The sequence below is a fragment of the Salvia hispanica genome, chromosome 4 (genome assembly GCF_023119035.1).
Source record: "Salvia hispanica cultivar TCC Black 2014 chromosome 4, UniMelb_Shisp_WGS_1.0, whole genome shotgun sequence".
NCBI classification, from domain to species: domain Eukaryota; kingdom Viridiplantae; phylum Streptophyta; class Magnoliopsida; order Lamiales; family Lamiaceae; genus Salvia; species Salvia hispanica.
In genome coordinates this window covers 48,078,055-48,215,330 of record NC_062968.1, presented here as the reverse complement: position 1 = coordinate 48,215,330, position 137,276 = coordinate 48,078,055, and the positions used below count along the sequence as shown (strand labels likewise).

Here is a 137,276-nt window from a genome sequence, read left to right as displayed (position 1 = left end):
TTTTGTGGGATTGAGAAGATACACGATGTCTTTTTTATGATCATGAAAATGCATAAAGCAAGTAGGCACAATTCAATTAAAGCATGTGAATAAACTAACAAAGACTGTCTTACTTGTATAGTACAAAAACTTACATGCAGGCGTATATCGTGTGCTCCAAGACACTTATAAAAGGTGTTTTACCTATAGTGACAGTACTTTGAAATGTTCTAATAGTAGTGTGCTTTGTCTATTTTGATACTTGCAAAGATATTTTACATGTTGTGACAATTTATATGCCTTAATAGATGTTTTATTCGTTGTGATATCTGAAAGTGTTACACTAAGTTCCATCTTTTAATACAGTACTAATATATTTTCAATTTTGTTGATTTTTATGTCTGTGATCACATATGTTTTTAGAATCAGAGTTTAATCAAGATTGTGTGACAGAATTACATATAAGACTCCCCATATGCATTTTTTAACAAATAATGCCTACTTTTTTTTAACCAAAATAGAAATCGTCATAAATATAACACATACTAATATCTCGACTTTATCCAAATATTTAGGGAGCATGACTAAAATTAGTATGGACTTGAAAGATTAAATGATGGTTCAAAACATATCTCCAGATGGATATAAACTAAGGAAAATCACATATCAGGTGCTCTTTCACTATTTCGGTCTTCTATATAATTTTTTTTCTCTCTTTTTTATACTTGTCACTCGAGAGCCACATGTGCTTAAGTAGATAATATTATTCCAAGTACACAAAACATTACTATAACATCTCATAAGGTACTAAGTAAACATCTCAAATAATATAGGAGTACTAGTATATAATAATTAATAACATTCCATGTTAAAACATTAATACTTAAAAATCAATTATAAAAAATTTAGAGAATATACATCCCATATAAATTAAGAAAAAGTTAGTGCGATAAATTTAATTTGTAGAATATTAATGAATACATAATGATATAGAAAATATTAATATTATCAATGGAGAAAAATGCATACTAATTTATAAAGATGAGAAGTTTTTAATATGGAGCATTGAACGTGTCTCGTATTGTTTAATGAGTACAAAAAGACTTAGCACTTTATGAGATGTTTAAAATGTTTTAATAATGTTTGAATTAGGGCTGGGGAAACGGTTCTCGGTTCTCGGTTAACCGAGAACCGAACCTTATTTTTTCGGTTCTTGGTTAACCGAGAACCGAAAAAAGAAGGTGAGGGTTCGGTTTCGGTTAGAGGGATTACTCAATTCTCGGTTCTCGGTTAGAACCGAGAACCGACATGTTAGAACCGAATAACCGCTTAATTTTAATATTTAATTTTATATTTTTTATATATTAATTTTAGAAGAGTAAAAAAAGAAAATTGTAAAAGGTTAAAAAGTAAAAACCCTACTGCAATCTAGTAAAACCGCCGCTGCTACGCTGCATACCCTTCTTTCTCACTGGAAGTCTGGAACCGTTCTCGACTTCACTCCACACCGCTGCTCTCAACGAGGAGGCGACAGACTCCGTTTCCATTCTCTGCTCTTGACGCCGTTGTTCGAACTTTAAAGGTATGCATGTAATATGTACACAGTTGAATTTGACGGTTTGAACTGTAACTATAATAGTTTACTTTTGGTCTTTTGAATTATAATTACATTGAAATTCAACATATATGCATCATTGCATCATGCATGTAGATTAATCATTAATCTACTCAATTATGGAATAAGGATAATATGAATGTGATTTAAATTTTTACACATAGTCATGCAGATTAGCGGATTAGGAAATGGGAATTTAGTACTAATATACGTTGAACTCAACAAACTGAATATTTAAAAAATTTAATTTTATTTGAAGTTCAGAGTTTGTCAACCATTTTTTTTAGTCTTTACAATTTAAGAATATATTTACATGAAGTAGCTATCGGTAATTAGCATATTTAACATGTAATCCATCATGATTCATGCATTCATGATTCTTAAATTCAAATTTGAATAATTTGTATCTGTATTGCAGAAACGATAATACAAAATGTTTGAATCTCTTATTCAAGCAATAGCTAGCAACCAGCCAGAGCTCAATGTCGAGACGTTAGAAGATATTGAAATAGAAGAGCTAGGGGAAGGCAATGCAGCTACAACAAAAGAAAAAGAGAATGAGAAATCAAAAAAAGCAAAACAGGAGCACCTGCAGAGAGGTCTAATGTGTGGGATTTATTTGAGAAAATTAATGTAGATGTAGGAGATCCTCCCGTGCAAGTTCGAAAAGGAAAATGTAAGATGTGTCACACGTTGATTGCCGCTAATCCGAAGTTGAATGGCACCTCCGCTATGTGGAAGCATCATGCTTCGTGTTTGAAGAAACAACAAGCGGGACCAACGCAAATGAAGCTCAACCAAGAAGGATCGGGGGCCCTCATTAGTTGGAGATTCAATCAAACCGAGGCTTGGATAGCTTTATGCAAGTATATTATCCTTGATGAGCTTCCCTTCAGAGCCGTGGAGAAAGAAGGATTTAAGATTTTCGTGGCAGAAATATGTCCTATGTTTCAAATCCCGAGCAGATATACGGTACGAGCTGATTGCGTGAAGATGTTTTTACAACAGAAGGAAATAATGAAATTGCTTTTTAGTAAAGCAGGCATGGGAAGAGTGTCATTAACCACAGACTATTGGACTGCCATCAATAACACAAACTACATGTGTGTTACAGCTCATTTCATTGACAAAGAGTGGAGGTTGCAAAAGAGAATTATCAGCTTCACTGAGATTGACAGTCATAGTGGGAAGAGTATTGGTGAGCTACTAGTAGATGTTGTAACACAATGGCGTTTACCAAGATTGTTTTCTTGCACCCTAGACAACGCTGCAGCCAATGATGTAGCAATGAAACACGTGCACTCCAAGCTCAATGCAAGAAACATCCTTGCTGCCAATGGTCAATACCTTCATCAGCGATGCGTTGCCCATATAATCAATTTGGTAGTTGATGAAGGATTGGAAGATATAGGCATGTCTGTGATAAGAGTTAGAGAAGCTGTGAAATGGATAAAGGCTTCACCAAGTAGATCTCGCGCCTTCAAGGAGATAGCCAAGATAGCTAAGGTTGATACCTCAAAGTTCTTGTGCATGGATGTGCCGACCAGGTGGAACTCAACCTACTTGATGCTTGAGGCGGCGTTGCCATATGAGCCGGCTATGAGGTTGTTTCAAAATGTGAATCCTGATTTCGCTAGTGACTTGAAGGAAAGGAAGCACAAAAAAATGTCAATTGGTGTTCCTAACTGAACTCGATTGGATTGAAGTGAAGAGGATGTGTGGTTTCCTCGAACAGTTCTATAATCTTACTCGTCTAGTCTCCGGCTCCCACTATGTCACATCACATCAAGTTCTCATGGAGCTGTGTGAAATGATCAGTCTCATAACAGACTTGGAAGAGGATGAAGACGATGGTCTTAGAAACATGGCCATGAGGATGAGATTGAAGATTGGTAAGTATTGGCTAGAGGATCTGTTGAACTAGGAATTGTATTTCATTGTTTTTGTATTCATTATTTTAGAGTACAAAATACACTCCTATATATAGGAGAAGACTACTTAAATGTACCTAGGAAATAGATACTTGGAAACATACTCTACTAATGACATATTCCCTAGAGAAGATAAAAGTACCCTTCCAATGTCTTGGAACGTATAAACTACTAATTCCAACACTCCCTCTCAAGTTAAGTGACGGGATTCCCGATACTTAACTTGCGGAGCACATTCGCAAAATTCTTCGCTCCAACTGCCTTGGTAAGAATATCTGCAAGTTGATCTCCAGATCGGACGAAGGGAAAAGCAATAATCCCAGCTTCAATGTTTTCTTTGATGAAATGTCGGTCGACTTCGACATGCTTGGTCCTGTCATGTTGGACTGGATTCTCAGAAATGCTAATTGCAGCCTTGTTGTCACAAAAAAGTTGGCAAGTTTTAGGGGATAACAAGCCTAATTCGTTCATAACAATCCTTAGCCACAATATTTCCATGAGACCACTTCTGATTCCCCTGAACTCCGCTTCTGCACTTGACAATGCTACGACTTTCTGTTTCTTACTCCTCCAAGATACAAGGTTTCCTCCAACAAACGTGAAATATCCTGCAGTTGATCTTCTGTCGACTGGATTCCCTGCCCAATCTGCATCTGTGTAACCATGGATCTCCAAGTGGTCGTTTCTTTTGAATAGGACTCCATGATCAAAGGTACCCTTTAGATACCTAACAATTCTAACCGCTGCTTCCATGTGATCGATCTGAGGGTGGTGCATAAATTGGCTAACAACACTCACTGCATAGGCTATATCTGGCCTTGTATGAGATAAGTAGATTAGCTTCCCTACCAGTCGTTGATACCTCCCACGATCTGCCAATGCTGATTCTTCATTTATTTTCAAGTTGTGATTTGTAGCCATAGGTGTTTCGGCCGGCTTGCAGTCCACCATTCCAGTTTCTGCCAAGAGATCCAAAATGTACTTCTTCTGGTTAATGAAAATCCCTTGCGGTGACCTCATTACTTCAACTCCCAAGAAATACTTTAGATACCCCAAATCTTTCATTTCAAATTCAGATCCCAAGTTTTTCTTCAACACCTCTATCTCTTCTGAATCATTTCCGGTGATGATCATATCATCCACATAAATCAACAAGCATGTGATCTTTTCTCCTTTTCTTTTGATGAACAGAGTATGATCCGCATTACTCTGAGAATAGTCATATTTCTTCATTGCTTCAGTGAACCTCCCAAACCAGGCTTTCGGGGATTGCTTCAACCCATATAGAGTTCTTTTCAGTTTGCATACTTCTCCATTTTCAAATTCTTCGCCAAATCCAGGAGGGACTTCCATATATACTTCCTTCGTCAGTTCTCCATGGAGGAAGGCATTGGTTACATCCAGTTGATGCAGAGGCCAGTCTTTGTTTGCTGCGATTGACAGTAACACCCGAACAGTGTTCATCTTGGCTACTGGTGAGAAAGTTTCTGAATAATCAACACCGTAGGTCTGTGTGTACCCCTTGGCCACCAGGCGAGCTTTATATCGTTCAATCGTCCCATCCGGTCTCCTTTTGATTGTAAACACCCATCTACATCCCACGGGCCTTTTTCCTTCAGGAAGCGTACACTTTTCCCATGTATTATTTCGTGCAAGTGCACCCATTTCCAGCTTCATGGCTTCTCTCCAGTTCTTGCTTTTCCATGCTTCCTCAATTGTTTGGGGAATCTCTTCTTCTTCGTATAGAGCGTCTTCAAATGCCCGGGCCATTTTGGAAAGATTGGCCTTGGCAAAATTTCCAATTGCATATCTTGCCCTGGACCTGTCCTTCTCGGGGGAGTATCGTTTTGGTGGTACTCCCCTGTTGATCCGATCCGGCAAGATGTACCTCCCGGTATCCCCATCTATAGCGTTCGTCTCTGTATCATCATTGTTAGAAGAAGAAGAACTTTCTTGATTACTAGGAATGTTTACCTCAGATTTCGGAGGGATAGTGGGTGTGTCACTGAGCCCCACGGTTTGCATTGGAGTGTGCGAGGCCTGCTCGGCAGCAGGAACAGTTGACTCGGGTGGAGCTGCAGTAGGAATGTTGACATTTGGCATAGGCAACCAACTTAGCGGGTCACTAGATTTCTCCCCCTGACTGGTAAGTTGGGTATGGTAAAAAAATTCGGATTCCAAAAAATCACAATTCATTGTAGTAAAAATCTGTCTTTTCTTTGGATCGAAGCATCTATAGCCTTTTTGATTTATCCCATATCCTATGAAGACACATTTAACTGCACAAGGAGAAAGTTTGGATCGTTCATGTTTTGGAATGTGGACAAAGACAGAGCTCCCAAAAATACGAGGTGGAAGGGATAAGGGTGCGGGCACAGTGGTAAGTTTGGATAACTCAAAGATCGGGGTTTGGAGCTTCAGGATTTTTGTGGGAAGTCTATTAAGAAGATAGACTGAAGTGGCAACAGCTTCTGGCCAAAAAAACTTTGGTACTTTAGAATCAAGCATAATTGATCGCGTCATTTCTAGAATGATCCTATTTTTCCTTTCAGCGACACCATTTTGTTCTGGGGTATATGCACAGGAAGTTTGGTGAATGAGACCTTTTTCGGCAAAAAACTGTTTCATTTGAGTGTTGACAAATTCCCCCCCATTGTCAGATCTAAGAATCTTAATGTTCTTTTGAAACTGAGTTTGGATCATTTTGTAAAATTCTGTGAATTTTGAGAAAACATCAGACTTCTTTTTCAGGAAATAAACCCATGTCATCCTTGTGCAATCATCAATAAATAAGACAAAGTATTTTAACCCATTTCCCCCAATAACAGGTGAAGGTCCCCAAACATCAGAGTGAATCAAGGAAAAAACAGAGTCAACCCTCGTATTTCTGGATTGAAAAGAATGTCTATGACTTTTTGCCAACACACATGTTTCACAATTAAGATGCTCAAGTTTAGAAAATGAGGGAAATAAAGTGTGCAGATAGCTAAATGACGGGTGTCCTAACCGCCTATGCCACAGCCATGCATCCCGTTCTGTAGCTCCGTGAGTCAACATCACCCTGCCAGTTTGAGCTTCCTCGTCCACGTAGTACAACCCGTGACGTTCAGTGCCACGCCCAATAATCGTCCCGGTCCGAATATCCTGAAGAACACAAAATTTAGACTGGATTAGGAGAGCACAGTTTAGTTCTTTCGTAACTTGACTGACAGACATTAGTTTTTGAGTCAAAGATGGAACATATAAGCAATTTGAGATTTTCAAATTTGGGGATATTTGGACCGTGCCAGCTCCTTCGACTGGTGAGATTTCTCCATTAGCTGTTTCAACATGTGTCCTTCGGGATTTATGAAAAGACTCAAAATCGGACTTGTCAAATGTCATAGTGTCAGTAGCTCCACAATCAAAAATCCATCTCCTATCTTTATGTCTACTGATTTCTCTTACTTGACACGAAATCGCAATGGTAGGGTCATTTTCAAGTACAGAAAAATGATTTTTGCAGAGAATATCAGTATGCCTTTTTTCGAGGAGGGTAATTTTTAAGAAATCACAATTTTCGGGGATGATAGGAGCAATTTTAATATCTTGGGGGTCGTTTTGATATATAGGAAAAAGAGAAGGGTTTAGGTTAAAAAACCTAAACCCTTTACCTTCTTCATCCGCCGCCTCCTTCATTTTCTCTCCTCCTTCTCCTCTTTCCGTCTGTACTTGAGCGGCCCACCACCTCGGAGCTGCCTCTGTTCTCCCGTTGATTCCTCCGGCGTAGGCAACCTCCTGGTTGGCCGCCGGAGATTTTGAGTCTTGAGGTGCCTCCTGTCCTACGATTACCATATTTCCTTTCGCTTTTGAGTTCCGATTCTCTTTGTGGCCATCTTCCCACCACTCCGGGAAGCCAATGAGGTGGAAGCATGTCTCCCGTGTGTGCTTTGTCATGCCACAGTGAGAGCAGACGAGTCTTGACTTGTCGATTTTTGCTCCGGTCCGATTTGATGGTGGTGTTGCTTTGTGCGGCGGTGGTGGGGGTCCCCTGTTCGGTCGGGAAAATTGCGGTGTTCCGCTGTTCCTAGCGCCGAATCCCGACCCGATATCGGAGAAACCCGACTCCTGAGTCGCCGGTTTCCAGATCTGAGTGCGATTCTCCTCTTGTTTGATGGCGGCGAACGCTGTTTCTGCGGTTGGCTCCGGGGATTCCTTGAGTAATTCCCGTCGAAGCCTATCATGTTTGTCATTCAAGCCAGATAGAAACTGGTATAGCTTTCTCTTCTCGTTCTCCCGTTGGTAAGTTGCGACTCCCTTATCGCAGCATGTGTATGGACATGGCTTTCTTGTTTCAATGTTTACCCATAAGCTTTGCATCTCACTCCAGTAGTCTTCCAATGTTTGATCGTTCTGAGAAAATCTGCTTACTTTGGTGTCGAGGTCGTATACTTGGAGCGGATCTGCTCTGACCTCGAACGTTGTTGTGAGGCTTTTCCATACACCTTTCGCTGTTTGATGTTGGGCGAATTGCATCACTAATTTTGGCTCCATATTTTGAATAAGCCAAGAGTATACTGTGTAATCGTCGGTCTGCCATTGCTTGAATTTCAGGTCGTCGGGAGGCGGCTGTGAGTCCCCCTCGATGTGTTCCAGCTTCTCCCGGCTTCCTATGGCTGCTTTCATAAGCCGAGACCAAACTGGGAAGTTTCTCCCATCGAGTTTGATCCCTATGTTTACTGTTTCGATTGTTTTGGACATTTTTTGATGCTCACTTGATTTTGGCTGACTGTTTTTGGCTGTAGGAGAGGCTGAATTTGATCGGACTTTTGCCGGATTTTGGTTGAAAGGTTTGAGAAGGGTAGAACGATGATGATTTCAAAAATCTGAGTTCAAAAGAAAATTTTGGATTGTTTGGACCGAAAAGCTGCTCTTGATACCATGTTGAACTAGGAATTGTATTTCATTGTTTTTGTATTCATTATTTTAGAGTACAAAATACACTCCTATATATAGGAGAAGACTACTTAAATGTACCTAGGAAATAGATACTTGGAAACATACTCTACTAATGACATATTCCCTAGAGAAGATAAAAGTACCCTTCCAATGTCTTGGAACGTATAAACTACTAACTCCAACAGAATCTACGCTTTCTTGGCAAAGGAAAAAAATGTTCTCTCGGAGTTATTAACAACAATGTTGCAGATATGTCTGACCAGACGGAGCTCACTCGATACCTCTCAGACAGTCTATATGTGATGACTGAGGATGAAGTTGACAATTTTGACATCCTTGAGTGGTGGAAGAAATACACAGCGGCCTTTCCTATTATGTCGGAGATGGCAAAAGATATCCTAGCTATTCCTATATCCAGTGTTGCTTCTGAGGCGGCATTTAGCATGGGAGGTCGTGTTCTTTCTCCATTTAGAAGCTCTTTGACTCCGAGGGTGGTAGAGGTTTTGTTATGCGCCGAAGATTGGTTGAGGTCGAGCAATTGTTTTATCAAAGATGAAGAAGGTGACCCAGAAACAGCTATCGATAAGCATTACGATGATTGTGAGTATTTAATATTATTAGTATTTCTATTAGTTCTTCATTTTTTTATTACTTATTCGTATCTCAATTTTGTGATACTTACAGTGGTGAAGGAACTACAAGGACTTGGCTTAGTGTCAACCAATGAGACGCCTTCGACTGCCGAAATTGAAGTGTGAATGTTGATGATTGTGATTTTTGAATATTTGGACTTTGAATCTTTGATCATTTTGATGAATGCTGATGGTTTACATCGCTTTTAGACTTTGGTTTCGTAGACTTTGTTGGAATTTTGGTTTTTAATGATGGAATGGGGCCATGGTTTTTGTCATTTTGATTTACTATTTGCATATTAACGTTTGATGTTTTTTAGTTCATATTGATGTTGATGTTTGTGATATTGTTGTTTCATGAAGTTTAATTGTCGAGTTGCATGGTTAATTCATGAAGTTTTTAATTCATGTGCTAGAGTCTAGAGCATGCGGTGAGTGGTCTTACTCATAGTTAATCTATTCAGAATTGAAATTAGCTGGATGGTTTTATAAACTTTTAGTTGTGGTGCAGCCGTGCAGTTTAGTTTATAGCCTAATTGAATTGGAACTTTCTCGATTGAGTTAGATTGACATCAAGCTCTACGTTTATTTTGAAAAAGCAATGCGATTGAACAGCAATGAAGTTGCATACCAGAAATCTGAAATCCCTTACCAAATATTTGAGGATTAGTTTATCTGTATACATAAGTTTATGCTGTTACTTGCTTTTCAAACAAGCCTTATACTGTCTGTTATTTAGTATTATCCTTTATTTGGTAGCTTTAGGTAATGAGCTTCAGATTTTCAACTTTCCTTTCTTCTTGTATTAACCATGCAAACCTTAAAGTATGCAAAACTCGCTTTAGTCTCTGTCCCTAGTTCACACTTTGTAACATTTCCATGAGCTTGAGTTCAGTTCCTTGGGTGGAACCGAACGACTCCTCAAGGAACCGAACCGGTTCCGGATTTCAGAAAAAATGGGAGTCGGTTAACCGACTAATCGGTTCGGTTAGAACCGAACCGACCAAGAACCGAACCGACCGAATCCCCACCCCTAGTTTGAATCTAAAATGATATGTAATCTCTCCGTCACTTTTTTTCAACCCCGTTTTATAAAAATATATTTACTTTTATCATAAATGGTAATAAAGTCTCACATTCCACTAACTTATTCTATTCACATTTTATTTAAATTAATATATCCAAATGAGACTCATATTTCACTAACTTTTTTCACCCACTTTTCTTAACATTTCTTAACACCCGTGCCTCCAAGAAATGAGACCCCTAATGACGGGCAGAGAGAGTACTAATAAATAATTAAAGTGGAGAAATGGTAAAATAAGAGAGAGAATAATATAGAGAAGATTATTCTCAATATTATTCTTTCTCTTACTTTATTATTATTCCATTTAACTATTTATCATTTTTATAAAATGGGTGCAGAAAAGTGACTAGGACTCCTAAAGTGGGACGTAGGTACTACTCCCACCCACCGTCTCAATTAAGATGACACAATTTTATTTTTAGTTTGTCCCAAGCAAGATGACACATTTTTATTTTTGGTAACTCTCTCTCTCTCCAATTAATACATCCAACAATTTTTTCTCACTTTAATTAAATATTCAACTCTCTTTCTCTCTGCATTTAATACTTAAAATCTCATCCACTCGTTCTCTCTCTAATTAATCAAATTTACCAATAACTCTTAAAATCTCGTACCGACTAATAAGTGTCATTTTAGCTGTGGAGAAGTTTTATGTTATGTTATGTCATGTCTTAAGCACTTGTGTATCTTTATTCCAACTCTTAAGCGTGGCCTTAAGCCTTTTCATTTTAATTTCCAGCTGGAGAAGTCCCACGGCATTTGTATCTATACACCAAGAATCTCGAACAATCTAGTGGAATCCCTGGTGGCGGGTCCACATGTTCTGAAAACGGAAGGGGGACCCCCCTCGTCGTGGTTCGGCGGTCTGGGTGCAGCACATCAGGAGGGATCCATGATCGGAGCAGATTCTAGGGAGATGGGTGACCCTTACGTCGGCAAAGGTTGTGGACCAGGCTTCTCCTACCAGCATACAATCCAGTCTTTCAAATAAGTTGTTCTTGGCCCATGTGAATCTCTGTCCATCAAAACCCGGATCGATCAGCCTACAATCCTCAATAGCTTCCGCGAAATCAATCATCTCACGCTGTCTATTTGAATCACTGCCTTCCCTATCCGAGGTGTGAAGAATGGTGTTGAAATCACCTCCTACTAGCCATGGGACTCCATCCATGATTTCGGCAATACTCCTCAGCTTATCCCAGAGTGGGAATCTTCCCTCCCTCGAGCATTTTCCGTATACAACCGAGAGATAAAATGGCCGTGGCAGCCATCCCACAGTGAGTTTCCCATGCATAAGTGGCTCTAAATTATCTTCAATCTCAAACATTGAGTCTTGATGTGCAAAAATCCAGATTTTTCCATTCATGTTGCTTCCACGGAACGTCAACCCCAAAGCCCGCGAGAAGAAATCCGGGTTCGGGTCCGTGAGGGGTTCAATAATGGCCAAGAAAGCAGCTTTGTGAGATACTATTAGTCTTTTGATGGCGTTACGAGTGGGCTTATTAGCTACCCCTCAAACGTTCCAAATCAGAAGATTTAATGACATTTAAAAGGAGGGGTTTGTACCTGGGGGCCGGATGTATCCCCTGCCTCCTGTCCTTGTGGTGTCGTTAGCTACTTTTTTTTTAGTCTTCCTCCTCCCGTCGGCTTACTGCCATGTTCATATCTCCATCGTTATCCACCTCCTCCTCGTATGCTTCTGTATTGAAGGCTCCATCTTCCATGAGTTTGTAGAATTTATTTGAACTGAGGATGTTTGAGCTTGTTGGAATCGCATCTCTGAATTGATCGTGATCTTGTCGTCCCCTCTCACCACCTTGGTTGGGCGGAGAATAAGAGAGGGTCCTATTTCCATGGTGATTTCTCCCTCCACGACCACTACCTGCCCGACCTGGGGATCGGCTGTGTCTCCTCATGGTGTGAGGATTTTCTTCCCCCTCGCGGTTTCTTCTTCTGCCTTGAAGAAGAAATTCATCTTCGGTTTCCTTAGAGTTCGGCTGGTCCCCATAAATGTCCGGGTAGCAAGGCGATTGAAGCTGTTCTTGTTCACCGTTGCTCTTCCTTGTTTGTACCATGACTCCCGAGTGGGGATTTGGCTGTTGCTCTTTCCTTGCCCATTCATATCTTCCCTTGTGTTGATTTTGTTGCACTCCGTGTTCCTTGCCCTTATTCACTTCTTTATCTTTAGACTTTTGATTGTTGTTGGCGGATACATTCGGAGGCAGATTTTTCTTTCGGCCATTTGCATAACAGTTAACACGCTTATGACCAACGTGTCTACACTCGGTGCAGTACGCGGGGAGCTTGTCCCAGATCACCTTAACCACTAACGCTCTCCCTCCCATTTCAATAACCACTTCCTCCGTGGGCGCTTTCGTGATGTCAATTTCGATGCACAGCCGGGCAAAAGACAATCTCGATTTATCGGCCATAGACTGATCAACTTGGATTGGATTGCCGAGGAGCTGTCCAATAGCGAAGAGGGCCGAGGTGTCGTAGAGGTGTAGCGGGAGGGAGATCAGGTTGCACCAGATCGCTGCAATAGGTGACTCATGGAATGAGTCGAAATCCAACGTCCACTTGAAGACTCGCATTGGGGTGTGCCCGACGAACCACATCGGGGTGCCTTTTGGACCGTTTAACAACCTTGCATAATCTGTGATATCATCCAATTGGATCAAGATATGCTTCGCATTGATGTACTTCCACGTGTATTGGTGAGTGAATTTGATATTCTCAAGCGCACGTTGGATTTGGAGCGACGATGGGATCGATTGGAACTTCCCTACGATGGCGAACCCCAAGTTCTCGGCAAGTGAATGCGTTTCCTCCGCCGAGAAGGCAATTGATGGCCTATTATTGTTGAGGGAGATCGAACCCATTTTCTTCACCGCACTGGGGTCGAAAGGTTTCGGACCTTTTGCCGGGCAGGAACCCCGGAGAATTTCAGCTACCGATTTAGGCGGATGCTTGCTTGAGGAGGTTGAGGGAGCTGTGGGGAGAAAATCCTTCAAAACCATATCCTTCGTCGGGGGGTGTCGTGGATGCTCCATCTCGGAAAACAGGGATCTGGGAGGGGGCACCCCTACTTGCACACCAGTTAAACACAAAGTTGGGGGAGCAGCCGAGGGACCTCCCGGTTCGAAATTCTGGCATAGGTTCTTCGTCCTTCCTCGGCTCAGAGGGGGGAAGTCTTCTGGGGAGAAGAAGAAGTTGAGGGTTGGTGTAGATAGGATATCGGGGTGATGCCACGGAGCTCTGGGGGGGCAGAGGATGCTCTGTTTTTCTGGCTGAGGGGATTGTGGCGGCGTCCCCAGTGGTTGGGCAGCGTGTGAATCGGAACTCTCAGCTCGGTTGGGATCAGCACTCCAGAGGAGAGAGTCGACCTTTTGTTGTTCGGAGGGTGAGGCCTCTGGTTGAATCAGTTCCCCTTTGTATACCACAATTTGAGTAGACTAGGGATGTTCTTCTTTTGCCGGATGCTCTTCGCCGGACGACGCGTTGGGTGGTGTAACCAGAACTTTCTCCAGCAGATGTTTTCCAAAATCGAGATCTTCTTGCATATCTGCTGCATCATTTCCAGCTAGGAGTAGGAGGTCACTTCTGGAGCTATTCATGTTAGGGTTGACCATACTAGCCGTTAGTTCTATTTGTGGGAAAAGGTTGGTATGACTTTTCAAAATGAAATTTGTGTCTTTACTCAAAAGGGGCTTGGTGCCAATATCTAATGAGGATGATCCCTGCAGGATTGTTGGGGATAAGGCAACGCCAGCTCCAGCCTTCAGCTCTTGACGGAGGTCGGTCGGCGGTAGGGACCTGGGTCCCTGCTCCGGCGGTTCTCCGGCTGATACTGGTGGGACCTTCTCTTCATGTCTATTTTCTAAGGGAGTGAGTTGGACCTCCTTCTTATCAACTACTGCTTCGGGATGTTCAGAATTAACCTCCGGCGGGAGAGGAATGTTGACCATGTCCGCGACCTCTGACAACTCTGATAAAAGGTTGCGTCTATTTTGCAAATCTCCACCCCGTTCCTCACTAAGGAGAATCTCTTCCGGCCTCCATTTTTTAAGAGAGGCCGTGGGGTGGCTTTCCTATTTTTGGAACGATGAGCAATACCTTTTTTTTGTTCTTTTGACGCCTGAAAGGTTCTAGGTGCGTACAGTGTGTTCAAAAGGAAATAACAGGTTCCCTAGGTCCAGCAAATCCACTAGATCACGCGGTCTAGGAACTCGTTGGTCGCAGGAAATCCCGGTCGTCGGACACACAGAGCACTTCTTTCAAAAACCCTCAACCACTTTACTAAACCTAGTATAGGGAAGTAGGGATCGATCCCACAGAGAAGGATGCGTAATACTCATGTTCAAGGATTTGGGTGTGTTTTTGGTGTTGGCTGCTGCCACACATTTTTTTTGGGTTGAGGAAAACAAAATAAACTTGACTTGGGAATCTTTAAATGTAACATCCCGAGCTTTCCTATCTTTTTAATTGATCTTGAAAGGACGTCGAATGGATAGTCGAATTTTTTTTAATCTCCATTCCTTATTAACAATCAAAGGAGTATTAGATGTTTACGATAAAAATGTTTAGTAATTAGCATACCACTAAAGAATTAAATTGTCAAATTTTATGATTTAAATTCAAGAAGTAAAGAATAGTTTGTGGGCCTAATTTAAAAAGAAAATTTCAGCCTTTTGGGAGTCCACTCTCTCAAAGCCCAGACCACTAAAATAATTTGTTCCTTGGAGCCCAATCTCATTCTTATATACGGCACTTGTAAGTTTTATTTTCCTACATAATGTTACTTCCACCTCCTTCCTTCTGATTACTCTCCTCCCATTCAAGCCACGTAGCTCCTCCACCTCCTGCTTGATCGGCAGCCAAATCCTTAGAGATATATATATATATATATATATATATATATATATATATATATATATATATATCAATCGATTCAACAATATAAATCATTTACTCAAAATCCCAAAAAAAAATAGATAGAGATGGAGCCGTAGGTTTAAGAAGTTTTCATCCTGCAGTTTGAAGTTCTCTCCTTGAAACAAAAGGGTATAGTCCTCTAAGTTCTGAATTCTCTTCGTTTCTTTTTCCATGGCATAACATGTAATCAACCACAGAATAATCACATAATCCGAACAGTAGCATCAAATAAGTACCAATCGAACACCCTCGCTGATTAATCGAAAACGTGAGATAAGAACATAACTGGAATGTAAAGAACTTATCTTTTCGGGGTTGTTCGGATGTAAACGGAAGCTGTCCGAATTCTGTCGGGGTGAATCGGGGTTGTTTCGGGACTGTTCGTGCTTAGTCGGGGAGGCCGAGTGGTTGAATAGGGGCTTCCAAACAGCCGTTGACGGAGAAGTTAGAGGATCGATGGACTACTCCTCGAACTGGACAGCGGCGATGACTGAATGGCAGCAGCGGCGACGGCGAGATAAGGCCGTAGAGCAGCGACAGCGAGGTACCTGACTCGGCGCTGCTGTTCGGCTTCGGTGATTCCACGGTGGTGGATTGTGAACGGCAACCTCCCCCTCTCGCTGCAGCGGCGATTCCGCCAAAAAGACAGCAGCGGCGGTGGCTGGCGAGGGCTGACCGGCGAGCTGGGACAGCAGCGACGGCGTGGAGTCGTGAGGAGGAAGGCGACGAGTTCGGGTTGCCGATTTGGGCATTTCTCAATTTGGGGGAAATCCTTTGTGAATTAAAATATGGGGAAGGCAGTGATGGTATCGATGGTGGAGGATGGGAGTACAACTTTTGGGCCATAGCAATTGGATTGGGCTAAGAAGTTTTTTTTTATTAAATCTTTGGGCCAAAAGAATTAGGAGAAGGAGAAAAGAAACGTAGATCGAGGAGTTTGAAATAGTTGGGCCACTAATTTAATTAGAGTCAATTTAAATTTTGGTGCAAGAAGGTGGGCTAGTTGCGATCCGAATTATTAGTTTTGCGTAAAATTTGTAGCAACATATGGGGTATCAACTTAGTCGAAGCTTGAAAATAATAGAAGAAACATCAATAATATATGAGTTTTATAAATTTCTTAAAGATTAGTGAAATAAGAAAAGAGAATTACTTATGAGGCATGCATTCCTATTAAAATTTAAGAATTTCTTGAAGTTTGATTAGTATTTTATTTTATATTGTGATGTTTTCAAAAAGGTTATCTCCGCAAGTTAAGGTCGGAACCAGAAAATCAAGTTAAGGAAATTAAACGAGCGAGGTGAACTTTTCTATCCTACATACTAATGTGGATGAAAATATGAAAATGTGAATCTATGTTTGTTGTTTATGTAAATGATGTTGTCTTGCCATAAATGATATGTTTTATGCCTATCTGTTTGGTTGGAACGTAAGAATCGAATTCGGGTCCAAGTGAGGGTGGTGTCCCTACTCGGATTAGTGTACACAAGTGGCCGTGGAAGGTGGCCACCTTCCACGGGTCACAAATAAAGTTATGGAGGCCGTTGGGAGGTGGCCACCTCCCCGGCTGGAGAAAGATGTAGGTGACCGTGGGAGAGCACCATCTCCACGGCACTTGGTGTTCAGATATGGCAAAAGTACAAAAAGAACTTAGACTGATCAGTCGAACTTTAGCTCACAAAGAATTTAGTAAGCTCGGGCCTTTTAAGAGAAAACTCTCGAGTGTTACTGTGATGGCATGACAACATTTTCAATTTTATGTATGTATTTTTCGGCAATGTGTTCACTGAGTATTTTATACTCAGCCCTGCATATATTTCTAAATGTGCAGGTTGAGCAGTGACAGTGGAGAATGCTGAGTAGAGTTTTGATTTACTTTTTATTTTAAGAAGAGGCTCTCGGCGGTGCATGTCTCCATACATGTGACCGTGTTCATTCCGCTGCATACTAAGATTCTAGATAGATAACATCGAATGTCTTTCCATACTCTGATAATTATTTATTGAATAGTAAGATTTCCATTCAAATTCTAGTGATTAAGAGTTAATTTGAAGTTGCTTCCCTTATTTCTAAGTGAATATTCGGTCATTATTATCCCCTTTCTATTCTCCTTTTCTTATTCCCCACCCCAAGTCACGGTTTCCCGGCTTTGCTATCCTTAGCAAAGTGCGGTCGTGACATTAAAACTCCTAAGCTAACAGCTAGACCTAGGCGAAATTATAAGAGAACGCTGCAAAGGAAATTAACGGCTCAACACTTGATCTAAGAAAACTACTTTACTTACCTAGACCTAGGAAACAACTGACTGTAGGGACCATGACTGAAAAAGCAGAGTACGTACGAAAAGCTGGCAGAATAACTAACTCTAGTACTAACTAACAGCGACATCATCTTCTACAACCAAATTGCGTAAAACTCATAAGAAATTCAACATGAACGAAATCAAAACAGAGCAAACTAATTTTAAGTCAAATCAATGCATAATCAACGAAGAACTGAACAGATCTGCAGACGCTAGACGAAGCAAAACAGAAAACAAGAAGAAAACTCAAATCTATCTAACAACTTTCTTTTCTCACTTCGAATCCAACCTCAGACGCTAAATCCACTCCGGATCCAAGCGTCCAACACGAACTCCAACCAACAGAAACACTTCATCACTTCAGATTCAAACAACAACCTCCAAACAGTCAATAAACCACAGATCTATCACCAAATTCCCATATCAAACACCACAACATCAAAATAAAACAGAGATCGACATAATACTTGTAAAAATAAACTACCAGCAGAGAGATCTACGTAAATCGACTTTAAATTCAACTACTAAACGCAAATCAACAAAGCGAAAAGACAATAAGTATCATCAACAACCAGGTCGACTCCAAAAGTGAAGTTCGATAGCAAAAGAACGAGTAAACAACTGAAATTAAGAGAAATTATATCTTCGTCCACACTCGGACAATGTTGCAACTGCGAAACTTCGAAGAAAAGTAACCCTTTGTACCCGGCTACCCCAGATCTCCCATTCCCAAGTGTGTGTAATGTGTGTGAGCTAAGAAGAGAGTGTAAAAAGTGATATTGCGTTGCATGCTCTTCTATATATAGGCGTTGGAGTGGGGCCCAGCGAGGTATAGATAAGACTTTGTTGCCCTCAGCTATTGACTCCTCCGTCACGCCTTCTATACTTTTAAATCCTGCTCACTTCGTTCCTTTCCGTCGCTAGACCATCTCTTTCCGCATTTCCTCGATCTAGCAATTTCTTCACACACCTGGCTTAGGAAACGTGTTAGACCCAGCAAATTATAACGTTTTTCACATATAACCGATGCATGAAATTAGCCTTATCAACGCCGGAAGTTCATCGGCATCAGAGTTTACTTCCGCACGGAAGACCATTGGTTGGGGAGAACCACCATCTCCGTCCGGCTCGTCCATGGGGAGCCAAAAGGAGCACTACGCTGGTGAGGCAAGGGTCAGAGCGATGGGATGGCTGCTCGGTGATGAGTCTGTACTAATCCGTAGGAGCACAAGAGAGAGAAGGCCTCCACGGAAGCTTACGTAATGAACAGTCATATCTATTCATGTTAATAGTGTCTTAGTCAAGATAGGTGTCCTTTCATAAAGAGGTGCCTTTTCATTTCAATATGTATCTATGTTAAGAGTCGTGTCATTTCATATGTGACTCCTGGAACATTATAAAAGGAGCCCTTGTATATTATTATAGGATATCAGAAATATATATAAAAAAGAATATAGCTATTAAGGCTAAACTTGTCTTGCATATTTCAAATGATCACACCGAAGCCTTTCGGTCTCAACAATTGGTATCAGAGCCTCGTTACGATAGTAACTTGGGCAAAATTTAAACTTATATGTCTCAACTATGGCAACAACGCGAGCTAGATTTGAATCACTTGAAGCATCCATGACAGAATTACGAGAGATGGTTCAAACAATGTTCGAGGGAATGGAAGAAATGCGGACAATTTTGAAAAGAAAAAAAGAAAGGAAGAAAGAAACAAAGGCAGACTATCGAAACCCGTTTTCATCTTTAGGAGAGGATTATGAAGAAGAAGACGAATGGGAGGATGAAAATTCTGAATCTGATGAAAGTTCAAAAAGCAGTAAACACACCGATCAACATTGGAAGAATCCTATTCGCATGGACTTCTCCAAGTTCAATGGCACTGATGACCCGCGTGTGTGGTTAAATAGAGCGCGTCAATACTACCGTGCCCAAGATACTCCTCCAAAGAAATGGGTTCAGTGGGCCTCTTATCATCTCGACGGTGAGGCGAATCAGTGGTGGCAATGGTTCAGTGCACGCCACACTCGAATTACCTGGTCAATGTTCGAGAAAGGCTTGCTACAAAGATTCAGTACAGCAGAACTTGAAGAAGCTGATGAAGCCATTGTTAGGCTCAAACAAACCGGTAGTTTTCGTTCTTATCTCATTGAATTTGAGCGATTGGTTAATTGTGTACCACATTGGAAGGACAAGGTGCTACTAGGGGCCTTTATGGCTGGAGTCCAAGACGACCTTGCTAAAGAAATACGGTTCTTTCGACCCCAAACGTTAGAACAAGCTATCGGATTAGCTAGGCATGCTGACGAGCAAGCTAAGACTCGACGAACAGGAGGCTTGCATGTCAAAACTCAACAGAGAATGACAAACTCTACACCAGCAGCTCATATGAGTTCATCAAGCCGATCCTCAAATATAGCAAATTCAGTCCCAACAAAGCGATTAACGTGGGCAGAGATGCAAGCAAAACGAGAAAAAAATGAGTGCTTCAATTGTGATGAGCCTTTTTCACGAGGCCACAAGTGCAGACTTGCACAAGCTTTCCTTATTGAAAGTGGAAACGAAGAAGAAGACTCAAGCCCAATATATGACGAGGAGGTCGAGAATGGAGAACCTACAATCTCATTGAATGCACTCGTGGGTGAAAGTAGAGGGAAGTCAATGAGAATGATTGGCAGCATCAAGAATGAAACAATTCAGTTGCTAGTCGACAGTGGGTCAAGCCTGAATTTTATTCACCCGCAACGTGCAGAAGATCTTCGACTAAGTGTGGTTCATATTCCTCCAATATATGTTCGAGTTTCCAATGGAGACAAGATGCCATGTAGTCTCCGATTCGAAGGCGTGAATATAACGATTCAAGGTATTACTTTCCAAACTACACTATATGGGTTAAATGTATGTAACCTCAACGTAGTGTTGGGATTACCTTGGTTGGAAAGTCTTGGACCAGTGTTGACGGATTATCGGACCATGACAATGAACTTTGAGCAAGAAGGATGTGAGCACATCCTTAGAGGATTTTCTCCTTCGCCAAAGGCCAAGTCCATTGAGTGGGATGAATTAACCAAAGAGCCGAGTAATGAGACATCAGTGTTTGTGCTTATGAAATCTTCGGAGACAGAGACAGAGTCCGCCTTAGAGGAGGTACACACGGACATACAAAGAATATTGAACCAGTTTGATGACGTGATGAGCGAGCCAAAGGGGCTACCCCTACCCAGAACCTACGATCACAGAATCACCTTTAAGGATGAAAATACTGTGGTTAACGTAGCGCCCTAAAGGTATGCGCACTATCAAAAAGATGAAATCGAAAGACAAGTGAAGGAAATGTTGAAAAGTGGATTAATTCGACCAAGTATTAGTCCATTCTCATCGCCGGTGTTGCTAGTAAAGAAAAAAGATGGATCATGGCATTTTTGTGTGGATTATCGGGCTCTCAACGAAGTCACTATGAAAGATCGTTTCTCCATACCCACTGTGGAAGATATGCTTGACGAACTCAACGGTGCAAAGTTTTTAGTAAAATGGACTTGAGGGCAGGGTATCACCAAATCAGGATGGATACCAGAGATATTTCGAAAACGGCATTTCGTGTACATAATGGTCATTATGAGTTTGTGGTCATGCCTTTTGGGTTGTGTAATGCGCCATCAACCTTCCAATCGGCAATGAATGAAATATTTCGTAAGTACCTTCGAAAGTTCGTTCTAGTGTTTTTTTGATGATATACTAATTTATAGTAAAAGTTGGGAGGATCATCTACAACACTTGGATAATGTATTCCAAATCCTCCGTGAGCACAATTTTCATTTAAAACCATCAAAATGCGAGTTCGGTCGACGTGAGCTAGAATATTTGGGCCATTATATATCTGAGCAGGGAATTCGAGTTGATGACCGGAAGATAAAAGCTATGACATCATGGCCATTGCCTAAAACAGTCACTAGTCTTCGTGGATTTCTTGGGTTGACTGGGTACTATCGCCGGTTCATCCGTAACTATGGAAGCATAGCACGACCTCTTACACAATTGCTTAAGAAGGGGACATTCTTTTGGGATAAGGCTGTGGGTGAAGCATTTGAAGTATTGAAAAAGGCCATGACCACCGCTCCGATACTAGCATTACCCAACTTTGAAGAAGATTTTATCATTGAAACTGATGCTTGCGGTTATGGAGTAGGAGCTGTCTTAATGCAAGGAAAAAGGCCACTCGCTTAGTTGAGTAAGGGATTGAATGAAAAGTTGAGGATGCGGTTAATGTACGAGAAGGAAATGATAGATATCTTAGAGGCTATTCGAATTTGGCGTCCATATCTTCTAGGGAGGCGATTCAGGATCATCACAGATCAACGAAGTTTGAAATACCTCTTGGAACAAAGAATCTCCACTCCTGAGCAACAAAGGTTGCTCGTCAAGCTCCTCGGTTTTGACTATGACATAGTCTATCGACCAGGACGAGAGAATAGTGTTGCGGATAGCTTATCACGGCGCGAAAACTTAGTTGAGCTGAATGCCATATCCGTTCCACAATCTAATTTATGGAAGGAAATACGAAGAAACTCTACCTTGGATGATGAAGTAAGTAAATTGATTGATGATGTGGAAAAAGGAGAAGGTAAGACTGATTCTCGCTACACAATCAACCAAGGATTCCTATTGAAGGATGGTAAGGTGGTGGTGCCAACAAATGATGAACTCCGACGAGCTATCATCAGTGAGTTCCATGATTCTACCATTGGGGGTCACTCGGGAATCCTGCGCACTTACAGCCGAATTGCACGAAATTTTTGTTGGAAAGGTTTGAAGGCAGCAGTACTAAAGTATGTACAACAATGTGACGTTTATCAACGCAACAAGGCCGACACTCGCAAGCCGGGAGGCTTATTAGAGCCGCTTGATGTCCCTAAGACTATATGGTCAGATATCTCGATGGATTTTGTAGAAGGACTACCAAAGTCCTCCGGAAAAGATGTAGTAATGGTGGTTGTCGATCGATTGTCGAAATACAGTCATTTCATAGCTATCTCACGTCCTTATACTGCAAAAAGTGTGGCTGGAACATTCGTTAGAAATATAGTGAGGCTACATGGTGTCCCCCAGTCTATCGTCTCTGATCGAGATAAAGTATTCATGAGTCTATTTTGGCAAGAACTATTCCGCCAAATGGGGACCAAGTTACGCATGAGTAGCGCTTATCACCCAGAAACTGACGGGCAAACGGAAGTGACCAATAAGAGTTTGGAGCAATATCTTCGATGTTTCATTGCAGATCGGCCAAGATTATGGGAAAATTATTTGTCTTGGGCAGAGTTCTGGTATAATACTACTTATCACAGAGCCATTAAAATGACACCATTTGAAGCAGTCTATGGTCGTGCACCTCCCATAGTGGTGCCTTATGAGATAGGATCATCCCTCGTACAAGAAGTTGATGTCGCACTACGTTCTCGTGATGAAGTGTTAAGTGAATTAAAAGCTAACTTGGAGTTGGCACGACAACAACAAAAAGCTCAAGCTGATAAGGGGAGGAGGGCGGAAGAGTTTGTTGTAGGTGATTGGGTCTACCTAAAACTACGTCCTTATCGACAACAGACAGCTTTTAGACGCACACATCAGAAGCTTGCAAGTAAATTCTACAGGCCATTTCAGGTATTAAGGTGGATAGGGTCAGTCGCATACGAGTTGGATCTACCACCAACAAGTCGTGTACATCCGGTATTCCATGTTTCTTTGTTGCGAAGGCGTATCGGAGATAAAGTAGAATCTGTTCCTTTGCCGCCATTGACAGAAACAGGGTTTCCGGTGATTGAACCAGAGGAAGTGTTAGCTACACGCTTGGTTTTGGTCAAAGGTAAGCCTCAAGCACAAGTGTTAATCAAATGGAAACATTTGAATGTAGATGATGCTACGTGGGAGATCGTTGACGAAGTTCGGAGTCGATTTCCACAACTCCAACTTGAGGGCAAGTTGGTTCTTGAAGGAGGGGATGATGATGAGTCTGTACTAATCCGTAGGAGCACAAGAGAGAGAAGGCCTCCACGGAAGCTTACGTAATGAACAGTCATATCTATTCATGTTAATAGTGTCTTAGTCAAGGGAGGTGTCCTTTCATGAAGAGATGCCTTTTCATTTCAATAGGTGTCTATGTTAAGAGTCGTGTCATTTCATATGTGACTCCTGGAACATTATAAAAGGAGCCCTTGTATATTATTATAGGATATCAGAAATATATATATATAAAAGAATATAGCTATTAAGGCTAAACTTGTCTTGCATATTTCAAATGATCACACCGAAGCCTTTCGGTCTCAACAAGAAGAGGTGGGAAGGGAGAGGGGAGGGGAAGGGTGGAAAGCAGCGACTTCACCGGAAGACCTTGGTCGGAGGGGCTGCCTTGGGGAAGAGCTCTAGAGAGGGAATTCTAGAGAGGGAATAAAGATACATGTGGAAACCTTTTCTCCAACCTCCAACTGGCGGAAGGGAACATTGCAGAGGCCCAAGCGAAGTATGAAGATGACTGATAGGACTATAGAGTGATGCGTGCAGTTTTGCGCTGTGTGATATGTGTCTCGATCTAACAGGTCCAGATGATTCGACTAGACTTCAGAGGCTAGAAGATCATGAAACTATCAGAAAGGGGTCGTTGGATGCACTCTATTCCTTCAAAAACCTCAACCCACTATACTACAACTAGCACAGGGAAGTAAAGGATCGATCCCACGAGGACGAAGGTGTTATGAAACTGCATTTGAGGATGTTTTGGGAAAAGGGGGGGTGGCTGCTGCCACACAATTTTGTGGGTCGAGAACTTAAAACTACTGGTTCTGAGAGACAGGAAAAACTTTACTCTACCTACTGTGTCTAAGAAATGAAGACGTACGGAACATACATGACTTAGAGAAACTGAGATATTTTAAAGTTCTAAAACAACTGGAGTAAACTTAACTAGACAGACTTTCCTAATTTGGACAGACAAGCATAAAGCGAAAAGTAGAGACAAGTTTCCTTAAACTACCAGGGTCTGGAAAAGCATGCAGAAAAGTAAAAAAGACAAAGCAGATTATCTGACGAGTGTCTAGGGACATGCGAAAAAGCAAAGTACATGTGCGAGAAAGTACTGACAAAAGCGGATCTGGTTCTAACTACCAACAAATTCATCTTCTTCGGGAATCAAACAAGAATAGCAGATAAAACAAAGTATTAAACACCATAAAAACAGAGCAAACTTTAGATCTAAACTTAAAACGAGAAATTAAAGCCTAACTAACAGATCTATACTACTGGACCTAAAGGATGCAAAGACAGAAAGTAAATAGCCATAATCATGCACAACGTAAACAGCAAACACCAGATACACGAAACTTCAACTCAAATACACCACGATTCAACAAATCCAGACATCTCCATACGCAAATCCCCAACTTCCATCAACAAACCAACAGATCTCACAGCTCCAAACATCCAACAATAAACAAAGAACAAAAGTAAAAAGCGAGAAATAAACATCAACTCAGCGATATCCAACAAAACCAACATGAACTTCCATAATAAAGATAAATAGGTTCAAATTCAGTGGATCAAAGTCAGAAACTAGAGTTGCGAATTTAAAACCAACAAGTACTAAACGAAAGCAAGTAAAGATTGTTTCTTCGCCTTCACAAGACGGTGTTACACAGCAGCAAAATAGCAATAATGAGAACCACGATGGCCAGATCCTCCATCTCCAAGTGCGCAGCAGACGAAATGAGAAATTTGAAGTGTGGAACTAAAGCATGGAACGAAAGCTAGAGCTAAGAAAGTGTATAAGTGGTTGTCTTGTTCTTCAAGGTTGAGCTCTTTATATATGTGAGGCTCTGATCCCTAGGGTATCCCTCTGGTGATTTGACGCTCTTGCCCTTGAGTAAGACTTTTAAAATGATCTGCTCATGCTCCATTCTGCTCCTGTCGCCAACTTTTGATTCTCCCAGGTCCGAACGACGACTTCTGATTTTTACTTCAATTCCATCTCTTTTGCATCTGCCAGGTCGTGTAACAGCAACTCCTAGGTCCAGCTTAGATTTACTATGCACCTGAACTCATAAACGCACATTAACGCCCCAAATGCACAGAATTTTAACCCTAAACCAATGCATGAAACGAGCCTTATCAATGACCCATCAAGCCACAACAGGGCCCAAACTAACAGACTAATTGCGGAATACATTCTCCTTCTTAAAATGGAGGAAGATTTCTGGAAACAGAAGGCGGCGATCCGATGGATTGCAGAAGGTGATAGGAACACAAAATTCTTTCAAAGTTGGGTGAAACAAAAGAGAGTCAAAGCTCAGATTCATGCTATTAACTGTGGAGATAGAACCATCACGGCAGCTGAGGAGATCCGCACCTCGGCAGTCGCCTACTTTCAAGATCTCCTCGCCCCTCCGGACTCACCTCTCACTGAGCCATACTCAAACCTCATCAAGAGGCTCCCGGAGGAGGTTGACCAAGACGCCCTCACCTCCCCGCCAAGCCCGGCAGAAGTTAGGGAAGCCGTGTTTAGTATCTCGGCTGATAGCACCCCAGGCCCAGATGGCTTCTCGGCGGCCTTCTATCACAAATGTTGGGATATTGTTGGCCATGATGTGATCGAGGAAATCACCTAGTTCTTCAACGGATCCTTCTTACCTAGAAGCATTACGGCAACAACCATTGTGCTCATTCCCAAGAAGGCAAGCCCGGAGGCTTGGACAGATTTTAGACCGATTAGCCTTTGCAACGTCATGAATAAGATCATCACCAAGATTCTTATGGTTAGACTCTCCCCCCTCCTACCACTGGTCATTGCTCCTAATCAAAGCGGTTTTGTGAAACGCAGACTACTCAGTGACAATGTTCTCTTGGCTCAAGAAATGTTCCACGAACTCCCCCGATGCAGCCCCACTCCAAATCTAGCACTCAAACTTGATATGGCCAAGGCCTATGATAGAGTGCAATGGCCATTTCTCCTCAAGATCCTCGAGCAAATGGGGTTCTCGATCGGCTGGATCAGCTTGATCAGCCGCTGCATAGGATCGTGTTGGTTCTCGATATTGATTAATGGGACTCCTTCCGGCTTCTTTAAATCTTCAAGGGGATTAAGACAAGGAGACCCCATTTCACCGGCACTCTTTGTTATTGCAACCGACTATCTCTCCAGATCCCTCGACAAGCTTATTCTAGGAAGCAAGGACATGGCCTTCAAATCCACACGTCCGAGCCCGGAGGTTAGCCACCTTGCATATGCCGATGACATTCTTATCTTCACCCAGGCAGCGGACGCCTCTATTCGGCGATTGAAGAATTGCCTTGATGAGTACATGGCGGTTTCGGGCCAACAAATCAACCTCCAAAAGAGTAACTTCTTCATCGCCCCTGGACATGCTGGCTGGGCAGCGGGAATAAAAGAAGTCGGGGGCTTCTCCAGAGGCTCGTTTCCTTTCTTCTATCTTGGAGTCCCCATCTACCGAGGTATAAAGCGGACGGAAATGTTCCTCTTTCTACGTGAGAAGGTGGCAAAAAGAATCAACGGATGGGGTCATCGACACCTCTCCTTTGGGGGTCGCCTTACCCTGATCAAAAGCACGCTCGAGGCTACACCACTGCACATCTTTCAATCAATTGAACCAACGAAAGGGATTATTAAACAGCTTGAACAAATGCTCGCAAGGTTCTTCTGGGATTCCACGGCTGACCAGAAAAAGACCCATCAGATCAGTTGGAAACAAATCTGCCTTCCCACGGCAGAAGGCGGCCTCGGGGTTCGGAGCCTCAAGGAGTTACTTCGAGCCTTCAGCGCAAAGTTGTGGTGGAGACTCAGGCAAAGAAACTCCCTTTGGGCTGAATACATGCTCCGGAAATATTGCTCTAAAGAGTCACCTCTCTCCCCTCGCCTCCCGAGTAATTGTAGCCCGACGTGGAGACGGCTGGCATGAGCTTGGCCCCAAGCGCACCCGTTTGTGCGATGGGTTTTAGGAGACGGGTCATGCCTTATCTGGGATGATATATGGCTCGAGGATTCATCCCTTCGGGAAGTAAGCCTTGATAACAGGGGATCTCCCCTAACCCAGGTCTCGGACTTTTGGTCGAACGGAAACTGGTGCCCGGCCAAACTCCACCTCCTTCAACACCTATCAGGGATGCCTCAGAGAATTATAGAACAAATCCTAAACAACCCCATTCTTCAGGGGGAAAAAGACCAACCAAGATGGTGCTTATCACAACAAGGAAACTTCACATTAGCCTCGGCATGGGAGCTCCACCGCTCAAGGGGGCCGAAAATTCCTGGGCTGAAGGATATTTGGCATAAGGGCCTCACAAATTCCATGTCCATCTTTGTTTGGAGGCTGCTCTCTAATCGCATTCCGGTTGATGCTAAGCTTCAATGGAGGAAGATCTCTCTTGCGTCAAAGTGTTGCTGTTGCAAGGATAATCCGGATTGCGAGACACTCTCCCACTTGTTCATTCTTGGTGAAGGGGCATCGGAAGTCTGGAAAAACTTTGACACCTGGTTCGAGGGACATGGATACCCGCTCCGACAAACTGACTCTATTCCATCTAGACTCGAAAAGTGGGGCAAGAGAATGCGGCAAACGGCAAAGACACACCTCTCGCGGATCATGCCATGCCTCATCACCCGGTTTTTGTGGTCCGAGAGAAACAACTGTAGACATAACGCAACGCAATTCCAAGGGCGTAACGTTATTTGGCAGGTGCAAATGCATATTCAAAAACTCATCACCAAGCGCATCCTTGGGGACAAAAACTGGAGAGGATGCAACCTCAAATCCCTTCGGAGAGCGCGAGTAGAAGACAGACGAGTTCCCCCCAGCCCCATCATTATCAAATGGAGACCACCGGAGATGCCTTGGGTTAAGCTTAACATCAAAGGAGTTTACATCACTTCATCGAACAGGCGGCGGGCGGGGGCCTAATCAGAGGTACTAACGGAAGAATGATCACAGCCTTCACACTCCCCCTCCGAGCCTTCTCCCACCTTGATGCGGACTTACAAGTGGCGGCTCGTGGGATCAGCATAGCACGACAGCATAATCCCAGCATCTGGATTGAAATGGATTCGGCCCAAACAGTGACACTTCTTCAAGGAGGAGAGTTGGGACCGGCGGCCACTAGACACAAAGTGGCCAGGATTAGAACTATGAGTAGAGGGCTCAACCTGTGGTTCTCTTTCATCCACCGTGAAGGCAACAAATCGGCTGGAGAATTGGCAAAACGGGGAATCACTTCAACCAGCGAAGAGATATTGGATGAAACCACATGCCCCAACCTCATTCGGGCGATGGTAAGGTTGGAACGTCTTGTTGTTCCTAACCTACGATGTGTACAAATTGACTCCGGCTAAGGAGGCCTCCGTGACCTCGGTGTCTGCTGGAGTCCCCAGAGCTAGGAGTTTGTGAGAAAGATAATTCTAGAAAAATCTGCAACCCACCTGTTTGGGAGAGTAGGTTGTGGTCCACCACTTGGTTTCGGACCGCTTTCTACTCTCACCCCCCTTCCAGGCTCGTCTCTTTTGGGCGCTGTCCTTGTATTGTTAGCTCTTCCAGGCATGTCACTTTTGGACGTGGCCAAGCACTATATCAACCCGATTTCTAATATATAGGGATGAGGGACCCACGAACCCTCCATCGTCTGGTGTTTAAAAAAAATGTCTTAAGCACTTGTGGTTCAATGAAAAAATTGAAATGCTTTCAAGTGATATAAATGTAAAACAGAGCAAAAAATGATTGGAAATAGTAAAAAAAAATACATTTGAAATGTGACCCCTAAATTTAGATCCCTCTAGAGATACTTTTTGAACTAAGACATCTGAGATGTTCGAAGTGCATCATCCAGATTCTTATTTTATAGTTCACTCTAAGATTAAATAGTATAGTATATGTTAAAACTAAAAGTGTTTGGTAGGTTAAATTATTGGACAATTTAAACTTTAAAATTATATTTTCACTTAAAATGTATGAGTATATGCCTCTAAATTCTCAATCTTTCGTCAATTTTGATTTTTCATACTCACTTTAAAATCTGTTTATAAATTGTAGTATACTAAATTACTTTATTTGTTTTGATTTTGCAATCCATTAACACTTTGATGCTAACATGCTAGAATAGCGTACTAATAAGTCGGTTGACTAGATCATAAGCGGTTAATTTATATATTCAATTTTTTGTCAATATTTTATTATTTTAGATCGGAAATTAATTTTATGCCTAAAGTTTATTTATGTTTTTATCTAACAGCTCTAACACATCCACACCACGCTCATCAATATTTGTATTTTAACTAATAAATGTTAAAACTATAAAATGAGAACTTAGTCGCGCAAAATAAATGGCTGCATTTTATTTATAGCTACCGACCATAAAACTTGAAAGAATCAGTTCATGAATTTTTTAAGCAAAGAGACCAACAATTCTTTCTCCTATAACCAATCCTTTCCTACGTCCATTGTATTCCTATTATTTCCATTCTACCTACCTATTTGTGATCATCAAAATACTACCTCGGGACAGCCTCAGGCGCAGCTCCACCGTGGCCTCCTCCTGTACTCGGCTCCTTCTTCCCGTCGCCTCCTTCCGTACACTGCTCCTCCCTCTTCCCATCTTCGGCTAGGACCCCATCCTCGTACCTGTCGTGGTTTGACCTCTCAGCTGGTTGGAAGGGCCTCTCACCGAGCACACACACCATGTCATCCTGGTGAAGAGTCTCCTTCTCAAGCAATAGCTCGGCAACCTTGGCAACCTGCTCCTTATGTTCCTCGATCAATTGAAGCGTTCGGTTGTATGCCTTTGCAACCATTTCCCGGACTTCAGTGTCTATGAGATTAGCTGTTTTGCTGCTATATGGTTTGGTCATCCCAAATCCATCACCTCTATTAGGGAAAGAGAGAAGACCAACTTTCTTGCTGAAACCATACACTGCCACTTGATCATAAGTCATCTTCGTCACTCTCTCCAAATCATTCTGTGCTCCCGTCGATATTTTCCCCAGCAGCACCTACCGCCAGACGAGGAACAGTTGCACCTTAGATAAACTTACAGTAACATAGAATAACAAATCTCCCGAGCATACAAGTGGCTAACCTGTTCTGCCGCACGTCCACCAAGAGCCATGCAAGTTAGATCAAAAAGCTGCTCTTCCGTCGCCAGAAGATTCTCGTTAGGTATATATTGTGCAAAGCCAAGTGCAGCAACGCCACGAGGAATAATTGTTACTTTCAACAGAGGTTCTGCATGTTCTAGAAACCAGCCAACCACAGCGTGACCTGATTCATGGTAGGCCACAGTCCGCCGTTCAATTTTACTTACGACCTGTTCAAGGAACAGAAAAGGCATGTAAGTTATGATCGTCCTATTTTCTATTATCATGGAACAGGACGAAAACATCAAGTCGATATCAGCAATTTCCAACTTACCATGTTTTTCTTCTCAAGACCACCAACTATTCTGTCTATGGCTGAATCAAAGTGTTCCATTTTCACCTTTGGTTCATCAGATCTAGCAGCAATTAGAGCAGCTTCATTGCAAACATTAGCAATATCTGCACCTGCGAATCCAGGAGTGAGGGTAGCTAGTCTCTTAGAGAAGAAAGCGGGATCATTATCAAGTTTAATCTTCTTCAGATAGATCTGGAATATTTTCTCCCGGCCCTTGACATCAGGTTTGTCTATGCTAATTTGGCGATCAAACCGACCAGGCCTCAACAAGGCATTGTCTAAGATATCTGGTCTATTAGTGCCAGCAAGAACAACGACTCCAGATGTTGTTGAAAATCCATCCATTTCCACAAGTAACTGGTTAAGAGTGTTTTCACGCTCACTATGGGAACCAGAAGACCTCCCACGTCCCCTTGCCCTACCAATTGCATCAATTTCATCTATGAATATGATACTAGGTGCGCACCGTCTTGCCTCCTGGAACAAACTTCTAACCCTCGAGGGCCCAACTCCCACAAACATCTCCATGAAATCAGAACCAGATATAGACAGAAAAGGCACGCCAGATTCACCAGCTGTTGCTTTTGCTAGGAGTGTTTTACCTGTCCCGGGAGGTCCAACCAATAGAGCTCCTTTAGGGATTTTAGCCCCCAGTTCCTCGTACTTCTTTGGGTTCTTTAGGAAGTGAACAAACTCCATAATCTCTTGCTTTGCTTCATCACAACCCGCAACATCCTTGAAGAATATCTGGAATACAGAAAAGAGAAAGTTAAAAGACTCAGAACCATAGTGTTTACTGGCTTTTTGAAATGAAAATGGGATAGCAAATGAAAAGCAAGCAGACCATTCTTATCAACAAAACTTAAGGTCAAACCTTATTTTTTGCATTCTTATCCATCTTTGTAAAGTGAGCTTTTCCAATGTTAAATATTCCCCGACCACCCTTTCCGCCACCACCTACTCCGAATCCACCTTGCATTTTTCGTCTCAAAGAAAGTATTACCAAAACCAAAAATGTGATGGTCGGGGACATTAACAAGTCTAGAAAGTGGTCCTCTTCAGAAACATAAGTCACGGGTACATAATCATGTGGATCTATGCCCAATGCTTCTTGGGCTTCGTCCAATTTTTCTTCAAATGTTTCAACACTTCCAATGTTGAAGCGGTACTTATAGTTACTTGGTTTTGCTATTGGAGGTGAGGTCCTAATCGGAGTACTACCCTCAGATCCTTCAGTTGAATCATGAATGGTATGATTCTGCGTTGAGCTTCTTACACAAACTTTGGCGACAGATTTATTTGCAATAACAATATGATCGACCAAACCTGGTTCAAGAAGCTTATTTTTGAACTCTTGAAAACTAATCTGCAAGTTGATAATCCAATGAATGATAAGTTAATCCATTAAGATACTGGCAAAATCCCACATCATTGAACCAAAAAGACAAAAAAATAAGAAAAGAAAATACTAACTTTTATGATACAACCCCTAAAAGTAGGTCACCTAAATTTGCATGACAGACTGCAACCAAAAGTACTAGACTGGTTGAGGAACATAATTAGGAAACATGTATCGTTGAAGAAATATATTTTGTCAATTCACCTAAAAGCAGAGTAATTGGAGATATGGTAAAAAGATTTTTTGGCACGAGTCCCTGTGTTATATGAATTCTGTGAGAAATTGATAAATATAGATGCAAATATTGTCAATCAGAACTTTTCCTTCTTAATGCAATTTATGTTAAACTTGGGTGATAGTAAGGACTTAAGAAATTTATGAACAATAGTACTCCTACCAGGCAAAGTTTTTGCCTATAGTGAAAACAACTAACAACTTGCACTTGGAGGAGGGGAAGAACCAAGAAAGAATATCTACCAAGATTTTTCAAGGGTCCACCTTAAAAACTAGAGTAACCCGCCAAATGAAGGGGATAAAAACGTTGAAAAAATATTAAAAATTGTACAAAAAAAACTCTGAAACATGTCTAACAAAACCTACATTAGGTAGCTTAAAGAGTAATTCTTGTTTAGTATAACATGATAACATTAGATAATACGCAGTACATTAGCATTGAGAATAATAGGACTTCATAAGATCAAGAAACTCTTCCTCCAAACAAGTTGTCTGGAAATTGTCAATGAAAAGAGCTAAAGTAAAAACAAAAGTAACACGATTCTATTCTGCCTGAAAGATAAACAATTTGCATGATATTCAGGAATTATGATATCAGAAGATTCAGAACTTGATCAACCAGACACTCAAAACCAAACCAAACCAATCCTATTGCACTTAAGTAATCAAGATCTAATGAAGGGGATAAAAACGTTGAAAAAAATCTTTAAAATTGTACACAAAAACTCTTAAACATGTCTAACAAAACCTACATTAGGTAGGTTAGAGTAATTATTGTTTAGTATAACATGATAACATTAGATAATATGCAGTACATTAGCATTGAGAATAATAGGACTTCATAAGATCAAGAAACTCTTCCTCCAAACAAGTTGTCTAGAAATTGTCAATGAAAAGAGGAAAAGTAACATCATTCTATTCTGCCAGAAAGATCAACAATTTGCATGATGTTCGAGAATTATGATATCAGAAGATTCAGAACTTGATCAACCAGACACTCAAAACCAAACCAAACCAATCCTATTGCACTTAAGCAATCAAGATCTAATGTGAAACATAGAGAACAGACACATATTTCTAGGGAACTTAATTTGATTTTTTAGAGAAAGCACAAATGGATGATAGCCAAAAAAAGCATTCAACAGAGATTGTTCTTCTTTTCACTTATGTATATTGCTATTAGTACATAGTAAAAAAAACATTGGCTCAAATAAAGCATATGGTACAATAATTGTATTTAGATATTGTTGAGGGGTAACTAAAAAAAATAATTTTAAATTTATTTTAATATGATCATAAGTGTAATCATAATTAGCATCGGATTTATAGAATTTCAAATATCGTATCCAGGGGTGGCATACTGATAAGGACGGACAACCTATCTGAAGAACGCTAAACTTGCATGCACCCATGCGTACCACCGGATTAGTGATTATAATTAATTTATTAAGTAGGTGTGAAATAAGGGCTAATAAGGATCTAATTAAGATTTATTATTTCCAAAATTATGATTTAATTAGGGTGGATGCATATGAATGTGCCTCTTTGAAGAATCAAAATGTTGAAACTTAAATACCAGTTTCAAAACTGGTCTTGCTATTCTCAATTTCATAAGAACAAGTAAAATTGCATTAACAAGCAAATAAGCTGATTGTATACCTGTATCCCTTCACTCGGCTTAGCTAATATTGCCAATGTCAACGAAATCACCATTGAAATAATGATCATATTTTCCGTACTTAAGTCTGCTGGATCGAACTTAAGCTTAGTGTTGCCATCATCCCCAGATTTATTCCCTTCCTCAAAGAAGAATGAGTTTAATCAGAGAACCCAATAAAGAAACATGTACAGCAATACTTTAGTTGACACAGGACAAATGTCGAACCTATTATGTCAAAAAATTTCTTCCATTATTTTGAATTACTGACTACTTAAACGAACCTTTGGACCCTGACTTCTGCTCACTCTTCTTCGGAATCTCCTTCTTGCCATTGGGATAAAAATTCTCGTAATCTGCGAAAACATGAAGGGAACAAATGAGCTCGAACTACAGCGTCATTTGAGAAAAAAACTGTGTCGCTTACTCTTCTTCTTGGGCGGTTTGCTACAGAAAAATCGATAAATTCTCGGATTTCCAGTGATGTATTTGAAATCTGACAAAGAAGCCCTAAAAATGGGTAGTTTATTAGCTCCAGCAGCAGCTAAATAACCTCTCAGAAACTGTCCATTCAGACCCTCTGTGTTCAAAGTGAAGGGCTTCTCATTACTAGCTCCATTAAACACATTCTGCAAACAAAAAAAATCATGCTAGATAATAGGGGGAAATATCATAGCAAAATGTGAAGAAACAAAAAAGGAAATGGAAACGGAAATGAAAATGAAAAATCAATCACGTACCCTGCAACGGGAGGAGCGAGCTAGCGAAGCTCTGATTCTCGAATAGATCATTCTTCGATTTCCAAGGATTCGCGTGGGTTTGGTTGTCAAAATTTGTTAGAAAATTCCAGAGATGAAACTGTGTTTGAATTGTGATTTGATATCATGGGTGGGGTTTTTTCTGATTCATTTCACAGTACAACATTAGAAAGGTGAAGCATTCTTTTTCTGTTTATGGATTTTGATATTCATACTATATGAAATTTGACTTTTTATAGATTGTTCAATTTTTTTTATTGTACTCCTACTTAATATATTTATACGATCAGCCAATTTTGATATTCATACTATATTTACCGAGATAGGACTTTAACTGTTTACCGAGATACTATATTTTGATATTCACTTTTTGATATTTAGATCATTAATTAATGTGTTTTAGCATGAGCAGTAGTAGTCCAAAAACCCTAACAAGTAACCCAGAAATTCACATTGTACATTTGTAGTCAAGGCTCCTGATTGTACTATATACCAAACCAAAATCCTTCATGCATGACCTCAAACCCACTATATAATGGAGTCTTATCTTAGTGCATATAATAACAATAATTCTAATCATTATTATTCCTATTAGTATATCAAGAAATTCAAATTAAATTGCCGCTAGTATCTCTAATTTCTAAAAGAGGAGTACATTTTTAAATGTCACATGTATAGATATTGCTAGCTATTGAATTTTCTAGCAAATCAAATACCCCACAAAGTATTGTGCGTATTAATTGCTCGACATTCGGCAGATGATGCTGAAACCACAGTCAAGACAAATAGATCTTGTTTGTTCTCATAAGATTCACCGAAGTCTCTTTGGTTAAGTAAATACTGCTACACTATCACCATATCTCCAAGTTCCAATGGAGCAATTCGGAACAAGAAAGGTGCGAGTAATGCTCGTGCCCCTCCCTCTCCAGGGGCACCTAACACCGATGCTTCAACTAGCAAGTGTTCTCCATTTAAGGGGATTCTCGGTCATTGTTGCACACACCGAGTTCAACTCTCCCGATCCCCAACTCCACCCGGATTTCACCTTCATCCCATTGAAAGATGGTGTCTGCTCCCCTTCTGCCAATCTGCTGGACATGATAGCAGCCATCAACACAAACTGCATGGAACCACTTCAAAAATGCATAGTGGAACAGCAAGGCCAAGTTTCTTGCATCATTTATGACTCCCTTTTGCACTTTGTGGACACCCTGGCTCATTGTTTGAAGCTTCCTGCCATCTTCTTTCGCCCTACAACTGCTGTTTATATGCAATCCTATCTCGCCCTTCTGTCACTCCATGAAAAGATGATCATCCCCTTACCAGGTTTTGAATTGTCTCTCTCTATGTATGTATTGTGTAAGCATACTGTGTTATGTATGATCTAACAAGCAAATTGCTGGCAGAGTCTCAGCTTGAGGAGCCAGTGCCAGAGCTTCATCCAGCAATCAGGTTCAAGGATCTGCCTCTTTCAGTCTTGTCCAAGATGTCACAAGTATTAATAGATTTTGTGAAGAGTTTCAGTGATATAAAATCTGCTGTAGCAGTAATATGTAACAGTGTGGAAATTCTAGATGACTTTTCCCTTCAGCACCAATATCAAGTGCCTTTCTTTCCAATAGGCCCTCTTCACAAAATGGCTTCATCATCATCAATGCAAACTAGCCTACTGCAAGAAGATCCTGGCTGCATAGCCTGGCTCGACAAACAAGGCCTCAAATCCGTGCTCTACGTGAGCTTGGGCAGTGTAGCCACATTGAGTAGTGAAGTACTAGTTGAGACGGCAATGGGAATTGCCAACAGTGGGCAGCCCTTCTTGTGGGCCATTCGCCCCTCCTCCGTTGCTGGATCAGAGTGGATCGAGTGTCTGCCCCAAGGGCTGAGGGAAGTGATCCAAGAACGCGGGATGATTGTGAAGTGGGCACCTCAGAAAGAGGTTCTGGCTCACCCAGCGGTTGGCGGGTTCTTAAGCCATTGTGGGTGGAACTCGACTCTTGAGAGCATGAGCCAAGGAGTTGCAATGATATGCATGCCTTTCTTTGGGGACCAAAGGATCAATGCAAGGTTCTTGGTCCATGTGTGGGAAGTTGGTGTGGAGATAGGGAATAAGGCTGATAGGAAGAGCATCGAGGAGGCTGTGAGGGTGCTGATGGTGGAGGAGCAAGGGAAGGATATGAGGCTGAGAGCTGCAGAGATAAAGCATAAGCTTCACCTCTCTACGGTTAAAGATGGCTCTTCTTGTAGAGCATTGGATGACTTGGTTGAGTTTATTACATCATTATCAGCCCCAAAGTGAAAGTAGCTGATTTTGGTTTGATAATGTATTAATTTGTATGATTGCTGTTTGAAAATAATCAATGTAATTGTGATCTTAATATTTATGATGAAGAATTGGCTGCTTTTGGTTCGACTGTGATGAAATCTTGAAATGTGTGCATCAAAATCAGCAAGTAATAAGTACTGTATTTATTAATTGGAACATGATGAATGTGTCTTGTTCATTAAAAAGATTTATTACATTATGCAACAAAATTCAACATGGAATTTATTTAACAGAATCAAAAATTGAAAACAAGAGTTGAAGAGAGGTCTCAGCCATCTTACAAAGAGGCAACAAACTTGACCAAGTGATGGAGCGACTCCGAAGACGAGCCCCCTCGTCCCATGGAGCGCTCGATCTCAAGTTTCATCCCCACCGCTCTCTCCCTCATCCCCCTCCCGCAGTCGCTGCCCATAAGAGTCCTGACGGCCCCCTCAACGCTCTTCTCCCCAACACTCTCCAGCTCCACCCCGACCCTCCACACGTGGGTGAGGTACCTCGCGTTCACCATCTGGTCCGCGAAGCACGGCCTACAAATCATGGGGACGCCCCCGCAGAGGCTTTCCAGAGTGGAGTTCCAGCCACAATGACTGAAGAAGCCCCCCACGGCAGGGTGCTCTAGAACCTTCCTCTGGGGGGCCCAGCCCACCACCAGCCCCCTCTCCGGAACCAAGTCCTTGAAATCTGCAGGCAAGGACTTGATCGAATCCGAGGATCCGTTCAAGAGAGAGGGACGCACCACCCACAGAAACGGGTGGCCGCTCTTGGCCAGGCCGCGTGCCATCTGACGCAACTCCTCTTGGTTGATGGTGGCCATGCTGCCTAAGCTGACATAGATGACGGAATCAGGAGGTCGTTTGTCGAGCCACGAGAGGCAGAATGCGTCCTCCTCCATGAGACTAGTAGGCAGAGGTGGTGCCATTTTGTGGAGTGGGCCTATGGTGAAGAAGGGGACCGGCCATTGTTGCTGGAGCTGCTGCAGCGGCCATTGGTCCAGTGTTTCAATAGTGTTCCAAATCACAGCTGCAGATGATCTTATGTTCATGTAGCTCAGTAGGAATTGCCGTACTGGTTCTGGGAGTTTCTGTGTGGCCTGGACAGGGAGATCTTTGAACCTAAGTGGATGCAGATTCGGAACCGGAAGCTCCACCTCGGACTCTACATACAGAGAATTAGAAAATGTGCAAGCAATACATCAGTGCAGATGTGCATTCAGTATATAAGTGAACGTAATACTAATCAACGAATGTGGAGTTCAGGTGTGCATCGATGATATACCTGGCAAAGGAAGACGTTTGTGTGCAATGAGGTGGAAGAGGACAAGGTGGGAGTGCATGTAGGCGGCGGCAGTAGTCCTGAGAAGGATGGTGGGAAGGTTGAGGCTAGTTGCGACGACGTCAACGAACGTCAAGATGTTATCATATATGACGCAGGCTACATCCTCTGTTTCGAGCATGTGCACCATGTGTTCCTGAAACGAGGGCTGGCAGTTGGCGTTCATGGCGGCCATGACATTTAGCAGATTGTGGAAGGAGGTGTCAACGCCATCAAGGTCATCTGAAAGAGGAAGGAAATGGAAGTGTGGATAGTGGGAGGAATTGGGAGAGTTAAAGCGAGTGTGGGCGAGGGTGATTGAGAAGCCACGACAGTGGAGAAGGGCGCCGAGCTGAAGCATGGGAGTGAGGTGGCCTTGGAAAGGGTATGGGACGAGCACCACACGTCGTCCCCGCCCTGATGGCTCCATCACTACAACCTATTCTGTTGTTGTGTTCAAGTCAAACGGCAGGATTTATCTTGCATAGGTAGGAACAAACCAAGAAATTTGACAGTTGGAAATGTCATCAGTGTTTTGGAAGTATGTTTGGAGACTCATTCGGTTAGACCGGCAATCTGATGGCCTCTTTGTTTTTATGTGGTTTTAGGTATCTTCAAGCCGGTAATCTATTCAAAGTTATTACTGAGAATTGATACTTCTCTTTTGAATTTGCAGGGAATTGGTTATTTAAATAATTAAATTTACTCATCTGTCAGCCAATATGTGTTGAACCAGCACGTGTTTAAAAAATTGCAAGGAAAGTGGGTCAAAAAAGTTATTGATAAATGAGTTCTATTTTTATACATTAATTTTATACTTCATCCATGCTAATTAAGATGACAAACTTTTATTTTTAGTTTGTCACACATAAGATGATATGTTTAATTCTATCACTTGAAAAAAAAAATTCCAGTTAATATCCGCCAACCATTTATTTTTCTCTCTAAGATTAAATATTCAACTTTATCTCTCTATAATTAAATATTCAATGTTTTGAACGCGTGAGTGGATAGTTCATAAGTTTACTACTATCCCGTACATTTTGAAAGTTCACTCTATAAAAATAATCGAGAAAATATTAAAAACTCCATCCATTTCTTAAAAGTAAGAATTTTGCAAATAGCATTTAATGCAAAATTAATAAAATAGCCAGAATTAAGAAGAGTTAAAATTAGCAGAGTACGAAAGAGGAAAAGAAAAAGTAGTGAAATTAATATTAATGGATTATAAGATCCATTTTTTAAAAAGAAAAGAACTTATAGTTTTAGGAAACGAACGGAGTACCAATTTTACACTAGTTTTAAGAAACGGAAGGAGTACCAATTTTACGGCGATTTATAATAATAATAATAATAATAATAATAATAATAATAATAATAATGTAATAATAATAATAATAATAATAAAGTATTTTGCCTAAATGGCAAGACATTTGTAATGCAAGCACATTAAATTACAACGTACTACGTTCATAAAGAATATGAACTTTGGGTTCGACACAGATTTTAATATAAAATTGGTAAAGTAAGAGAGAGGTAGCGAGAAAAAGTAATAAAAGTATTATCAGTGAAAAATTAGTCACACCTTATTAAAGAAAAAAAACTTTTCAAAATTAAAAAGTGCATATTCTTATATGACGGATTAAAAAGGAAAGAGTGCATATTTTTATGAAACGGATGGAGTATTTTGGTAAAGTTAAGCTTGAGCTATGAATTAAGGAAGAAAAACCAATCCGCAATTTAAACTTTACTCGATTAAAACAAAAGTTACAACAAAAAGAAAGAAATCTTGAGTTTTCAAATCATTAGGATTAAACATGGAAGAAATATAACCCTCCATAAATTGCAGAAACGAATTCAAAAGATGCAACATATGCATTTGTGATTTTCGTTAAACCCTGTTTTTTCACTTTGCCGTTGCAGCTGGAAGTTGAGATCACAACCAGTCGACAACAACTAAATCCTAAAACAAAACAGCCAAACGTTTCTTCCCAATCATTCCTGGTACTCTTCTTCTTCTTCATCCTCGTACTCACCCTCCTCGTCAGCCGTCGCGTCCTGATACTGTTGGTACTCCGCCACCAGATCATTCATGTTGCTCTCCGCCTCCGTGAACTCCATCTCGTCCATCCCCTCACCAGTGTACCAGTGCAAGAAAGCCTTCCTCCGGAACATGGCTGTGAACTGCTCGCTCACCCTCCGGAACATCTCCTGGATGGACGTCGAGTTACCAACAAAGGTCGAGGCCATCTTCAGCCCTGTTGGGGGTATGTCACAGACGGTTGATTTCACATTGTTGGGAATCCACTCAACGAAGTAGGATGAATTCTTGTTCTGCACGTTCAGCATCTGTTCGTCCACTTCCTTCGTGCTCATCTTCCCTCGGAAGATGGCTGAGGCAGTCAGATAGCGGCCGTGGCGCGGGTCAGCAGCACACATCATGTTCTTCGAGTCCCACATTTGCTGAGTGAGCTCGGGAACTGATAGTGCCCGGTACTGCTGGGATCCGCGTGAGGTGAGTGGGGCAAATCCCAACATGAAGAAATGAAGGCGTGGGAACGGGATGAGATTCACAGCAAGTTTACGAAGATCAGAGTTAAGCTGACCAGGAAACCGTAAACAACACGTGACACCAGACATGGTTGCAGAGATAAGATGATTAAGATCACCAACTGCAAACAAAGAAAACATCAATCAACAAAGGGAGCCGACACAGCAGTATATGATTAGTGCAAAACGACAATTATAGATTAATCTTCTTGGATAGGAGGAGCTTACAGCTAGGTGTTGTGAGCTTAAGCGTCCTGAAGCATATGTCATATAGAGCCTCGTTGTCGAGAACCATGCACTCATCTGCATTCTCCACGAGCTGATGAACGGACAGTGTCGCATTGTAAGGCTCGACAACAGTATCAGACACTTTAGGAGATGGGAAAACAGAGAAGGTGAGCATCATCCTGTCTGGATACTCCTCCCTGATTTTTGAAATCAACAGAGTGCCCATACCAGATCCTGTTCCACCTCCCAATGAGTGGCACACTTGAAATCCTGCATCGTTATATAACGTTGTTGTCAGAAAATGATAGATGCTAGTATATGTTATCACAATTACGAATCTATATTTATCGATTTAGTAGCCTCAACAACAATCTTCAGAAATATGACCTAATTTTATAAATAACACAGCAAACAGAGAGGTTGAATTCGTTGAGATCTGGACATTTTCTCGTATTCATTTAAATAGGCAAAGCAACAAACATGTGGAGCGCAAAAGATTGCAATAAAATTGGAAAGGGGATCTGGAATTTCAGAAGATGGTTTTCAAAAGCAAATTAGACGAACAATTAATCAAACACGAGATGAGATGTACAACCAGATCGAATAACCAAAATTGAGCGTCGAGACGGTTATACCTTGCAAACAATCGCAGTTCTCCGCTTCTTTCCTTACAACATCGAGAACGGAATCGATCAACTCAGCGCCCTCCGTGTAATGGCCTTTGGCCCAGTTGTTCCCAGCGCCGGACTGGCCGAAGACAAAATTATCGGGCCTGAAGATCTGGCCGTAGGTGCTGGAGCGGAGGCTGTCCATGGTCCCGGGCTCGAGGTCCATGAGCACGGCCCGGGGCACGAATCTGCCGCCACTGGCTTCGTTGTAGTAGACATTAACCCTCTCAAGCTGTAGATCGGAGTCGCCCTGGTATCGGCCGGTGGCGTCGATGCCGTGCTCCGCGCACACCACCTCCCAAAACTTAGAGCCGATCTGATTACCGCATTGGCCGCCCTGTATGTGGAGGATTTCACGCATCTTTTCTTCTTTTTTTTTGACGGAGAAGAAAGGAGAGAGATAAAGGAAATTAAAAATGTGAGGGTGGATTGTGACGAGGGGTTTATATGAGAGAGAGAGTGACTGCGGCTAGATATTTATTTGGTATTTTGAAATTTGAAATTCGAAATATGAAGTTGTGCAGAGTGAGCTGGATATTCCAAATTGTAACGGGTTAATAATAATAGGCAGTAGAGATATTTAATTTTCTGAGATGTTATTTTCCGAATCATTCTTTCGTTAAGCTAAATAATGTTTATTGCAGTTTCAAGCATAAATGGAATGTAGTCAAATTAATACTGTAGGATCCTTTTAACTTACAATAAATATTCTTATTACTCCATCCGTGAATAAACTATTCTTTTTAGTTCTATCCCTAAAATATATCAACTTTCTAATTTGAAAATTCTTTTCCCTCTAATAAGTTGTATATACATTATTATCTTATTTTACTTTATTTTAAATAAATATTATAAAAATAATTTAAAATTATGAATCATACTTAATTTCATAAATAACTATAACTATAATAATAACTATTATATTATTATTGTAATATTTATAATAAAAATTATAATTGTAATATAATTATTTAAATTATGTAACATATAATAAATAATAAATATTATTGTTAAAAAAATATTATTACTATTTATAAATTAATAATTAATTATTAATGCCTTAATGAGATTTTAAAATTATAGTAAATTTTATTCAGTTATAATATCAATATAAATTTATAATTATAGGTATAAGGGTGCGTTAAAATGACAACACCTTTTAAGTAATACCATCCACCATTCCTAGCCAATCATGTGTACACGTGGATGAATAATCAGTTGTCATGTGACAATCATAAAAAATGCTCACGGGTAAATTTTCTCGACCATCAATATCCAATACACTAGACAACAATTTTTCTCGGCCAACAATATCCAATACGCTAGACAACAGTCTATATATTGTTGTCTAGCGTTTATACTATTGTGTCACAGTGTCACTTTTAGATGTGTTGTCATTTTAACACAAACCTATAGATACATATTTATCTATGATTATAATAATATAAATTAATAAATTAAGAAAATTTTAATTGTTTTTATTTAAATAATCATCATAATAAGAAATAAATAATAATATTATTATAATTATTTTTTATTTAATAATTTATTAAGAGAATCTTAATATAATATTAAAACTAATATTATTAAATTAAATTTGAAATTTAAAATCTTGATATTTTTCCAAACACGGGAAAGTAAAGTTTTAGGAATCATATTCTAATGATTCATTTTCCTTACCCACTTTACTTTCCTAATAACCAAACGTGCCCTAAATGTTTTTTCTTCCTATCTCACTCTTACTTTTCCAGTCATGCATTAAAACTCGTGGCAAGCTAAATGCTCATACTCTTTGAGGACGGAGAAGTACTACTTTTATAAGGCAAAAAAGGTCTTAATACACTTTCAAGCACTGGCTGCGGCGGAACAGTGATGCTAACCACGGAGATCGGTGGTTTAGTTGGGATTGCGGCCTCCATTGTCCTGCCGGAAAACAAGCCATAAGGGGGATCCAGGTCGGGCCTGGAGGGGTGATGCGTCGACGTCGAGTGGCGGTCATATTCATCTGTACGGGCTCCAAACCTAGCCATGGACGCCACCAAGTGTTCTAGCATGGTTTTGATCGGATCCAGAGGCAACTTATCCATCAGTTGGGAGATCACCAGCTCGGTCATGGTGGAAGATAGGGATGTCGCGATGATAGCTTCGGTTCTACCCACACCCGGCCGTAGATTTGTCATGAGAACGATAGTGAAAGCACCAATTGTCAAGGGAGCTCTTCCCTTAACAGACATCAGACGTCACGGGCTCTTTCCAGATCAAATCCGAAACTAGGGTTTGCAGAATATCAAAGAGACGGAAAAGTAGGAAAATATGATATTTCTTGATTGATCAATTCATAACACAACTCCCTTTTTATATTCTAAGGACCCTAGATGATTCGACTCCTTTTTGCGATTCGGGAAAGAATCACCAAGAAAACTCGGAAATGAGCTTATTGGGCTCGACTCAACTGTTTAATAAAATAAGTCTAAATAACCGAAGCAAAAAAACTAACAATAAGGACTTGTTTGCTAACTCTGTATAAGGCAGTTAGTTAATACTATCTGACCCCTAAACCTTATCAGGCGTTTGGGTTTCCAGCTTCGTTTACTCAGAGGCCCAAGTATTAGAAGCAGGCCCGTGGTAACTCGTTGTACGGCTTCAGTTTATTTAACAACGAGAGAGGCTTCGATTAATAAAATGAAGGAAGCTCCACACCCAGCAAACAAGGTGGATTTCCTTTTGTATCCCTCAATTGATTCTTCACCATCGAAACCTTCTTCTTTCCTCCTTCAACCTTCTTCTTTCCTTCTTCAACCTCACTCTTTATTCACCACCAATTCATCGTCGGCATTGAAGAGCTTGAACCAGAAAAATTCATTCCAACTCTACATCAATTTCGAGGTCAGTTCCCACAGCCTTCATGAGAATTTTGTGTTCGAGATCGGTACAATTTCAAAATTCTGAAAATTTCGAAATTAATGTCAGTAAAATTGAATTGTTCATGTTACAAAATTTTGTCTTGCAATATGGACCGAATATTATTCACCCAAGACTTCTTCGTCATGGATTGAAAGATCCCAGGGTTTCAAAGAGCTTCTGTTTTCCTTCGCGTTTCTGGGATTAAATCCAATTGATAAATTAGGTTTGGGGATTTGATTTAGCATGTGTTGGGGCGGCTAACTGAAATAGTATATTTCTTCTTTGTTTCTGGTTATTAGGTTTTATTTTTTGGGATGAAATCTGGTGTTATTGAATGCCTGCTTTTAGATGTAGTGGGGCTTTGTGCGACTAGATTATGCGTTATAAATTGGGTTAAAGTCTCCTCTTTGAATTATTAGTTCATAGCTTTTGTTTACATTTGCTTTTCCTAAGTTATGTGGTTGTTCAGACAGTTCGAGGATCATGCTCTGCTTACAAGTTGAGACATTGATTCCTCTTTGTAAAATTTGATTGGATTGGATTGGATTGTTTAGAGATCTGTAAACTTGCAAAAAATCCATGATTTTAGAAAATTTCGGTTTCTGTTGGTTGGATTGTTTATGTTTCAAAATTTTGTCTTGTAATATGGTTTCTTCTTTGAGTTTTTCTAGCTATGTTTTAGTTCGTTTGCAAGTCTACATCCCTTTATTAGCTCCAAGATTTGTTGTCATGTGATTAATTTTTAATTAGGCCATGATTGCAGTTATGTTATGCTTTACCAATAGTGTAGTCTTAATCAAGATTGTATCGGTCTTATATCAGGTCATGGCTCCCCCTTTGCAATGGATGAAACTGCATTGTCCATGTTGGAGGACATTCTGCAGAACTATGAAATTATCAATCTATGCATTGTGTTGATCATTCTAATTAGGCTACGGAATATGAAGTCTAGAAGAAATATGCATTTCAGAAAGGCTTATAAAAATTCTAGAGCGCAGGCCGACTCAGGTCAAGTACTTGAACAGGCTCGTAGGAGTGACAGATTACGACTGCTTGGCTAACCTTCGGATGGACCGTAATACTTTTGGAAGGCTTTGCCGTCTATTCCGACAGTTGGGTACTCTACGGGATAAACGGTACATGGGCATTGAAGAGCAGGTGGCCATGTTCCTAGGAATCTTGGCTCATCACGAAAAAAACCGAGTTGTGAAGTTCAAATTTTGGCGATCAGGTCACACTGTTTCAAAATATGTACATAAAGTCCTCATGGCAGTTTTGAAAATGCATTCGTTATTCCTTGTTAATCCTGATCCAGTTCGTGAGGATTGCATAGATCCAAGGTGGAAATGGTTCAAGGTAATGCCCACAATTGTTTATTTCCAATACACATGAGTTAAATATAATGAGCATGGGTGTTTTTCACCACTGAACTTGTTACTTTTTTGTGTAGGGATGTCTTGGAGCCCTCGATGGCACTTACATAAATGTATCGGTGGCCACCGCAGACAATCCTAGATATCGAACAAGAAAAGGACAAATTGCAACAAATACATTGGCTGTATGTGATCGCTACATGAGGTTCGTATTTTTCCTACCGGGTTGGGAAGGGTCCGCCGATGATGCAAGAATTTTACGTGATGCCGTAAATCGCCCGAACGGTTTGAGAGTTCCAATAGGTAAATAAAATCAACCAATCACCATTTCCCAGCTTCTTCCAGACACTAGTGATGATGATTTTGTTGATTTACTGATATGATAATTTACTCATTTGAATAATTGGCAACTCTAACAGGGAATTACTACCTTTGTGATAACGGCTATGCTAATAGCGAGGGGTTCCTCACCCCTTACAAGGGGTTTAGATATCATTTTAAGGAGTGGGGACCGGCAACGGAGCGGCCACAAAATGCGGCTGAATCATTCAATATGCACCACACACGAGCACGAAACGTAATTGAACGTGCATTTGCGGTACTAAAGATGAGGTGGGGCATATTGAGGAGTGCCTCTTTCTATCCAATCAAAGTCCAGATTCGAATGATTATGGCCTGTTTCTTATTGCACAACTACATCCGTAGTGTGATGTCTGTTGACCCTATTGAAGCACTAATTGATGGGGAACAGGAGCAAGGAGGTGGGGACGATTGACTAAGATGATGGGGATGCGGAGTTTGTTGATAGAATAGAACCTGGGGATGCCGAGTATGTTGATGGAATAGAACCAACAGCTGCATGGAACCAACGCAGAGATGAAATTGCCCAAGCTATGTTGGCTCATGTAAGTGATTTGATCTCTTTCAATTGTTTGTATAATTTTATACTCATATTATGCGAAGCTCTCATGGCCGATTTTTTCAATCTGACAGGACAACAGATTGCGTTAGGGACTTCGATGCTGATATATCTCATATGTTGTTGTAATTTGCCTCGACAATTATGTACTAATCGGATGTAGACAAGATAGATCAGGACCTCAACTTCATTATGTAACCTTATGGTTGACCTAAAATTTGTCTAACCTTATATTTGTGAGTTTATTTTCAGTCCATGTTTCTATTTGTGAGTTTATTTTTCGGTGAGAGTATATCTGTCATCATTCCAGGTCTTCACCATTGGAACTAGAACTTAGATAATTAAACGAAGGATAATAGATAATGTGGAAGTTCACATTACATATTGGACACATAGAAAAAGTAACTACGGATGATAACAGATATTACATGATCAGGTTCACAAATGTTGAACTAATCAGGTTCACAAATGTTGAACTAAGCCAACATTTGATCAACAGTGAACGAGACCTGATTCTTCAATACACAAAACACAGATAGATAGAGACACATATGCATAATCTACACATAACAGTTGCTCCTTTCTGTTGGATCGACGAGCCCCAACATGTGGAGGAGGAACCATTTTAAATGAGGGGTGAGTCTGACATAATAACTATGAATTGTCACAAGCATTGGTGGTGTGAAGCATTTGGTGTGTGGTGTAGTATTTAATAGTAGTAATAGTTTTTATGTTATTTGGTTCTTCCATAAACCAAAATATTATGTCCAACTTGGAGTAGTATTTACAGGTAGTAGTAGTAGTAGTTTCGATCAAATTTGGTACTTCCTTCAACCAAAATTTGATCTACTTTGGAGTAGTATTTGATAGTAGTAGTCATTTCTATAAAATTTGAGCCTCTATGTACTTTTTCGAAATTCTATGAATATTTTGGCTGAATGTAGTGTATAGTAATTGCAAGTAGCTTTGTTTTTCATGTTAAAGTTCAATCAATTATTAAAATGAAACAACAATAACACATTAACACATAAAGTTTATGATTGCAAACACAACATAACATAATCATAGTAGTAGGACATCACACAAATTTCAGAACAAAGTCAGTGACCTCAAATTAACATCTACAAGCATTCAAGTCTGCAAGCTTAACTTACACAATCCAGAAGGTCCATACCTACTTAAGACAAAAGCATAAAGCATACTGCATATAGTTTCATGCATCAAAAGACAAGTAATTAGATAGCAGCATATGCACAAGAGCTGCCACAAAAAATGCCCAGGTGTAGTAAGATTCTGATGGGCTTCCGGTCACTATGTCTCCTGCATCACTTGCCCCACTTCTCCAGTGCGTGCTCAACATACCCAAGACGAGCGTCTTTAGGCATACCTAGAAAAAAGTCCAAACGTTCCACTTTTTCGACTATGACATCGCCAGCCTCGTACCTTTGCTTGATAGTCAGCTCAGGAATACGTCCCAACACCGCGAAAACTTGCTTACGGGCCTTGCTCATGTCGTACTCATACCCAATACGAGATGTCAAGCTTTGAAGCCGCTCACTGGTGTCCTCATGCATTTTGCCAAGCAGATCCAGCAGTCCATCAATTGCTTGGTCCCCGGTTGTTTTTTTCTGGTTTGCATATGGGACATGTGTGTCTTTGGAGGTCTGGTTGCTCCTTTCAGCAGCATGAGTGTCAGAGAAAGTATGAGGCAGTGTGTCATTTGAAGAGAGGTCCTCAGCGCGCTCAGATTGATGTCTTCATCGTCTCCATTGCTAGCTTGCTTCTCATTGGAATACAAGCCATTCACAACATCCATGATCAGTTCAGATCCATCTCCGTTCGCTCTATCTTTCCCAAAAATTTCTTTCCATATCTCGAATCGAGGCCACGATTTGTCCCGCATATTACGTGCATGTTTGTCAGCCTGCAAAACTCAACAAGAAGCACAACTAGTTAGGTAATATGTGTATGGCGCTATCTTAGTTGTGCATGATATAGGTACATAAGCATCACAGCAGCCACAACTACCATAATTCCATACATAACCACAGCAGCCATAGATGCAAACAAAAAAGAAAACTATGTGTATGTGTTTGTGAGAGATAGAATGTAACACTAATGTAGAATATGAGCATATAAAAGAAACAAAACACCAATGCGTAATGCAACTTTAAGGCTCTGGAATGTTGAAATTTCATTTTCACAGCTTTGATGAGAGCTAAGGAATAAATTTTTACACCAATTGTTTTGCATTGGATCTCACCTTCGCTATCTGATCCCATTGATCATCGTCACAATCAATTCTGAAATTGCCATGATCGTTGAAGCCCATTCCACTGCGTTTGAGAATGTTATTCAGTGAGTTGTAGTCTTTTTTCCAAGCTGCGAGCTTGGAGACAATGTGTGGCGTGCCCTTGATTCCACATCCTGGGAATTGAGTGTTCATAGCCTCTTCAAGCTTGCCTAGGTAGCCGCCACGAAAGCCGTTATCCGCTTTCCAGCCATGGGCGACAAGTTCGTGAATCGTCACAAGGAGAAAATCATCCTCTCTGATGGTCCAGCTGCGCCTAGTTCGATCTCCTTTCTGGTTACGACTTCCAGATGCGGACGAGTTCACTGAAACATCAGTTAGTCTTAAATTAGGAAAAGCTAAACAAAATGCTAGCTGGTGGCACATCAAGAAGCAAATGAATGTGTAAGTAGAATAGAACTCACTCTGGCTTCCTTTGTACTTCAACGCGGTAAGCTTAGAGCGTTTCATATCAGACATTGTGTTGTTGTACAAATGGCCAAGTCCATTTGAGATTAGTATAGATATAGATGTGTTTGCACATGCAATTAGGCAAATGGAGTATCAGATAAAACCTTAGGTGAAATTTAGATCTATTCTACAAGGCAATGATGATAGAGGGAAAGCATTACACAAAATACAGTAGCCGATATCACAAATCAAAGTGTAATCAAATTCAAACTTTTGGAGCTTTCTCTGCTTGTTGAAAACCAAAAGTAGTACCCCTCATAAAGTGGCAATTTTTATTCTTAAATACATATATTAGCATCATACACCTTCAGATGTTGTTGTAAAACAAAACCATCTTCCCACAAAATACATACTACTGCCTTTCTGGTGCGACGTTAAAAACAAAACCGGGAAATACCCAGACGATGGTGCCTACTCGAATGAAATGAAGAACAAAATATGAAAACGGAAGCATTAGAAGCACTTACTCAAGGGTTTGCAGGGGGACGAAATTTTGTTCTTTGGTTTGTTGACGGCGGGAGAATATTGTATGAGAGGATTCTACCTTATATTTTGCTTGCTAGGGCTGGAAAGGTTATAATGGGCATTTGTTTAATTTACGGAGGACAAATTCGTCATTGTTACAATTGCCCAGTTATGAAATCATGCTTACCAAACACGGGTTACTCTAGTGCAGCATTCGTTTCAGGGTTACCAAACACCCTACCCAGAAAACTAAACAATAGTTTAGTCAAATGCTTTTATGGCCTATGTCTTAACTTGTGATTGGGTTTCAGAGTTAGCAAACGAGTCCTAAAGCTACGAAATAAATAAGTCTTGGGCTTGTCAATGAGACACGAAATCTCCATACTTGGCCGAAGGCTTCGTCTGCCGTTAGGGTAGTCCGCTATCCTTTGGCGCGACCGTCGGCACTTCTCCTTCTTCAGTGCTGTTGTACACCGGCTGATCCTCCCTTGACTCTGACTCATGGGCTTCGAGCAATGGGTCTTCCTCCCAGTCTGCTCCTCCGCATGAGGTATCGGGGTTGTACTCTTATCAATTACTCTCTACATGGAGCTCGAATTATGATAGCCATATAAATCTAAAGTAGTATGAGATTTGGTGTGACAAGTGGAATGAGTATTGTATAAAGATTTCAAATCAAACGTTCCTCTCTTCCTTACAAAATACATTGGTGTTTTAAAGTATACCCATAATTTACAAAGAATGGAGTATACAATTACAAACATAGGGCTTACAATAATAGTATACTACTACTAGTTAATGAGTCATCTCTACTCTATTATTCATAAGCAAGTGATCTTTTAACAAGGGAAATCTTTGAAGCATCACCACCAATTTCCTCAAAGACTATCAACAAATTCTGGCTAGGCTTCAGCCATGACCGAGGAACATGGTACCTACACAAACAACAACATCATACTTAGAAATCAATCAAATCAATCTAACAACACATGCATGTGCCCCAACATGATTTCTAATACCATCTTTGTGTAGGCTTCCCACATCCATCTAGGCATTTTCCCTGTCGATACGTTCCTTTGTAGCTGCACCCGTTGCATTGCCCCTTCGCATTGGCTGTCCAGTATCTACCGATGCTTTGCCCATTGATCCACGCTTGCCCCTTTCCCATGCTACTCATGTCCAAAGCCAACGGCTCGTTCCCATTTGGTGAGTTGAAGTAAGCCTGCATTTTGTATTTACTTCCATTTTAAACAAGAAAGGAGCAGCAACCATAAATACATATCTTGTTCTTGCTTTGAGTCCAGTTCTAATATGGTATCATAGTAATCCCAAGTCAATGTGGTATTGTTTAGTCCACGTCGTAGTAGCTGATTCTAATGTGTTTACCTTGTACCACGTTAGTGGCTGTTGAGTGTCTACTGCAAGCGATGCTTTCATCCAATCAACGGAAGATATTTTACTTGGTGAATATAAGTCCATGGCTTCTCCTTTCATTCCAACCTAAAGAAAAGTAAAATGGATAGGTTTCTCATCCAATGTTTTTTGTGGATGATGGGAATAAGTAATAACAAACACAGAATCACGAACCTTGTATGACCATTTTTGCCATGACAAGTCTTGTGTACCATGTTCTAGCCCGTGCAAGGAAACAGGTCCGAGGACTCCGGTGCTCCATGTTTCAAAACGGTGGCCTATGTTCTTGATATGGGAAAGAAACAAATTGTGTCGGTGTAATGAAACTTGAAGCTCATATACTATCTTTTATTCATCTAGTTAAGAAAAGGATCAGGAAACAAACCGGCAACCCCATGTTCACACTAAGCAGCTCAATGCTGTTTACTCCCGCGTGAAAATTGACGGATTTTGAGAAAGTGAATTTCTTGTTTTCTTGAGTTCCAAAGGCGGATCCTGTAATAAGGGAACATGCCATCTAACGTTAGATACTGCATTTCTATTAATAAACAAGAAAGAGATCGAGTAAGTATCACCTAAGAATTTTCCGTTTACAAAAACATGCAAAGCATGGCCCGCGGAATCTACTGACAGAACTGGACCCTGCCCTCCGTGTAGAAAAGATTCAGCTGGATTGATCTCGACACTGCACAGAATTGTGAACCATATGAGTTCGATGGGGGTTCTTAAAACAACTTTGGAAAAGGAAGAGATGGTGTGTATTTATTTTTACCTGGTCGTATACCATAGATAGTCACTAGCATCCCTAGTGACATTCAATTGCTCTAAAAGACCAACAACTGTAATTCTGGCATCATTGTCGCTGGAGGATATATCCTCATTGAATGTCTCCCACAAGACCATCTGGACATTCGTAGGCAACATTTTTGGCAATGATGTTTTTGATCTCATCTACATGGTGCAAAATCCTTTTGTGAGATTAAGTGAAAGTAACTATGCAGCCCACAGCACCAACAGACTAATCGGTAATGAACTTAGAGTTTGCAACCTCAAAGGTGTAGAAATAAGAAAGAAATAAGCAAAATATGCTGCACCAGAAATTTCATTTCAGCAAAAATCGAAGGTTGATGATGGGACTTACAGTTGCTGTGTTAAAAGCAACAGTCTTGCAATCAGGGAGTATACTGATCGACCAGGGAGGAAGATCATAGTGCATTTTATTGAATGTCACCCTTGCGCTTGCATCCCAGTGGTAATTCGATAAAAAGGCTGCACAGTGGCCCGACTTTGAAGTAAATACGTGCGCCTGGAGAAAGAATCATTGAGCCATTTGATTTTGAGAAGGCATATAAATCAAAAGTATATTCCAATGCATACATGCTTTTGCAGATCAAATACGAGAAATATTACACCTGTTCATAGTTTCCCAAATTAGTAACTGTGGGATCAGTGTCGACCAAAGTATGCCCACATAGCTTTATGGCAGTATGAAGCTCCTTTAAATGGTTGTATTTGGGCTGTCTAGGCAATCCTACAAATAAGACAGTGAAATGATGGTAAAAAAATCTACATAAGGTCCAACTTGGGTGCTCTAGTAAGTAATCTTCTATTACCGTATTCATCGATTGGAGCATCATAGTCATAGCTGGTTGTAACGAAAGGACCTCCAGCGGTCCTTCCAAAGTTTGTTCCTCCATGGTACTGATTACACAAGTTTAAGAAAATTCACATGAAATCAATGCACTATCTCGACAAGTCTCTCTAGATACATAACTATAAACCGATGTTGATGTAAAACCAAAAATGGAGTACATGTTTTTAGCCAAAACTGTGTATTCTCCAAAGGTAATTCTAAATTTAAAAACACTCAAGCTGAACCATGAAATAAAGATCCATCAAACCAATTGCAATGTTTGTTTATTCATGAATTCTTTAAAACTTTGTGACGAGTGAATGAGTGATGTAAATGCTGAGAACCAAAACTGCAATGTGCTAATCATTCTTGATTCGTCACATAAGATGGATTTAAGTACCATGTAGTAGTTGATGAAGGAGCCTCCTTTCTGTATAAATCTAGCTACAGCAAATGCCAAATCTTCAACCGGACGATGGTGAATTGGCCCACCAAATTCTTCAAACCTTGAGATGACCAAAAAAACATAAACAATGACAAGAAACATCAGTCAGAATCCTCAGTCAACAATTGAAAGGAAGTGGCAGACAACAAATGTACCAGCCGGTCCAAGCCTCGGTCCACATAGTTGGCTTGTACGGTTTGTTTGGGGAGAAATAGTCGCAGTAAAAACCATTGCACGAGTTAATCTGTCGATAAATGTTATGAACATCATCAACACCAGAGCTATACTGCAAGAACTTGCAAGTATGAATGACCAATCGAAAAAATGTGTTACCACTGGGTCTGGAGCGTCATCTTCCTTACACATGACCCAGGGCACTCCGGTGTCTAAGTTGACAGCCATCTTTGCAGCCCAAGACATGTAAGAATGGCCAGCAGCACCAAAATTCTTGGTTTCTGAACCATATTCGTTTTCAATCTACATATGTAACTAGCATACTTGAGTCCAGGCGTTTCGGATTGCAAATACGGAAAATTTGAACAATCACAAACAAAATCGAGCTCGTAAAGAAGTCAACAAAACATGCCTGTGAGAGAATAATTGGGCCACCTTGAGATTGAAACAACCTCTCAGCCTTCATCATTCCAACAATTTTCTCAGTAAATCTTTGCATTGCATTCTGTAACATTCAACATTGTATACTTGTGTCAAGAAAGAAGATCGAGACAGTTGATTACTTCTCATATAACCTAAATTAAGCATATCAACTCTCTCTCTCACCTTGAAAGGTTCGTTGTCGGTTCTGAAAGTAATGCCAGGAACATACTTCAACCAAACAGGGAAACCTCTGCCACCAAAACACACACAACACATAATGAACAAAAGTACTATCACAACAAACATTTTCAGCACTTAATTCATGAAAAAGATGAACAAACCCAAAATTCCATTCTGCACAAACATAAGGCCCAATGCGAAGATGAAGGTAGAGCCCTGCTTTCTGGATCAACTTCACGAACCTAACTAAATCATTTCTTCCCTCAAAATTGTACTAAAAAGCAGAAAGCAAATATCAGTCCCACCTAAGGAAAGAAAGGAATCTCACCACAATGTAAGTGGAGTAGAAGAAATCTTACATTTCCGGGAGAAGGTTCGTGGAGGTTCCAGAACACATAAGTGTCTATGGCATCCAAGCCTCCATCTTTAGCCTTCTGAATCAGCTCTTCCCACATCTACATTGTGAAAATGTTCAGCTTCAAGACTCAAATAAAAGGTTAAATCTTGATGTTTCCTTACATCGGGGGAGCTTCTTGGGTAATGAATGGAGCCAGAGAAGATGAGTTTCCTTTGGCCATTGATGATGAGGCCTTTCCTGTCGTAGGTGACGGAGCATTGGGCGAACTGTAGGAGTGAATTCAGCAGCAGAAACAGCAGAAAACACTTGGGAGGGGCTTCCATATTTGGTTTGCTTGTTTTGAGGAGTGAAATGAATGAGAATGTGGAGATTTACTGACACAAGCGATAAAACAAATTTGCGAACATTAATTTAAGCTTTAAAGATGATGATTTTGACATTGGAGTTATTTAGTTTTACTACTAGTAAAATCTCTTTCTTTATCGGTTTCTCTCTCCTCATTCAAATTCTCTTCTTTCTTGTAAAGATCAAGATTCAAGATGGTTACTTTATTTCTTTCTTTTGTACTATATTATACAGTAATGTTCATTTTAATTAGGGAGATATTGGTCCCTAAAGTTGCAATTTTTTCTCAAATTATGTTACTATTTCTCTATAAATTTTTGAAATAAGAGTATTCACTTACCAAACTACTTATTTCTATTTTAAGTAAAAATTAGAATATTTAAATACATTATGCTACTTAAGCAATTTCTCATTACAATTAAAATACTAATTTAATTATACTAAAAAATCAATATCAAATTTACAATTTAAAAAAAATTGCAAAAAAATGGGACGGACGAGTATTAAATATCCGAATTGTGTTAGTATATTCCAACACGACCACAACATAGTATATGGGCAAGTAGCACGTCTACCACCAAAACCTAGCATTTCAGGAAAAATAATCACTCGACATTTGGGCACGCAGTGGGAGTAAATATATTCATAAATTATTTTGGCATGCATGTCTACAAAATTCAATACATTAGAATTAGATTAGATCACAACTTATAGTATTTGTGTGTGTACGTAAATTAAATTCTTTATAGTACATCCAACTAACATCAATTAATAAACCAGATATTGTGGAGTTGAGTTACTCAACTTAAATCAATAATAGACTATGATAATATAGCTTCAACCACTTAATTAACTGCTTATTTAAGAAGTCCAAAATTAAGATGATAAATAGTTTTATAAAATTTCAATTCCTAAATCCCAAGTACATATGAGACTATTAAGGCAATCAGCTAAAGGTACTTTATTTTTTACTATAAAATAAAAATATAAGAAAGGGAAAAATAAGGATCATTAGAATGTTTACACATTTTAAGATCAAGATTATAATAAGGTGGTAAATAAAAAAAGATTATCTCTGTCGGTGCTCAAATTTCCTATTGATTGATTAATAAAATGTGACGTGAAGCAAAATGATAAGCCTTGCAGAAACTTTTCTATCTTTATTAATACTATTAATCAGAATAAAGTGATAGGACCCTCCCAACCCTACCCTCCACCACCCCACATGGTCACATAGTATATCTTTATTAATACTATTAATCAGAAACTTTTTTATGGACATATGCTATATGCTGTTGATCCATGTTCAGCGCACACAAACAGACAACAGTCGAGCCATCAATATTATTTTAGTTGTCACGTTTAGTTGCAACCAATATTCTTAATTGATAGATTATTAAATCGATCGTAGTACTAATCTATTTTTATTTATTTATCCTTTATACATGAAACATTGTATGATGTGGGAAGTGATATATAAATATAATCCCATGCTATATAAACACAAATAGTGAAATAGTAGTAGTATAAAATATGAATCTTTAATTTTTGTCATGTCCAAATAAATAGTGGGAGTATTTGTGATCAGTGATGAAATAAAATGGCAATATATCCAACTGGATCGAAAGAATTTGGCCCTCCTCACAATATGGCTTTGTAATCCTTGCAAGAGTATATAACAGCTGGAGAATAGTGAGATGAGAATGAAAGTATGAAAGCGACGGATTCTGGGTGAACGAGAATGTCAGCAACTTAAGTAAATAAGAATGCATGATAACTAGCTCTTCTCTACATTACTACCAAAATGCACTGCACCTCCTCATTAAATACTACTCTACCTACACAACATAAAACACACATCGCGCCACCCATCAATTAATTTTACTATGTATTTTCACATTATTTAGCAGAAGTGGATGATTGATGATACCTAATAATTGAGGAGGATTGAAACATATGAACATAAGTGGAGAAAAGCTCTATCACTTCCATGTGGCTTCAACCTTAGGTTTCACACAACCATTCCTTACCATCATTCCTTATTGCCCTACAAATGGGATAGGATAAGCATTGCTGCTGTCACTATTTCATTCATACATTATATGATATCGAGAGAGAAAGAGATGTGGGAGGTGCAACTTTTACTACAGTACAACAGAAAATAAGTGGTTACAATGGGATTTTTTAATTTTATGGCCACAATTATTTTCTCATGACGAGGAAAACGTCTATGGGAAGAATAATTGAGTACTCAGTGCCTCAGTCTAACTGTATTTTAGGAATACAAGAAAATATTAAATACAAACTCTCTTTTGGCAACTACTCCTATATTATGCACTTATAAACCGTCATCATTCTACTCTATTATTGTCAAACTGCATTAAATTTTACTCATACTACATAAGTTTATTTATTACTACTACTTTCCTGTCTATCAATTGATACCGACTCCACATGAGAAAAGTTGGCAACAATTACTCAGCTCCAAAATCCACTAACCACTATGCATTTTCAATTGTCGATGCACCAAATACATTCAGTGGAGTTTCTTGATTTCTCTTTTCATGCTACAATATTGCATTTGGATCAAAATATGAAGGACTGCTAAACACACATATTATGACTGAAACCATCTTTTAAGAGTCTTGGTGCCTTGCTTTTTACTACCAGATTGGGTAGAACTGCTTCCGGTGAATTTGGTCCTGTACTGTTCAATAAGCTTGTCCAGTTTATCTGTTACATCGCGCCCTATCGGATCGTTTCTTTTCCTGCGTTTCCTGCTCCGCTCACCGCCATCTCCTTCCGTTGATTGTTCCAATTGCTCACGAGGCATCCTTCTTCTGGGCACGCCAGCGTCTCTTCCTTCGTTCTTAGTCATAGTATTGCTTGGTATAAGCTCCTGACCACCTGACTCTCTTCCATTCCCCTGATCAGAAACTTTAATGCTGGACTTCTTCTTGGGCACAGAAACTCTGCTCTTTGCAACTTTTCTAGGACCTTGCCCAGCGACCATTGCTTTGCTCGCCAATTCCCCTCTTTTGTTATTGTAAGTCCTCATCGAGGCATCTCCGTCTCTATTGCGTATTCTTGAGTTTGAGTTTGCAATGGAACCCCCTCTGCCTATATGATCACTTTGCCGAAAATTCCCACTAGCATCTTGGGGGCCCTGCAGTTGTTGTGCTTGAATCTTTTCTGCCCGAAGCTTCAGCTTCTGCACATTATCTAGTGCAAACTCCACAATGGGGCGATGTTCAGGACCAAAGATATCTACAAGCCATCAATGATGCATTAATTTTTGTTGAGACAAATTGCAAAAGTTTCGGCTCCTTGTTGCAAGATGCCACATGGCATGGATCTAATAACAGAGCTGAGAATTGTAATTGATACTATAACTAGCTAGAGGAAGACTGACCAGGGTTATTATTAAGAACTCTCAGGGCCACGAGTGCATGTTGATGCTCTGTGAACTCTAAGAAAGCCACTCCACGCGGGCAACTTTTTTCACCTTCTTTTCGAACTTTTGAATCCTTCAAGATCTTTATCTTTACTTGCAGAAAAAGTTAGATTATAAAATAAATGTCAACTAAACAAATCAAGCCTGTCAACAACTGCATTAGTACAAGAAAACTAGCTACTAAGTTTCCAACCTGTCGAATTACTGGCTTTTGCTTTGTTGCACGAGAAATTACTGCATTCATACAAAGATTTTTCAGATCTCTTTCATTCTTAGTCTTTGGCACATTGTATACAATAAGCCTTGTCTCTGATACTCGGAAGTTTGGAGATTGAAGCTTAGACATCTTATCTTCATGTAACCTACAATATGAGACAGCAGCAGATCATCATATACGAAAAGAAAAAAAAAATCTACTGCACATGATAGCTCTAATATGTCTATATATACTTTTCTACATATGTCTATCTTTCAATGTTCTACAAATCACAAAAGAAGCAATCACAAAATCTGGTGAAACAGAGAACTTGATTTATTTTTTGGCACTTTTTCATATTATATTAGAGTGTCCATGTTTTCAAATTTTCATCTTGAACATATTTAGAGAAGAGCTTCGAAGACCTACTTCTTCCTTTTTGTCAGATCACTTGCTGAAACTCCTACTGCAGCAGGCATTCCGTCCATTATATAACCCTCCTGGAAGAGAAGACCAAACATAAATCTGGGTCTCATTACACTTCAACATGTGAGAACTATAGATGCCTTGTTCTGTTCTATCAACAGGTCAAATGTTAATAAGAAGGCGATTGATAGGAAATGAGAAAAATATGGAGACAAACCTTAGCCAGGTAAACATTGCGGTGGTCACCGTCATCTTTCTTTGCCTTATCCAGTGCCTTATCATTAGCTGTTTTTTTGTCCAGAGCCTTCAGTACTTTCACTGGTCGGCCTTTTATTAAGATCCCCAGACCAGCTACTGTGTCGGCTGCTGACAGTGCAGCACTGACCGCATCTATTGTTGTAAACTTGAGAAATCCAGTTCCTCTTGGGCGCCTGCAAAGACGATAAGCTCACATAAACCTTGATTATATTTAAATAATAAACCATAAAACAAAATGCAATATCCTTACTTTGTAAATGGATGAAGAACTAGCATAAAAGTCTCCACTCCACCAAATGCCAAAAAACGTTGTTTCACTTCCTCAACAGTGATATCAAAAGGAAGATTGCTAATGAAAATCGTTCGCTGCAACTCTTCTTCCCCTTGGGGGTTTGTTATGTTAGGTTTTTCTTCACTAACACTCATGGTAGTGGCAACCTGGGTGTCCAATGCAACAGAAGACTTACTTTCACCTGGCATGGATTTACCGATGTTTCCTCTAGACAATCCGGAATCATCACCACCATCAACATTTCCAGAAGATGAAGAAATAATGTTCTGAAGTAAATTTTTTGTTATCTCTGCTTCTTCTTCAAAATTAATTTCACTTTTACTCCCATCCTTGTCAAAGGAATCGGACTCATCAGTAGAATTATCACAATCCACTTCAGGTTTTATGAATGATTCTTCATCATTGCCCTCTGATTCACTACTGCTACCATCATCTTCCTCCTTCCCTGAAAAAGAAAATGGCATCGTAACTAGTCTTCAGGATATTTTATGGCAACCGGCTAAGTGATAAAGTACAAAAAACTAAAAAAAGATGGCAACTTATGTGGTATGGCAGTGCGCACTACAAATAAGCACATAACTAAACCCACTCCATAACGTTACTCGCAGAATAAAGCACTGGGCAAATAAAAACTCATGGCACTTGAGTGCTCAATTTAAAAAAGAGAAGAAAGTAATGGAGATAGAAAGCATGAGAAAGCTAAGTACATTCATTAAGAGGAAGAAAATGAAGAATACCATCCACTGTGGCGGCGACAGTATTATTGCAAGATGCATAGATCTTTTTTGAAACAGCCCAATCAACAGCAATTGGTCTTTTACCAAATTTTTTCCCATTTAAGTTCTGGATGGCCTGCACAAGTAAAATCAAAGATATACCTATCATGTCCTGATAAACTTATGATTACAGCAGAAATTCAATGATCAGTTATGTCTGGGAGAGAATATCCCACACAGTGCAAGTTGTCAATGACCAAGAGTTGTACTCTTTTCTACCCTCTTCTCAAATACGTAAGGCACAAAATGTTATCAGATTATTTACATGTAAGACCCAAAGCGTTAGACTATCTTTTCCATCAAAACTTGCAACAAATCCCTGGAGTATAATAGCAGCAGGCAACGCAACACAAGCTAAATCAGAATATCTCTACATCAGGTATACTATTCATACAAGCTGAAACTTATATATTAGCCAATATCTGTGCTCTCAATCACCAATTTTTAACTTAGCCTCTTTCTCATTATTTTGGTTTCTTTATCTGCAATAGAAAAAATGTCAGGCTATTTCCTAGGCTAACGGACCACATTACCAAAAGGAATTTCATAGCAATTTTTTTTGCAGTAAACCAACCTTTTCTGCATCTTGCTTTGATGTGAATTTAACAAATGCGAATCCTTTAGATGACCTGTAAAGGGCCAAATAGAAGCAAAGAATAAGTAAAATAGTAAATGCAAGTCAAGGGACGAATAACTCAAACGAATTTACATAGGAATACCCAGTCTCAGAATTTTGAGGAATAACTACATCCCAAACAAATCCTACAGTAGCAAACATCTCTCTTATCTCAGCCACTTTAGCCTGCAAAGAAATAGTCAACAAGAATGACCAATTACTGAGAAAGATCTTCCAAAAGTGTAAAGCAAGCACTGGAAATACAACCCAGACACCCGATGATTATCAAACTTAAAAATCCAAAACATCTGTGTATGATTATGAAAAGAACCTTGAATGGAAGATTTCTCACGATAAGCTTCCACTTCTGAGTTTTAGAACCCTGGGACAACACATTCAAAACATTTCTTGGTGAAAAATCATGATAACTAACAAAGGCATTCAGAATAAACCATATATAATGGCTAATAGGAAATGAAGCAATAAGTAGCAACCAACAACTATAAATGTCTAAGCTACAAAATGGAACATCTAATATGGACAAAAGGTCAGAAGTTCAAAAACAAAAGATAGCACAATCTGAATTTGCTCAACCTGATTATGGCCGGTTATTTGCAGAAGCAGATTTGATCAACCTCAACCCACTCAATAGAAAGTCGACACAACTTAGAGAATTCAAGTATTTCAACCAGAAAAGTAATATGCAATCAGGAGACCTATTTGCAATATTTTTTTGTGTGTTATTTAAGAGAACTGTAAGAAAAAAAGTTCAGCAATAAAAAGAACAATTCAACCCTGAAGAATTAGACATAAACCAAACTTGTGGTTGTCTGGTGCACGAGTTTTCAATAATTAACTTCCAGGTCTACTGAGGGACCAAGAAGATTCACATCAATGCCAAACTACATCAGGCTTATGTTACCCCTTAGAACAAATATAAGCTGGCTTGTATTGAACAATGGAGTGAGCCAGAGTAGTTTCATAGAATACTGGCAATACAGACTTAATTTGTTTTTTGTTAAACTTGTTCGAACAAAATAGTCGCGTAGAATATTGGCAATACAGACTTAACCTCCGCCAACCAACCCTACAGCCAAAGACATGCTTTACACAATAAAGATGCAGAGTTTTGAGAATTGTTAAAATCCATACAATAAGTGAAACATAAGTCCATAACCGTGCGTCTTTTTGTAAGCAAAGATCACCACACAATTTGATCAAATGGGAAAACCCGGAGAATAAAATGTATCTCTACCTCTCCACCAAGTTGGCGTGCCCAAACAGATGTCCCTTGTATCTCTTTCTGGTGCAGTGCTGCAACACACGCACGAGCTGATTTTACACTTGTATAAAGTACAGAGGAACCGTTCATTTTGCATCCATCTTGAGCTAGCCCTGAAAATTTCACATAAATCAGTAGATATTACCACACCAAATATCACATACAAGCACCCAGAGGCTAAAGAAAATGAGAAATTATAAGGTAGGATATGAAACAGCATCTACATGTACTGCTAGAATACTTATAACTAGATATATTGATTTTCAATTTAAGGTATGGACAGCAAGCATACAGCACCACAAGTATGGTATTTCTGAAGCAGTAAACTATGAGCAAAATAGAATGAAAATGCAAGGATGAGCACTAAACATTGTAAGAATCCGAGAATCATTTAGAAAGTCAGTTATTTAATGTGCCAAAGATGGGCAATAACATAATATTGATAAACTATCTGAAAAGCAATTTCACCAAAATAAGGCAACTTTCCTGAGGATTTTCTCACAGTATTAAATGGTGGTAACAATCTCTACAACTGCAGCTTGTTTATATTATTCTCACACCACTTAAATCAATATACAGGAGCAATTTGCTTGTAAAAACCAGAAAAGAATGAGAGAGAGATCCCTGAGTCAATCATGTATGTGTACAATGCCTGAATGTTCAGTAAGAAAGATTATTCAAGTTTCTTTTTACCGTGGTGTTGAAGTTCTCCCTCTGGAAGTGGGTAAGTGACAGAGCATACAATCCCAAGCTCTCTTGCTACATGATGTACTTCCTCGGCCATATCGTTATTAAGGATATTACCACATATTACAGTCTTAGCAACCTGTTTAAATTTAACTTTTAAGTTAAGCCCAGAGCAATTGATTGAGCAGACTACTATAAAACTTAAATACAGTGATTGCATCATAGGTTCTCAATCACGATGTTCGTAACTAAACCTTTGTTTTTCTGATTTTTTTGCTTCGCCAAGGGCAGCAGTCGAAACATCCTCCATTTTTCTTTTCTCCCTTGCAGCACCTATTCATTACAAATTGATAGTGATGAAATTGTAACTGGAAATTTGATTTTTGAGCATATGGGAATGTGTTTGGTGTTGGGCTTTAGGAGACAAGGAATGGCAGTGAAGTATGGTAGTTTTTTGCGTCAGGTAATGATTCCTCGACAATTACTTGCAACTGGGAATGCAATATACCCCATACAAGAGGGGTAATGAAATCCATCCCCCATCCATTGCATATCCATGCCTCTAAAGTTCCAAGCACTTACTAAAATTGTGCAATCAGAAGCAGAACCTTTTCCTTTAATACTTGGAGTCTTTTCAGGTTTGTCTGCAACTGCTGCTTTAACAGCTTTGCCTGCAACTGCAGTTTTAACAGATTTGTCTTCAACTGCTGTTTCAACAGCCTTGTCTTCAACTGAGTTTTCAACAGCTTTGTCATTCTTTGTTTGGACAGCTTCCTCCGATTGGCCTAGGAGAGTGAAAAACAAGAGATTGAAACATTGTCATTCCTTCTCTAATATGATCACATAACAGGGAGAAGGCAAGAAATAAGACATCAACACCAACCACACAAGTTACACTCTAGACAACAGAAAATTCTAAAATGAAAAATGTTTTGTCCAATAACATACTCACAAGACCTTGATTGTCTTTAGCTCGGCGTTGCTCAAGTGGAGCACGATGTGCAGCTAGTCTAGCCACAATCTTTCTACCACCAAGGGTTGAACCATTTTTAAGCTCAATGGCACGATTTGCATCTTCAACAACAGCACTGTATTCAATTTAGAAATCATGTATCAGCGACATCGTTCCAGTTCAGACAAAAGGATGTCTCAAAATCCAAAAGCAACTTACAACTGAACATAGCCAAATCCTCGGTGTTCAGTTGACCCTAGCATATAATAGAACAGCAAAGAGAAGCATGAAGTTAGGGGGGAATATATGGTATAATCTAACCTGCAGAATCAATTCAATCTACATAAACTCCACATACCCTTCTTCATGACCATAAAGCACTGTCGTATTGGTCCGACATCACTGAACGCTTCTTCCAACTAGAACATCAGGACAACTCACGATCAAATTAATCTCATCAACTTATTGATTGCTACGGAAATAGCAAATGTGTTCATATTTATCACACAAACAATAATCTTACAGGAAACACAAAGCAAAAATCAGTATGTGAGAAGTTAACCTGAGCGTTAGTTAATGAAAACGGCAAATTCGCAACGAAAATGGTGGAAGGAGATTGTTGATTTTCAGCTCCGCCCTTGAAGCTCTTGTTTTTTTCCCATCGCCGGTTCTAGTTGAAAAGGAAACTCGACGATAAAGAGGAAGAAATCAAAAGAAAAATGCAGAATTCGAAGCGCAAGTTTGTTGTCGGGTATCACGCCGGTGGAGACGCCGATTTCTGGATAGATTTTTTACCGAGGTTTATGACCGCCCACTCCAGGCCCAATAAGGGCCCATTATTTACAACTCATAATGGATTTGAGTGTTCTTATAAGCATTTGGATCTCCTAAGTCCTAACATGAGCCGTAATGGAAAATATTCTTGTCAAATTTGATTCTCCGATATAAAAAAGTAGGTAGTGAAAATAAAAATAAAATAAGTACGAGTACTATACTAATACTACTATATGATTAAAAATCAAGGTACTGAAACTTTATTGATAGATTAAGTTATAAAATTACTTTGATTTTCTTATCAAAATAAATAACATTAACGGAGCTTTAAATTACGAAGACGACGAGGCCAAACTCAAGGACGACTTCCTATGATTACCATTCAAACTACAAACTCCAAATGATTAGAGCATCCGTATCGCGTCTCGATGCGGGCTCAATTTCGTCTCGAAAAGACAAGATAGCATCGAGACGGCGATGCGGCCTCCATCTCGTCTCGACAAGACGGGACATCTCGTCCCGTGTCTTCTTCCGAAGAGGCCGGCCTCAAGACGTCTCGCCACGCGACGCCCACTCGCCGACCGGCGAGTGGGCGTCGTTTATATCCGTTAAAATTTATTTTATTTTTTTAAAAAAAAATCAGAAAAAATTCAAAAATTAAAAAATATATATATAAAAAAATTCCAAAAATTATACAAACCGTTTATAGCCGTTTTTTTTCAAATTTGTATTTTTTTTACAATTTTTTTAAAGCCTCCAATCACTTCTATCCCACAAATTATCCACCTTAAAAAAACTCTCTATTCTCACTCAAATTTTTTTAATGGTGTGTTTTTTTTTTGTTTTTTTATGATTTTAATTATGTATTTTTAATTTTTTAGGCCTTTAAATTGTAATTTTTATTTTATTTAATGAAGTGTGTTTTTATTAATTGAATTTGTTGGAATTAAAAAAAATGAAATTGAATGAATAGTTAAGGGATGAGATGGTTAAGAGATGGAGGGATGCAGGTGTTGTCTCTTAGTTAAGAGATGGGGTGAAAAGTACAGTGAGACCCATGAATAGTAAAAAGATGGGATGAAAAGTACAGTGAGGCCCATGAATAATGAAGAGATGAGACGGTTAAGAGACGAATAAGAGGCAGGGATGCGGATGGCCTTATACGTGCCAAGAAGGCTACAAACTACAAACTATAAACTACGAACTACAAACTCCAAACTTCATCAAGTAAAATCTCTAAATTAAGAAACCACCACCTTCCACCTCCACCACCAAAATTATCCAAACATAACCTCGTTCATTTCAATTGCGAGAACAAAATCGTATTGTCAATCTCATATCATCTTAGTACTATCAATTTATGAAAAACAATCCAACAGAATAAATAACTTATTTTTTCCATCTTGTCAACATATTTTGCATCTCTCGTTCACCCAATGTCTACAATGACATTTTCTATGTGGTTCACATAGAAACCTTATGGTAGATCCATCAACTTTGCCATCACTTCGAACCCATTTTCAAAGAAAGTGCAATCTAAGGTTAATGGAAAGCCCAGTAAGTATGAGCAAATGTTGGATGCGTTCAATAAGTCTTGGGAGAGATAATTTTTCTTTTACTTATAGTTGTCACCCCTACTTCTTCCACATTATAGTTTTTTTCTTTTCCAGCCCAACACCAAATTAGTTTCAAAATTAGTGTTATTTGAAAAAATATTTCGTCCAATCTGAGCTGCAAACATATCCAACTCGTCCAAAGGCTGCTGACAATTTGAGGCGGAGCAGCTCTGAAGGCCTCCGACCCGACCATGGTGGCAACTATGGATGGCGGTAGGGTCGGTCGACCTCACCTCCATCTGCCACTAACAATACATAGAAGTTTATATTCATTAAAATGCATTGAGAAATCAAACAGAAATAGATGATAATACCATACATTAATATCCCGTAAAGTGATGTGTATATATTACAAAAAGGGTGATGAAAAATGAAGCACATAAACATGGCTACGACTGCATTCCCCACCTAACAATATTGATTTATAACAATAATATTAACAATAATGTTACAACCAGCTTACAGAAAATCATGTAAAGTATATATGATATATCCACTTACACGTGGGCATTGTAGTGATCAAATCATAGTGATACATTTTGACAACAGAGGATCTGGTGTGGCATCTAGCGGCCGTTGAGAGCTGCAAACTGAGCAAACATAGCTGTTCCAGAATGTTCTTCGATGGCTTGAGCTTCACCTTCAGGTCTGCCCTCCTCAATATTTGACGGCGGCACAATATCAGCTGCAGTAAGTGGTGCAGGCTCAGAAGCAGGAGCATCTTTCTCGATAGTAGGGACAACCACGTGTGGTGAAGACGGGGTTTTTTCCACGTCTCCATGTTCCTGCAACCAGGACTCCTGCATTTGGAGCGAGTACTCCAAATTCCAGAGCACATCGCCCATGCTCGGCCTGTCCACCCCATACTCTGCCAGGCATTTCTCGGCAGCCTCGGCGAATTTTGCCAAAGACTCAGGGCTGATGTGATCCACCAGCGTTGGGTCGATGATCTTATCGAGAAGACCTTTCCTCTTCCACTGCATTGCCCATTCAGCCAGGTTCACTTGCTCCCTGGGCAATGCAGGGTTGATAGCGGGGCGGACGCAGAGGGCCTCCAGCAGAACGACCCCAAATGAGTAGACGTCAGACTTATCTGTGAGTTGCTGCTTCCGGAAGTACTCGGGGTCAAGGTAGCCGAAGCTGCCCTTGACGGCTGTGCTGACGTGTGTTTGCTCAGCCCCTGGGGCATCCTTGGAGAGGCCGAAATCGGCCATCTTTGCGACCAAGTTCTCATCAAGCAAGATGTTTGTGCTTTTGACGTCGCGGTGGATGATGCCTTGAGCTGCCCCTGTGTGGAGATAATGCAAACCTCGAGCAGCGCCGATGCACACCTCAAGCCTTTGTTTCCATGATAATGTGGGGAGATCCTTGCCGTAGAGATGGTCTCTGAGAGGTCCATTAGCCATGAACTCATAGACTAGGATCATCTCAGCGTTCTCATCGCAGTAGCCGATCAACGAGACTAGATGGCGATGCCTGAGTTTCGAAAGTATTTGGATCTCTGTCTGGAACTCATTGATCCCCTGCTCCGACTGCGGATTACCCCGCTTTACAGCCACTTTAAGGCCGTCGTCGATGGTACCAATATACACGTTTCCGAAGCCACCAACACCGATGATGCCTGCATCTTCCCAGTTATTGGTAGCCTCTTGCAACTCAGCAAAAGAGAAGTATCGGCCTAGACCCATGTTTGTGGAGAAAACTTGGCTTTTTCTCGAGCCTAAGGAAGTTTTGCTGCCAGATAAAAAGCTCGCATCTCCAGCGTGAATGGGTAGCAACCAAGAAGAGAAGCTATTCCTCTCCTGCCAGTCTTGAGGCCTCTTCTTCCACTTCACCGCCATCGCACCTAATCCGACGAACGCGCCGAACATCATAGCAAACCCCACAGCGGCAACTGTTCCGTTGACGCCGCCACTAAGTCTTTCACCATTGACGCCAAACTCTCCATCCAAACTGCCTACGGAATTGTTCATCTTGAACACCTCAATGCCATTGAGAAGGGCATTTTTGGTGCCCACGTGTTGGCTCATTGGCCCTACTTGGACTGTCAATGGATCAAGACCCGTGGCCATGCTTGAGTTCAATACGAAGTCGGCGAAATAGGCTGCGCTGAGGCCACCAGCCACCGTCGACAGATCCAAACCGGTGATGGCTGGCCTCCCATTTATATACACATTGAAGTAAAGCTCGTTCACGGCCTTGCTCACGATGTCGGCAAAGTGAAGGCGAATGAAATACTGGAATGATTTATCTACCTTCATTCTCCATGTAATGTTGAAATTAGGAACCTGCAAAACCATGAAATCAATTCATCATTTACATTAGTTTTAATTTGTTTATCATTTAACATGCAAACAATGAATATACATTAATTATAAAAAAAATGTCACCTGAACGTTTGCGTCCGCCATCTGGGTGGCGGTGGCGTAAACCAAGGGTGGCGCGATGAGCGGTGACCCGCCCTCAGGGTACGTTATGACGTTAGGCTGGACGGAGGCAGCAGAGCCCATGAATTTGGGGTCGAGGTAGGGTTGATCTGGCTCCCAATTCCGGCCTAATGTATCGTTCTGCGACGTGATCAGGGGGCCGCCAGCGTTGAGCCGGTACGCCATCTGATAAGCCACGCTGGACAAGCCAGAATAATCACCCTTGGGGAAAACGGCGGCAGCGTTATTGCCGAGCAAGAGATCCGGCGCAGACGTGAACTCAATGGCGCTGACGTAGGCGAAGCTGCCCGGGTCGGGGGTGAACATAACTGAAAACCGCTCTGTGGTAACATTGACGAGGAACTCTCTCATGCTCCACGTGGCACTCGGCGGGTTCTCGAAGCTCTGTATCAACACGAGGCGATCCGTGGTGACCTTGAATTTTGCGGTTTTGAGATCCTTCCCAGCATTGTTCTGGACGGCGGCAAAATGGAGGCGGATCCAATGCCATCCGGGTCGGGTCACGTGAAACGTGTAAGTCGCGGCTTTCTCGAACACGCTAGCGGTGTTGTAGATCGGCGAGGGCACTGTCGGGTCGGGCTGCGGGGACGCCGCGGCGATGGCGGTGCCAGTGTAAGCCAAAAATTTAGCGGCTTCGGAATCGCCGACGAAAACGCGGTTTCCACCGGGGATGGTGGTGGGGGTGGGGCTTCCGCAGTCGAAGAGGTAGTTGTCCGGCGGGGTGAAGGCGGGGGCGGCGACTGCGGAATATGGTAAGGATGTTAATAGCAAGACCAGGAGGATGGCGACGGGAGGCCGCCGTGGAGGTGTGTCTTCCATGTCTCCAACTGATCCTCCTGTCGGAGAGGGGGCGGGGATAAGAGTGGCAATGAGGATGAGAGAGAGAGGGGGGCGGGTTGAGTGGTGTGCGAACCAAAAATTATAAGCGAATTTCGTGTGTTTTCATTTTTCTCTTTCTTTCCGTTACCGATATTTCATCTTTACGCCTTACTTCATTCTGCGACTCCGATCTTCCTGCCTTGATTATGCATATCTTATTTCAGCATATATAGGAAATAATTAGAAATACGCACTAGTAAACTTTTAATCCATTCAACAATTAAGGGGAAAATAATAAAATGACTTCTGCTTATATATGGTTTATTTTTGAAAGAATTTTAGAGAGTCGTGTAATTAAAACCTTTTTTTTATCCATTAAACTATAGTACCTTATTTTGATGATAAATTTAACCAACGTCTTATTCAACTTAATTAACAGAAAAATAAGGTATAACATAGACATAGTATACACGATTAGTGTCAGCCGAATATCGTCCAAATATACTTTAAATTTAAAATTTGTTAGTATTGACAAAAAAAATCTATTTTTATGGGAGAACAAATAATTTTTATAACTAAGTCTAATCAAAATAACATAATTATCTATATCAATTGATTTTTATTAAACCGGCTGCCAAGTTTATATTCAAAGGGATGGCCTTATTTACTCCATATAATAAGAATGTGTTTAGATTTTATCACACATCTCTCTTTTTTAAGTTTGTGTCACACGACTTGAATCTGAAACTTGGGTTTTAGGCATTAACTGTTTAGATGTATGAATGGAAGTGGAAGACAAAGTTCATAGTAGTCTCTAAACATTTTTTAACTTTTACATATTTTAGATCTCTGAAATAATTGTTTCAGTTAAAATCCAACATGTACATGTAGATAAATCGATTGCCATGTCAATTTCAAATTGCCGATAATTATTCGAGATAGTTGGAATGGAAAATTAACATATTAGTCAAAATTCAGTAGTACAGTAATATTTGATGTACTAACTTTTCAAATTAATATAAAAAAAGTGCTCGAATTCAGATTTTTCTACAATAGCCAAAGATAAAACAGGAACATAAATTAGAGTAAAACTCTTTCTTGGGGAGGAAGACGAGTAAAGAGCATCAAAAGGTGCAGAAATTATAGATTTTTTTTGCTATTCTCCTCAGAAAAGTAGTAGTAATGGCTACTACCGAGAACGATGACGCCGTCCGCCGGAAATCGGCCATCTCAGATTACCGGAAAAAGCTTCTGAACCATAAGGAACTCGAGGGCCGCGTTCGATCTGGTTTCAATTTCTTAAACCCTAATTTTTTATTAATTTCATTTTTTTCACGTGTCTGCATACTGTGATTGATATCCCACCGTTTTTGTTTCTACTTAAAATTAAATTGGCAGTGTTTAGATTGATAAGTAGACGGTAAGCTAAAAAATGAGATCAGAATCCTGAAATTTGATACGACGAGGAATTCATGCCCTTTTCTGTGTTAAAGTAAAATTGGCAGCGTTTGGTTGGATTTCGACAGGTTGAAGGAGGTATGAAATAAGATCACCGGCATAGGATACGATAGCGCAAGAAAAGATAAATCAGCTCACTAGACTATTGGTTCTGAAAGTATCTTTTTTTTAGTGGTAAATGACTTTAAATAAAGGCCGCCCCATGGAGGACTCGAACCTGAGACCTTTGACCCCAACATTAACCTCTACCGCTTGGCCATCTCACACTCACCTGAAAGTATCGATGAGAATGTGATGGGGTTGAGCTAGATCAAGGGTTGGTTGCCAACTTGCCATTTTTTTTTGCTTTGTTAGGCTTCTGGGAGGATTACCTGGCACTTTTAGACAATTATAATGTTCGCATTTGCGTGCAGAGACACGAGCAGATGTAGTGTCTTTTGTATTAGTTCTTATATGCTAGATAAGCTCTTGTTGATCTGGGTTACGTTAATGGTGCTGGAATTTTCACTGCATATAAAATTCTTAGATTGGCATGGTTGGAGTGAAGTGGTACTTATATTGAAAGAAGCCCACGAAGCTACTTGTACAGTTAGAGTGTTATCGTCCATCTGAATTGTTTATATATACATACATGCAACACTTAGTATATATATGTATACAATGGTTTGCTTGTTCATGTGTCTCCATTTTTGATTCTGTGGTCCACTATTTTATTGACCATAGAAAAATACATATGACATGAACAGTAAGGGAGAATTTGAGAGCCGTAAAGAAGGAGTATGCGAAAACAGAAGACGATCTGAAGTCCCTTCAAAGTGTTGGACAGATTATAGGTGAAGTGCTGAGACCGCTGGACAATGAACGTTGTAAGACATCTCTTTTATTTTTATCTTTTGATTTTCAGAAAGACGTGTTTGTAAGCGTTCGTCATTTTAGTCATGCTTTAGAAGCATTTGCATTTTAGAATTTTGAATTGGACTCTTTACCCTAGGAGTTGTGGATAACTTGATCTGGAATTGCATGATCACAATGTTTTAAATATTGTATACTAGAGTCATTTGGATGTGCTCGATCAATTTCTGTAAGATTTGTTTGCTTATGTAGATAGATTAGGTCACTTTGAGATCATATCATCATAGTTTTTCAGCATACTGTTAATAGTATTAGATTCACAATTTTTAAGAAGGGAAGATAACATCTTAATTACTGTTTCAGTGATAGTCAAAGCAAGCAGTGGCCCTAGATATGTGGTAGGTTGCCGCAGTAAGGTGGACAAGGATAAACTTACAGCAGGCACTAGGGTGGTTCTTGACATGACAACTCTCACGATTATGCGAGCTCTACCTCGTGAGGTACAAATATGTGCTAAAAAATTATACTTATGCAGCTATTAGAACTCGTTGCTGATGGTTCTGTATGAGTTTTCTTGGCTCTTCTAATTTGATGTATGTTGCAGGTAGATCCTGTTGTCTATAATATGCTTCATGAAGATCCAGGAAATGTTAGCTATTCTGCTGTAGGTGGGCTGTCTGATCAAATCCGTGAACTGAGGGAATCTATAGAATTACCTCTAATGAATCCTGAACTCTTCATCAGAGTTGGAATTAAACCACCCAAGGTAAGCGGCTCTCTTAAGAACACAATTGACTGATTCTGTTGCTCATTGGTTTATCATATCACATTTTTCTTGTTTGCAAATTTTAGGGTGTACTTCTCTATGGGCCTCCTGGAACCGGAAAGACATTGTTGGCCAGAGCTATTGCCAGTAACATCGATGCCAATTTCTTAAAGGCAAAAATATTCCAGACCCTCTATAGTACAGCTTATTATCCTATTCAATTTCTCATATATTTGTTGGCATGCAGGTTGTATCAAGTGCTATTATTGATAAATATATAGGTGAGAGTGCAAGGCTGATCAGGGAAATGTTTGGATATGCTCGCGATCACCAAGTATGTATTCAATATGTTTAATATTTCATCTGTAGCGTGCATATGATTGATAATACAAGGGATTTACATTCAAAACAACTTTTTCTTTGTGAAGCCTTGCATCATATTTATGGATGAGATTGATGCCATTGGCGGGCGTCGTTTTAGTGAAGGGACAAGTGCTGATCGTGAAATTCAAAGAACTCTGATGGAGTTATTAAACCAGCTTGATGGGTTTGACCAGCTTGGAAAGGTATAGGTCTATTTTCTATCTAGAATGCATAGATTTTGCATTGAATTCAATTGACTATCAGTATGATATTGGTGCACCATCATATGCAGGTTAAAATGATAATGGCAACAAATAGGCCTGATGTTCTGGACCCAGCACTTCTTCGTCCTGGAAGATTAGATAGGAAAATAGAAATCCCATTGCCAAATGAGCAGTCACGAATGGAAATTCTCAAAATTCATGCGTCTGGAATAGCTAAGCATGGAGAAATCGACTATGAAGCTGTTGTCAAACTTGCTGAGGTAAGATAAATATGCTTATTTGTCTTTCACTAAAGTGTTTTTTTGCTGACATCCTGCCCTTTACAGGGTTTCAATGGAGCTGATCTTCGAAACATTTGTACTGAAGCTGGTATGTCAGCAATTCGCGCAGAACGTGACTACGTCATCCATGAAGACTTCATGAAGGTAAATTATTTCATTTGATCAAATCTAGACCAGTTAAAAGATATTCTTGCATATTTGAATTTAATTCGGCACTGACTTCCATATTTTTGAAAGATACCTGCATCTATCTTGTTATCTACTGAATTCGATATACAGTAAACGTAACTTAGAAAATCAAATCTGTTCTTCCTTTGTTCCTGGAGCAGCCATCATACATATTGCATTGTTAGAATTCTTTTTCGTGGACTGACTTATTTTCCAGATCTCTCGTACATAACTAGATATTTCGTTCCTCAAAATATCACAGGCCGTGAGAAAATTAAACGAAGCCAAGAAGCTAGAATCAAGCTCACATTACAATACTGATTTTGGCAAGGACTAGAAGGCGTGTCTTCCGTTGGGAGCAATGCAGATAGTGGCCGGCGTGGTGTCTTCACATTAGTTGTTGAACTGCTCTTTTCATATCGTAATTTATTCATCACTGTCAAGCCTACTTGTATCGTTGTATTGTGTTTCAACTTCTCAGCAATCACATTTCAATTATCCAATCTTTTTATAATGGTGGAATTTGCCTGCTTATGATAATTATAGCAAGTGTATCTTACTCGTAATTATAGATCTAATATTAATTTGGTTTCAATTGTTCAACTTGAATACCTGCTGGACAATACCCCACTTTGTCGCAATATAAATTGGGTTTATATGTTAAACTTTTGATGTATTGGAAATTAAGATATTCCACCTTAAGTCTTAAAATTTTAATTCGTCATATGTAAGCTCGGTTTACTTGTTGATGTTAACTTTGCAACTTGCAATCTTGAGTTTTTAATAGGAAGCCATAACTAAACGTCAAATGAAGAAGTCACAAATCAAACATTTACAACAGCAAAACTACAAGGTTATCCTAATCGCCTTGGCCAGTGGGCAAAGAGAGTTGCCACCTCTGAGTTTACTGAAAACCTTGCTTTTTCAGCAAAGTCATCCAACGCATTTCTCCTACGCCCAGAAAAATAAGATGCAATATTCTTGTAATCAAGCTGAGGAGCCTTCATCCCTTTCTCAACCATCTCTTCCAAATACTCGTAGGCCTCGTTCGATCTCCCTTGCCGTATGAGCCCCCCAATCAAGACAGTGTAGGAATTTTCATCAGGACAACATCCCTTCCTCTTCATCTCCTCCCAAACTGCACATCCCATTTCAGGATTACTTGCTACAAAATATGCCTTCATCATCATGTTGTAAGTGTGAATGGATGGCTGTATGCCGCTTTGGATCATCCTCTTGTATATCGCAACTGCATCATCAGGCATCTTTTGGTTCGTCATCATCTTGATCAAGCCATTGTACGCCTGCCCATCAGGCGAGCATCCTTTCTCCCTCATCTCCTTCAACAACCTGTGCACCATTCCCATCTCCCTTTGGTTCCCAAAACCTATCATCAAACACGTGTATATAGTAGCATCCGGTTCACAACCGTAGCTGTGCATATCATCCAAGTAGTTCATAGCTTCTTCCATTTGACCATGCTTGCAGAGATGGTTAATCAAAATTGTGTATGTCCTAACATTAGGAAATGGACCCTTAGATTTCATCACCTCAAACAACTTGATTGCATCACAACTCTTTCCACCCTTCAACAACCCTCGAAGCATAATATTGTGTGCAACAACATCAGGCTTGAAACCACCGTCAACCATCCCATTCCACACCCTCCCAGCCTCCATCAGATTCCTCGCCTCACACCATCCATTAAGCAAGACAGTATACGTCTTGAAATCCGGAGTAAAGCGATGCTCCAACCGCTGAAACAATTCGTGTGCTTCCTTCCCTAGCCCAGCTTTCCCCAAAGCATCCAGCAAGCAATTGATGGCCTCTACACCAACTTTAAACTTATACTTACTCATCAAATCAAGAACCCCAGCCGCCTTTCTCCTCTCCTTTGCAGAGGCAAATGCTCTGATACAAACGATGAACGTCTCCACCGACAGCAACCCTTTCTCCCCCATCTCTTCGATCAACGAAACCATGCTCTCAAACTGCCTACCCTTCCCCAAAACATCCACCATTGCATTGTAAGTTGCAGAATCATGAGAATAGCCCGGCTGCTCCGAAGCCCAGCAAAAGAATCGAAACGCGGGCTTTCGAGCATGCCTGAACCTAGGCAGCACGCACAAGACCAACTCATGACTCAAATCAACGCCGCATTCATCCAACACAGCCTCCATATTCCTATCTACATCAAACGTCTCATCAATCACCCCACAAACCCTCTCCACCTCCTCAGCCCTAAAATTAGATCCCTTCTCGATTTCAGAATCGGAACCAGCATACTTGCAAAAGGGCCTAAATCTAGCAAAGCAAGATTGGGACTTTAAAGAAAGAAAAGAATTGACTAACGGCAGGCTTTGTTGAAGAGTGGAGTGTGGCAGTAGAGACGGAATTTGACAGTGAGGAAGATTGATGCGACTACCAGCAGCAGAACCAAGCAGAAGATACAAGGGCAGAGAGCTACCTTCAGCTTGCTTTCCTTGAGCTTCTCGCCGGTGTCGTAAATGGACTTGCTCTCCGGATGCGATGAATGGTCCGTCATTTCGAGTGGCGGAGAGATTGGGTTTGGGAATTCTTGAGTTTCTTATATGAAAAGCCATTAAATGGCCTCAGAGTCGTGAAATGGCAGCATGAGGAAGCAAGAATTGGTTCAGATTTCGATCGGAAATTACTCTCAACTAACGTTTGGTGGCGCAGGAATGGACTGTTTTGGGATTCCTTTCATGTAAACCCCCCCCCCCCCCCAAATAAATATTTTTATTTTTATTTTATTTACAATAATATTCCTACTTCAGCTATTAGAGCACTCCGTTCCCTTAAAACTCCCTTATTTCTCCCTTATTTCTGCCACATCAGCGCCACATCAGCACCATAATTTATCCCCAGTTTTTAGCCAACTTTTAGCCAACTGCTCCAATGGTTTCTCCCTTATTTCTCCCTTATTTCTCCCTAACTCAACATTTCATTTTTACATCATCATTTTTAATATTATTTAATTTTCTCTACAAATGTGTTTAATAAATAGATTTATAATGAACCCATCGACAACAACGAGCTCATCCACTGCTCATTTGCTTCATCAGTGTTGGGAAGTTGCGAACTCGACTCTTTGCCCTTACCCTTACTTTTTCGAGAATTTTTCCTACTAGAGCTCATAATTTTGAAGATTGAAGATTGAGAAAGAGATTGAAAAATTGAGAGAATTGTGTGTGATGAATGGAGGAGGAAGAGGAAGTATTTATAGTGGTGGATTTAACAAATTTAGCCGTTTAAAAAAAAAAACAAAAAAAAAAAAAAAAAAACGAATTATCGCCGAATCGCGCCCACAGTGGGCGGCGATGATTCGGCGATTTTTCGGCGATGAATCGCCGGATGGCGTTAAATCGGGAGAAAAATCGCCGATTTTTCGCCGAATTCCTTTCATTGGTCGGCGAAAACTCGGCGATTTTCGGCGAAAAATCGCCGAGTTTTCGCCGACGCCATTGGGAGTGCTCTTAGGGTCTCATTCTTGGCAGTGGAAATAAATAATAAGAGTCTCACTTATATATATTATTTTTAAAGAAAATGTGAGTGGAATGAGTTAGTGGAACGAGAGATTATATTATATTTATAGTAAAAATGAACTAAGACTCTTATTTAAAGATGGACTAAAATAAAAAAAATGGGACTCCCATTCACCGATGGAGGGAGTAATAAATTTGCTACTCCCACCCCGTCATACTTTTATTTTTAGCACAAATTTTTGGGTAACGTTGTTTAAATGAATAAATGAGTCTGGGAAAGCGGGGCTAGGGAAAAATGACGAGGAGTAAACCGAGGCTAAATGTAGTTATTAGTATATCTAGAATAATAATTAATTAAGTGAATTAGGTGAATTAAATTATAATCAAGTCATTTTTTTAGTTTAAGCAAATTTTCTTTTAACCAAAAAACATATTTTCTAAATCTTAATATTAATTAATTATGGTAATTAGGTTAATTAGTTATAATCAAATAAGTAATTTGGTCACACGTTTGACTGTTAATTTTAATATAAAAAATTTAAATTTTGATCAAAACATATTGTTAGGGACCAAAAGGTCAAACACGTAATGTATATGACTAAAAAGTTTTCTAAGGTAAACGTAGGGGCCAAAAATGGATTTTATAATTTAATAATCTTACTATTCACAACCACTACTATAACTATCATTCACCTCCTATCTCTTACTTTATCATACCATACTCATCTCTCTTACTTTACAACTCATTGTCCATATTTTTATGAGACGAGAAACTAATAATAATAATAACAATAATAACAATAATAACAATAATAATAATAATATTATGTCCCACTTTACATTAGAAACCTTTGAATCAGTATAAGTTTAAATACACAATCAAAAACAACTAAAGAGGTTTTTTTAGCTCTAGTTTGTTGTAAAGTTTTTTTAGCCTTGTTTGCTTGTTTATTAGTTCCTTGTAGTGTGTGCTTTGAGCGAGAGTTGTACCTGTTTAAAGCTATTGGGTTTAATATTAGTACTTGACTTTTTTGTTGGTCTTGACTGGATTGTGCTTTTGTTGGAATGTTGTTGTTGAACTCTTGCTCATTATCTTTTGGTTTATGCTTTTTATTTATAAAAACTCTAAGATTAATTTTTGCAATTATTTTAGTTGGAGGAGAAGAGTAGTATAAGTATAACCATGACTATGTATAACATTCTCCCCCGTTTGCGAATAGGAGTCTCATTTTTCCATTTTGGTCCATCCGCGAATAGAAGTTCCGGTCCATAATTACCATAAATGGTAAAGAGGCATCATATTTCACCAACTCATTTCACTCACATATCATTTAAAACTAATACTATGAGATCTCTATTCTACTAACTTTCTTACACCCACTTTTGTTAATATTTCTTAAAACTCATGTTGTAAAAAAAAAGAGAAGTAATTAAGCTGTGAGATTTAATTTTATAAACCAAATTTACAAAATGAACCGCACCTATAATGACTCAAAACGAAATGGCCCGATTAACCTGATTGCAACGGTAATTAGATTGCCCCATGGCAGTGAGCAGGTGAAATTCCTTACCCTGCTCCTTCTGCCACGTTTAATCGCTTTTTTCCCTTCGTCGTCGAATCATCATCCTCTCCCCTCCAATATATCCGGCGATATATACTACCTATTTTCGTTTTATTTTATATAAATAATAATATAACGAACTCTGGAGCATTACGTGGATATTGATTTTATCCTCCCTCTGAAATGCTCCCAGCTCTCTCCCCCCCCTCTCCTGTGCCTGCATTAACTGCTTCAGATACGGTGTCATACTGCATTTATTACCATGTGATCATCCTCGTGATTCGCCCCACTACTTTCTGGCATTTTTGTTTCACCCTCAACTAACTCTTTGGTTTTTTAGTTTCTTGTTTTGGAATGTTCAGTTGATCGATTTCGATTAGATTAGAAAATTGCTGATGATCGGGACACGGGGATGTCGGCACCCTTGGATCGATTTGCCAAGCCATGTTAGTGAAACTTGTTCGAATTCTTTCTTATTCTCGATCTGCATTCGCTGTTAATTAGCTGCGATTTTGCGGGTTTTCAGTTTGATGTTGAACCTAATTTGTTCCAGATTTTGGTTTTTTGCATGTAATTAATCACTGGTATTCATTTTATTTCTACTGTGTCTGAGCTAGGGCAATGTACGGTACTGTTATCTTTAGGGTATTAAACTTTCAAAACAAATTCAAATAAAATAATTGAATTTATTTGGCTAATTGGCCAGATCTTGAATCTTTAATACTCCAAGCGGAATATTCTTCAAAGTTTGACACGCGCCCATGTTTTCGTTATTGTTCACTATTTCCTTGTCAACCTAATTGTAACTTCTATTCATATTTATTGCTGAAAGCTGCTTGACACATAAGTCAATTAGAATATATCAAGATTGTTGGCTCCGAGTATCTAGGGATGGAAATTTAGAAACATTGTTTCATGGAAACTGAATACCAAATCTCACGTGCTCATCCTTAATTTTTATAATTAACATAAGATTTACTTAAATGTATCTGCGTGTGATCATGTGAAGCAGGCGACGATGGGTAATGAGGAGAGAAAAGAAAGAAAGTTTGATTTTGAGATTTCTGAGGATGAAAGGAGGACCAACATTGGTTCTTTGAAGAAGAAAGCACTTAATGCATCTTCAAAGTTAAGGCATTCTCTCAAGAAGAAAAGTGGTAGAAGAAAGAGCGATGGTCGAGTCAGTTCTGTTTCAATTGAAGATATCCGGGATGCCGAGCACATGCAAGCTATTGAGTCATTTCGGCAAGCCTTAATATGGAAGAGCTTCTACCAGAAAAAATTGATTATTACCATATGATGTTGAGGTTAAATTCTTTACAAATTTTCTTTTGTTCATATGATAATTACCATATGATGTTGAGGTTATATTTTTTGAAATGTTGGGAGCACTGAGAAAATGGTGGTGAAATATTGGTCATAGAGTGCCAAATACATACTCTGTGTAACCATTAAGTCTCAAGGCTAGTGATTAAAAAAGCATTACTTTAGTCGAATTGGTAGCTAAAAATACTAATATCCATCCAAGCGATGTAGAGATAACATGCCAATAGTATATCTTTTATAGGATTGTGAGTTTAGGAAGATAGCTAATGTTAAGTAATTAAACTCCATTAAGTTATTCATGGAACACTTCCCAAACTGCCCAGTATTATACAGACACTTTCTCTTGATTGTTGAACTCTGACATTGTTATAACATTCCCTTTATGCTGAGGAGAACTTTAAATTTCTAAGAATGTTGAGGAATTTTCTTGTAGGTTTCTGAAAGCAAGAAAATTTGAAAAATCGAAGCTCATGTGGGCTCATATGATCCAGTGGAGGCAAGAGTTTGGTACTGACACAATTATCAAGGTAAACCGAAATATTTCTGCCAATGACTTGTAGAATGCTGATGTTTTCTTATTCTTATTAACTTGTTCACTAATATTTTAAGCTTTTGAAAAGTGAAAGTGAACTCAACCATTTACTTTATCCATCATGATTTTGAGTTCCAAGAGTTCAATGAGGTTATAAAGTATTACCTCCATGGCTATCATGGAGTTGACAAAGAGGGTATGCCAGTATATATTGAGAGATTAGGGAAAGTCGAACCACACAAATTTATGCAAGTCACTACCATGGATCGTTACATAAGATACCATGTGAGAGAATTTGAGAAATGCATTGCAATTAAGTTTCTAGCTTGTACAATTTCTGCTAAACGACACATTGATTCAAGCACAACAATCTTGGATGTTAATGGTGTGGTATGTTAAACATTCCTTTCTTTAAACTATACTCTACCGGTCTTGAACAAGGAATTGGTTCTATTTGAAACCCACTGTGGTCTGTTTGATATATACATTGACTGATTAGATTTTACATTCAACAACACAAAACTCAAAATGCAGTCATCCATAAACTTTTCCTCAGAGCATCAACAAAAGTTTGTGCATCATCGTAGAAAGATGCATAAACAGTATGCCACCGCGAGGCACGATGAAGGAAGCTCGGGAGAAGTTTAACATATCAGCTTCAACCTGCACAAGGTATTGGAGAGAAGCTAAAAAACAAAGAGCAAAAGGAAAAACAATGCTGGTAATTAATCCTAGGAAGGATAGACCATATAGCAAACGTGTTCATCTTGATCTTTGTAACGACCCAAAACTTCGTTATTTTGAAATTAGTTAAAATGCAATAGTAGTCCATACTTAAATTGAATTAGAAGTCTCGGTGAGTGAAAATTTGTGTCGGATTAGTAGAAAAAAAAAGATTAGAAATATGTTTATATTAATATTAGAATACAAAATCTAATTTGTGGGGTTTTGAATAATAGAAATTAATGTTATTTTGAAAAGGAAATAAGAATGGAATAGAAAAAGAGAAAAATAAAATTTGAGATGGAAAATGGGATACAAAGCCTCCCCTCTAGAACTTACGGGATTGATCTTCACCACACCTTCTACACTTTCATTTCACACATACACAGCGCCATGGACGGACACGCAGCTACATGTCGTGGCCTTCCTCCAGTTCCGCCACAATAGACTCATCTTCACGTCTCTCTCACTGTCTCAACTCCTCTCTGCTGCTAAAAAAAAACACACACGCCAGTCTCCTCTCTCTACGGCGCCGCCGTCGCTGATTTCTGGCAGCTGTAGGTTAGACATGTCTCCACTTTGTGTAAGCATGTCCGTTACGCCTCCTATTTACCTAATTCTTCTTCAATTTAAAGCTAGGGTTCATAATTAAGTTTTTTCCCAATTTGAATTTTAAACCAAATCAGGTGAAACACTAAGCTTTTTTATAGCTAATTTATGCCTAGAAATAGTAGAGAGATGGAATAGAATGGAAGTTCATCTTGATGTGTGAATGAAGGGAAAGCTTAGGATTCTTCTTTTTAGTTTGGGGAAATTGTTATGCTACTTGGATTGATCTTAGAATTTATACTGTAAGTATGAGTTACACCTTAATGAAGAGAAATGAATATTCTTGGCATGATAAGGTTTGGGACAGCCCATATACAACATAGAATTGGGAGGAGTTTTACATATTTTTGAGTGAATATGTTCACGACAATTAAGAGATGTGTGTTTGAGAATATCTATTATAAGATTAAGTCAAAATTGGAGAAAAATAGTGAATCTGTATGCTATGTTATTTAATTTGGTCTTAGAACTCAAGTTTCTAATGTTATAGCTATAATTTGGTTACAAAATGTTGGTTTGGGATTTTGAGCAGGGATAATATTTTAATAAGCTATGTATGCAATCGGTTAACAGAAACTAAAAAGCGAATACGTTTTATGTTAAAAGTATTTTGTACTGATGTTGATGTATGGAATATATATGTGAAAAGGTAAGGTAACACGTGCAAGGAGGAACAAGAATCTGGGTTTTCGATGTCAAGGCTCGTTAGACTTGAGGTAGTGTCTTTCTTACCTCATCATTTAATATAATACTCTTAATTAAGATGATTATTGTTGCTCGTACAGTTATATAATAAAATAAGGTAAATCGACTACCTATATATTTTATATTGTGCTCTGCATATAGAAGAACTGTGTGGTAATATGAGCAATATAATGATATTCACAAAGTCGGTGTTTGATAATTCATCAAGTGTTACAGTTGATTTGCATTTTGGTGATCTATGTAACTCTTGTGGTTTTGAATATTATGGTGCTATGGTGAGGACAAAATACTGTGGCGCCGGAGGACATGTGGCGGTCCGCCACCGAAGGGTCAGAGTCTCTGGACTCCAACGCGGCGACCGCCGGCCAAGGTGCGGCGGCCCGCCGGAGAAAGGCGGCGAATCCGACCAGCCCTAGATTTGCTCCAAGATTTACCAAATTTTGAAGATCTTTTCCTTCTATGATGAGAAATAATCTTCCCCTATAAATAGGACCTCAAGCTTCATCAAAAAAGAGTTTTTTTTCCGACACACAACAAGAACACATTCATAGAGATCAAAAGCTAGAGTACTTCAATTGTGCAAGGAGTTGAAGAAGGATTTCAAGAACATCAAGAACGACAAGGATTCAACCCACGGGTTTTATTTGCTTTAGTTTTATGTTCAAATTGCTTTCCCTTCAATCTATGTTTTTAGTTTATTCAGTCATGTGTAACTAAACTCATAGGATTCTAGGGATGTGTTAGTAGCAACTTTGGTTATACAATTCCATTTTCTATTTAATATCCGTTTTGTTTTTACTTTGTTTCTTCCCTAAGTTAATCATGATGCTTCATAATTGAGTGACACAATTATGTATGATTCAATACAACTTGCTTCATAACTGTGACAGAGTTCTAGCGAGTTAGATCCACTTAGTAGACACTACGGTTAGCTTCCTTTAAAACGGCACTGTTAATTGAGAGTGAGGACTTTTCAAGGGTCTCAGGAGCTTTTTGGAGTTACGTGTTAGGATTGACAACCCTAATGTTAGTAATCAACGTTTGTATCGCATGAGCATAAGCTAGGTGACTCGTCCTTTCAAAGTATTAACTGTGCTAGGGTATTGTAGTTTGGAATTTGTATAACCATAAAAGTGAACGCACATCCCTGGAATTCCCCTTATCTCTATACTTTTCTCTCCGTGATTTGCTTGTTTTTAGTTGTTTACTGTTTTTAATATTTACTGTTTTCAAAAAGTTTCCAATAATTCTTGCTTCTCCAGATAGTAATTGAGTTCTAGTAGAAGATAGACACTTTGTGTACATCTTCCCCGTGTTCGATACCCGGTACTAACCTTTTGCTATACTATACCTACTCTGTATACTTGCAGGTATTTATAGTGCAAATAAAAAGTGCATCAGTATATTTCCTTTCATAAAGAGGGTTCCAGCAAAGAGGAGTGGCAAAAACATGAGGGCTGGAACAATAAAAACTAAACCAATCGAAAGCATCACAAAGGAGGTGACAAAGGACTGTATAATAAACAAGGTATGGTCTTCTAATCAGCATTTAATATCTGCAGTGTTTTAATGCATTACAGGGATAAGAAGTCATTTAGTGCATCACTGAAACACAAACTGCCAATGTTTTGTTGCATGCATTGAATTAAGTGATTACAGTTCAGATTTATTTGATGCATGGTTTTCATGTATGCATTCAAGTTATACATTCAATTTATGATGAAAGTTGAGTGCATTCAATGCAATTAATGCAATACTTGAATGCAAACACAGATTATTCCAACCATCATGTCAAAATGACCGGAGGGAGCAAGTAAGAAAATCTTCATACAACAAGATAATGCAAAGCCACACATTAAGGGTGATGATTTGGATTTTATTGCTGCTGCAAATCAGAATGGATTCAATATGAAGATAGTACAACAACCCCCAAACTCACCCGATACTAATGTGAATGACTTAGGGTGGTGATGCTGAGATATTTTTAAACAGCGTGCACACTAAGGAATATCAAGTTTCCTGGGTCCAGAGAATCCACTAGATCACAAGGTCTAGGAACTCACGGAACGCTGAAAGATCTCGGTCATCGGACACACAGAATATCACTTCAAAACCCTCAACCCACGTATACTAGAATTAGCATAGGGAAGTATGGATCGATCCCACGAGGACAGATGCGAAATCATGCATTTAAAGGGCTTTTGGGTGGTATGGCTGCTGCCACGCAACTTGGGGTTGAGGAACTTATACTAGACAAAGGAAAAGAAATTTAACTATACCTAGATCTAAGAAACGGAAAACAACCACGTAACACAAATTGACATCATATCATCACTATCTCATCAAACTTCCTAGATCTAGTAATATTGCTACATAATCTAGCTAAACAGACTCGATGCATGTAGTGGGGACCATTTTTCCAAAAATAGAAACGTACCTCCAAAAAGCTGCAAAATAACCAACTCTAAGCCTAACTACCTACAAAACGCAAAGCATCATCGGAATTTAACTGAAACATGATGAAAACAGAACAACGCTCGCCACTCAACGGCGTCCAACAAATCGGACGTCAGAAAAAACGCCGAGAAACCCAACAAAAACTCATATCTCTATCTCCTAGATGAAGCAAAGCAAAAACGAAAGCAGAAATTCAAAATCCATGCACAACTCAGTTCCCCTGTTCAGATCCACACTCCGGATGCTAAATCCACTCCAGATCCAAGCATCCGAGACAAACTCCTACCAAAATCATCTCCATAACTACAGATTCGCCGATTTACCACAGATCAACAACAACAACCACATATCAACTCATATTTCCCAGATCAAGTACACAAAACATCCAAAGCAGAGAATAACAATCAACCTCCGAAACAAAACTCCTCAAAACATAAAATCAACATAAATCAACGCAGAATCAACATCATCATGACGTAAAATAAAATTCATAGATAAACGATAAGTAGCAAATGAGCAATCGACTTCGAAATGGTGAAGTTCGACAGAAATCAAAACGCGAAAGCTGAAAAGTAAACAATTGTATCTTCGCTCTCCTTGAGGACGGTGTTGCAACAGAATTTCTCGAAGATGAACCACTACGCTACCCCAGAATCCCCATTTTTCCCAAGTGTGTGAGTGTGTGTGTGAGCTGAGAGCTAAATCGTGTATATCTCATGTGTTGCATGCTCCTCCTTATATAGGCGTGGAAGTGGGTCCAGCAGGGGCTCCTTTTTTTGTGTGAATAGTCTTCTTTGCCCTCAGCCTCGGATTCCCCTTCGTCTAGCCTTTTTCTTCCTTGATCCTGCTCACTTTTCGCCTTTTTTCCTTCGCTGGTCCACTGTCTTCGGTTCTTCCTGGATCTGGCGAATTCCTTCACACACCTGGCTTAAAATTGTGTTAGACCCAGTAAATGGTGATTTTTCATCACATAACCGATGCATGAAATTAGCCTTATCAGGTGGTTTCGAGCAATACAATCACTTCAAGTACAAACTGCATGCAATAGAAATGAGTCATGTATGTTGGGACACCCCAAAAAGGAATACGAGTCGCTTATCTTGGGACGTAGGGAGTATATGAAAAAAGATCACCATGTATATTTCATTGTTCGAAGTTTTCTCATGTAACAATAGAGACTATTGAGTGCATGGTAGTGATAAAATGCAAACTCATATATTGTACAAACTCTAAACTTTTCAACACTTGTCAACACAATGTAAAATTTTAAGATTTTGATGTCTACACAATGTCAACACGGTGTCAACTGTTAACATTGTGTTGATATTATCTGTTGCTATTATTTTGTAATCTGATGACATTTTTTAACTGTCCAAATCATAGTTTGGAGTTTGTACAATATTTAGAATTTGCATTTGATTACATTCCACTGAGAGCATATATTAAATTTTGAAAATCAAAAGTACCTCAGGGCCTGCACAAGTTTAGCCATCATGTAAAGTTGAAATATCGACTTATTCCACACGTTCTATAATATAAAATATGTGACAAATTCATAATTTTGGATTTTAGGTGAGTGATTAACACAAGTTGTTGAGTAATTTGAGGTATAAAGTCTAGGCTTCATCCACTTATTTGCTATTTATAAAGCTAACAAGTTTGTCAAAGCCTTGATGCAAAAACAGGTCTAAAACGAGCTTAAACGGAGTTGAACGGGCCAATACAGAGAGTTTTGCCCGCCCGGGCTTTTTCTAGGCGAAGAAATACCCGCCCAAGCGTTCTGGCTGGAAATGCACATAAAGAGACAGAGAATTCGCCCGGTCGGGCGTTTTCCATCCGAAGAAAAGCCCGGCGAGCATTTTGAAACGAGTTGCGAGTTCCAAACAAAACACCCAGTCGGGTGTTTTTGACAGCTTCATTATTTTGCCCATTTTTCACTCCAAATATAAAAGGGACCTCACACATTCGAACCCTAACTCCCACACTACCAAATCAAGAGCTGAAACAAGAGAATGGAGAGGATTTGGAGGCCAAGGAGCTTCTCCTCACAAGAGATTGAAGGAGAAGACTCCCCACCATCAATCCCACGTATAAAGAGTTCTAGTTTATCTTTCTATTATGTTTTTTTTTACATTTCCTTTGTATTTCTTTTTGTTTTGTATTTGATTATGAGTAGCTAGATTTCCTTTAGGGATTTGGTGAAGTTTGGATGGATTGATCCTTTGGTTTAATGTTTATCTATTCACTTAAGCTTTTGTTGGTTGTTGATTATTGAGCTTTTATTATCTAATTGCTTAGCTACCATTAGATACATCTTTTTGCCTAATTGTTGCCATTGAGAAATGCATGATTAGGATAGATGTGTAATCAACAAGTCCGTGCAACCCATGTGATCGAGAAATGCATGTGCTAGATAGAGGGCTTGAGTCCGTAGGTCTTAGGAGTCGGCCTTGACTTGTAGGGAGGGGACTCCGACATTAGAAGCCGACCAACGAGGTAGATGCACTCTAGAGAGGGTCTAACCAACCATCCCGACTTTCCTAACCACACTTGAAGCTCAATAGATGAGCACGAACCTTAGATAACATCCCTGATCCATTCTAACGGATCCATTTCCGGATCCATTTCCCTATCCTTTCCCATTTTATGTGAAAACCATATTTTATATGCTTTATTTAGTTAATTGTCTTTATCTACTTTTTTGTTCTTTGTTCTTAGTTAAGAAAAACCAAAACCCATCATCTTTAGTCCAAATAGTTTTCAACATTGCATCACAATAATCATTCTAGCATTTTAGTCCTTGTGGATTGATAATTTAACTTGTCACGTGCTACATATCTCGTACACTTGCGGGTGACATTTTGATTGCAAAAATAACATGAGTCAATATGTTGTTAGACAAATTTTTTGGGCCACGAGCAAATCAATTGTTGGAAAGAAATGCTCATTGACTATTCATCTTTTTAGGAATGATCAATTGCATTAACTCTCTATTTATTTTATTATCATGTTGATAAGTTGGGTTGATCACAAAACCAACGGTGTTTAAAATATTTAATGGAATATATTAACTTAAAACACAAATGAAATTTTTTTATGGTTCAGGTAAAATTAAACCTTTTTGTATTAATTCGAAACATTAATGAAATATTTTGTATGTATGATGCAATTACCCTGTCAAAATTATTAATGAAAAACTGAAGAGCTCTTGATACGTGCCTAATTTATCAATGATCAACTGAATAAGCTTCTTGATATAAACTATTTATAAAATTAAGATTAATGAAGGGTAAATATGTAAATACACAATACTCAACTTGAAGGGAACATTAAAATAAAGATAAGATTGGTATTGAAGGAAATAATCAATGCTACAATTAAAGTCTATTCAATAAGGGTATAAATCGATCTAGAATCAGATATATCAACCAACATAATTAAAATCAAATTAGATTATTCTCTGCATTTGAATAGTATTTCCCAGTAATAATCATCTTTTTTCTTATATACTAGTAGTTTCTACTGTCATACCTTGGTTTTAGCCTAGAATCAATCATTAATGGGTAGTATTTAAAGGACTTTCATACCAATATTAAAAACATAAATGTAGAAAATATTTAAAAAATGAAGATGAAAATCTTTCAATACATATTCTTGGTAGGATGCATGAAATCCCTTTGGAATTTTCAATTTGTTTTTGGGCCCTGTCATGCTGTAAGCAAGAACAGAGAATGCTGAGGTTATCAATGAAACTCCCAGCCTACAAATTTTAGTGTAAAATTCCAACACAAACAACAAAGAGTTCTATTTACATAAGATTGCAACAAGTTCTGAAAAACATAAGAATTATAGGAAATGGTGCCCGATGTAGCACAACACCATCTCTAAAAATAATCAAAGCATGTTGTAATCTTCGCCCTTCAGAAAGCAAAGAATCTCTTCTTTTTCTTCTTCTGCTTTTCAATGAAGGCAACGAGTTCCTCTTCCCGAACCAGAGCATCCTCTAAAGTCTAAAAAACATTAACATTTTTGGTTTATTTGATGCAATATTGCAAAAACCTTTCTAGTCTAGGATTGGATTTTAGTACCTTTTTTGTTGTAGACAGCTCTTGCTCCAGCATGTCTATGCGTTGCAAGGAATTGTTTAACATCTCTTCCTTTTCAGGTGGCATAGTTGTGGACCTCTTGCTGAGGATGATCACTTTCTCCTCTAGCTCGTTCATGCGTTTCATCATGATAATGTAATCCTCGTTTGAGATGGTTTCCCTAGGCGAGTTAGAGTCACTATCACTATATATGGAGGAGGAGTAGAGGGTGGCATTTGTGAGTCTTTTTGGCATGGTTCGTGTCATACGAACCATAGTCACGACTCCCATAACAATAGTCATTACTCCATTCAAGATATGGTTGCTAATTATCTCAGAAGGCTTAAGAGAGTGTTTTGCAGGAAAACAACCTGCGGATGCAGCTAGAATTTTTTTTTTAAAATTTCAATAGATATATAAAAATGGAAACAATTAAGTGATTTTCCAACTCAAGAAAGATGATTTATTACCTTTAGCAAAGTTTATTTGTTTCTCTGTTTTTTGTACAATGGTTGTAACAGGCTTATCATTCATGGGCATGTCTTTCACAGTCTCAAATGCACTTAGTGGTCGCTGAGTCACCTGTAATAAAGTAATACAATATAAAGTTGAAAACGTCCGAAAACCCTTGAATTGAAAATTGATCAATGTCTAAAACAAATTTTGCATAATCATTGAACTTACTTCTTCATGAACATGGGAGATGTGTGAATGTGTAGTATCATCATAATCAGCTCTCGGGGATTCATTGACAGGTGAAAGAACGGTTTTGTTTGTGCATTTGTGCTCATTGTTTCGGACCATCTTACGATTAAAAAAAGTAAGACATGTAGAGTTTAAGATATTTAGTTGAAGTGAAATTGAAAATAAGAATATCAACATACATAGATCGAATAATATAGACAAACCTTAATGATGTCGGGGTCATTCCAAGGTCCCTTATCAGAAACCATGCAACCACCTTTATCTTCACAAGTGCAAGTTCCACCCAAGAACTCTGGCAACTCACTGATACAACCAATCATCAAATATTATAATTGAACTCTTGAAAAATTGATTCCAATAAGCTTCCTTTGATGTAAAACAAAACTTCATTATGGTTCAAAACATTGAGGTAATTGTACCTCGCGTCAATGATCTCAAGAAGCTTGCTTTGATATTTGTTACCCAAAACCTAGTTAAACAAAACACAATAATTGGTTAGAAGAACATGCATGATGTTTGATGTTGTACCAAAGAGATGTTGATTAATTCAACTCACATGGATCTTAGATGTGGTTTTCGGATCGAGGAACGATTTAACTGTACTCCACAATAGCCTGAATCCAGATCCTGCGTTGATTATGTACATGCGACATAGAGTCTGAAAGAAAGGAACAAGTTTAATTTCATACTAAAATAAACTACAGGAAAATGAAAAGAAATGAGCCAGTGAAGAAAAAAAGGAATACCTCAGGGTAGTTATTACCATCAACGCTTTGAAGGGTCTGAATGAGTTCCCTAGCAGACTTATTAAAACTTTTTAGTCCCTAAAACCAAAGATCGACTCTTGTGAGAATTCAAAAATCATTTCGAATGTCTTTCTCATTATAGATCAATAATCGTCACACACATCTTATATTTCTTATTGTTCATAAATTGAACAACATCATATATTTTAGTTTTAAAGGCTTGATATATTGCAGAAAGTTAGTTATATGTGATAATTCTCTTTCCACTCATATCAAGAAATTTCGTTACGAAGGATTCCCTTACATACCACTCCTTGAACATCTAATATGGTTGTGCTCTGATCAATGTGTTTTTTGGCTGCGATGGAGCATGCTGGGAACTTATCAATGAAGGTCCTCTCAAACTCCTGAACATGGTATTTGAGATAGCGATCCAATGAGGTAACTTGCAGGAGCTTGGTCGAATCAACTTGACCGAGCTTCTCAATGTAAACGGGTCTTCCATCTTTATCAACACCATGATGCCCTTGTGGATAGTATTTAACAACCTCATCCCTCTCCTTAAACTCAAATTCCTGCACAATATCATCATTTAGAAATCTAAGATTGAGGTATCTTCATATCTAATTACAGTACGTCGGTACCTCCATAATGTTGTCAGAACCAAAGTCTTTCCTCCATTGAATCATGTCAGCCCACATTTGCTTTGTTTTCTCAATATCGAATTTCCTAGCCTTCAAAAACCTGTTTCACCAAATCAAATTTCATGATTAATGATTAGTAGCTCTTCAATTGAGACGAGAAGTGATGAAGTTACCTAAGCAACATATGATAATCATCGTGTTTAGCAGGGAGCAATTCTTCCAAGATGAGAACCTGACGCAAGACGTCTACAGCTTGCAACTCCTCAGCATCACGCTCGTCCTCAAAATCAACAGACATAACTTTGCTGTTACGACGACCCTTTCTAGCTATTGAGTGCCTAAATTTGGAAGAGGCGCTGATTGCCGCCTTCTTAAAAGACCCATGTTTCTTTTTACTCTCATCCTCCGCTATATCTGTTTCAATTTTCTCAAGACCTGCAACATAACACTTACATCACCAGCCAACCACGCCCACCAACATCCTTCATCATAATTTAAGAATTAAAAAAAAAACAATTTACCAACATTGTCACAATTTATGTTTCATCTATTCATCAGATTTTCTTACCATCTTCAATATCAACATAAATATAGTTCTTTAGCTGCAGACAAGCCTAAATTAAAGTAACTTCTGCTTCGTTTACAAAATTCAATTTAAATACATGTAAGCAAGAATTGGGACTCACTTGGCCTGAATGGGCGTTCAACAACGTTAGGAATGTTGCCACTCATGACTACAGTTCCTAAGATTGATCAGTTAACATCAACGATCACGAACGTGCAGTTTATCTGCGATTTTCCAAATAGATTAACATAAAAACACAACCAGAATATCTTTCATTCACCCAAAAATTATGTCAAAAAAAAGGTAATTCATTTACTAATATACCATTGCAAACCAAGTGCATTTTCAAAATAACACAAACATTATGCATTACATCAATTAAAACTGATGAATACAATATGTATACATACCTTCGGCGAGAAGATAAACTGTACCCACCAAGAATATGAGAAAGATTTCAACTCCAGACACTGTTTTTGAGAGAAGAGAGAGAAATAGATAATAAGGAGTGATGGAAAAGAGGGAACCTAATATACAAGTGCCCAAAAAACATGGAGGACCGCTAATAAAATGTAAAAATGAGGACATTAATATCGTCTTCATCTCCCTCATCATAACTTACCTTATTATGAGTCAAAGGTCCCCCATTATTTTTTCAATTCCGCATAAAAACAATGATTGTCCATAATTAGTCATTTGTCTCCATTACATTTATTATCATCTGATATTATATAGTATTTCATAAATATAATCACCACAGTATTTATGTAGTTCGAATTGATCTGTACGTTCATAGTCAAATAATTCATAAAATATCCATCGATATATTTTCTTCAATCCGACCTCCTTTCAGAGGAAATCTAATTGTAAATTTATTAGCTACTACAATTGGATAAGGTCTTCGCCTGTACGTGAGTGTGTGTGTATATGTGGGAGGAAGCGTAGGAAGTAAGTCATTCTGATAAATGCATGGAAAATATGAACAACAGTAGTTCATATTTAGTTCATTGTATTCTAATAATTTTAATGTCGGACCATTGATGGAGGGAGTGTGGGGACTGATCAGGGCTTATGAACGTTATCAATTTAAAAAACATAAGCTATTTATTTATTTATAAATCAAATATTATTTAATATAGAATAAATTATTCCTCTTCTACCTACTCACACAAGGGTAATCTTTCATCTCATTCACAACATGTCACATCCCTATTGTCTTGCCATTGGAAATTGATACGCATCAAGAAGTTGGAAAGTTAGAAGTCCATTCTTTAATTATTAGAAGTCTAAAAGTCTTATTCTTAAATATTAGAAGTATATATGCCTATAATGTCACTTCGAGAGTCCTATAAATAAGTACCTATAGATTTGGGAAGAGGTCAAAGTCTTGAATTTAGTAAAATGACGGTATTACACCGTAGAGCCTCGTGAGATGAGTGACCTCGCAAGAGGATTATCTTTTGTATCTTCCAATTTATATACTATCAAAGTTTTTTTTCCCTGTTATTCATGGCCAGCCTTCCCTCTCCTTTATACTCTAAGATAAATACTACTACATCCTATATTTGATTAGTCATTATTGTCGTAGCCAACAAGTCTTTCAAACACGTTATAGTTCATCGTTGTGCTTTGGGCGCCTTACACCCTCTCTGAACACCACTATACTTCGTGTGCCTTAAATATTTATGACCATGGTGACTCAAACCTCAATTAATCAGATAGAAAACATGAAACCAACTAAGCTAATCAATACACCATAGTACATTAAGTTCATGCTTCTAAAAAAGGAAAAATGAACTCGGTTTACATATAACTTGGAAAATTTCTAAGTTTTAGGTTTGTCGAGGTGGATAATTGTGCTCCACTAATATTTAGAACAATCACCACTTCGCATTTCTCTGTGTCAGCCACGATTCAGATACTACATTATCTTATGGATTACTATACATTTTTCAACTCTTTATTATACTCATTTTGTTCCAAGGTAGTTCAGACATTTATTTTGGGCACACGATTTAAGAAATTGATAGAGAGAGAGAGAGAGGAAAAGAGAGTAAAGTATGGAGATGATAAAATTTTTATGAGAAAATGAAATGATTCAACTATCTTGGAATAACCAAAAAAAAATACGACTCGACTACCTTGAGACGGAAGGAGTATAAGGTTAAATATGTTGACTACCCTCCTCTGCCAAAGTCCAATAAACTTATTGTTGAAAGTTGATGTATTAAAATAAACTATATGTACAATATGTATCAGAGGGATACAATTAAATACATCTCCCGTTCCATAATAGATGTCACACTTATTTAATGGCACAATATATATGTAATGTTATTTTGTGTGTTATATAAAGAGAGAATATATTTTTATATATTAATATGAAAAAAAACATTTTTAAAAAGATAAAATATAACATTTTTTATAAGACAAACTAAAAAGAAAAACTCGACATACTGACATTTACCCAAAAAGAGTACTACTATTGTACCTTACTCCACTGTGAACATAAAAATGTTCGATAATAAAAGTCCACGTTGAAATACCAAAATTTGTCGACAATTGAGTTTGCAAACTAGTTGTTAATTTTTTTTTACTAGGGGTTAGTGGAAAAAAATGAATACCAATTTTTTATATGTACCTTTTGTATAATCTTGGTGGATGGCAAATTTTTAATACAAATTTGATAAAATAAGAGGAAAAAAATAGAAAGAGATTAATTTTCATGATTTAAAGGAAAATTGCTATTCCCTTCGTCCCACATAATTTTATCTAGTTTTCCATTTTAGTCCGTCCCATATAATTTTACCCATTTCATTTTTACCATTTTTAGTAGTGGACCTCATATTCCACTAACTCATTTCTACTCACATTTTATTATAAAATCAATTCTTTAAAAGTAGGGCTCACATTCCGCCAACTTTTTCAACTCACTTTCTATTACATTTCTTAAAATTCGTGCCAAGTCAAATTGTATAAAATTATATGAGACGGAGGGAGTATTTAAATGAGTAGTATAATTTTTGGTTGACTATTTGTCAATCCCATAACTTATAAAAATTTGTTTATTAAATCACAATTTTGTGTACATTTCTCAATCATCCAATGGAATTCAAATTTTAGTAAAATTTAACATGACTTTCGTACTTTTTGTCATTATATCCTCACCAATTAAACAATAATCATAAAATTGATTATTATAATATCGAACGATGCCAAAATTAAGTTACCAAGAAATATGATTTAAATAACAAATTTCTTTAAAATTTAATTATATGAGATAATAAAAAAATATATAAAAATTATTTAATTACTTTTTTAAAGTTATTGGATAAACAGAAATAAACTAAAAATGATTTAAATGTTACTCAAATCAATTGATTGGTTTAATTTGAATGTTGAGCTAGAGTTAAACCTAGAATTTGGTGATTGAAACTCGAAACCCCATCTCTGTAAATGTAATAACGTAGACTCTCACTTCCAAAACTCTCGCGACAATGGCGGCCTCGAACCTCCTCTCACAGCCCCCAACACTTCCGCACACCAAACACCTCAAGCTCTTTTCAACCCCCCTCGCCGCAAGCCTCATCTCCCCCTTCAAATTGAAGCCCCTTTCAGCGTCTATCAGAGCCCGCCCTCCCAGGGCAGTCCTGTCTACGCCGGAGCCCAAAACCCACAAATTGGAGCACTGTTTTAGGAAATCGGGCGATGGATTCCTGTACTGCGAAGGGGTTAAGGTCGAACAAGTCATGGAAGTCGCCGAGAAAAGGCCATTCTACTTGTACAGCAAGCCGCAGATTAAGCGGAATGTCGAGGCCTACAAAGAAGCGTTGGAGGGCTTGAATTCCATCATCGGCTACGCGATTAAGGCCAATAATAATCTCAAAATCTTGGAGCTTTTGCAGAGCTTGGGGTGTGGAGCTGTTTTGGTTAGTGGAAATGAGCTTAGGCTGGCGCTCCAAGCTGGCTTTGATCCTACCAGGTATATACAATGTCAAGTTTCGTCGTCGTTCCATCATTTTCTTATCGATTTATTCTTCAATTCAGTTTAAATAGATGAGCTTTGATCTGAATGCATTTGAAATCATTAATCTGATTAGGGTTTATGTTTCAGTTTGTTCCTTTGCTTTAGAGCTTTGGATTTGCCCGTTATTTGCAAATAGAGTGAATACCTACCGATGCTTACTAAACACACATTTCTCTTCCTAAATGTATAATTTTCGATACCTTTATGTATCAAAAGAATAAGAGCAGAGGTTAATTCGTTTGTGCTGCTTATAGTATTGTTTAGTTCGTCGTTCTACCTAGTTTTAGAGCATACATTCCTTTGTCGTGCAGGTGCGTATTTAATGGGAACGGAAAGATCTTGGAGGATCTAGTCTTGGCTGCCGAAGCAGGTGTTTTCGTGAACATTGACAGTGAATTTGATTTGGAGAATATAGTGGCTGCTGCAAGAATTTCTGGGAAGAAGGTTAATGTGCTCCTGCGCATCAATCCGGATGTTGATCCTCAGGTATTCAGATGCTTGGACATCTAGTAGTGAATATAACCTTGCAAGTGTTGCTTAAAATCGATGTGTTCATTTGAGTTTTTGCTTGATTATCAAAGTTACTTCCCTTTTTTATGGATAAGAATAAGAATATGTAAATTGTAAAAAGAGTAATGGCATGATAATTTTATTGATGGTTGGATCTAAGTTTCTGTTGCAGATTACCTCACTACCATTTATATCTTTCATTAATATTTAATATTAAGGTTTCATTCGCCATCCAGATCCTCACTATCACTGTATCTCTCTCATGAAGAATTACTATAGATCTTAAATTTGACTGCTCGACCTAGATCATCGTCGACTTGTTACATCCCACATGATCAAGATTTGATGCTTTAAACTTGATTCCATACCTAGACCTAGTAGTTGTTTCTCTTATAATCTGACGTGACTCATGAGATGTGATTTTGGTTGTCTATGCAAATAATCAGAACAATCATGTAATTTTAGCTTACTTAATCTTCAGTTGTGATGCATTACTTATTTACTTACGTAAAGCTTTCTTTTCCTCTTTTATTATTTTGCATGGAAAAGTTGTAGCTTATACTGCTGTTTGTGTACCTAGGATTAACATATGCTGATTGTGTGTTATAGGTCCATCCTTATGTTGCAACGGGAAACAAGAACTCCAAGTTTGGTATCAGAAATGAGAAGTTGCAGTGGTTTTTAGATGCTGTGAAGTCACACCCCAACGAACTGAAGCTTGTCGGGGCCCATTGTCATCTTGGTTCTACTATTACAAAGGTTCCTTTGCCTTTTGTCCATTGCAAAGCTTGCATTTTCTAACTATTTTTAGTCTATGATATAATTATATCTATTTTTCCCTTTGAAATATCGTGGTTTGTATGCAATGCTATCCGTGAAAGCAAGCCCTATCTACAGTTATTTTCTCCTTGGGTCTCTGTTTTGTAAATGTTGGGATTAATATGTTGTAATTTGTGAGTTAACTGATTCTCCAGGTAGACATTTTTAGGGACGCAGCAGTTTTGATGGTGAACTACATAGATGAGATCCGATCCCAAGGTTTTGAAATAGATTACTTGAACATTGGAGGTGGGCTTGGGATAGACTATTATCATACTGGAGCTGTCCTTCCGACTCCAAGAGACCTAATTGACACTGTAAGTAATCATAACTGCTAATATCAATATTCAGCTTCCTTTAAGTCGCAAGTGTCGTTCTGTTTGTATTAGATAGTAATTTCTTTAGATTCTCATATTTGCCTTTTCACGAACGTTTGTTTCCACTTCTGAAACCCTTGCATTTTCAATATATTTTGTAGATAAGCGCCTTTTCATTTTGCTTGTGTACATGTCTTTTTTGTATATTAATCTTTTTTTCTGTACATGTTTGCTTGAACTCTAAATTCAATAAGTGCTATGCCATTTACTTGATCAACATGTAAGATTACTTGTTTTGCAGGTACGTGAATTGGTTCTTTCACGAAACCTCAATCTCATAATTGAACCTGGAAGATCGCTCATTGCTAACACTTGCTGCTTTGTCAATCGCGTCACTGGAGTGAAAACCAATGGAACAAAAAATTTCGTTGTGATTGATGGGAGTATGGCTGAGCTTATTCGACCTAGTTTATATGGAGCTTATCAGGTGAGGTTTAGTGCTTTAACTCTATGAAATATACGTGTTTCCAAAAATGTATAAATGGCACCCTATTAAAGCTCTCTTTTTTCTGGACTAGTAACTCACTGCTTCACTTGTCATTGCAGCACATAGAGCTGGTTTCACCTTCACCTCCAAATGCTGAGGTCTCGACATTTGATATAGTCGGTCCTGTTTGCGAGTCTGCTGATTTCTTGGGAAAAGATAGGGAACTACCCACGCCAACTAAGGTAGAATGTCATGTTATCTCTCCATATGTAATATGGCCATACCATTCACCTATTGTCTCAATCTGTTCGATTTGTGGCTTTTAGGGTGCTGGGTTGGTAGTTCATGATGCTGGTGCCTACTGCATGAGCATGGCTTCCACTTACAATCTCAAAATGCGACCTCCGGAATATTGGGTTCGTATTTTCACTTACTCTCATTCTAAACTCAGTCAGTCTCTTAACTAGAAAAACTACACTCAGTCTTCTACTAATATATATCAAATGCACCCCTCTCGTTATATTCCCACCATGATGACACAAGTTGAATTCATAAACTGGATACTGAAACTGAGCTCGTTTTCTAGGTTGAAGAGGACGGATCAGTATCCAAGATCCGACACGGGGAGACATTCGAAGACCATTTAAGATTATTTGAGGGACTTTAGATTGTTTCTGGTGTCCGTTGTTTCAGGTAAGTGTCTTGGACGCTGGTCAAATTTGGTTTCGGCACGCTGTCTGTATCTGACTATTGTATCTCAGAATATTCTGTTGGCTGAATAAAAATGGAGACTTTTGTTTTCCAGATTCTTCCTATTCTCTGCATATATTCTATCAAATCCATTTCCCAGTCCATTGTTTAATATCTTTGAGTGATCATGAGCATCTCGTTATTCTTACAAACACTATTTTATAGTATGATGAATACGTGGATTTTTCATACTAGATTGTTTTGTATTGTCGTGGAAAGTAGGTATCCAAAAAGATAAAAACTAGTCTGTAAAGTACTAGACAATTGGACGATGTGATTATTTATCCTTCATTTGATTATTTTTTTTTTGAATTTGTGTAAGAAATTTATGGACCTGTAAATGAGCATATTACTGTCATACTGAGATTTAATGGAGTGGAGTCAATATGCTATTTTCTTTTTTTCGTTAACTTTTCTTGTAGCATTGGAGAACTGCTGCAAAGAGATTCAAGGAACATATTGTGGGTTTCTGCCTTTCCCAATATTAACTTGTTTTTTTTTTTGTTAACACAATCAAATAAATTTAATGTATTCAAGCGTAGGATTATCGGTTTTATCTGGTCTCGGCTATATTTCTCTATATGTGTGCGTGTGTCATTTATGATTAAAGTTGGATGATAGAAGTTAGAGCATATATGCAATGAGGTGACTTTGTCCGTCATATTGAAAATAATATCTTACTGAGGAATTATTCCTTTTTCTTGCGTCTTAACTCTTAATTTAAGATGAGCTCAGAAATGGTAAACATAGTGTTTATTCTCTACATTTGCACATTTTATTTATTTATTTTTCATCTTTAACATTAGTTCCCCAGCACTCTAACGCGAGTTTCATGAAATTACAAGATTACGGTCACAGAGGAGTTTGTTTGATTAGATCGATTTTTAAAAAAAATGAAAGAAGCATTTAAAAGGTATTAAATGATACTCCCTTTAATCCCTTTAATAACTTTTTATTTACAGTAATTTAGACATCGAATACTACACACTCAACCTCACCAAATTATAGAAGGTGAAGTCGATCGTGATCCAAAGTCATCTACATATTTACAAATGTAGTGCTAGTATTTTTTATGCTGAAACAGTACTTAACTACTTTAAAGTTTTAACTATAAAATTATTGAAAAGGGGCAAAAAAGAAAGATCCCTTCATACAGGGAAAAGGTGGAGATAAGAATTCAATCTTCTTCCCTCAAAAACCTCTGCTGCCGGGCGATGAACGCCTCCACCGTTCGCCGGAACTCTTCGCTACTCATCTCCTCTGCTGCCGCCGTCTTCTGCCGGGTATGGCAGTCCTCTGTCTTGCTCCGCGTCAGCTTACGGCCGCCATGCACCACCAACTTCTCGGAGCTGCTCCTGCACATCTTCGTCGAAATCACTTTGCAATCATCGAAAACCTTCTTCTCCTCATTCTTCCGGCATTTCTCGACGAACTCCTCGTAGAAATCGGCGATCCCCTCGCCTTCCTGTGCCGAAAACTGCCCCGATTTGAAAAACAGGACAACTACGATCGCGTTTCCGAGGAGGAAAACGAATCGGGGGCTGACTAGAGCGAGTGAGATTGCTCGGAAATATTCCCCGGAAAGCTTCAGAGGCAGCGCCGTCGAAAACCTAGACACGACGATCGCGAAGAAGAGCAGCTCCACCACGCGAAACAAAGTCGTGATTCTCTTAACACTGCGATACTTTGAAATCGCGTTTGCTTTCTCCATCTTTACGTTCTCGAACTTGATTGAATCCATTTGTTTTCCTTATGTATCACTGGATACACAGAGGAAGAGTAGTCTATCTATTTGAACGTAAAGATGAAATGAATTTTATTTTTATTTTCGATGAGATTTTGAGTAATGGGGAAAAGGGTTGAGGTGAGTGATGGATATTTATAGGGAGAGGAAATTATGCGTGTGTGTAGAATCTGTTTCTTTTGAATTTGAATTTACTTTAATCAGTTAGTAGTGGTTTTGATTTATTTTTCCTTCTTTTACTTTCGTTTCAAGTGTACGTGGTGGGTCTATCTCTTGTTTTATCTTTACTAGTATATGTAGTGCTCGATTGTGCGAATACTAATAATTTAATAGTAGTACTATATAAATACAAAATATATTTATAAATATAAATTGTATTAAAAATTAATCACATTCCAACTGAATACTAAGTTTCAACAATACTAATTAGACCTTTTGATTTATTGGTACCAAAACATGTCATATGTGGCATTATTAGAAAATGGAATGATAGACCATTAAATAGTACTCCAGTATATTAAATCCTAAACTCACTCCACGTTTATGCATACACACATGATACACATATATTGCATAGTACTAAAATTTTCAAACACTATGAGATTGTTCATATATTAAATCCTAAACTCACTCCACGTTTATGCATACACACATGATACACATATACTGCATAGTACTAAAATTTTCAAACACTATGAGATTGTTCATATATTAAATCCTAAACTCACTCCACATTTATGCATACACACATGATACACATATACTGCATAGTACTAAAATTTCCAAACACTATGAGATTGTTCATATATTAAATCCTAAACTCACTCCACGTTTATGCATACACACATGATACACATATACTGCATAGTACTAAAATTTCCAAACACTATGAGATTGTTCATATATTAAATCCTAAACTCACTCCACGTTTATGCATACACACATGATACACATATACTGCATAGTACTAAAATTTCCAAACACTATGAGATTGTTCATATATTAAATCCTAAACTCACTCCACGTTTATGCATACACACATGATACACATATACTGCATAGTACTAATATTTTGAACCACTATGAGATTGTTCAGTTTGCAAGATTGTTTATAAAATATAGTGTGTTTGAGTCATAAGATTGAATCTCACAACTCAATACCAGATGGATAATTATGTTAATAATTTGTCATAGCCAATCCACTTCAACTAAAATTATCTTTGAGTATATCTCGATACTATTTTATCTACGAAACCAAACACCGCCTAGACACACAACCCATACTCTCAAAATCATAATCAATCATTAATGAAAATCCCTTCCATATATATCAATTATCAACTCTCTCACTCTTTCTTCGTCTCATCTCCTGCTTATGGCCAGCTTTCTATAGCTCACATCGATTTTCTACCAATAATCATTAGTGGCTTGCACGGACACAAGGCATATGTTATGGATTGATGTGGGACGAGATATTAGAATTTTAACACGTCTCCTCATGTGTGGGCCGGAATGACACATCGGACTTCCATCACGTGAATAGACTAGAGAAGAGATAAAGAGAAAAGATCCATCATCGGCTTGAGTCCGCTCTGATACCATATTAAAAATGGGTAATCCTCCTCTTTATGAGACCTTTTAAGGGGTGAGTGGCCCATAATAGTACTTTACCGATAGGCAATATCAGGAGTGAAGAGACGACCATGTATCACTGATGAATAGTGAATACATGCAATAATTATAATTTATAGTACAACGAAAGATCGATCGTGTTTAATATGATCCCGTTTTTTACTTTTGGTTTCATCAGTTTTTAATTTTATCATTCTTTAGAGAGAAATAATATGCATATTTTCTATAGTTCAACTAATATACTAGTAAAAAATAACATTTCTTGTGTGGAAGCTTCCACATATTAATTTGATCGTATAGTTCTCAGGCAATGATAGATTAAATGATCGCGACAGATCCAATATTAGCTTTTAAATTCTAATTACCACACTAAAATATTAGTAAAATGCATTATAAGTGAGTGGTGAAGAGATCAGATAAATTGCCACGTTCATGGTTCAAGTCCTAAATCAATGTTTTAAATTAAGATTTGCATTCCGAAAGTAGACTTTTACTTTTAGTTAAAGTAAAGCCAACGATAAAAATAAAATTGATCAGTGATGTTGATCAGTTGATTTAAATACTACTAACGTTACAACGACCACAAATATTTTTTCCACTGCCATTGAGCTAAACTTCAAATCATGATTTGTAAAATATAGATTATTAATAAATGTTGATTAATAAATCCAATTATGTCGATAAATAAATACTTATAATTAGGAGTGGTGGTCGATTTACAACTCGTACACATGATTAGTATGTCACTATAAACAGTTTATCTTTTGGAATACAAAATAAAGACAGAATTACTTATATTTTAAAAAATAAGATACAATTTCAGACTCAAAAGATAATAGTATCGCTAAGTGAGGTATGATGAATTGTTAACTTTGTTAAATTGTTAACTCTGTTAATTTATCAATGCATTGTATTAAAAATGTCAACACATAATTTTGTTGACATTTCAATATACATTTTAATGTCACCGTGTCGATATTTTTAATACACTGCATTGATGAGTTAGCAGAGTTAGCAACTTAAAAAGTTAGCAATATAACGCACTTCATCACTAAGTTGATGTCAAATTACTTAATAATTTATTTTATTATGACACTTTTATTTCCATCCCTTAATTTCTGTTGAAACACTCGAAAATTCTTTTCGAAATGCGAATGGTATATTTAGAAATACTCCTACAAATTAATATCATTAATAATGGAATATAAAAAATAGACTTAGCCTTTTTTTTAACATCTACGAAAATATTCACTTTTAATTTTAATAGATACTCCGTTAAAATACTCATTTTACTTAAACTGTTTACAAAGTTAAAAACTGTTCATTTTGGCGTGAATGGACAAAATTGCCTTGTAAATCAAATTCTTGACCAAATGTGAAATTCGCAATATATAAACTCGGGAAAAAACTCTATCAAAATACTACAACAAAATATCCATTGCATCGTTATACACTCCTGCGTTATGCACTCTTGCTGCAGTGCTGCAAATTGAAAGATTTACTATCTCCGTCCGCCATTAAATATTTCATATTTCCTTTTCATCCGTCCACATTAACTATCTCATTTCGCTTTTACTAAAGTTGATAAGTGGGTCCAATATTCCATTAACTCATTCTACTCATATTTTATCATAAAAGTATGACCGACATTACTAAAAATTTTATCCCACTTTTTATAAAGTCAAATAATTTCTTAAAATTCGCAACGGTCAGATATAAGATTTAATCATGGACGAAGGAAGTACTACATTGTTTTTGCAAATAATGATTTTCAACTTAACAACTTCAGATTAATTTTCAACAAGCACTGATATGAATCATGTTATTTCAACCTTTTTATGTTGTTCGTATAAATTATTTGGTGACTATATCACTATAGAGTTAATGTAGTAAACATACACATATAATCAGATTAAAAGAAACTCCAATAGAAAAAAAACTTGACTAAATATCCAATTACTAACACAATATAACAAAATTATCCATATTTTTTATTTTGTCGATTCTCCCAGATCTCCTCATTGCAGTTGGATAACTAGCTTTTTGGAGGGCAATTGTAGACCATTATTAGTTGTGGGTCTGAATGTTAGTTTTTCAGAACAAAAAGAGGAAATACGTGGCAATTTCTTACTTAGGAAGAAAAATGAATGAATCGAAATATATAAAGTTATTATAAACTCTTATTCATAATTGGTTAAAAAAATTTAGGTTGCAATTATTTATCGAGTAGTTCAAATTGGCCATGAATTGCATAATATTTTTAGAATAATATGCTATTTTTATAGGACAGACGTCAGAAAAAGAAAACATCCTTATTTTTATTTTTATGAAATGTAGATGGGAGTAATTTGTAAACACTTATTGGGAAATTGTATACTGGTTAACATCATGCATTGAATTAATAGTACTTATTGACATTTAAACTAGCAATATTACTAACTCAAGGAATTAATTAACAATTTATAATCCAGTTTGATGAAATTTAATCTGTTCATTAATTATATAAGGGTGATCATCATTATCTCTTATAAGATGAAAGCATCAACATTTGAGAGAGTTACACGTGGAGGTGAAATTATCCACGCATTATTGGAAGGTTAAATCAAGACCCTGCAAAGTAGGAGTAGTAAAAAAAATCAATCTTTTACCACAATAATAATGAATATGAAAATAAAGATAAATACACGTCTATACGGTCGACCAACTACAGTCAAGTTTAAATTGAGAGAGAGGAAATGCTATTGTGATTAGCTCTTAATTCACTATTCTCTCTGTGTAAAACTATAATAAAGAATAAAAATATCTGTAATAAAAGTAATGTCTATCATAGTTATTGTAATAAAAAGGGTAAAATTTACCATCAGCAAAGTATATATAGCTAAAATTATGCTAAGTGTACGCTACTTCACTCTTAAGAAAATGAAACATTTCCAAATGTGGAGTTCATGCACGTTTGGGTCCTAAATCTTAATCTTAAGATCTTAGAAGATAATATGCTTCTAATAAAATATTAAACATTTGTAAGTGATAATGAATGTATATGCTTCTGAAAAGGCATAAGGAAGAGATAAGGAAACAGGTAAAAGATAACCTAGTTGCTATTATAAATTGACTACCAAGTCTATATTCTGTGAATAAGTATGGAAACAACATGAGTACTATCTAGTATTTTAATTATTCCCTTAAAACTGTTTGATTCGTTATTATTTCAGTGAAAATCATCAGATTCTTGTGTGACATGAGGTAATATGCTTGCAATGAGAGATATATACATGCACAAATCAAATGAGGTGATCTAATCAGTAGAGTACTAATTCTCAAGGGTCGAATTTATTGCTGTTGGCCAATTAGAGCGCAATTTGCGGCATATGTTCAATTTGCATAATACTACTATTACACAAGATCAAGGTTTGCCCATTCTGCACCAACACAACAAGTAGTGGATGCATGTTTCACTTTGTCATAAATAATTTTTTATAAATGATGTACACGGTGGATTAAGGCATTTTTCAGTTGGATTCCATTGCAAATATATGCTGTCCAATTTTTCTTTTTCAGTCTTTTTTCACACTGGGTTTAAAATAATGGTTAAGCATCTTACTAACAATAAACTATAATGAGGCATATTCATGCGTTCATGATGCACTTAGAAAAGTCATAATCAAGAAATTATTTCACAAACTGCTAAAAGAGTCATAAACAATGGAAGTGGACAATTCTATCATTCTATGGATGGAAGTTGTGAAATTAAAAGTTCAACATCACACAATGGTTTTATTTTTACATTCATAAGAAAACCCCAATAATCAAATGGTATTCTCTCTAGTGTATGCAAAGACTAGTGTATACTAATCGGAGAAGCTTTTAACATTAGTAAACTTTATATAATGAGCAAATACACTTTTTTTATTTTATTTTATTTGGGTAATGGGCTTGAACAAGCACTTGTAAAATTTAAAATAAACTTGGAAATTAAATTTGGTAATGGGCTTCAGTTTCATACTAGTTTGCTTTAGAATTAAAGTGAAAAGGATAAGGAGTAGGAACAGTGGGGTCGTGAAAGCCCATTAAGCACTTTAACGGGCCAATCTCTAACCCTAAACCCGTTTGGAAAAGAAGTGATAGTTTGGGCGTTCACAAATAAAACCCTAACTACGTCTTCCAAATCTAAATCAGATATCCTCCGCCGCGCAACAACCTCAACCATGGTACGTTACGTCGCCGCTCTCTTCTCTTACCATGATCGCTAATTCTGCTTTATTTTTGAGATTTGCAGGCGCCGAAGAAGGATAAGGCTCCCCCGCCCTCGTCGAAGCCAGCGAAATCCGGCGGAGGCAAGCAGAAGAAGAAGGTTATAACCAATCTATTTGAGTGCTTTTTTTTTAGTTTGATATCTCTGCTTGTGTATCGGATATCTGATTTTGTTGGAATTGTAATTATTGCAGAAGTGGAGCAAGGGAAAGCAAAAGGAGAAGGTAAACAACATGGTTTTGTTCGATAAGGGCACGTACGATAAGCTGCTGACTGAGGCGCCCAAGTACAAGCTCATCACTCCTTCCGTTCTATCGGATCGTCTCAGGGTAATTTCTCATTTCAATTGATATGACTGTAGTTGAGATCGCAATTGTCTTGGTTCATTGTTTTTGTTTCATCTGTGGTTAGTTTTTTAATTATAGATCATGTTTATGTCGCTAGAATGTCGTGTTGGGGTTTAGAAGGATATACATCACGATTTCTCTAGATGTAAATGGAATTTCACGTTTTCTATCATTTCTCTTTTATTCTTAATTTATACTCCAGATTGACTTCCTCAGAATTGATCATTTTTAACCCCAATTCAATAGAGAAAGCATATTTGACCATGTATATTTTGTGATTGCCTTTCTGCTTATTGATCAGCTGTTTGAGTGGATGCTAGATGCTATGGGGTTATTTGTTGAATGATGATTACAACATTAATTCTGCTTATTCATCACTTGTTTGTTCATGTAACAGATTAGTGGATCCCTTGCGAGGAAGGCCATCAGAGAGTTGATGGCAAGAGGTTTGATCAGAATGGTCTCTGCTCATGCAAGCCAACAAATTTACACCAGGGCAACCAACACCTAGATGTAGCTTCATATGGGTATTGTGGAGCCTGGGAGGGATTTTGTCGAATTAGATTTCCGTCTCTTTAAGCATTTATGATTGTGTTTCAACACTGAAAGATATTAAGGTTTCGTTGTCTACTTTTTACTACTATATGTAATGTTATTACTTAAGCATACAATTCTCGAGTTCTCCTAAATGTCATGTTTCCCATTTTTTATTATTTCATGTTTTTGTTCCGTTGCTTTCTTTTAGGTCTGCAGTTGGTTATTTGAAAGAGGTGTTGTCTTTGGTTTGTATTTCTAGGTGGAGGCGGCTTTTGTCCCTGCCAATTATTGACATATGCCGCGTTGGCTTTTTATAATTTCTTCTGAAAGGGTTAATATAATTTAACAAGGATTAATTGTGATCTTGCCTCATCCCTGTCTGATTTTTGAATTTTGCTTGTCTAATGCTTTTAAAGATTAAAGTGGTTTAGAAATTCCTGGTCTTGATAAGACAATTTGGAGTCTTGGACAGTAGATTTGTTTGAGATTGAGGTGAACTGCAATTTTGGTAAAATTGTGTTTGGGTTGTTTAGTCCACGTCCATTTCTAAAATATATTTTCAGGTTCTTTGTTGATTGCATGAGATATTATACTTGGAAAAACTCATCAACCTAGGAGTAGTACTTAAGATTCTGTGTTGGTTTTAAGGGACCGATCGCTCTACTTGAGAAAATAAAACATTATTTGGTACTTTTACAATGAGAAAACCTAGAACACTAGTACTATTTTTTTGCTTATGTATCCCTCTAACATTAACATTAGTTGAGAGAGGCTGTTGTGTTTAAACAGCTTTGCTCATCTTTTTTCGTTACATACATAACTTTTAATTCACATGCCGAAGGAGATCTGCATACTTACAACTAAAAATGTGCTCCAGTAGCAATCAAGAAACAATGCATTCGTGTAGCTGCTTTATCGAAGGACAGTTTGGCCGCAAATTGAAAACAAAGTGGATACTACAATACAACTCCATGAAGCAAGCTGTGGCTGGGCCTTTCTATATAGCGTTTGTCTTCCAAACGGTCCTCACGTAACTGGAAACCGGTCATAAACTTCCCCATATTTCACTAACTTTCTGCCATCATTGCTATAGATGTAATGGTAATAGTCCTAAAATTTCACTAACTCATTCAAATTAAATACTATCATTTAAAATTAATATATACAAACGATACTCATATTTAACTAATTTTCTTCTATGTATTTTTTTTAACATTTCTTAAAACCCGTGCCAAAAATAAATGAGACTTCTATTCGCGGAGTAATAAAGAGTTAGAGTGAAGAAAAAGTAGAGTGGTCTTTCGTATATTATTCTCTATGATACTTTATTTTTTCCACTTTAACTATTTATTAGTATTATTTTTTCGTAACAAGTGAAAAAAAATAAAATGTTTTTATTAAATGGAAAAATAAAACGTTTTTATTAAACGGAGGAGTATTAGCAGTGAGGATCACCTACAGCATCTCTATGTTGTAGGATTAGGAGTACTAGGTATAGACACACCCTAACGGGCAAAATAGGGTTACGCAAAATCGCAACGGCTATTAAATAGTTTCATTTCCTTCCCGAATTTAAATTTGGAAAATTCCCAATCTTGCCTTGGAACACTATCGTGTGAGATCACGATCCCTTTCTTTACGAAAAGGTTGAATTCCCATTCTTCCATTACAGAGCACTTGTTCTTTTTATTGCACTCTCTATTGATATCAACATTGTTCCGGTTGTAATCGTTGCAGGTTGCTGTTCAAGTCAACCATAAAAGCTCCTACCGTCGAATCAATTTCATCTCACTGGTAAAAATAATTCACACAAATTTACTTAATTTCCGTTTCTCGTTTCAATAATCGTCTTGTGCAGAAGCAGCAAGATGAATGACCTAATGACGAAGTCGTTTCTGAGTTACGTCGATCTGAAGAAACAAGCGATGAAGGATCTCGAGATGGGGCAACTCGACCCTTCCCACGAATTAAACCTCTCCAAATTCTTCGAAGAAGTAGGCGCAGTCAAGTCCGAGATGGACGAAATCACCAACCTCCTCCTCCATCTCCAACACCTCAACGAACACTCCAAATCAAACCAAACCTCAAAAATCCTCCGAGGATTTAGGGATCAGATCAACTCCGACATGGTCACGCTGCTTAGAAAAGCCAAGAGCATCAAATCCCGGCTGGAATCCCTCGATAAGTCCAACGTGGCTAATCGGAGCATCTCTGCGGAGTACCGACAGGGGAGCCACGTGGATCGCACGAGGACCGGCGTAACACACGGATTGAGGATCAAATTGAAGGAGGTGATGAATGATTTTCAGTGTTTGAGAGAGAGGATCGTTCAGGAGCATAGGGAAGGGGTTAAGGCGAGGTATTGCAGTGCCACGGGGGAGGAGCCGAGCGATGAGATGGTTGAGAAGATGATATTGGATGATGGGAAAGGGGAGTTGTTTGAAGAGAATAGGCAGAGGCACGGGGCAGTCACAGACTTGCAGAAGAGCTTGGTTGAGCTGCATCAAGTTTTTCTTGATATGGCTGTGATGGTTGAGGCTCAGGCTGACAATTTGAATAACATTGAGCAGAATGTGGTGAGTGCTGCTAAGGATGTGAGGGGCGGGACGAAGGAGCTCGATCGTGCTAAGCAGATGAAGAGGAGGAGGGCTTGTGCCTGTTGGATTGGAGTTGTGGTGCTGGTGTTCATGTTGGTGTGCCTCATTGCCATTTTCTTCTGAATTTTGAGAATGGTTTTTAGGCTTAGGGATTGAAGTGCAATTTTGCCTTGATGATTTCTTTTCATCATTCATGGTTTCATGAGAAGCTGATCACACTTATATTGGGATTATTGTTCTTTTTATATTTCATCTTTTTGCTGTTTTTCAAGAATGTATGTACTCACTGTGTTGAATACAATAGCTTCCAGAATTTTGAGTGTTGATAGAAATATATGATGTCCATTTTCAACTTTTTCAATATAATATCTTGAGAAGTGTAGTATATTAAGCAGACATCATTTGCAAACACTCATTTTCTTGTGCAGGGATATGTTGAAATTGGCATAACTCCATAAAGAAGATTTTTTGTATTTTATTATTGTCTTTCCCCGTGCATTTTACAACAAGAAAAAATTTGCAATAAACAGTTTCTCCCCAAAATGATTAACAATGTGGAAGATCCTTAGGTGGAGGACGAACTGCATGATCTTTATCCGGTCCATCCTCGACTACAAATGCCATCTTCAAGCCCCATCCAGTATGAAGCTCCAAGTGACAGTGCATGAACCAGACACCTTTTGTAATGACAGCAAATAAAAATCTTGTATTTGAGAAACAAATGTTTAACATAAGTGAAATATGTTAAAAAAAGTAATATGTAACTCACCTGGATTGTCAGCTCTAAACCTTATGGCAGTCCAACCACCAGTTGGGACACCAACTGTGTTTCTTTCAGGAGGGTCAACTAGGTTGTACTTTGCAGGGTCATTCTTGGGGTCGAAGTTCCCAACCCCAGTTCCAACGACGAAGAAATTGTAACCGTGGAGATGGAATGGGTGGGACTCCACAGAGAGGAGGTTAGTGTCTTGCAACACTAGCTCCACTGTCGAGTTGAATGCTATCTTGCTGAGCCTCGGTAGTTTGCTCTGTGTCGTTTGAAGGTTTGTGAATGTTGCACCGGTGTAGTTGAAGGGTGTTGGGGGGCGGTCGGGGAAGTCTGTAGTGAAAACCCCCTTGAGGGATGAGTAATGAGCTTGCAGCAATGCAACTTGAGGCATCACAAAAGTGATGTTGTTTAAGGATGCTGTGAGTTGTGTCCCATTCTGGCACGTTGGGCACGGGTTGATTCCCAACCCTATCGTGTAGAAGAGATGGCGGTCGACCTTTAGTGGCACGTTGCAAGGGAAACGAGGAGAGTTTAGGCTTTTTAGGTTGGCATTGTAGGTGAGAGCAGAGGAAGTGTCATTTAAAGCAGGTAACTGAGGTAGGGTTGGAATAACTGTGTTTGGAACGCCTTTGTATTGCAGTATGGCTATGGCTGTCCTGTTGTCTATAGGAAGCCCTGCATCCATGAAAGCCCTTGCAGCCATGAAATATCTTCCTGCAGCTTGGTTTGCTCGAACAAGCACGTTCGTGGTCTGGCCAGGCGCGATCAAGATTGACTCAGTTGAGAAGGGCTTTGTGTACACTGCATCAACCTCAACCACTGTCATGCTGTGCCCAGAGATGGCAAAGAAAAGCTCGTCGTTGAGTGCAGCGTTGATGATACGCAGCAAGTACGTCTTCCCTTGCTCGAATTCAATGGCATAAGTATCTGCATTTCAAGAATCAAACACAAAAGTTGTGATCGCACACACCTTCACCTATAGAATGAGGTGAAAAATATAGAAATGTGTCGAAGCACATACGTTTCTCCGAACAAGGGAAGAGTGGTCCTGGCTTCCCATTGATTGTGTGAGCATCAGACATCTTAGGAGGCAACCCTAGTTTCTTCCCTTGCTTCACAACCTCTTCAACATCATCATTCCACCACTCCCCTGCATCCCCACAAAAACATCAATTTTTTTAGCATTGTCACTATAATCATGCTGATCTCATTGATTGAAGAACTTGTATTTGAGTAACACAAATGAACCTAGGATTAGATTGAACTCAGAATTGGGCTGTGGGAAAGGATATGGAGTCCCTTGTTTAGGCATGATGACAATAGCACCATAAACAGTTGCTCTAAGCCAAAATATATGTGCATGCCACCATAATGTGCCTCTCTGTTCTGTCACATTCATATCATAGGTGTAACTCTGCCCGGTCTGAACTGGGCACTGCGTTACGTAGGCTGGCCCGTCTGCCCATCCGTTGCGATACTGCTTCAGTCCGTGCCTACCAAATCATAATAAGTAACATGTGATACAGACCAAAATATCATTACACAACTTGATGGAGTTGGTTAGGTTCGAGATTTCTTTTTCACCAGTGAATTGACATGTTGTATTGTGCATGGTTAGTAACATTAATACGGAGGCGATCGCCTTCTCTAACGTAGATCGTCGGCCCAGGATACATCCCATTCACAGTCACTATTGGCTTTGCATGGCACAATCTGCTTACATTCTTCACTTGAACCTGACACATTTAAAAAACAAAATAAAAAGTTAGAATATATATTCTCATTATCAGCTGTGTATAAGAAATGCAAAGTGATGATAATAATCTTGTACTAACATCAAAGTTGTATGTTTTCACTGCAGCTTGGACAAATCCAAGAAGAAAACACAAGAAAAAAACACCAAAATTCCACACAAAAACATCTCTCCTCCCCATTTCTGCTTAAGCTTAAAACTGCTTTGCAAATTGATGTGTGTGATATTGTGATTGAGGTTAGTTTTTCTTTTATAGGGGGTGTGAGTTGTGAGAGGCCATCAGTTTGTTATATGGAAAAGGTGGTTTTGATGATTAGGTGAAGAAATGTGAGGCTTCTAAGCAATATTTTTTGATGGTATATAAGTATGTATAAATATGAAGATGGAGAGGTACATTAAACCAACTATTTTCATCTGCTTTAACTTGAAGAAATGGGTATTTGATATGTTTTTACTAAGTTTAATGTTGCACTGAAGTTGCAGCATGCTCTTGCTTTATCCTTCATCTTTCTCTTCTGTTACCATTTATCTCTCCTGGTGGAAATGTAGTATTTGAAATTTAAGGGAGGGGTATCTTTACCACTTTAATTTCAAAATATTCGTTATTAGTACTCATGAATTTTTTTTTCTCTCATTTAGCACGATCACTTTGTCTTTTGTTTGTGATGATTTTAATATACTAGTGTGTTTGGTATGGTATATGTAATAATGGTTAATATTTTATTCATTTTATCTTTTAATTGCTTTTATTTATATTTTATTCCTTTCAAATTTTTTTTTGATATTTAAGAGAAAATACTGCCTTCGGATTAATATTTTAATTTGATTCAACACATGTTCAAGAATATAAAGAAAAATGAATAAAAAAGTTAGCGAAATGTAAATCATATATTTTATATATTAATTTTATAATAACTTTTAATAAAAGTGAAATAAAACATCTAATAGTATGATAGGCGCTGAGTCCTATCGGCGATGGAGCACCTGTTTTGGAACGTGAAGAATTGGCAGAAAAAAAAGGGACGGCGGAAATATGAATTGCAAGGAGTAGGATTTCGAGGAAAAGAATTTTATTTCTTATTTCTCGATGACTCGATCTATGGGAATTCTATAGTATTTATAGAATTCCCCCTACTTGATTCGGACGTACGACTCGGGAAAGAATCAAGAAGAAAACCCGAGAAGATTGACTCAAATCTATTCTAAACATAAGTTTGGTAATTATGGAAATAAAAACAAAATAAAGATAATTCTTCAAGATATGCTTCCAGCTCTAATAAGTGACGAAATCTCCATACTTCGCGGGCCTGGGCGCCCGACGCTTTGGTCGATCATTCCTTCCCTGAGCTCTGTTTCTTTCTCTGCTTCTTCGTCCATCACTCTCCTCGTTGCTCAGTTCGTCTGCGTGTTCTGCACTTGTGCTATCTTGTGTTATGGTCGGGTCTCTATCAACTCCTCCCCCGTTAAGAGTGACCTTGTCCGCGAGGTCAGTTGAGGGAAAATGCTTCAAAATATCATCTTTACATTCCCACTTCGGATGTGCCGGATCGGATGACCAATGAATGAGCCATTGACACAGCGGAACTCCACTCTGTATCACCATCCGCTCCCCCGAAACCTTGATCGGGCTATCAATTGGGCGGCCCTTGTTGAAGTCAGCCGGTAGCTGTTGAGATGCCGACTCTGCGAGGGGTGAAACAAAAGGCTTGAGAAGCGAGACATGGAACACGTCGTGGATGCGGCTCCCCAACGGTAATTGAAGGCGGTACGCCACTTTCCCAATTCTCTCCGTGATCACATAAGGGCCGTAAAAACGGCCGGCAAGTTTGGCAGAAATAGGACGTCCCACAGAGACCTGGCGATATGGCTGCAAACGGAGGAGAACCTTATCCCCAACCTGAAACTCCAAGTCCCTCCGATGCTTGTTCGCTGACTCAACCATCTTCTCTTGAGCATGTGCCAGATTTCTCTTTAGGAGAGCTAACAAATCAGTCCGATCAGCCAAACTCCGGGCCACCTCCGCATTCTTTGCTGGTGCTGCAGGTGTGCCAAAAATGTTCGGCGGGTCACGACCATATAAAACTTTGAATGGTGACATGCCGATGCTAATATTTGTACTACAATTCATTGCGAGCTCAGCCCATGGAAGATATTCGAACCACTTCTTCGGCTGCTCAAAGGTGAAGGCACGCAAATACTGCTCGAGGCCTCTATTTGTAACTTCGGATTGGCCATCCGTTTGTGGATGATACGCTGTGGTGAACTGCAATTTTGTGCCACTCAACGTCAGGAGCTCTGTCCAAAACTCGCTCATAAAAATCGCGTCCCGGTCTGACAACAATCTCTCTGGAAACCCATGGAGCTTGACAACCGAGTTGACAAAAAGTTTGGCTACCTTCGGAGCATCAAAAGCCTGCTGCAGAGCCCCGAAATGGGCATATTTAGACAACCGATCGACCACAACCATGATTGTTGTGTAACCGTGGGAGGGTGGTAGGCCGACAATGAAATCCATCGAAGCCGCGGTCCATACAGAGTCGGGAATAGGGAGAGGTTGCAGCAGTCCCGAGGGTTTGTCAGTGGTGTACTTCGTTGCCTGACACACGGCGCATGCTGCTACAAAACGCCGAACATCACTCCGCATTCCCAGCCAATAAAAACTGGTCGCCACACGATCAAATGTGCGCTTCTCGCCAGGGTGACCAGCCATATTAGAACTATGAACCTCCTCCAATATATCCATTAGTGCCGAGGAATCCCTGCTCAAATAAACTCGACGCTTGAAAAACAACACCCCCCAGCGGCTGATATGTGCGCTGGAGCCGAACCATCCGCTACGGCTTTGTGGAGCTCAATCAAATCGGGCAGGTCGTTGTTCTCCGCTTGGATGCGTCCCATAATGGACGGCGATGGTCTGGTATAGAGTGTTAGTACCGTCGCCACATTCATCAGCTCCTCCGTCTCTCTGCGAGATAAAGCATCAGCCACTTTATTTGAAGCACCAGATTTGTATTCTATCCGAAACTTGAAACCCATTAGCTTCCGGATGTAAAATTGTTGATCCGGTGTCTGAACAATTTGCGAAAGTAAATCCTTGAGACTCCTTTGATCGCTCCGGATAATAAATTCTCGGCCCAAGAGGTATTGCCTCCATTTCTGGTCGGCCTCAACAATCGCGTATAACTCCTTATGGTAGGTGGAAGCGACCCTTCGTTTCGGACCCAATTTCTTACTAAAAAATGCCAGCGGGTGACCTTGTTGTAGCAAAACCGCTCCGATGCCATAATCCGACGCATTTGTCTCAATAATGAATGGCAAATCGAAATCAGGGAGGTGGAGGACGGGTGCCTCTGTCATGGCTTTCTTCAAAGCCGTGAAACTGGCCTCTGCAGCTGGACTCCATTGGAAAGAATCCTTCCTCAATAAATCTGTGAGTGGCCCAGCGATCAAAGAATAATCCTTGACGAAACGGCGGTAATACCCCGTTAAACCCAGAAAACCTCGCAGCTGCTTCACCGTAGAGGGAGTAGGCCACGCCGTCATCGCGGCAATTTTTGAGGGATCAGCGCGCAGCTCCCCATCGGCAATGATATGCCCCAAATAATCAATAGTTGAGACCCCAAAAGAGCACTTGGAAGGTTTAACATAGAAGCAGTTAATGTGCAGAATATGGAGCACTTGTTCCAAATGGCTTGCATGATCGGACATCGAAGCGCTGTAGATGAGAATATCGTCAAAGAAAACAATCACAAAATTACGTAGGAAGGGACGGAAAATACTGTTCATTGCCGCTTGGAAGGTGGAAGGCGCGTTCGTCAGTCCGAATGGCATTACCAAAAACTCAAAATGGCCGTCGTGAGTTCGGAAAGCGGTCTTATGTATATCCGCGACATCCATGCGGATTTGGTGGTAACCCGATCGCAAATCCAGTTTCGAAAAGACCCGAGCCTTGCTCAGCTCGTCAAACAGCTCATCCGCAGTCGGGATAGAGAAGTGATCAGGCGTCGTCGCAGCGTTCAAGGCTCTGTAATCAACACAAAAGCGAAAAGTGCCATCCTTTTTGCGCACTAGCAACACCGGCGAGGAGAACGGACTCGTGCTCGTTTGAATAACCCCCTGAGCTAACATTTCCTTGACTTGTCTTTCAATTTCCGCCTTCTGAAAATAAAGATACCGGTATGGCTTGACATTGATGGGCCGAGTACCCTCAGGCAAGTGAATCTTGTGGTCCCATTTCCTTGGTGGTGGAAGGGACGTAGGCAGCGAGAACACAGAGTCAAAAGACTCGATAACGGCGGTGATTAGAGCATCAGTGGCTGGTTGTTCCATCGGGGCCGCGGGGGGCAAATTTTACTCTGCTGTAGTCACTAATTCAAACACCTCACAGTCTGGCTCCTGACCAATAAGAGAGAAGAGGTTATTATAGGATATCTGCCGTGGCTGGGCGCCCTCTCCGGTCAAGCACACCCGACTGTCTGCCCAGTCAAACTTCATAGTTAGATCACGGTAGTTTTTGGTAACATCTCCAAGATCTTGAAGCCATTGGACCCCTAGTATCACATCAGGGCCCTCGACCTATAAAAGAAAAAGATCAATGTAGAAGGTATGACCCTGCAGAATAATAGGAGTTTGCAGGCACACATAATCGCAACGCAGGGAAGCACCGTTGCCAACAAAGACACGAAAAGGTGTGACAGATTGAATTGAGAGACTTAGCTGTTCAGCGATGGTGGGCTTGATGAAGTTGTGTGTACTGCCACCATCGATCAGTACGGATAGTTCAGATCCATTCACAAGGCCCCTCAGACGAATAGATCGTGGTTTGATCCTTGGACCAATAACATGGACGCTAGAAACGTCGCCCGTGATCACCATTGTCTCCCCGTCCAATTCCTCAATTGGGTTATCGCCGTCAAAAAAATCATCCTCGTCGTCAGCACCGATGAGGGCATAGAACTTAGTTGCACATACATGTTCGCGTGTGTACTTCTCGGGGCAGTACCAGCACAAGTTTCTACGAGTCCTTTCGTCGCGTTCCGCCTTCGAAATCCACACGACTGGTAAGTTCTCTCGGGGTTGTCCATTCGGAAGGGGTCGACCCTGCGTCGCCTGGGGTGTCATTGGCGGTGCAGTGGGTTGCTGCTGCTGTTGTCGCGGTCGGGCATCCCGGAGGGGCCAGCTCGGGCGATGCTGCGGTTTAGTCGAAGCAGAGGATAGCCTATGGCAGGCGGCTGTACGCTGAGCCATGGTAAAGGTCTCACCCAAGGAGGCTGGGCGACGCGTCAGTAACTCATGTTTCATCGGGTCCTGAAGCCCGGCGATAAACAATGAGATAAGAGTTTCCTCGCCTATCGCCGTCGTCTTCTGCATTACCTCTTCAAACTCCGTTTGGTATGCCTCCACAGTCGTAGATTGACGAAGTTCAGCCAAGCAACCCACATGGTCCACATAAAGGTCCGGGTCGAAGCGTTGTTTTACCGCGATCAAGAACTGTTCCCAAGTCTTGTGAGCGCAATTATCCTCCCAATAAGTCAACCAGCTAGAGGCCGGGTGGTCAAAAAGGTAGGACGTCAAGTAAATCTGATACTGGAGTGGTGTAAAGTAATGGTTGTAGTAGCGTTGGATCTTGCGGATCCACTCCGTCACGTTCTCACCATTGAAACGCGGTGCTTCGGGCTTGACTTTGGGCAGCGTCTCAGCCTCGACGCCCGCTGGAGAAACCACGATGGATGGAGGGAGTTTCCACCGTGGGGGTCCCGGTCCGGTATCAGTCTTCGTCGTGGACCCCTGTTTCAGACTCGCATTGATCAAGAGGGCCATGCTCTCCTCAAGCTTTCGATTAGTGGCCTCCTGACGTCGCGAAAAAGCCTCCAAATCAAACTGATTGGAGTTCAACTTCTTATCATAGCCTGCGTAACGGATTTTCAAGTCGAAGAACAGTTGGGTGAGTTCTTCGTTGGTGTAAACTGTTGGGGGGTTCTCGCCGGACGAAGTGTTGGCATCAATCGAAGACATGGTTGGATGGTAGAGAGGAAGAGAACTCAATGAACGCACCAGATGATAGGCGCTAAGTCCTATCGGCGATGGAGCACCTGTTTTGGAACGTGAAGAATTGGCAGAAAAAAAAGGGACGGTGGAAATATGAATTGCAAGGAGTAGGGTTTCGAGGAAAAGAATTTTATTTCTTATTTCTCGATGACTCGATCTATGGGAATTCTATAGTATTTATAGAATTCCCCTACTTGATTCGGACGTACGACTCGGGAAAGAATCAAGAAGAAAACCCGAGAAGATTGACTCAAATCTATTCTAAACATAAGTTTGGTAATTATGGAAATAAAAACAAAATAAAGATAATTCTTCAAGATATGCTTCCAGCTCTAATAAGTGACGAAATCTCCATACTTCGCGGGCCTGGGCGCCCGACGCTTTGGTCGATCATTCCTTCCCTGAGCTCTGTTTCTTTCTCTGCTTCTTCGTCCATCACTCTCCTCGTTGCTCAGTTCGTCTGCGTGTTTTGCACTTGTGCTATCTTGTGTTATGGTCGAGTCTCTATCATAGTATCATCCCAATATAGTTATATTAGATATTTAATGACAGACGGAGGAATTAAATACTTTTTGAATGAGCAAGAATACGGGCCGAGACCAATGATGAGTGGTGCACGGTTAAAAGTAGCAGCCCAATCGTTAATAGATACAGGGCTTAGGATAAAATGGACGTGGGCTTTGGTTCGTGATAGGGGGAATAATTCATGTATTTAAAGCTCTTGTTATCCTTCAAATAATCGTCGTATTTATCATTCTTGTGTTTCTTGAAAAAATAAATTTAAAATTTAAAACAGGAAAATGAAATTTTGGGTAATTTATTTTACTCTCTACACTGCCAATGCATATACAATGTTGGAGGAGGAAAAAGAAGGAAGAAATTTATTGTACTAATAAATTTATATATAGATGGTTTGAATTGTAGTGTTTCTTGTTAGGAGGAGAAAACCCAGTAACATGTTTGTTTCTTGTTAGGAGGAGTATTATTTTTATCTATTTTAAGTACGAGCAGAAACATTTTTATATATTTACAGTGTCAGGCAACAACCAAATATACACTACCTGGGACTAAAGATTCGAATCTCCTAATTAAAAGTACAACTAAATATATAGGTTTCCATTTGTTCTTGCGACGCCCACTAGTGGTAATTTGCAATTTAAGATCTAGCTACGACTTCAATTTTGTAATTTGAATAATATATTATATTAATACATAAATAAGTTGAAAGTACATGCAAGTTGGCCAATACCAAATCATCAAGGCTTACATAATTCCAATTTCCCACATTAACATGCCTATATATATATATATGATCCACCTTTAATTAATTGTTTCACTACTACATCGAAACACCGCCACTCCATCAACCCACTTTCGGCTTCTCATCCTGCATAAATAATTAAATTTCCTAAATATCCACCATATATATATGTGAAAAATGATGTAATTTGTGTGTCTTGAAAAAGAATAAAAAATTGAAATAGTATAAGAAGAATGTGGGTACCTCGTCGGAGCTGGAGCCATTCCAGTGTGTGGGAAGGGGCACTCTGCCGCTCTCAATATGTTTCACATCTTCGAGGAGGATCTGATAGTGGGCCTTCACCTCCTCCGGTGTGCGCGTGCCCACCGCCCTCGCCACCTTGACCCACCGGTCCGGGCTGTTCTCCCCGAACTCCGCCAACGCCTTCTCAAAATCCTTATTCTCCTTAGCACTCCACTTCATGGAGCTTGATGCCATTTCTATCTACCTACCCTACTTACAATTTTGTAACACTAGTTCTACCTCAAACTCAACACTTTTTTAATATGGACTATACAACACCGCAGGTGGAAATGCTGCTCTTTTATAGGCTCTCTCTGGTGGGGTGGGTTTGGGTTACAAAGCATGTATACTATTTAGGACTGACAACATCTTATAATATGGTCCACACTTGATACTTGATATCATCACCTCTCACATCTCATTTTATCTTAATTCCTCTCATTTCAGCATATGATTTAATAATGACTTAATCATATTTTGCCCCTCCAACTTTCAACCTTTTTTTTCAAAATTATCATTGACTTTACAAACTCTCCACCCCAAAAGGTTATATTTACAGAAACCGGCGGTAAATTGAGGTGTCCACTCGTTCAATTCTTAGATGAATTATATTTTAACTAAGTTAGATGAGGACAACAATTCTAATTCCTAAAATTCAGGTGAAGTGACATTTTTTTCAAAGTCAATCGTTTTTAAATAGAAATATGAGTTGAGGACATTTTTTTGAAAAAAAAATGCTGAATGTTGAGTATAGGATTAACTCTTTATTACTAATGAATTTGGTTATTTGACAACCTTTTTGGTAGGTTTGTTGTCATAGTCAAGTATCATCAGCTGAATCTTCGTTTTATTTAATTGGATTCTTAAATTAAACAATTGTGTGTTGTTGTTTAGTTATATTTTGAGGTGTTGGGAACTTACTTCTTTGGTGTATATTTAAGTCGTCTAATCAGCTGTTTTCCACATGGGTTGGTATTTTGGGATTCGACATTTCCATTTCCATTGGCTTACTTTTCCGTCGAAAGCAAGCATCTCTGCTTAAAATCAACTAAACTAAACATCTATTAGAGAAAAAAAAAGTTCAAAATATCGAGGTTAGTAGCATCTAGCTTAATTTAATCATACTTTAAATACAGTATTATTTAACTGATTGACATATATAGGTTGGAGAAGCTGGATCCTCTGTTACATATTTGAATTTTGGAAATTGGCGGAAAATAGTTTAAACTCCCATTATTATTGAAGATTCGTGGAGGAGTTAGTAATAAGTACTAGTAGTCTTAATCAATAAGGATGGTTACTATTTAAATTACTATTTTACATTGATTTCTAATCAATCCTAATTGAATCACTATTTAAAATCAAGATTAATATGATCAATCAAATGATATAACAACAAAGCGATGTTGTCTTGGACAAAAAAACGTCGTTTTATTTTGAATTTTAACTAAAATGACTTTAATTTATCTAAATTGATATGGTTTTACTGCCACATATCATATTTACTTTTGTTACAACAATTTTGATTATTTCCATCATGGACAATCGGAAAAAATTTTAAAGTTACTAAAAATTTTATACAGAGTATTTGAAATTTCAAAAATAGTACTCCATATAACAAAAAGTGGATAATTTAAATTGCAACTATTCCTAAAAAATATGATCCTCTTTTTGGTGTATATAATAGTGTAGTCGATAACAATCATAGATGTCCAGCTAAAAATAGTACAATAATTTTTTGCACCAAAAGAATTTGTACATACATTTTCTACATTCTACTCATTGTAATAAAAGGTTATTTGGCATGTGTAAACTACAAGACATTTTGTTTGATATGCTTCCATTTTACAAGATCTTGGGGTGTTCAGACTCTTCCCGTTTCATCAAGATTTTTTTACCTGCAAAAGATTTCCACTCTGTTTTACCATTTCCATCTAGTACACTTATCTTCAATCCAAATTAATGCTAAATATTTATTCATGTGATTGATTATTTTATTTGGGCTAATACTATGAAATTTAAAGTAGAGGATCTTATTCACGATCAAGCTTAATTACAAGACTGCAAACGTGCTTTGCTCAAAATTAAAGAGGTCAAAATTTTTGCAGCACTAAGTTGTTAGTTTATAGTAGTAGTTATTACTTATTAATTTTTACATGCATAGTGAAACCATTGAAATATGTACTTTAATCTTTATACCGAGTATGATGCTGGAGGGGGTACTAAATATTCTTGCTGACATAGCCATATCATGATAAATCTTAGGGACATATGTACTATAAATCTTTGTGTTGCTTATAAGGAAAATAATTTGATCTTCACATATTACATTTGTCTAGTTGCTCTGATTCATGCTTCTTTAAATTGATTCTTGGCATGGAATCCTGAAAAGGAGATTACATCCAAGATAAGGTCCATAGGCCATAGCCAGACCCTAGTGACACGGTGCAGAAGATAAGTCCTCCAATAATGAAGAAAAATAATTACTAGTATTTTTTTAGGTCCCATTTGCTAGCTATATTTCATTATTATTTATCATAATTCTACTTATTGTTTAATTTATAAAATAAATTAATTACTAAGTCTGTGTTATTTCTTCGGGCCGAAGAGGTCTACACTTTTTCCATATTTTGATATGGTAATTGAACCAACCAAGGTGAGTTTATTTATTTACATTAAAAGTTGAAATAGTTTAGTTTGATGAATAGTGATAAAAGATAAACTCTAATTATTGTACAAACTTTAAACTATGATCTGGATCCACTATAAAAAACAAAAACGCTAATTATTGACGGAATTAGTGACAACAGCGGAAATTTCAGGGATTATTGACGGATAAGCAACTGAAAAATGTCAGTCACTAATTCGTGACAGAATATTCTGTCAATAATCCGAATTTACCATGGCGACCGCCTTTGATTTCCGTCATTGTAACTTTAGTGACGGATTTGTCCGTCACTAATATTTTTTACCGACAAGCTTATTATTGACGGATCTGTCAGTACTTAAATCTATCACTAATTCTGTTAAGTGCCTAAATTTTCACAGTGTGTTGACATTTTTTGTTGCTGTTATTTTGTGGTCCACGTCATAGTTTAAAGTTGGTATAATACTAGGTAGTTTGATTACAATTATTCTCATTTAGTTGATTACCTTAATTACTTAGCGAAAGCGTTTACCCTAAAATCAACTACTCATCTTCTCTTTGCAAAGACATTTCTTCCTTAGCCTTTCTCTTACCCTAGATTGAATGACTATTAAAATCAAAATGATGTAGAAGATTAAATTAACTAACAAAATCAAAATGATTCACGATCTGTAAAATTCTGTTTAATTCAAATAAATTAAGATAATCAACAACTAATTCTCGGCATGAAGGGGGCTTCTGATTACTAGGTTTTTACTGGAGAACATAAGTCTATCTATGAAACAAGATTCAGTAAAGACAGTCTTAGTTAAAATCCATATTTTTAGAAAATTGGTCGTGTGAACATCACAATTCCATACATTTAAATTCTTCAAACTACCAATTGCACTTGCTTACATTTTCTGAAAGTTACATTGATTTGGTTAAAATTCAAATAAAAAGAATCAAAGAAAGCAAACCAAGATTTGGGTCAGCCATGGAACACATAGGTAGAAGATTGAGTCGGTTGTGCAAGAGATTTTCTCTTGAAATTTGGGGCGGCTGCTTTTTTAGCCTTAATAATTTAGTTTTAATTAATAATTTTTAACTGGGATGATATTATCCTCTCATAATTTAAACATAAATCTAATTAAATCTGTATGCCAAACAAAAAATTAATTATCTACATGATTAATCAAATATACAAAATAATGACTAATGGTAATTGATCCATCCAAAACTAAACAATTTAACATAATTTTTAACTATTTAAATAATTTAAGTTATAATAAGTATTCCATAAAATATTTTAGATTAAGTGCTCCAATGATAAATATTAATACAGATATTTGAAAATCTTGAAGTCCATGGAAAAATATGTCCAAATATTTAGGATACGGAAATGGGAATGATATTTGTTCATAGCAAGCCAAGATAAAATATACTACTACTATAGCATAATAGAGTTTATTCTACAACCAACTCTTGCACATATTATTAGTCGATCGGTTGGTGCAACTTAATGAATCCTTATTAATTAGGATTTCCACTTTCATGGATTTTTGGCATATATCGAATCAATACTCAAATAGTCAAATGTACCATATGATATAGTTGAAATTTTTAATTTTATTTATTACTCCACATAATACAAAATGAAAATATTAGGGTATAAAATGTTTTTCAATTGGCGTATACACAAAATAGCAGAGTAGTGGACCGATGTACTCTTAGCCCATTGGATTTGCTCATTTAAGCCCAAAAATATACAAATAAAGAAAAAATCCTAAGATATGGTATATCGAGAGAAATGTTATTCGTGGGTGCATTTCATATTTAATTCATGTGAGTATTATTTTTTTGTTTAATTCATTTGATTTAATTATAATACTTTAAAATAATCATTGATATAATTAATTTTGCAAATAACATAAAACTAAAGCTCGGTTTGTTCTATTATTTATTTTCTGAAGTTATAAAGAAAATAAACAGAACTAACTTTAATTTTTATGTAACTTGCATCAACAACTCACATAAAATATGTAATATTTTCTCTATTTCTAGATCAAAGTATATTTTTATAGCTGTTAGCCAGTTATACACTCAAATTCACCAAAAATTCGAATTTGTCCAAATAATCTCCCAATCACGTAATTCAAAATGAGATGTATTGCAAATCACACCCAATATTGAGCCGGACCACCAACCCAATAGTCAAATGGAGTACTATTTCCACTATTTAAGCTTACCACATTTTTACTCTATCTAGAATCAAATTTATAATAATAATAATAATAATAATAATAATAATAATAATAATAATAATAATAATAATAATAATAATAATAATGATGATGATGATGATGATGATGATGATACTATCTGTACAGTTTTACCCTTATAAGTTAGTACAACCTTTTAAAATTATAATGAAAATAATATCATTATCATCGTATCCCCAAAATCTAAGAAAAATTGTAGTTCAATATATGTATCTCTGCTTCCAATCCATATTTCCAACCCTTATTCGTTGTTTATACAGGTCCTAACAGTAACGTACTATTAAAAGAAATAGAACAATTATTCTTATACCCCCAAAAAATCAAATATAGAATTTCGGTTGGTGAGTCGTTATAAAGTCACATCATTTTCATCCATTGACATTTTGGTAGAGGCCTACTTAATAGTACTACTAAAACAGTTTATTATCCAACTAATGCACAAGTAAATTAATTTTGGTTGAAGACTAAGCTACAATATTGATTTAATATACTATTCCACTTAGTATTTCCCTTGAACGTTACATTCATAATAAAGAAAAATATGATACAGTACTAGATAACTAGAATATTCGTTTCAAGAATTTATACTCAACTATCAGATATTTACATAGCTTCAACTTATCATTAACTTTACTTTTAATGGCCAAGACTTTGTTAAATAGAGATTGTAAAAATTCCTTTTATCCGCTCTTTTTTGTTATTGCAAGTATTTTTTTTAGTTAAGGTTAATTTTCTTTTTGAGTAATTTGAACTAGAAGAAATGAATCGGAAGAATCCAGATCGAAGGTCAATAATTATCTATATCAACGGTTGTTAATTGTCATAACATGTGCAGTCAAACTTACGTTATCCTTCAAGTGATTATTAAATTATAGGAGTACTATAGTCTATAATCAATAAACTAGTTACTTTCGGGAGTTAGTTAATTATGATTAAGCAAATGAGTGGGTAATCATAGACCTGACATAGTAGTGGACTTCCATTTTCTCTGTAAACCTTTTTTAAAAACTAAAGGGTTTTCATATTATTCATGATTTGTTTAGCAGGCAGATGTTTTATTCAACACTATGTTATCTATGTATTCAGATTTGTGTAAAAAAAAGGAATTATGTATTTGATTGACTATATATATAGATCTATGACATACAAGTTGGAATTAGTTAATTTAGTGTAATGAACAAAATAATTGCTCTTTATAAATAGCTAATCGAGCCAAATATTGGACGACCTTTAAATTAGTGACATTAATTAAAATATATTTACATATAGATTATATATCTGATGGCATATGATGGGAACATGGACTAAGTAATAGTGCAATTTAAAGGGAATCTTCGAATACGATCATGTCTTATTTTTAAAACATTGCATGCGTTGCTTTGTTCCAAAGTCATATGATACTTTTATACGGTCGACAAGTCTTCATTTTGCAAAAAACTAATGAGACATTGTCATAATTTTATTCGACAAGTCTTCATTTAGTAAAAAACTAATAGATGATTTAAAGATTCACAGTCGAGATGATTTAAAAATTCACAGTCGAGTTTAAGATTAGAGCATCAGGCCATCCGCATCCCTATCTCTTATTCGTCTCTTAATCATCTTATATCTTCATTATTCATGGGTCTCACTATACTTTTCAGCTCATCTCTTAACTAAGAGACAACACTTGCATCCCTCCATCTCTTAACCATCTCATTCCTTAACTATTCATTCAATTTCATTTTTAATTTTTATTTCCAACAAATTCAATTAATAAAAGCACACTTCATTAAATAAAATAAAAATTACAATTTAAAGGCCTAAAAAATAAAAAAAATACTCCCTCCGTCCACGAAAATTCGTCCCGGTTTGACCGGGCACGAGTTTTAAGAAATGTAATGGAAAGTGAGTTGAAAAAGTTAGTGGATTGTGGGTCCTACTTTTATATATTAGTTTTATAATAAAATGTGAGTAGGAATGAGTTAGTGGAATGTGGGGTCCACTACCAAAAATGGTAAAAGTGAAATGAGACAAATTTTGGGGGACGGACGGAAATGGAAAACTGGGACAAATTTTCGTGGACGGAGGGAGTACATAATTAAAATCCTAAAAAAAATTAAAAAATACATAATTAAAATCCTAAAAAAAATTAAAAATACAATAATTAAAATACTCTAAATTAAATTATAAAAACTACTCTGCCGGCGAGTCATCCCCCGAAGTTGGCGGTGCAGCCAAGTTAGATCGAGTCCGAATACCAAGTTGAGCTTTCAAATACGCAACTCCGTCCATATGGGCTTCAAATTGGGAGGACTCATTTTTTAAGTGTCAGCCATCACGGCGACCAAGTACATGGACATTAGGGTGTTCGAGCCCGTGCCCGTGCCCGTGTCAGAGCCCAAGCCCGAGCCCGCCTGGCTTGATACGCCGCGGCCCCTCCCCCTCCCTCTCGCCGCCTTCGCCGCCTTGGTCCCTTGCGGCAGACGCCGTGAACCGGAAGAAGACCCCCCTGCATCATCGGTTGGTGTGCCCTCTTGTGAGGTGTTGCCTTCGCCGCCATCACTAGACGAGTAGTGGCCACGCGCCGTGAGCTTCGTGTGTTTTGAGCCCGAGCCCGACTCGACACCTCCAGCCTACCTTTCAAGGTGGTGGACGTGCGACCAAACTTCGACATACTTGAAATCTTTACCGACGTCGTCTTTGAAGACCCGCAACGCCGCTCTCAGAATGTCGGCTCCACTGGCTCCGCTTTGGTAATTCGCCTCTTCTGCCATGTATATCGCGCAAAAAATTTTGACATCTTTGTCACATCGGTCCCAGTGACTGCAGAGCATCTTCACGTTGCGGGCAAAGGTCTTCTTCGGCTTTCGTGCTTTGTAAACTTCGGTGACTTTTTTTCCAAAAGCACAAGTGGGTTTGTTGATTCCCGACGACGGGATCGTACGAGACGTTGATCCAAGCGTTGTACAGCGCCAACGTCTCCTTTTCGCTGTATGGATGGCGACCGCCGCCCCACAACGCTGAAGTTTCCATCGCCGGACATTTTTTCAACAATTGGAGAGAACCGAATAGATGAGTGTAGTGTTTGTGTGTAAAATGGAGAATGGAAGAGGAATTGAGTATTTATAGAATAATAAAAGAAAAAAAATAATTTAAAAAATCGGCGTCACGCCATCCGCCAGCGTGTGCCACGTGGCCCGCGCGCGTGGCTCGCCAGCTCGAGGCCGGTCTCTTCGGCACGCGTCTCGTCGAGACGAGACCAGCGTCGCAACGCTGTCTCGATGTTGTCTCGTTCCGTCGAGACGAGACCGAGACAACATCGAGCCGCGATGCGGATGCTCTCAGCAATTCGTCCATAACTCGCCCTATAGCAATTTATAGTCCATATCATCATTTCATAGTTCTACGTATTTGTTTGCAATGGGATAAACTATAACCCGCCCTATCTTTTAATAATACATAAAATTAAGACCACAATATGAAAACTTCATTTTATTAAAAAAGTCGAAAAAGTACAAACCGAAATACTGAAATACTAAAATTTCAACAACGGTTACGTGACTAAATTTCTTCAATCATGTTGGACATGAGGCGAGGATGGAGTTGATGGTCACGCATTGGATCTTTGCCGAGAGAAGCTCGTTGCAACCCATTAGTAAATCTCGAAAGTAGGGCGGGGACGCCAAACCAGAGCTAGGTCCAGCTTCCTCATCGTTCCAGTTGGTGACTCTTGCACCTTCATCACAACAAAACATGACATCGACGATAACAACCTTGTACCGAAACGCACCGAACCTTTTACTATTGCCTAACAACTTGGAGCACACCAAATGCCCGCTCCACATCCATCAAACCACTACTTAAGTATTTTATACCTAAGGAACCACTACTTAATATTTTATACCTAAGGACCATTCTTTTTTATCGTTTGCAATATACATTTGTTGTTTTCCTTCAATTACAAAACAACCATATTTTAGGGCTTTATGTGATGTAGTTCTATACTATTTCATTAGGCCAACAACATAGTTTCATTTTGTCATTTTTGGAATGTCCAAAAAAATAGTTTCATTTTCAAAAATAGAAGTATTTTTCCTATACTTTTCTTACGTACTTTTTTTTTCTCTTTATCTTTCTTACTTTCCCTATTTTTTCTCCTTCTCTCTTATTTATTTGTGCGCATTAAAAGAGAGTATAATATTATTTTCAGCTTAGAGCATCCACAATGGGGCAGACGATGCGGTGTACGAGGCATCGTCCGCCACTGTGGCGTCGTGGACGATGGCTTAACCATCGTCCGCGCCCTATCGATCGTCCGCGGACAAAGCGCGGACGATGCTCATCGTCCGTCGCATCGTCCGCCACTGTGGCATCACGGAAGATGCGAACACGTTTTCTTTTTCTATTCTTTTTTTTTTTCCAAAATTTTTTCTTATTTAAACACCACAATTCTCAACCATTTCACACTCTGCTATTTCACATCTCTTCAATTATTCTCTCTCATCTTCTCAAAAATGAATCCCGACGACTACGATTTGAGTACATTGGATGGCTGCAGACGGGCCTTGACTCGAGCCTTGTTCGATGCTGTTAATGAAGCCGCGGCGGAGTGCTTGGCACAAATGCAACGGGAGGCGGAGGCGGTGGCAGTGGCGCGGGTTCCTCGGCCGATACGACGTCGGACGTATGTCCCGCGCGAGCACGACGTAGCTCACGAACGACTGTTCGCAGATTATTTTGCCGAGCAACCACGGTGGGGCCCGAATGTTTTCCACCGCCGTTTTAGAATGAGTCGGGATCTTTTTCTGTCTGCATTGTGCACACGTTGGAGGGACGTGATGAATACTTCCAGTATCGGGAAGACGGCATCGGCAGACACGGACTTACGCCGTTGCAGAAGTGCAAGGTTGCGATCCGGCAGTTGGCCTACGGCACCACAACGGATATATTCGACGAGTATCTTCACGTCGGGGATACAACTGGCCACGAATGTCTCAAGAAATTTTGTAAGATAGTTGTGGAGGCTTTTGGCGACACATATTTGCCAACGCCGGACTGCTGATAATTGCCATAGGCTTCTGATGAGGATGCACGAGACGCTGCACGGCTTCCCTGGGATGCTAGGGACCATCGACTGTATGCACTGGCAGTGGAAGAATTGCCCGACGGCGTGGAGAGGCCAATTTACCAGCGTCTACAAGGACAGCCACCCTACGATGATCCTGGAAGCCGTCGTTGACCATCGCCTCTGGATCTGGCATGCCTACTTCGGTGTAGCCGGGTTGAACAACGACATCAACGTCCTCAACTCGTCCACCCTCTTCGCGGATCAGTGCAGGGGTCGTGGACCGGCTATCGAGTTCACTGCCAACGGCCGCAGACATCATATGGGGTACTACTTGGCCGATGACATATACCCAAGGTGGCCTGTTTTTTTAAAGACGATCAGCTGCCCAATTGGTGAGGGGAGAGTCTTATTTGCGGCAAAGCAGGAGTCTGCGCGGAAGGATGTGGAGCGGGCTTTTGGGGTGCTCCAATCGCGGTGTGCAATCGTGAAAGATCCAACGCGTTCCTGGTACAAGGAAGTCATCGCCGACGTTATGTATGCGTGCATCATCATGCATAACATGATAGTCGAACAAGAAGTTGGACATGTCACCGATTGGGTGGATGATGAAGCCGGACCTAGCTCCAGCACGACGACCCCGCCAGTCGCTCGAGAATTACCGATGGGCTTCGGTGAGGTTCTACATCGACAGACCTCAATGCGCAGCCAACAAGACCATATTCTGCTCATGACCGACATGATTGAAGAAGTTAAGAACTGCAACCGCCGTTGAGAATTTGTAGTTTTTTTCACATTCGTAGTGTAATGTTTTAATTTTAATAAAATGAAGTCTTTTTTTCTAAATTTTGAAGTATTTAAATATTCAAATAATAGATAAAATGCTTATAGCGTGGCTTAGGACGGGCTATAGTCCGTCTTTTGCAGGTAAAAGTGACGGAAGATAAAATACTGATATGGCAATGCATATGACGTCGCTTAAGGCGTCCCAACTTGAATTTATATAAAAGCAGGAAATGAAGCACCATATTTAATTAGTACTAGTACTAGCTAGGAGTACAATATTTTTTTTGTTAAGTTGAGCTACATATAGACAATGATTTTTTCGATCCCGAGTACAGGTCAAATCCCGTCTGGAAACGAGTATAGGAGTATTCATTTATTTGTTGTCTTTTCAAAATTTATGATTTGACTTTTGATTATTTCATTCTCTTTTGTTTTATCAGACTTTTTGCCATGTCCTTAAAATATATTATCTCAAAGTGTTAATGGATATAGATATATTTCACGTTCAAGATTTTCATATTATAGAACTAGATCTATCGTTCTTGTTCATCACTCTTTGAGTATAATTAAAAAATTTGGAGGGGGGAAATTTTTGGATTTTGAGAAACCTGATAAATTCGTTTCACTTCAATACCAAGTTTGTTCGGAAAAGCTGAATATATATTTAGATCATCTTAATAGTAGTAATTTATATAGTCTAGTAATATCATAAAAATAATTATAAATATCTCTCTAGTATTTGAATTATATATATAAACCTCGAGAACCATGAAGAAGTGTAAATAAATTTCATCAAGACTTTTGCGGAATGGGGTTATGCAGTACCTTCCAAAACGATTTCTTTATATTAATGATAGATTATCACACTATAATATTAAAAATAAAAAAAAAACTTAAATACGAACAAATCTTCTGATCCATGTTAAGAAAAGTATTTCTTCATACAACAAAGAGTCCACTCTGTTTCTGTACACATATTAATATTATCTTCTAAGTTCTGACTCACAAAGATATACTAGTATGTACGTAATTAAATAATTATTGGTTAAGGTTAATACAATTTCGCAGCTTAGACAGTTACGACGTGACACAGTAAAACTACATTTTCATAAATAAATTAACACACTGTCGTCTGATCTGCATCATTTCAATTTTTTTAAATGAATTTGAAGTTGCAGAAGAAGAAAACCTTCTTAAAAAGAGAAAATATAGTATAAATCAATTAATATCAAATTAAATTCTTCGATTAGACATAAATGTCAAATTAAAATTCTAAATTTGTGAACATATATGGAATGCAGACTATTAACAACACATGCATACAAAATATGCTTTAGAAGTTGAGACTATGAACACAATAAATGGTTAAATATTTATATGTTCTTAAAAAAATTACATTTATAAATAAATGTAAATTTATGAAAATAGCCTTTCATTTTTATCAAAATTGCTAGGCATTCTCCCTCTGTCAATGATTAGTCTATTAATAAGATTATAATCATTGAAGCCATTATCCGTTTTACTGTATTACTAGCATTTATTAAAGGAATAAAATCAAGTAATCACATGTTAATGGGAATTAACTTTCATTAAGGCAAGCGATGATTCTTTATACAAGAATCTCAGAATTGAGAATAGACGTGCACGAGAGTCGTCTTCAATTAATTACTCCACCAAATACCAATAACACACACACTACACACACATCATATACACTATAAACAAAATATACACATTGCTCAAAATACATATACTACTATACACACTAATATATGGCAAGTTACACTAATTGTACCAGCTCATGTTGTTGTTCAACCTGTCATATATTTTCAAAAACAAATCTTTGTAATGATTTAGTATATTTCACAAGATTACATTGTCAAAAAACATGTAAGAGGCAGCAGAAATTTTAAAGAAATATTATGTACCCCATAATTATAGAAAGTTTACCGAGTATCACCCTCATTAATCTAAAAATATGAAAAATGAATAATTTGTGAAATTCTACTAGAATTAAGAAATAGACGTAGACATTATATAAGGAGGATTAGGTGTATTGAGCGGGATTTTCGGAGGTCAAACCTTTTACGGGTCACACTAATAACCCACCCGGGTCGACCCGACCCGTTACGCCTGCCGCCGATGAAACTTTCTGAAAAATTTCCGACAGATAAGCACAGCTCTCTTTCCTTTTTTGCTCAGCGCGCTATAATTCATCCTAGAGAGAGAGAGAGAGAGAGAGGAGTTAACCTTGGCATTTGTCTCTACAGCTTTACCGTTTTCCATCATCATCAGCATTCAGTAGCCTCTCTGCATTTCCTTCTCTCTCCACCTAAAATCCATAATTTTTGCTTCTCTCTGTTCGGAAATCTTCCATTTCTCTCCCATCCGTCAAAAGATGCAACGGAGAAGAGGATGAGCGGAGGTGAAGTTTGAAGATAGATTCACTGCTTTTGATTCGGTTTTTCGTGAAGGTGAGCTCCGGATTAAAGTTTATTTGTTACTTCCTCTACATTTTAAAGCAACGTAAAATTGGACGCACACACCGAAAATCCCTAAATTCTGCGTGCTGCCAAAAATCCTAGCGAGTGATACGTGAATGCAAGGCGGGAGGTTTCCTGAATTTCAATGAGGTTGGTGCCGAAATGGTGGAACGGTGGAGCAGGGTAGTTTTAATTTTTGTAGCTTCATTTTGCTTTCTGTTTGTGCATACATTGGAGCAGCAATTGTTGGTGTCAAGGCAAGAGAGATTGGCTCTGATTCAATTGAGATCTTCGTTAGGGTTGAGAGCGAGGTATTGGCCTATTAAATCTGACCCGTGCACTTCATGGGCGGGTATACAATGCACCAATGGAAGGGTTACAGGAATCAATATATCAGGCTTCAGGAGAACTCGGAGGGGTAGTCTAAATCCTCAATTTTCAGTGGATGCACTCCGGAATTTGACCTTGTTATCCTCACTCAACGCCTCAAATTTTGTGTTGGCCGGGCCGATCCCTGACTGGTTCGGGTTGCAGCTGCCTTCACTCCAAGTGCTTGATCTTAGGTCTTGTCTTATCAGTGGTGCTATTCCATTGACTCTTGGCAATTTGAGCAGTGTAATCGAATTGTATTTGTCGGATAACAACATTACAGGTGTGGTTCCGCCTAGTTTAGGCCAGTTGGTTGGGCTTTCCGTGCTTGACCTTTGATCCAGCTGGTGGAAGTTCACCAACCCCAGGAGTCTTGAACTTTTCAACTCAGGGTGATGCATTTACGTACCAACAGATTCTTCAAGCTGCTAGTGAATTCAATGACGCAAATCTTATCAAGCACGATCATTCTGGTGATCTCTTTTCTGAGAAACTTGAATATGGAATCCCTGTAATTATATAAAGAAGATAGATTTACAGTCATCATCAGTTAAAAGGGAAACATACATGTCCGAGTTGGAAATTTTCAGCAAGGTTTCCCATCCTAGACTGGTCCCTCTCTTAGGGCATTGTTTGGAGAACGAGAACGAGAAGTTTCTTGTTTACAAAAGCATACCAAATGGAGACTTGTCCAGTTCTCAGTTCTCTGTTCAAGAAAAGCAAACCAGATGATGATAGTTTACAGTCATTGGACTGGATAACTAGACTTAAAATTGCAATAGGAGCTGCTGAAGGTCTATCTTACTTGCATCAAGAATGTACTCCACCGCTTGTTCACAAGTAGCTTGAAACAGTGTAAATATTTACCCCAACTGTCGAGAAGCTTTCTTTAACCTCGTTTGATAGCTAGCAGTTATTGTTTCTCTTTTATTATTCATGCTCATGTCCTAAATGGGAGTCATAAAAAATTTCTTTTAACGTATTCCTTCACTAAGTATTTCATTTTTTCCTTTGATAACGCATTGCAATTTTCTTCATTTCTTCGTTTTTTCATTTTCTATTTGTTGATGCTTGCCATAGATGATCTGATGCTTGTTTTAATTTTTGAGCTAATTCATTCTCAGCATGAGTTGGAGTTTCCTAAGTGCCTAAATGGAATTGAGCAATTGTTAGATAATCCAGCAATTTTATTTTTAGGTATTCATAAATAACATAAGAATGGTTTTCATAACAAATATTGCATTTATTCAGGAAGAGTACTTTTGAGTTTTCCATGCCCATTACACACTATTTAAGTAAGGGCTATTGGAACGTGTTCTATATTTAGCTACTTGGCTAGTTTTGAATTGAAAATTTCCTATGACATTGTAGTCAAAGCATACTTGGTTTTATGATTGTTTTGCAATATATAACTATTGCAGGGTCTTCTCTGATGCATGTTCTTTCTGTGCTGATCTTTACTTGAGTTCAAATCCTTATGGTATCAAGAAATAAGTCATACTGCAAAGAAAAATGGAGAAGAACATCCAAATGAACTCCTTTACAACTTTAAACATATTTTGTTGGTAATTTGTCTACTGTATCTGTTTTGACCCTCTAGTCTCCCAGTAATGACATTGATTTCTTGTATTCCTGAAGGGACGTTCAAGCTAGCAGCATCCTGCTTGATGATAAATATGAAGTACGGTTGGGAAGTTTAAGTGAGGTTTGTGCTCAAGAAGGAGAATTTCATCAAAATAGGATCACAAGATTGCTACGATTCTCCCAGTGAGTATTTCCTATATTGATCCTGATTGCCACTTTATTTATCATTCTGAAGTTTTCATTTTCAAATGAACTTTAAGACCGAAAGTATCGAATCTTTGATTGTACTGAGGACTTGTTCATGAATATAGCTTTTCAAACTTGTGATCATATCTTACATTCATTTGGGATGTTGCATCTGTTTGATGGACTCTGAAATAATAATTAGAATGTTATTCCATCTTAAATGAAGGTTCTCATTATCAACATTTAAAATCTGCTTGGTGCACTCTAATTAGTATTGGTATAAATATAATTGTCTGTGCTGTTAAGCCAATTGTGATGGATGATGATTTTCGAAATAAAGATGGGATGTTTTGGTGTGAGATTTGGAGTCCCCTCCCAGACTGCCTTCCGTACATTCTCCTATCTTCGAAGTCGCTCTGGTAATCAATGATGTGTTTGATTCCCGCAAACAGAGTTGCTTACAGGTTTAGGAGACTCTTTTCATTTCTTTTGTTTTATTAATTATCTGGGAGAGGTTTAACAGAGGGTGGGAATTGAATGGAGAGTGATTGTTCGTGGTTTTGTTACTGCATATTTTTTAATGGTTGTCGGAATTGTACATTATTTTATTGGACATGGGGTTCCTGGGGACAAGGAGAAGGACGACATTGTTGTCTGAAATCTGAATTAATATATCAATGGAAATCTCACCTCTTATTCTGTATGAAATGCTGCAAAAATTCTTTTAAATTGAGGAATGGAAAACCAATTTTCTTAACCCAAAATAACAATAATAACCGAGAAAACAGATGATATAAATATGGGAAAAGAAGTGTGTAAAGTACATGTGAAAGATCCGAGGGAAATGAAAATAGAGGTAGAAAAAACAAAAGCAGTTTCCTACACAGATTCAAACCCGAGTAATTTGATTCAGAGTCCAATGCCGTAACCATGGGACCTCTTTGTTTGTATTTAAACATTATTATCTACGAATGTGCAATACCCACTGTATTCAGAGTCTCATTCTTCAGCAGAAAATCTAGACTAGTTCAAGTTTTTGGAAGTTCATCTCTTGAAACCAAAACAAAGATACACGAGAAAACAAACAGCCGGAAAAAAGGACTTTGTTCATATGTAACAAAAAAGAGCTTTCATCATCCCAAACGCACAATGCTTGTACACCAAAAAAACCAAAAGAATGAGCGAGATGGATCCATGAACTATACAAAGGCATGAACTAATGTCATTCAAGAATTATGCCCCATATCATGCAAAATGTTCATTCTAAATGAAGAGGATTTTGTGTCCCACAGGTAGATTTCCAACATCATTCACCTTGAGATTGCATCAACTGCATTGACCACCTCTTCAGAACTTGTTTCAAGCACTTGTCCACCTAATATGATTTCATCTAAAATCATATGGATCTGAAGAACAAATCGCGCTGGAAATGAGCAAATTTGCTATAACAGCATGAATCGTAAAGCTTGTTACAGCATATGTAATAAGCAAC

The 137,276-nt window shown here is 38.7% G+C and overlaps 22 protein-coding genes, 1 long non-coding RNA gene and 2 pseudogenes across 32 annotated transcripts in view; 11 read left to right on the top strand and 14 right to left on the bottom strand.

Moving 5' to 3' along the window:
• Positions 1-10,972: 10,972 nt before the first annotated feature.
• LOC125221276 lies at positions 10,973-11,548 on the bottom strand. The gene has a single exon (XM_048123398.1). The coding sequence runs from the start codon at positions 11,546-11,548 to the stop codon at positions 10,973-10,975; it is 576 nt and encodes a 191-aa protein (XP_047979355.1).
• Positions 11,549-15,146: 3,598 nt separating this feature from the next.
• Positions 15,147-17,215, top strand: LOC125223434. The gene is made up of 3 exons (XR_007176715.1): positions 15,147-15,246; positions 16,357-16,417; positions 16,949-17,215. It is a non-coding gene; the product is annotated as an uncharacterized LOC125223434 (long non-coding RNA).
• A 1,788-nt stretch (positions 17,216-19,003) lies between these two features.
• LOC125221275 lies at positions 19,004-20,710 on the top strand. Its single transcript, XM_048123397.1, has one exon. The coding sequence runs from the start codon at positions 19,004-19,006 to the stop codon at positions 20,708-20,710; it is 1,707 nt and encodes a 568-aa protein (XP_047979354.1).
• A 9,065-nt stretch (positions 20,711-29,775) lies between these two features.
• LOC125223426 (ATP-dependent zinc metalloprotease FTSH 10, mitochondrial-like) lies at positions 29,776-35,144 on the bottom strand. 2 transcript variants are annotated; one of them, XM_048126570.1, is made up of 8 exons: positions 34,928-35,144; positions 34,615-34,816; positions 34,472-34,543; positions 34,190-34,326; positions 31,772-32,263; positions 30,877-31,644; positions 30,545-30,772; positions 29,776-30,458 (listed from the first exon to the last, which is right to left on the bottom strand). In XM_048126570.1, the coding sequence occupies exons 1-8, from the start codon at positions 34,976-34,978 to the stop codon at positions 29,961-29,963; spliced, it is 2,448 nt and encodes an 815-aa protein (XP_047982527.1). In that variant the 5' UTR covers positions 34,979-35,144; the 3' UTR covers positions 29,776-29,960. The 2 variants fall into 2 exon arrangements, with proteins under 2 accessions (XP_047982527.1, XP_047982528.1); XM_048126571.1 differs by lacking the exon at positions 31,772-32,263.
• A 568-nt stretch (positions 35,145-35,712) lies between these two features.
• LOC125223428 (UDP-glucose iridoid glucosyltransferase-like) lies at positions 35,713-37,352 on the top strand. The gene is made up of 2 exons (XM_048126573.1): positions 35,713-36,271; positions 36,352-37,352. Exons 1-2 carry the CDS (start codon positions 35,818-35,820, stop codon positions 37,239-37,241), a joined length of 1,344 nt encoding a protein of 447 aa, XP_047982530.1. The 5' UTR covers positions 35,713-35,817; the 3' UTR covers positions 37,242-37,352.
• Positions 37,353-37,474: 122 nt separating this feature from the next.
• On the bottom strand, positions 37,475-39,009 carry LOC125223429 (UDP-glucose iridoid glucosyltransferase-like). The gene is made up of 2 exons (XM_048126574.1): positions 38,544-39,009; positions 37,475-38,423 (listed from the first exon to the last, which is right to left on the bottom strand). Exons 1-2 carry the CDS (start codon positions 39,007-39,009, stop codon positions 37,546-37,548), a joined length of 1,344 nt encoding a protein of 447 aa, XP_047982531.1. The 3' UTR covers positions 37,475-37,545.
• Positions 39,010-40,309: 1,300 nt separating this feature from the next.
• Positions 40,310-42,454, bottom strand: LOC125223430 (tubulin beta-2 chain-like). Its single transcript, XM_048126575.1, has 3 exons — positions 41,993-42,454; positions 41,358-41,627; positions 40,310-41,251 (listed from the first exon to the last, which is right to left on the bottom strand). Exons 1-3 carry the CDS (start codon positions 42,384-42,386, stop codon positions 40,575-40,577), a joined length of 1,341 nt encoding a protein of 446 aa, XP_047982532.1. The 5' UTR covers positions 42,387-42,454; the 3' UTR covers positions 40,310-40,574.
• A 2,377-nt stretch (positions 42,455-44,831) lies between these two features.
• On the top strand, positions 44,832-47,446 carry LOC125223432 (putative nuclease HARBI1). Of its 3 annotated transcripts, none has more exons than XM_048126578.1 (6): positions 44,832-44,911; positions 45,752-46,285; positions 46,380-46,605; positions 46,722-46,900; positions 47,054-47,207; positions 47,296-47,446. In XM_048126578.1, the coding sequence occupies exons 2-5, from the start codon at positions 45,998-46,000 to the stop codon at positions 47,075-47,077; spliced, it is 717 nt and encodes a 238-aa protein (XP_047982535.1). In that variant the 5' UTR covers positions 44,832-44,911; positions 45,752-45,997; the 3' UTR covers positions 47,078-47,207; positions 47,296-47,446. The 3 variants fall into 3 exon arrangements, with proteins under 3 accessions (XP_047982535.1, XP_047982534.1, XP_047982533.1); XM_048126577.1 differs by having other exon boundaries at positions 46,722-46,914; XM_048126576.1 differs by having other exon boundaries at positions 46,722-47,207.
• Positions 47,447-48,282: 836 nt separating this feature from the next.
• Positions 48,283-50,493, bottom strand: LOC125223433. 2 transcript variants are annotated; one of them, XM_048126580.1, is made up of 4 exons: positions 50,450-50,493; positions 49,937-49,967; positions 49,485-49,837; positions 48,283-49,145 (listed from the first exon to the last, which is right to left on the bottom strand). In XM_048126580.1, coding segments are annotated over exons 2-4 (741 nt in total). In that variant the 5' UTR covers positions 49,938-49,967; positions 50,450-50,493; the 3' UTR covers positions 48,283-48,758. The 2 variants fall into 2 exon arrangements, with proteins under 2 accessions (XP_047982537.1, XP_047982536.1); XM_048126579.1 differs by lacking the exon at positions 50,450-50,493 and having other exon boundaries at positions 49,937-50,439.
• A 593-nt stretch (positions 50,494-51,086) lies between these two features.
• LOC125223427 (beta-galactosidase 3-like) lies at positions 51,087-55,463 on the bottom strand. The gene is made up of 18 exons (XM_048126572.1): positions 55,235-55,463; positions 55,075-55,170; positions 54,877-54,989; positions 54,719-54,785; positions 54,525-54,617; positions 54,272-54,415; positions 54,094-54,182; positions 53,894-53,999; positions 53,474-53,561; positions 53,273-53,391; positions 53,002-53,166; positions 52,633-52,811; positions 52,436-52,545; positions 52,246-52,355; positions 52,035-52,145; positions 51,834-51,947; positions 51,467-51,669; positions 51,087-51,382 (listed from the first exon to the last, which is right to left on the bottom strand). Exons 1-18 carry the CDS (start codon positions 55,394-55,396, stop codon positions 51,265-51,267), a joined length of 2,187 nt encoding a protein of 728 aa, XP_047982529.1. The 5' UTR covers positions 55,397-55,463; the 3' UTR covers positions 51,087-51,264.
• Positions 55,464-57,896: 2,433 nt separating this feature from the next.
• Positions 57,897-66,940, bottom strand: LOC125221273 (RNA-binding protein 28-like). The gene is made up of 19 exons (XM_048123396.1): positions 66,899-66,940; positions 64,920-65,027; positions 64,716-64,776; positions 64,577-64,613; positions 64,363-64,493; positions 64,014-64,190; positions 63,655-63,738; positions 63,412-63,558; positions 62,692-62,831; positions 61,768-61,818; positions 61,540-61,622; positions 61,395-61,449; positions 60,782-60,896; positions 60,003-60,489; positions 59,712-59,925; positions 59,498-59,568; positions 59,066-59,234; positions 58,831-58,960; positions 57,897-58,685 (listed from the first exon to the last, which is right to left on the bottom strand). Exons 1-19 carry the CDS (start codon positions 66,938-66,940, stop codon positions 58,036-58,038), a joined length of 2,952 nt encoding a protein of 983 aa, XP_047979353.1. The 3' UTR covers positions 57,897-58,035.
• A 207-nt stretch (positions 66,941-67,147) lies between these two features.
• LOC125222896 (probable receptor-like protein kinase At2g21480) lies at positions 67,148-70,013 on the bottom strand. Its single transcript, XM_048125775.1, has 2 exons — positions 69,138-70,013; positions 67,148-69,035 (listed from the first exon to the last, which is right to left on the bottom strand). Exons 1-2 carry the CDS (start codon positions 70,011-70,013, stop codon positions 67,314-67,316), a joined length of 2,598 nt encoding a protein of 865 aa, XP_047981732.1. The 3' UTR covers positions 67,148-67,313.
• Positions 70,014-71,065: 1,052 nt separating this feature from the next.
• Positions 71,066-74,639, top strand: LOC125222898 (26S proteasome regulatory subunit S10B homolog B-like). The gene is made up of 10 exons (XM_048125778.1): positions 71,066-71,301; positions 72,218-72,337; positions 72,687-72,823; positions 72,928-73,089; positions 73,176-73,262; positions 73,337-73,423; positions 73,518-73,655; positions 73,745-73,936; positions 74,003-74,101; positions 74,388-74,639. Exons 1-10 carry the CDS (start codon positions 71,196-71,198, stop codon positions 74,460-74,462), a joined length of 1,203 nt encoding a protein of 400 aa, XP_047981735.1. The 5' UTR covers positions 71,066-71,195; the 3' UTR covers positions 74,463-74,639.
• Positions 74,640-74,897: 258 nt separating this feature from the next.
• LOC125222897 (pentatricopeptide repeat-containing protein At3g62470, mitochondrial-like) lies at positions 74,898-76,834 on the bottom strand. 2 transcript variants are annotated; one of them, XM_048125777.1, is made up of 2 exons: positions 76,478-76,834; positions 74,898-76,366 (listed from the first exon to the last, which is right to left on the bottom strand). In XM_048125777.1, exons 1-2 carry the CDS (start codon positions 76,726-76,728, stop codon positions 74,980-74,982), a joined length of 1,638 nt encoding a protein of 545 aa, XP_047981734.1. In that variant the 5' UTR covers positions 76,729-76,834; the 3' UTR covers positions 74,898-74,979. The 2 variants fall into 2 exon arrangements, with proteins under 2 accessions (XP_047981734.1, XP_047981733.1); XM_048125776.1 differs by having other exon boundaries at positions 74,898-76,834.
• Positions 76,835-79,605: 2,771 nt separating this feature from the next.
• LOC125185557 lies at positions 79,606-84,075 on the top strand (annotated as a pseudogene).
• A 5,129-nt stretch (positions 84,076-89,204) lies between these two features.
• LOC125223108 (phosphatidylinositol/phosphatidylcholine transfer protein SFH3-like) lies at positions 89,205-92,778 on the bottom strand. Of its 4 annotated transcripts, none has more exons than XM_048126090.1 (13): positions 92,701-92,778; positions 92,412-92,514; positions 91,899-92,160; positions 91,726-91,825; positions 91,390-91,656; positions 91,082-91,159; positions 90,892-90,993; positions 90,755-90,804; positions 90,539-90,638; positions 90,315-90,434; positions 90,101-90,212; positions 89,634-90,013; positions 89,205-89,555 (listed from the first exon to the last, which is right to left on the bottom strand). In XM_048126090.1, exons 2-13 carry the CDS (start codon positions 92,455-92,457, stop codon positions 89,466-89,468), a joined length of 1,707 nt encoding a protein of 568 aa, XP_047982047.1. In that variant the 5' UTR covers positions 92,458-92,514; positions 92,701-92,778; the 3' UTR covers positions 89,205-89,465. The 4 variants fall into 4 exon arrangements, with proteins under 4 accessions (XP_047982047.1, XP_047982049.1, XP_047982048.1 ...); XM_048126092.1 differs by having other exon boundaries at positions 89,634-90,001; XM_048126091.1 differs by lacking the exon at positions 92,701-92,778 and adding an exon at positions 92,615-92,666.
• Positions 92,779-95,719: 2,941 nt separating this feature from the next.
• LOC125224097 (diaminopimelate decarboxylase 1, chloroplastic-like) lies at positions 95,720-99,254 on the top strand. The gene is made up of 8 exons (XM_048127444.1): positions 95,720-96,272; positions 96,629-96,803; positions 97,437-97,586; positions 97,802-97,963; positions 98,265-98,450; positions 98,570-98,692; positions 98,777-98,866; positions 99,037-99,254. Exons 1-8 carry the CDS (start codon positions 95,788-95,790, stop codon positions 99,115-99,117), a joined length of 1,452 nt encoding a protein of 483 aa, XP_047983401.1. The 5' UTR covers positions 95,720-95,787; the 3' UTR covers positions 99,118-99,254.
• A 1,123-nt stretch (positions 99,255-100,377) lies between these two features.
• On the bottom strand, positions 100,378-100,911 carry LOC125221272. Its single transcript, XM_048123395.1, has one exon. It carries the CDS (start codon positions 100,909-100,911, stop codon positions 100,378-100,380), a length of 534 nt encoding a protein of 177 aa, XP_047979352.1.
• Positions 100,912-106,653: 5,742 nt separating this feature from the next.
• On the top strand, positions 106,654-107,887 carry LOC125218798 (40S ribosomal protein S25-2). Its single transcript, XM_048120571.1, has 4 exons — positions 106,654-106,784; positions 106,853-106,927; positions 107,022-107,156; positions 107,572-107,887. The coding sequence occupies exons 1-4, from the start codon at positions 106,782-106,784 to the stop codon at positions 107,683-107,685; spliced, it is 327 nt and encodes a 108-aa protein (XP_047976528.1). The 5' UTR covers positions 106,654-106,781; the 3' UTR covers positions 107,686-107,887.
• Positions 107,888-109,222: 1,335 nt separating this feature from the next.
• On the top strand, positions 109,223-110,669 carry LOC125222871 (syntaxin-112). Of its 2 annotated transcripts, XM_048125718.1 has the most exons (3): positions 109,223-109,357; positions 109,449-109,505; positions 109,570-110,669. In XM_048125718.1, exon 3 carries the CDS (start codon positions 109,580-109,582, stop codon positions 110,429-110,431), a length of 852 nt encoding a protein of 283 aa, XP_047981675.1. In that variant the 5' UTR covers positions 109,223-109,357; positions 109,449-109,505; positions 109,570-109,579; the 3' UTR covers positions 110,432-110,669. The 2 variants fall into 2 exon arrangements, with proteins under 2 accessions (XP_047981675.1, XP_047981676.1); XM_048125719.1 differs by having other exon boundaries at positions 109,449-110,669.
• An 80-nt stretch (positions 110,670-110,749) lies between these two features.
• On the bottom strand, positions 110,750-113,044 carry LOC125222870 (laccase-11). The gene is made up of 6 exons (XM_048125717.1): positions 112,913-113,044; positions 112,662-112,813; positions 112,326-112,570; positions 112,099-112,227; positions 111,078-112,004; positions 110,750-110,985 (listed from the first exon to the last, which is right to left on the bottom strand). Exons 1-6 carry the CDS (start codon positions 113,009-113,011, stop codon positions 110,855-110,857), a joined length of 1,683 nt encoding a protein of 560 aa, XP_047981674.1. The 5' UTR covers positions 113,012-113,044; the 3' UTR covers positions 110,750-110,854.
• Positions 113,045-120,088: 7,044 nt separating this feature from the next.
• Positions 120,089-120,675, bottom strand: LOC125222872 (protein RADIALIS-like 4). The gene is made up of 2 exons (XM_048125720.1): positions 120,383-120,675; positions 120,089-120,265 (listed from the first exon to the last, which is right to left on the bottom strand). The coding sequence occupies exons 1-2, from the start codon at positions 120,614-120,616 to the stop codon at positions 120,242-120,244; spliced, it is 258 nt and encodes an 85-aa protein (XP_047981677.1). The 5' UTR covers positions 120,617-120,675; the 3' UTR covers positions 120,089-120,241.
• Positions 120,676-130,398: 9,723 nt separating this feature from the next.
• LOC125221271 lies at positions 130,399-131,151 on the top strand. The gene has a single exon (XM_048123394.1). It carries the CDS (start codon positions 130,399-130,401, stop codon positions 131,149-131,151), a length of 753 nt encoding a protein of 250 aa, XP_047979351.1.
• Positions 131,152-133,230: 2,079 nt separating this feature from the next.
• LOC125221269 lies at positions 133,231-135,786 on the top strand (annotated as a pseudogene).
• A 1,085-nt stretch (positions 135,787-136,871) lies between these two features.
• LOC125221534 (AP-3 complex subunit sigma) overlaps positions 136,872-137,276 on the bottom strand; it is a 995-nt gene continuing 590 nt past the window's right edge. The window contains exon 3 of the mRNA XM_048123649.1: positions 136,872-137,190. Coding sequence (XP_047979606.1) covers positions 137,095-137,190 — 96 coding nt within the window. The 3' untranslated portion in view covers positions 136,872-137,094. The remainder of the gene's footprint in view (positions 137,191-137,276) is intronic.

Bases quoted from the DNA above. Each gene is read 5' to 3' on its own strand.
- LOC125221271 (XM_048123394.1), top strand. From the start codon at position 130,399: ATGCACGAGACGCTGCACGGCTTCCCTGGGATGCTAGGGACCATCGAC.
- LOC125223428 (XM_048126573.1), top strand. From the start codon at position 35,818: ATGGAGCAATTCGGAACAAGAAAGGTGCGAGTAATGCTCGTGCCCCTC. The intron at 36,272-36,351 runs GTTTTGAATTGT...AATTGCTGGCAG, and splicing joins GATGATCATCCCCTTACCAG to AGTCTCAGCTTGAGGAGCCA.
- LOC125222870 (XM_048125717.1), bottom strand. From the start codon at position 113,011: ATGGGGAGGAGAGATGTTTTTGTGTGGAATTTTGGTGTTTTTTTCTTG. The intron at 112,814-112,912 runs GTTAGTACAAGA...TAAATGTGTCAG, and splicing joins TGAAAACATACAACTTTGAT to GTTCAAGTGAAGAATGTAAG. The intron at 110,986-111,077 runs GTGAGTTACATA...TCATTACAAAAG, and splicing joins GTTTAGAGCTGACAATCCAG to GTGTCTGGTTCATGCACTGT.
- LOC125223432 (XM_048126576.1), top strand. From the start codon at position 45,998: ATGGACCGTAATACTTTTGGAAGGCTTTGCCGTCTATTCCGACAGTTG. The intron at 46,286-46,379 runs GTAATGCCCACA...TTTTTTGTGTAG, and splicing joins CAAGGTGGAAATGGTTCAAG to GGATGTCTTGGAGCCCTCGA. The intron at 46,606-46,721 runs GTAAATAAAATC...CAACTCTAACAG, and splicing joins CGGTTTGAGAGTTCCAATAG to GGAATTACTACCTTTGTGAT.
- LOC125222896 (XM_048125775.1), bottom strand. From the start codon at position 70,013: ATGGAAGACACACCTCCACGGCGGCCTCCCGTCGCCATCCTCCTGGTC. The intron at 69,036-69,137 runs GTGACATTTTTT...ATGGTTTTGCAG, and splicing joins TGGCGGACGCAAACGTTCAG to GTTCCTAATTTCAACATTAC.
- LOC125222897 (XM_048125776.1), bottom strand. From the start codon at position 76,728: ATGGCTTTTCATATAAGAAACTCAAGAATTCCCAAACCCAATCTCTCC.
- LOC125223433 (XM_048126579.1), bottom strand. From the start codon at position 49,991: ATGTCTGATATGAAACGCTCTAAGCTTACCGCGTTGAAGTACAAAGGA. The intron at 49,838-49,936 runs GTGAGTTCTATT...CTGATGTTTCAG, and splicing joins GAAGTACAAAGGAAGCCAGA to TGAACTCGTCCGCATCTGGA. The intron at 49,146-49,484 runs GTGAGATCCAAT...TGAGTTTTGCAG, and splicing joins AATGGGATCAGATAGCGAAG to GCTGACAAACATGCACGTAA.
- LOC125221275 (XM_048123397.1), top strand. From the start codon at position 19,004: ATGGCAACAACGCGAGCTAGATTTGAATCACTTGAAGCATCCATGACA.
- LOC125221272 (XM_048123395.1), bottom strand. From the start codon at position 100,911: ATGGAGAAAGCAAACGCGATTTCAAAGTATCGCAGTGTTAAGAGAATC.
- LOC125223108 (XM_048126090.1), bottom strand. From the start codon at position 92,457: ATGAGTGGCAACATTCCTAACGTTGTTGAACGCCCATTCAGGCCAA. The intron at 91,657-91,725 runs GTACCGACGTAC...GATATTGTGCAG, and splicing joins GTTCTGACAACATTATGGAG to GAATTTGAGTTTAAGGAGAG. The intron at 90,639-90,754 runs GTACAATTACCT...TGGTTGTATCAG, and splicing joins CTTGAGATCATTGACGCGAG to TGAGTTGCCAGAGTTCTTGG.
- LOC125223427 (XM_048126572.1), bottom strand. From the start codon at position 55,396: ATGGAAGCCCCTCCCAAGTGTTTTCTGCTGTTTCTGCTGCTGAATTCA. The intron at 54,990-55,074 runs GTAAGATTTCTT...TCTGCTTTTTAG, and splicing joins ACGAACCTTCTCCCGGAAAT to TACAATTTTGAGGGAAGAAA. The intron at 53,167-53,272 runs GTGTAATATTTC...TTCTTTCTCCAG, and splicing joins ATTTGGGAAACTATGAACAG to GCGCACGTATTTACTTCAAA.
- LOC125222871 (XM_048125718.1), top strand. From the start codon at position 109,580: ATGAATGACCTAATGACGAAGTCGTTTCTGAGTTACGTCGATCTGAAG.
- LOC125224097 (XM_048127444.1), top strand. From the start codon at position 95,788: ATGGCGGCCTCGAACCTCCTCTCACAGCCCCCAACACTTCCGCACACC. The intron at 96,804-97,436 runs GTATTCAGATGC...TGTGTGTTATAG, and splicing joins ATCCGGATGTTGATCCTCAG to GTCCATCCTTATGTTGCAAC. The intron at 98,451-98,569 runs GTGAGGTTTAGT...TTGTCATTGCAG, and splicing joins GTTTATATGGAGCTTATCAG to CACATAGAGCTGGTTTCACC.
- LOC125223430 (XM_048126575.1), bottom strand. From the start codon at position 42,386: ATGCGTGAAATCCTCCACATACAGGGCGGCCAATGCGGTAATCAGATC. The intron at 41,628-41,992 runs GTATAACCGTCT...ATAACGATGCAG, and splicing joins GAACTGCGATTGTTTGCAAG to GATTTCAAGTGTGCCACTCA. The intron at 41,252-41,357 runs GTAAGCTCCTCC...CTTTGTTTGCAG, and splicing joins TAAGCTCACAACACCTAGCT to TTGGTGATCTTAATCATCTT.
- LOC125223426 (XM_048126570.1), bottom strand. From the start codon at position 34,978: ATGATCTATTCGAGAATCAGAGCTTCGCTAGCTCGCTCCTCCCGTTGC. The intron at 34,817-34,927 runs GTACGTGATTGA...TTTTGTTTGCAG, and splicing joins CTCGCTCCTCCCGTTGCAGG to AATGTGTTTAATGGAGCTAG. The intron at 34,544-34,614 runs GTAAGCGACACA...ATGTTTTCGCAG, and splicing joins CAAACCGCCCAAGAAGAAGA to ATTACGAGAATTTTTATCCC.
- LOC125222872 (XM_048125720.1), bottom strand. From the start codon at position 120,616: ATGGCATCAAGCTCCATGAAGTGGAGTGCTAAGGAGAATAAGGATTTT. The intron at 120,266-120,382 runs GTACCCACATTC...TTATTTATGCAG, and splicing joins ATGGCTCCAGCTCCGACGAG to GATGAGAAGCCGAAAGTGGG.
- LOC125222898 (XM_048125778.1), top strand. From the start codon at position 71,196: ATGGCTACTACCGAGAACGATGACGCCGTCCGCCGGAAATCGGCCATC. The intron at 71,302-72,217 runs GTTTCAATTTCT...TGACATGAACAG, and splicing joins CGAGGGCCGCGTTCGATCTG to TAAGGGAGAATTTGAGAGCC. The intron at 72,824-72,927 runs GTACAAATATGT...TGTATGTTGCAG, and splicing joins TGCGAGCTCTACCTCGTGAG to GTAGATCCTGTTGTCTATAA.
- LOC125218798 (XM_048120571.1), top strand. The intron at 106,928-107,021 runs GTTATAACCAAT...TAATTATTGCAG, and splicing joins GAGGCAAGCAGAAGAAGAAG to AAGTGGAGCAAGGGAAAGCA. The intron at 107,157-107,571 runs GTAATTTCTCAT...TTCATGTAACAG, and splicing joins TTCTATCGGATCGTCTCAGG to ATTAGTGGATCCCTTGCGAG.
- LOC125221276 (XM_048123398.1), bottom strand. From the start codon at position 11,548: ATGAATGGAAAAATCTGGATTTTTGCACATCAAGACTCAATGTTTGAG.
- LOC125221273 (XM_048123396.1), bottom strand. From the start codon at position 66,940: ATGGTCGGGTCGGAGGCCTTCAGAGCTGCTCCGCCTCAAATT. The intron at 61,819-62,691 runs GTAGAGATACAT...GTGTTGTCCCAG, and splicing joins CACGCCAACTTGGTGGAGAG to GGTTCTAAAACTCAGAAGTG. The intron at 61,623-61,767 runs GTTCTTTTCATA...ATTTCTTTGCAG, and splicing joins TGAGAAATCTTCCATTCAAG to GCTAAAGTGGCTGAGATAAG.
- LOC125223429 (XM_048126574.1), bottom strand. From the start codon at position 39,009: ATGGAGCCATCAGGGCGGGGACGACGTGTGGTGCTCGTCCCATACCCT. The intron at 38,424-38,543 runs GTATATCATCGA...CTCTGTATGTAG, and splicing joins CAAACGTCTTCCTTTGCCAG to AGTCCGAGGTGGAGCTTCCG.